The sequence below is a fragment of the Bos javanicus genome, chromosome 23 (assembly GCF_032452875.1).
Source record: "Bos javanicus breed banteng chromosome 23, ARS-OSU_banteng_1.0, whole genome shotgun sequence".
Classification (NCBI taxonomy): domain Eukaryota; kingdom Metazoa; phylum Chordata; class Mammalia; order Artiodactyla; family Bovidae; genus Bos; species Bos javanicus.
Window position 1 is genome coordinate 43,269,729 of NC_083890.1, and position 121,896 is coordinate 43,391,624.

The following is a 121,896-nucleotide window of genomic DNA, read 5'->3' on the forward strand; positions in this document are numbered from 1 at the left end:
TTTTTTTTTTTTTTTTAGGAAGGTAACCATGAATTGCTTATACAATGACATCTGGAGAGTGAGAGGTGAGATTCCTGCTCTTCAAATAGCAAATATATAGAGAGTGGATCATAGAGGCAGGATTGCACTCTCTAGAAAGACTAAGGAGGAGATCACAAGGCGGCCCCTGAGTCACAGAGAATATAAACCAGGAAGGCATTGACTCAGAATCAAAAGGATCAAAGGAGCCAAGATGGAAACCCACAGGGAGCACGACATTGGCTATTCATTGATATGAGCAGCCAATGACCAGAACCAGAAGAGCAACTCTGGGCTGCTGGATGGCAGGCACTATTCTAGTTGCTACGGAAATAGCCATGAACAAAATAGTCCTTGCCCTTATGGAGCTACAAGTATAAAGATGATAGAATGGCATGTAGTTAGAAAAAAGCTGAAACATGGGGCAGGAAAGTCATTTTCCAGATGTCACTGAGCAAACCTAGCCAAGCCTGGCATTGAAGCAAGAGAACAGGCATTCAGGACCAAAAGGCCAGTCCACCCCAGGACCCAAGGGAGATAAAAGACACCTTAGGAGACATATGGAATGGTTTCAACGCTGGGCTGGTGGGCTGTCTTTAAAAATTTAAGGACCAGCATCAAATATATAAACAGGATCTTGGATAGCAGCCTGGGGCATAGGAACAGAAGACACCCTAGAATGGCTGCAGGGCAGATGGGCTGATGGCTTCGGTTTGCACTAAGAAGAGGATGCCCATCCCATGCTTAGAGAATCAGGGCAGTAGAGTACCACCCTGGAAATGAGATCCTCAAAATTAGCCCTCCTCAGGGCCTTTGATGCACTGTAACCTCTGAACGTGGCCCACCTGCCCTTCCCTGAAGCCCTGGGTGACTCTCCATCCTTCGGGTCTCATCTGAAATGTCATGAGGTCAGGAAAGCCTTTTACCTCAGCCAGCCTCCTTCCACCCAAATCCAGTTGTGAGGCCAATGAATTTGAAAGCTACCAATATTTTTTTCTGTGCAATTTAATGAAAATCCAAATTTTAAAGAAGGCAAGCATGTCATTCTAATCAGGTATCATTGAGGGCAGAACCAATGCTTTGTGAGCTGGGCCAATTGTGTAGATGCTGGAGGCCAGTATAAGTTTCTGGGCCCCTCCACATCTCCTGGGATTGAGGTCCGTAACGTTTCTGCCCAAAGCACTCTTCCTGCTTCCCTGGTGGTTCAGACAGTAAAGAATCTGCCTGCAATGCAGGAGACCCAGGTTCCGTCCCTGGGTCGAGAGGATCCCCTGGAGAAGGGAATGGCAACCCACTCTAGTATTCTTACCTGGAGAATTCCATGGACAGAGGAGCCTGGTGGGCTAGAGTCCATGGGGTGTCAGAGAGTCGGATACGACTGAGCTACTAACGCAGCAACAACGGAGCTCTCCTCCTGCAGAGGTCTAGACAGCCTGCCCCTTCTGAGTCTGCTGAGCATCATCAGAGCCAGCATTCCTGAATTCTCTCTCTAAAAATAGCAGATGTACCCAGGCCACCCCATCTCCATCCCTCTAAGCTCCCTTCCTGGTTCTCCACTGCCTCTGCTGGCATTTTCACATGTCTGTTCATTGACCAACTTCCTCCTTCCCATGAGGGCAGGGCATGTATCGTTTGCCGTTGTGTCCCCAGGGCCTGGCGAGGAATAAGAGCTTAATAAATATTTGTTGAATGAATAAGAGGATTAATCAATGTCAGACGACAGGGAGAACAGGCTGCCCGGGCACTGTTCAGCCCATCACACCCCAGGCCCCAGGCCCCAGGCTCCAGGTGAGGAAGCTTCCAGACTTCCCCTCATTTCCTTTTGTTGCTTTTTCTGCAGTAGAAGGTGGTCTGTGGTCTCCTGGATTCTCCTCCGTTTCTTGGTTTGAGTCTCACCTGTCCTGGCCCTGATTTTCTGGCTCCTCTGGGATTAATTGACTTTCCTGGTGGCCCAGACGGTAAAGAAACTGTCTGCAAAAAAAAAAAAAAAGAAACTGTCTGCAAGGCAGGAGATCTAGATTCGATCCCTGAGTCGGGAAGATCCCCTGGAGCAAGAAATGGCAACCCACTCCAGTATTCTTACCTGGAGGATTCCATGGGCAGAGGAGCCTGGTGGGCTACAGTCCATGGGGTCACAAAGAGTTGGACACGACCGAGTGACTAGCACACTGGGGTTAAAGCAAGGCTCTGACATCCTGTTCACGCGCTGTTCTTTCCCTCTGGCTCCAGCTGCCTGTCCGAGGTCAGTCCCACCTGTTCCGTGGGACAAAGCATCTCAGCAGCGCCCTATCCAGTTCCTGAAAAGATGCCCACCTGTCTGCTAGTCATACTGGGGAAAACGTCGCAAGGAAGCTCCTCAGTCTCCTGGCTAGATAGTGATCACCAAAGGCTTTCCTGCAGGTAAACATTCCAAAAATCGCTGAGAGGCACTTTTATCTGTGTTGAGGTCGCCCCTAAAACCTCCCATTGCTTCATGACCACCTTCCTGTGTGGAATTTTGAAGAAACTCTGACCCAAGCACCAGCAGAGAACAAACCTGTGGGAAGAAACTTCACGAGGTCCCATGTCATTTGCTGTTTCAAATATTCAGCTAGAAAGGGGAAGAACGAGAGATGAGGTGAGGGGGTTATCTTCTGAGGCTGCCACTCAGCGGAACTGACTCTCCCTCACCATAATTAGGACAGGACACGGACCGTGAGCCTGTATTAGGATGCCCTGCTCCTGAAACAAAGCCAGGGCACCCAGCTCTCCTAGCCCTGCTGAATTTCTGCCAGGTCTTCCTTCTCCCCCAGAGACAAACATGCCTGAGACCCTTCAGAGCCTAGCAGCCAAGGACTTTCGATGGCTTTGGTTTGCGGTCCTGAGGCTTCTTCCTAAAAGGCCAGGGAGCCACCAACTGCCTTCACCCACTGAGACCACAAGCTGTTGCTTGTTACCACTTTAGGTATCAGGCCTCAGCCACAAAATGCCAGCTGCCACCAAGCCTTTCTTTGTTTACTCCTTGAAAGCAATGTCATCCACAGGTATTAAAACAGGTAAAGAGGGCTTTGCAATCATTGAGGGATTAAGAAGTCCCACTCAGGCTCTGTGGCTGCATCTTTACGTGAGCGGATGTCAGAAGCCTCCTTACCAAAGGCCCCCAGTGCAGTGCCATTTAATAAGCACTGGTCATTTTTCTGCGTGAGCCTAGGAAGAGGACACAAACTCTCTTTATCCGTTGTTGAACATCCAGCACCTAGCAGAGTACCAGGTATACAGAGATCAAATACATATTTGTTTAACGAGCGAGTGAAATTTTCAGAATGGTCTTTGGTGACAAGACTGCAACCTACTACCTGAGTAACCTTAGGAAATTTATGGAACTTCTTTAAGCATCAGTATCCCTATATGTTGGAGAAGGCAATGGCACCCCACTCCAGTACTCTTGCCTGGAAAATCCCATGGACAGAGGAGCCTGGTAAGCTGCAGTCCATGGGGTCGCTGAGGGTCGGACACGACTGAGCGACTTCACTTTCACTTTTCACTTTCACGCATTGGAGAAGGACATGGCAACCCACTCCAGTGTTCTTGCCTGGAGAATCCCAGGGACGGGGGAGCCTGGTGGGCTGCCGTCTATGGGGTCACACAGAGTCGGACACGACTGAAGTGACTTAGCAGCGGCAGCAGCATCCCTAAATGTAAATGAGGAAAGGAAGGTGACCCACTGCAAGGCTGTTTCAGAGACTAATTGTGATTGGACAAGACAGCAGGTGATACATGGGCACAGCAGCTGGCACATGGTAATAGCTCAATACAATATCCTTATTATGTCATTGTTATACTTTCAACCTTGTGGTCCTCCTAAGGCCTAAAATTCCTAGATCACAGATTCAGAAACCAAATAATAGGAACTACTATCTTTTATATGTCAATGGCACTGCAGTTCAGTGTTACATAACTGTGCTTTCACACTCAGTCACTTAGTCGTGTCCGAGTTTGCAACCCCATGTGCTACAGCCTACCAAGCTCCTCTGTCCATGGGGTTTCCCAGGCTAGAATACTGATGTGGGTTGCCATTTCCTCCTCCAGGGGATCTTCCTGACCCAGGAATTGATCCCATGTCTCCTGCGTCTCCTGCATTGGCAGACGGATTCTTTACCACTGAGCCATCAGGGAACTACTCCTTTTCAGTTCCTACTGTTGAATGTTTCTGTAATGTAAAATGAGATTTAGCTAAAATAGTTTTTCAGGAGTAAAGGACTTTCTTGTTGAAGGTGTTCCAATCCCATCCAAAAACACTCTTACAGCCATGCACTTAGAATAATGTTTGACCAAATATCTGGGTCCCTGTGGCCCAGTCAAGCTGACCCACAAAATTAATCATCATAGGCGAACAGACTAATGATGAAGCAAAGAAGCGTGTTTGTGTTGGAGATACTTCCTACTTGAGTTTTCTTAATGAAAAGGAACCTAAGAAAGAAATCCTCCTTTTGGACAAAAGAGTATAAGTGTTCCGCTGAGAGCTTTCACTGGCTGCCCGAGCACTTTTCATCTGAATGTCTGGAAGCCAGGGAGCTACTGCCTGCAGGGAGCAACCAATGATGATTGCAAATGGGTAGAGAAATACCCCAGCTTCCTCACCTCTCATGTCAGGCACATCTAATGTACCTGTGTACCATCTGCAACAGGAGCTTAGTGAAACTGGGTCCCCGTTGTTCAATGGTAACTTCAATCTCATTAATACACCATATCCAATTCCTTTTTTTGTCTAATTCTCCACTGCCCTACTGGGGCTACCCAAGATATCACCTCTAAAATAAACTACTTGCACTCAGATCAGGTCTCAGGGTCTGTTTCCAAGGAAACCAGACCTAAGATAAGAGAATAAATTACAGTCATAAATTCATTTTTACGTGGGTTTAAGATTGAAATTCACATACATGGTTCTCCAAAAAATCCTACGTGGAATTTGTGTTTAATGTAGGCCAGAGCAGTAAATGAGGCCTGGAAAAAGTGAATGCAAAATCTCTGACAAACATGTTTTCAATACAGGCCTCAATGAATTATCAGAGATAGTTTTCCTGAGATAGATAGTTGTGAAAAAAAGTCACAATAAAACTATCTCAGAACACACAAGGATTCCAGTCTTCATGCTCAAGAGACCCCAAGATCAGAATGAAATTTTTTAAATGAAAAAAATATTAATCCATAGATTCACTGAAATCTCTTTCACAATCTCAGCATGTTTTTTGAAAACAGTGACAAACTCATTTTAAAATTTATATGGAATTGCAGAGCCAAAAAATTTTGAAATAGGAGAGCAAAGTTGAAGGAATGACAGTAACTGATTTCAATACTAGCTATAAAGCCACAGTAATTAAGACAGTGTGGTCTTGGTATAAGAACAAGCATACGCATTAATAGAATCTGGTAGAGTCTAGAAACAGATCTTCACATATATAGCCAATTGATTTTTGACAGAAGTACCAATGTAATTCAATGAGTTGAGGATATCTTTTCAACAAAATGTCCTGCAAAAATTGGATAATTGCATGGAAAAAAAAAAATGAGCCTTGGCTTCTATTGATGTCAAACCCCAAGATTAACTTGAAATAACCAAAGACCTAAAAGCTAAAAACGATGATACTTCTAAAAGAAATGATAGGAAAAGGTTTTCATAATCTCGGATTAAGTAAGCACTTGAAAAATGCTCAGCATTTTTATTCATCAGAGAAATGCAAATTAAAATTCACTAGAATGACCAAATTTTTAAAATTGACACCACCACCAAGTAAGTATTGGGAAGGATGTAGAGCTGGTGGAGATGCAAAATGGAACCACCACACCGGGAAACAGCTGGATGGTTTCTTAAAGTTACACTAATCACATGACCCAGCTATTCTACTCCTTTAATTGTACCCAAGAGAAATGAAGAATATGTTCACCCAAAGACTTGCACATGAGTGCTTACAGAAGCTATATTCATAATATCAAAAGCAAAACTGAAATTAACCAAAATGTCTGTCAGCAAGTGAATCAATAAATGTGTTTTGGTATATTCTACCAAATATAATGAAATACTTGTTTCACTAGATTGTTTGACTGCTAAGTCATGTCCAGCTCTTTGTGACCCTATGGACTGTAGCCCTCCAGGCTCCTCTCTCCATGGGATTTTTCCAGCAAGAATACTGGAGTGGGTTGCCATGCCCTCCCCCAGGGGATTTCCTGCACCCAGGAATTGAAACTGCATCTACTGCTTGGCAGGCGGATTCTTTACCGCTGAGCCACCAGGGAAGCCCATAATAGAACACTGCTGCTGCTGCTGCTAAGTCGCTTCAGTTGTGTCCGACTCTGTGCAACCCCATAGATGGCAGCCCACCAGGCTCCCCCGTCCCTGGGATTCTCCAGGCAAGAACACTGGAGTGGGTTGCCATTTCCTTCTCCAATGCATGAAAGTGAAAAATGAAAGGGAAGTCGCTCAGTCGTGTCGGACTCTTAGTGACCCCATGGACTGCAGCCTACCAGGCTCCTCCATCCATGGGATTTTCTAGGCAGGAGTACTGAACACTACTCAGCAATAAAAAAGAGCAAACTGTTGGAATACCCGACATGGGTGAATTTCAAAAACATTACACTGAATGAGAGAAAACAGATACCAAAGTGTATACACTCTAAGATCCCATTTATGAAGTTCTAGAAAAGAAGAAGGGAACCTACAATGACAGAAACATTCTCAAGCTCATGCACAGTTTTTAAAAAGCAAAGTAAAACCACAGTGAGGTATGGTTTTTTCAATCTTCAGGATATCCAAAGTGTGTGTTTGAACAAAGCACAAATCTACATCAGAGGTCAGAGGTGGAATTTGGGAACTGACTGCAAAGGACCTTGAGAGAATATTTTGATTATTGTAGAATACCCAAGAGTATACATTTGTCAAAATCCAACAAAATATACACTTAAAATGAGTTTTATTTTAAGTCACTTATACACCAACCAGGGCAATGGGAAGTTACTGTTTAATGATCATTGAGTTTCAGTTGAGGAAGATGAAAAAGTTCATCTTTTTTCATGGTGGTGACATATGGTCCTTCATGTGAATTTCTAAAACAACAATGTGAATATACTTAATGCCATAGAACTATACACTTAAAAATAGCTAAAATGGTAACTTTTGTATTATATATATTTACTACAATAAAAAAATTTATACCTCAATAATACTATTTTGCAAAAATGAGAAGATGGAGTTCAAGGTAGCAGTTTGAAAATGAATGAAATGCAATGTCTGGAAATGAATATAGGGGTTTCCTTAATGGCTCAGCAGGCAAAGAATCAGCCTGCAATGCAGAAGACAGAGGAGATATGGGTTTGATTCCTGGGTCAGGAAAATCCCCTGGGGGAGAAAAATGGCAACCTACTCCAGTATACTTGCCTGAAAAATTCCATGGACAGAGGAGCCTGTGTGGTCCTGAGGAGCCTTGTGGTCCACAGTCTGTGTGGTCATAAGGAGTCGGACACAACTGAGTGACTGACCCACGCTCATACAGAAATGAATATATAATATTTGGAAATATCTATGGAGGATCTACTATATGTTAGCAAGATGTTAGATGCTGTCGAAGAAGACGAAAATGGCAACCATGGAGTAGAAAAAGAGCTGGACTTAAAAAGCCAGAGTTGTAGCACCTGCCCAGTTCCCTGTGTCAGCAGGTCTCCTTGTCTTTCCTCCTTGAGCTTCAGCAGCCTTGCCAGCAACATGTGGGGGATGGACTGGTTCACACCCAAGGGCTCTTCCGGTGCCAACACCCTCTGCTCTTATGTCCAGTGGGGATTTACTTTCTTACAGAATACGAGATGGGAAAACGAAGATCCAAAGCTTGGGTTAGACCGACATAGGGCATTGTAGGTGGCGCTAGTGGTAAAGAACTTGCCTGCCAATGGAGAGGTAAGAGATTCTTCAGTCCCTGGGTCAGGAAGATCCCCTGGAGGAGGGCATGGCAACCCACTCCAGTATTCTTGCCTGGAGAACTGCATTGACAAAGAAGCCTGGCAGGCGTCGGTCCGTAGGGTAGCAAAGAATCGGACACAACCCAAGCGACTTAGCACACATGCCCAAAGAATGCTTTAACGACGTGAACGATATTTGCATTCATGAAAAAAATAATTTGTCTTAAAGAAGTCATGCTAGTTTTTTTTCAATTAACTTTTATTAAGCACTCATGGTTTATCCCAGGCTTCTCTCTCTTTTCTCTGACCCTCTCTCTCCTGCCCTCCCTCCCTCTCTCTGATTTTCTTTCTTGTGACTCAAGTGTTAGCCGCTCAGTCATGTCCAACTCTTTGAGACCCCATGGACTGTGGCCCACAAGGCTCCTCTGTCCATAGAATTCTCCAGGCAAGAATACTGGAGTGGGTTGCCATTTCCTTCTCCAGGGATCTTCCCGACCCAGGAATCAAACCCGGGTCTCCTGCATTGCAGGCAGATTCTTTAGCATCTGAGCCACCAGGGAAGAATCAAGCCTCCCCCAAACCTGCTCTACCAAAGGTCACAGTGACCTGCTTCCTCATTGCCAATTCCAAAGCACTCTTAAATCTTCATTTTACCTGAGTTCTTGGCCAAACTCAACACTGATAACTCCTCCAATCTAATAAAACTTTCTACTCCTGGCTTCTCAGCTGCTGGTCTGTCTGCATCTCCGCCTATAACCCTGACAGCACTGTCTCAGCCTCCTCTTTTTCTCTTCATCCCAGATTTCAGGAATTGACAGATGTTTTCCATAAAAGGAATGATGGTTCATATTTTAGGTTTCATGGGCCACAGGGTCCTCACTGCACATTCTTTGTTTTTTTTGTTTGCCTGCTGTTGTTTAAAACCCTGTCTAATGATAAAAGCCCTTCTTAACTAAGTGTTTCTGCTCTGTGTGGGGCCCCCCATCACTGAGGGTTCTTCGTGGACCATTCCACCCACTGCCATTGTTCCAACACCTGTAACCCAATGGCCTCAATAGCAATGCCTTTTAAATTCCATCTTTCCATCGAGGGGTATTAAGGATGTCCCATTTTCTGCATTCCAAGAAAAAATTACAGTTGTGCAAAAGAGAAAAGTACACGAACAGATGATTTTAAGCATATGAAGACTTTCAACCTACACGATAGAAGAAAGACAAAGTCAAACCACAATGAGATGTGGTTTTACAATCTTGCAGACTAACAGACATGGAAGAGTGATAAGGAAAGTTGTTGATGGGGTATTGGAGAGACAAGCATCGTCCTTTTCAGTGGGAAGTTTAGCACTATCTCTCAAAATATGAAACACACACCTCTTCAGACCCAGAAGGTGTATAGGTGTATACCATGTATAGGTAGTTATACGAGCATGGCAGAATGGAGAATACCTGGGTGGCAGGTTACTACTTGTATACGGAAGGTATGGGGACAACAAATGCATATACAGCAGATTGTTAAGACTGGTTTGGGTGGGGCAGAAACTGGAGGGGAGGAGTCAAGGGTAGGGAAGAAACTGACTTTTTCACTGCTGTAACTTTCTGTATTGTTAGAATATTTTGGTCTTAGGCATATAGCATTTTTGCCAAAAAATTAACATAAATAAGTGAGAGGATAGATAGAAGAATCTGATAAACAAGAAAAGGAATAGTTGAGTTAGAAGGGGCTTTTGTTGTTGCTGTTGAGTTGCTAAGCCGTGTCTGATTCTTTGTAACTCCATGGACTACAGCATACCAGGTTCCCCTGGCCTTCCGCATCTCCCAGAGTTCACCCAAGTTCATGTCCATTGCGTCGCTGATCCTATCCAACCATCTCATTCTCTGCTGCCATCTTCTCCTTTTGCCTTCAATCTTTCCTAGCTTCAGGGTCTTTTCCAATGAGTCAGCTTTTCATATCAGATGGCCAAGTATTGGAGCTTCAGCTTCAGCATCAGTCCTTCCAATGAGTACCCAGGGTTGATTTCCTTTTAAGATTGACTGGCTTGATCTCCTTGCAGTCCAAGGGATTCTCAAGAGTCTTATCCAACACCAGAGTTCAAAAGACTCAATTCTTCGGCATTCAACCTTCTTTATGGTCCAACTCTCACATCTGTACATGGCTACTGGAAAGACCATAACTTTGACTATGCAGAACTTTGTCAGCAAAGTGTTATCTTTGCTTTTTAATATGTTTTCTAGGTTTGTCATAGAAGGGACCTTCGGTTCAGTTCAGTCACTCAGTTGTGTCCGACTCTTTGTGACCCCATGAATTGCAGCACCCCAGGCCTCCCTGTCCATCACCAACTCCCGGAGTTCACTCAGACTCATGTCCATCAAGTCAGTGATGCCATCCAGCCATCTCATTCTTTGTCGTCCCTTTCTCCTCCTGCCCCCAATCCCTCCCAGCATCAGGGTCTTTTCCAATGAGTCAACTCTTCCCATGAGGTGGCCAAAGTATTGGAGTTCATCAGTCCTTCCAATGAACACCCAGGACTGATCTCCTTTAGAATGGACTGGTTGGATCTCCTTGCAGTCCAAGGGACTCTCAAGAGTCTTCTCCAACACCACAGTTCAAAAGCATCAATTCTTTGGGGCTCAGCCTTCTTCACAGTCCAGCTCTCACATCCATACATGACCACTGGAAAAACCATAGCCTTGACTAGATGGACCTTTGTTGGCAAAGTAATGTCTCTGCTTTTGAATATGCTATTTAGGTTGGTCATAACTTTCCTTCCAAGGAGTAAGCATCTTTTAATTTCATGGCTGCAGTCACTATCTGCAGTGATTTTGGAGCCCCCCAAAATTAAATCTGACACTGTTTCCACTGTTTCCCTATCTATTTCCCATGAAGTGATGGGACCAGATACCATGATCTTAGTTTTCTGAATGCTGAGCTTTAAGCCAACTTTTTCACTCTCCTCTTTCACTTTCATCAAGAGGCTCTTTAGTTCCTCTTCACTTTCTGTCATAAGGATGGTGTCATCTGCATATCTGAGGTTATTGATATTTCTCCCAGCAATCTTGATTCCAGCTTGTGTTTCTTCCAGCCCAGCATTTCTCATGATGTACTCTGCATAAAAGTTAAATAAGCAGGGTGACAATATACAGCCTTGACGTACTCCTTTTCCTGTTTGGAACCAGTCTGTTGTTCTGTGCCCAGTTGTAACTGTTGCTTCCTGACCTGCATATAGGTTTCTCAAGAGGCAGGTCAGGTGGTCTGGTATACCCATCTCTTTCAGAATTTTCCAGTTTATTGTGATCCACACAGTCAAAGGTTTTGGCATAGTCAATAAAGCAGAAGTAGATGTTTTTCTGGAACTCTCTTGCTTTTTTGATGATCCAGCGGATGTTGGCAATTTGATTTCTGGTTCCTCTGCCTTTTCTAAAACCAGCTTGAACATGGTTCACAGTTCATGGTTCACGTATTGCTGAAGCCTGGCTTGGAGAATTTTGAGCATGACTTTGCTAGCATGTGAGATGAGTGCAATTGTGCGGTAGTTTGAGCATTCTTTGACATTGCCTTTCTTTGGGATTGGAATGAAAACTGACCTTTTCCAGTCCTGTGGCCACTGCTGAGTTTTCCAGATTTGCTGGCATATTGAGTGTAGCACTTTCACAGTATCATCTTTTAGGATTTGAAATAGCTCAACTGGAATTCCATCACCTCCACTAGCTTTGTTCGTAGTGATGTTTCCTAAGGCCCACTTGACTTCACATTCCAGGATGTCTGGCTCTAGATGAGTGATCACACCATCGTGGTTATCTGGGACATGAAGATCTTTTTTGTATAGTTCTTCTCTGTATTCTTGCCAACTCTTCTTGATATCTTCTGCTTCTGTTAGGTCCATACCATTTCTATCCTTTATTGAGCCCATTTTGCATGAAATGTTCCCTTCTTATCTCTAATTTTCTTGAAGAGATGTCTGTTCTTTCCCATTCTATTGTTTTCCTCTATTTCTTTTCATTTATTGCTGAGGAAGGCTTTCTTATCTCTCCGTGCTATTCTTTGGAACTCTGCATTCAAATGGGTATATCTTTCCTTTTCTCCTTTGCCTTTTGCTTCTCTTCTTTTCTCAGCTATTTGTAAGGCCTCCTCAGATAATTATTTTGCCTTTTTGCATTTCTTTTTCTTGGGGGTGGTCTTGATCACTGCCTCCTGTATAATGTCATGAACTTCCACCCATAGTTCTTCAGGCACTCTATCAGATCTAATCCCTTGAATCTATTTGTCACTTCCACTGTATAATTGTAAAGGATTCAATTTAGGTCATACCTGAATGGTCTGGTGGTTTTCCCTACTTTCTTCAGTTTAAGTCTGAATTTGGTAATAAAGAGTTCATAATTGGAGCCACAGTCAACTCCTGGTCTTGTTTTTGCTGACTGTATAGAGCTTCTCCATCTTTGGCTGCAAAAAAATAAAATCAATCTGATTTCAGTATTGACCATCTGGTGATGTCCATGTGTAGAGTCTTCTCTTGTGTTGTTGGAAGAGGGTGTTTGCTATGACCAGTGCGTTCTCTTGGTAAAACTCTGTTAACCTTTGCCCTGCTTCATTCCGTTCTCCAAGGCCAAATTTGCCTGTTACTCCAGGTATCTCTTCACTTCCTATTTTTGCATTCCAGTCCCCTATAATGAAAAGGACATCTTTTTTGGGTGTTAGTTCTAGAAAGTCTTGTAGGTCTTCATAGAACTGTTTAACTTCAGCTTCTTCAGCATTACTGGTCAGGGAATAGACTTGGATTACTGTGATATTGAATGGTTTGCCTTGGAAATGAACAGAGATCATTCCGTCATTTTTGAGATTGCATCCAAGTACTGCATTTCAGAATCTTTTGTTGACTGTGATGGCTACTCCATTTCTTCTAAGGGATTCTTGCCCATAGTAGTAGATATAATAGTCATCTGAGTTAAATTCATCCATTCCATTCCTAATCAGTGATTTTAGGAATCACCGATTCCTAAAATGTCGATGTTCACTCTTGCCATCACCTGTTTGACCACTTCCAATTTGCCTTGATTCATGGACCTAACATTCCAGGTTCTTATGCCATATTGCTTTTTATAGCACTGGACTTTACTTCCATCACCAGTCACATTTGCAACTGGGTGTTGTTTTTGCTTTGGCTCCATCTCTTCATTCTTTCTGGAGTTAGTTCTCCACTGATCTCCAGTAGCATACTGGGCACCTACCGACCTGGAGAATTTGTCTTTCATTGTCTTATCTTTTTGCCTTTTCATACTGTTCCTGGGGTTCTCAAGGCAAGAATACTGAAGTGGTTTGCCATTCCCTTCTCCAGTGGACCATGTTTTGTCAGAACTCTCCACCAGGACCCATCCATCTTGGGTGGCCCTAAACGGCATGACTCATAGTTTCATTGAGTTAGACAAGGCTCTGGTCCACGTGATCTGTTTGGTTAGTTTTCTGTGATTGTGGTTTTCATTCTGTCTTCCCTCTGATGGATAAAGATAAGAGGCTTATGGAAGCTTCCTGATGGGAGAGACTGACCAGGTGGAAACTGGAAGTTGTTCTGATGGGTGGGGCCATGCTCAGTAAATCTTTAATCCAATTTTCCATTGATGGATGGAGATGTGTCCCCCCACTGATTGACCTGAGGCCAAACTATGGTGGAGGTAATGAAGATAATTACTTCAAAAGGTTCCATGCAGGCACTGCTGCACTCAGTGCCTCCAACCCACAGCAGGCCACCGCTGACCCAAACCTCTGCCAGAGACTCTTGGACACTCATGGGCAAGTCTTGGTCAGTCTCTAGTGGGGTGGCTCTATGGTGGGGTTAATGGTGACCTCCTCCAGTATGCTTATGCATACCCAGGTCTGCTGCACCCAGAACTTCTGCCCCTGTGGCAGGCTACTGCTGACCCGTACCTCTCCAGGAGACACTCGAGCAGTTCTGGCTCAGTCTCTGTCGGGTCTCCGGGTCCTGGTTCGCACGAGGTTTGTCTGAGCCCACCGAGCGTCCCTGGCAGGTCTGGCAGGTATGCGGTTTGATTCTAAACATGATTCCCCCTCTTACCGTCTCACTGGTGCTTCACCTTTGCTCTTGGACACGGGGTATCTTTTTTTGGTGGGATCCAACATTCTCCTGTCGACAGTTGCTCAGCAGTGAATTGTAATTTTGGAGCTCTTGCAGGAGAAGATGAACACACTTCCTTCTACTCCACCATCTTGTGGTCCCAAGTCACCTAATTTGAGTTAGGTGTTCCATTACTTCTATGCAAAGAAATAGAGGAAAACAATAGAATAGAAATAGGATGGGAAAGATTAGAGATCTCCTCAAGAAAATTAGAGATACCAAGGGAATATTTCATGCAAAGATAGGCTCGATAAAGGACAGAAATGGTATGGACCTAACAGAAGCAGAAGATATTAAGAAGAGGTGACAAGAATACACAGAAGAACTGTACAAAAAAAGGTCTTCATGACCCAGATAATCACAATGGTGTGATCACTGACCTAGAGCCAGACATCCTGGAATGTGAAGTCAAGTGGGCCTTAGAAAGCATCACTACGAACAAAGCTAGTAGAGGTGATGGAATTCCAGTTGAGCTATTTCAAATCCTGAAAGATGATACTGTGAAAGTGCTGCACTCAATATGCCAGCAAATTTGGAAAACTCAGCAGTGGCCACAGGACTGGAAAAGGTCAGTTTTCATTCCAATCCCAAAGAAAGGCAATGCCAAAGAATGCTCAAACTACCGCACAATTGCACTCATCTCACATGCTAGCAAAGTAATGCTCAAAATTCTCCAAGTCAGGCTTCAACAGTTCGTGAACCGTGAACTTCCAGATGTTCAAGCTGGATTTAGAAAAGCAGAGGAACCAGAGATCAAATTGCCAACATCTGCTGGATCATCGAAAAAGCAAGAGAGTTCCAGAAAAATATCTGGTTTATTGACTGCACCAAAGCCTTTTACTGTGTGGACCACAACAGACTGTGGAACATTCTTAAAGAGATGAGAATAGCAGACCACCTGACCTGCCTCCTGAGAAATCTGTATGCAGGTCAGGAAGCAACAGTTAGAACTGGACATGGAACAACAGAGTGCTTCCAAATCGGGAAAGGAGTTCGTCAAGGCTGCATATTGTCACTCTGCTTGTTTAACATATCCAGAGTACATCATGCGAAATACTGGGTTGGATGAAGTGCAAGCTGGAATCAAGATTGCTGGGATAAATATCAAGAACCTCAGATATGCAAATGATACTACATTTGTGGCAGAAAGTGAAGAAGAACTAAAAGAGCCTCTTGATGAAAGTGAAAGAGGAGAGTCAAAAAGATGGCTTAAAACTCAACATTCAAGAAACTAAGGTCATGGCATCTGGTCCCATCACTTCATGGCAAATAGATGGGGAAACAGCGGAAACAGTGTCAGACTTTATTTTGGGGGCTCCAAAATCACTGCAAATGGTGACTGAAAGTAAAAGACGCTTGCTTCTTGGAAGAAAAGCTATGATCAGCCTAGACAGTATACTAAAAAGCAGAGACATTACTTTGCCAACAAAGGTCTATCTAGTCAAAGCTATGGTTTTTTCAGTAGTCACGTATGGATATAAGGGTTGGACTATAAAGAAAGCTGAGCACTGAAGAATTGATGCTTTTGAACTGTAGTGTTGCAGAAGGCTCTTGAGAGTCCCTTGAACTGCAAGGAGATCCAACCAGTCTATCCTAAAGGAAATCAGTCCTGAATATTCATTGGAAGGACTGATGTTGAAGCTGAAGCTCCAATACTCTGGCCACCTGATGCAAAGGACTGACTCATTGGAAAAGACCCTGATGCTGGGAAAGATTGAAGGTGGGAGGAGAAGGAGAAGACGATGAGCTGGCTGGATGGCATCACCCACTCGAAGGACACGAGTCTGGGTGAACTCCAGGAGCTGGTGATGGACAGGGACGCCTGTGTCTTGCAGTCCCTGGGGTCGCAGAGCCGGACAGGACTGAGAGACTGAACTGAGCTGAGAAAGGCTTTGTAGTGCCCACCCTGGGGGTTTGTAACTGTGCCCACAGCTCCCCCTTCTGTGTGCCACAAGACCTCAACGTAGAACATGCCTAGGCCAGGGAGGATGCAGGTCTTCAGCCCTCAGTTAGTTCCATATTTACTGAGCTACTGAGCATGGTATTTAGCTGTGGAATACAGGAATAATACAGGATATGGAAACAATCAAGTTCCTGCCCCAAGGATGCCTGTAGGGCAATGGAGGAAGTGCCCTAATGTTTGATTAACCATCTACCTTCACAAAACATTTAAATATAGATACTGGGGCTTCCCAGGTGGCTCAGCGGTAAAGAGTCCGCCTGCCAATGCAGGAGACCAGGATTCAGTCCCTGGGTCAGGAAGATCCACTGGAGAAGGAAATGGCAGCCTGCTACAGTATGCTTGCCTGGGAAATCCCATGGACCGAGAAGCCTGGCAGGCTATAGTCCATGGGGCTGCAAAAGAGTTGAACATGACTTAGCGACCAAATAACAACAGCAATAACAAATGAGGTTGACTAGATAACTTTAGCATTCCAGAATTCTACCTTTAATTTCTCTTTGTATCTCACGCAGCACAATGTCTAACATGCAATGGTGTTCATGAACAAAGAAATAAATTTTTTTACAAACATTCACTCTTAAAAATGATTACGTATGCTAACAATAAATGTTTCTACTGTAAAACTTCTACTATAGCTTCCCTGGTGGCTCAGACAGTAAAAAGTCTGCCTGCAGTGCGGGAGACCTGGGTTTGATCCCTGGGTCTGATCCCTGGGTCAGGAACATCTCCTGGAGAAGAAAATGACAACCCACTCCAGTATTCCTGCCTGGAAAATCCCATGACGAAGGATCCTGGCAGGCTACAGACCATGGGGTCACAAAGAGTTGGACACGACTTCACTTTCACTTTAAAACTTAGATGTAAGAAATAGCTAAGCTTGAAACAAAGAAAAAGCCTGGACACATTTTTTTACATCTGAGGATGCATATATTATGAGAACCTTATGAGGACAAAATCATTGGCATTTGGTTAATCCTGAGCAGTAGATGCTATTAATAATGGTTGGTAAGAAATGTCACTGAACCTCCATATTTCTTGACCTTTCCTCTCTGTCTTGGTTCAAGGAAGTGAGTCTTATATTGGGTTCAGTTTAAGGGTTTAAAAAAATGTTAGAAGGAACTTTCTGGCCATCCAGTGGTTAGAACTCCAGTGTTTTTAAAACAGTAATCTGATTAATATAGGTAGAATTTAAGTAAATCTCATAACTGGAGAGTAGGATATCTAGCCAAAATCTTGGCTAAACATAAAAACTCACCACAGAACCTCTCTTGAACAAAAGCTTCTCGTTTCTCCTTCAGTTTCCAGCTAGAGAACATTTTCAGCTGCATGTGCATCTGAGGAAGTTTGTGCTGCCTGCTAGGGTCCAGCCTCCTCTTTTCAAGGGGTCTCCTTCCCATCACGAGAGTGTGTTGATTTAAAATGGTAGTTAAACAAACAAAGGACTCAGAGAATCTCAAGAAAATGTTCCTTGGAGAGCTCACCCTCTCCTAAAACTGCAGCCTTTCCCTTGTGCTTCTCAAGGAGCAAGGACACTCAGAGGCCACCACTGTGACCTCTGGCACCCAGAACAGAGTCAAAATGCTGGTTGCATTTCTTCAGACATCCCCTGGCCCAACTACATGGGCAAGTGGGGGTGTGTGTGTGTACATGTGTATTCGATTACTTTATAAAACCAGACTCAAATGTTCTATTTAAAAAAAAAACTACTTTTGAATTTGCTGGGGAAAAAACCTCTAAAAACAGTCATAACTAGCACATCTAAAAATTCTGTTTCTTTCTCCCCCGTGGTGTCTCTTGTGTCTTGTTTTTGCCAAGGAGAAAGGGCTCTGTTTACATTTCGCATCTCCCTCTTCACATGTTCGGGATCCTCTTCGCCAGGCTCACGGGTTCTGGCAGCCCGCAGGCATTCTCTCCTGCTCCCACCCCTTAAAGGAGCCTTGTGCAGCCGTGTGGAGCCGGGGCTGTCACCCCGGCAGGCAGCAGGAGGGTGTGCTCCGTGTCCTGATTGCACGATGCTATTCTTTGGGTCTGTTTTGACTAGCTGAGTGCTAGATTAGGGTGATTAGGGAAGACTTGATAGTATCACTTGACTACCAAGTAAATACAACCCAAAGCCACTGTCTTATTCATGATGAACACCAATAAGGGAAAAAAAAGATGATGATGTCCACAAGGCCTCTTGGAAGGTGTTCCGGTCACAAGGTCAAGATTTTCCAGGTCTGATGCTTTTCAGTGACTTGGGTCAAACCAGTTAACATTTCTGTGGTGGTGACTCATGTTCACCCCTACACAGTTACTAGGGATTTTATTATAAGAAAACCTTCTGGTTTGTTATTATAAGTCTGAAAATCAAGTCATGTGCAGCTCCGAAGTCTCCACAGGAAGCAAGTGCCTTAAACCCCGTGGCTGTGACACGGTCAAGACTGAGGGTGCGCGTCACGCCAGAAAATTGTTCTTACTATTTTTTAATCGCAGTCAAAGCTGCTGCCTTTCTTAACTCAGACTGTGTCGGAAGATGATCTGACTCTTTGATCCCTCTCTTTCAGTGGTTTGCAAATGTAATTGTGCATCCATGTTCAGTGAGACTCTTTAAATTATGGTGCTCACGTTATATATGGGGTCCTGAAATCCAGGGATATAAATAAAACCATCCATCCAGTTTTATACACATGTTACTGACCATAAAGAAGGCTGAGCACCAAAGAACTGATGCTTTTGAGCTGTGGTGCTTGAAGACCCTTGGACTTCAAGGAGATCCAACCAGTACATCCTAAAGGATATCAACCCTGAATATTCATTGGAAGGACTGGTGCTGAAACTGAAGCTCCAATAGTTCAGCCACCCGATGCCAAGAGCTGCCTCATTGGAAAACACCCTGATGCTGGGAAAAATTGAGGGCAGGAGGGGAGGGGGACAATGGAGAATGAGATGCTTGGATGGCGTCACTGACTCAATGGACAGGAGTTTGAGCAAACTTTGGGAAATGGTGAAGGACAGGGAGGCCTTGCGTGCTGCAGTCCGTGGGGTTGCAGGGAGTTGAACAAGATTTAGTGACGAAAGAACAACAACAACACTGACCATTGTCCACCAACCACTGGGGTAGGTGAAATATGATGTACGGCTTCTGGGGTCCACATATTCTGTAGAGATAGTTACTGCATGTACTAAATTCTAATTCAGTCCATATTTATTGAACTTTTTGATGCTGTGCTTGCTTTCAGCCTGGAGACACAACCAAACAAAGGAATAAGAGATGAAAGAGCTAGTGGCCATTCTTCTGAAAAGATTCCCATCTTTCTCACGTCAGCCCAGTAGCGTGTGCCTACCCAGGGCGGCTGGTATCAATCACTCAACAAGCATGTGAAAGACAGAACGAAGTAGATCTTTAAGGAACTTACTACCTAGCTTAGGAGAAAAGATGTGTCTACATAAAAGAGCTAGAGATCAGTGCAAGGTCATACAGAATCAAGCAATGGAGCATGATGACAAGGACAGGAGCATGGATGGAATTTGAAAAGGGGATAAATCCGCTGGGCTCAGGTTAGGGAGCGCTTCCATGGAAGATGGAGCCTTGGGAGCTGGCCCTTGAATGAAGTGAGGAATTGAACTAACACGAAGGACAGCAAAGTGGGCTTCTCTGGCAAGAAGAGAGATGAGCTCAGGGAAAGCCTAGAGCTCAAATCAAAGGGCTGAGCATCCTTGTTTACCTTTGTCCTCTTTCATTTTTTTTTTCTACTGCTTTACACATCAGAGTTCCTCCAACTCCAGCTTATAGGCTGCAGATTTATAGAATAGCCACCTGTATTTTACACCATCTGTTCAGGGAATGTTTTATACCTATTCTCCCACCTTTGGGGGGAAGAAAGGAGCATGACACCTGATGAGGAAATAAAGAATCATTGAAGAGAAGTGGCTCTTTTCCTGTCTGGTCCTTCCCTTCTCTTCCCAAATGATTCGGTCATCCTAAAGTATTAGATGGGGCAGAGAGAGGTGGACATTCACGGTGAGGGAGAGAGTTACCTGCAGCGTGTTGACACCCACTCTAGGTAAAGAGGACCTCTGTGCCAGGGGGAAATCTGATGGGGGGGGTCAGAGCCCGTGAGGGTGGGGGCATCCACAGACAGGGCGGCTCCACGTGTGTGTCAGAGTGTGAACACAATGACCAAGTCATCCTTCTGTGAGCATGTTGGAGCCTGAGCAGAGAGGAAAGCATCCATAAGAGGGAGGGGTGGAGGTGATCCCACGGAACTGATCAGATAAATAAATCTATGAAGGTTTCTCACGCTCGAGAAAGGAGTTACAAATGTGGAAAGGGAGAGAGCCAGAACGGACATGGTGGTGTTGGATCGGAACTGGACATGTGAACACAAACCATGATTTTCCAGATAGAAAGACAGATGATAGTCAGATAGAGAGACTAGACAGAGAGAGATACAGGCATAGATGTACGTATGTAAATATGCACTGTAGCTTCTGGACTCCCCAGTTATGCATTTTAGGAGGCCTGGGCTTCCCCCTTGGCTTTGCCTATTATTAAGGTGATTAAGGTTAAAGATTCCAAGGTGGTCCCTAATAGTCCACCCCTCCTGGAGCTCATGCCCTTGTGTAATTAATTCCCTCCCCTTGAGTGTGGCATGACCAGTGACTTGCTCTCAACCAACAGAATACAAAACGAATAGGATGTCTTTTTTGTAATTATATTGTGTAAGATCATGTCTGTCCTGCTTGGAGACTCTGTCCCTTGCCAGCTTTCATGAAGGACGCTGCTGTGTTTGGTCACTTGTCCTGTGGAGAGGCCCACATGGATAAAAAAAAATTGGAGGCAACTTTATTCTTTGTGTTCTTACCAAGAACTGAGGTCCTTGAGGGTCCTCAGAATAAGAGAGGGTCCTCTTTGACCCTCCCAATCCCATAACAGAAGGCAACCCACTCCAGTATTCTTATCTGGAGAATCCCATGGACAGAGGAGCCTGGCGGGTCACACCCCATGGGGTCGCAAGAGAGTCAGACTTGAGTGAGCAACTAAACGGCAACAACCTCTAGCCAACAGCCTCCAGGAAACTGAGGCTCTTTGTCTAACAAATCCACAAAGAACTGAATTCTGCCATCACATGAGCTTGGAAGTGGATCCTTCCCCAGTTGAGCCTGGAGACAAAAACACAGCCCCAGCTGACAGTTTTTGGGACCGTGATGCAGAGGATCAGCTAAGCCATGGCTGGACTCCTGACCTCAGAAACCAAATGATAATAACTGCGTGTTGTCGTAAGCTGCTAATTTGTGCAGCTATAGAGAACCGATAGAGGAGCCTTGCAGGCTACAGTCCACAGGTTGCAAAGCATCGGACACGACTGGGCAACTACTCCTCAACACTCAGTAGAGAACCGGCACAGCAGTCTATGTACCTGAGCGCTCCCTGAGGATGCCTGAGGGACCAGCGCTCCAGCAGCAGTGAGCACCCCTGGGCCCAGATTTGGACTTTAAGGCCACTTTCAACTGAAAGGAACCATGGCTCCTTGGAGAGATGGCTGATTCCAGGACTGCAGCAGAGAAAGTACAAAATGAAGCTGGAGCATTTTGTTGTGCCAGAAAATAAGCAAATGCTCAAAGAATGACCAGGGCATGTCAAAAGGATATAGAGGTCGACTTGAAAGCGTTCCCACGAGCCAAGTCAGGGATAATTTGAACATCAGGGTGAATAATCATAGGAGCAGATTATGAATCTGTTGAATAAAACGAGAAGCCACGTGTCCATAGAGACACAAGTAAATAATCTAATGAATAAACTGAAAATTTGACAAGAAGTGAGAAATTCAGATCAGCTCAAAATACTTCTTCACATAATAGCTATTAATGACAAAGAGGAGAGAAACGTGGCAGATATCACCTTTATTACACAAAGGAAATTTGCCTCGTCATTAACAGGAGAGACTGAAATCGTGTAGCCTGAGAGGATGCACTGAGAGGAGCACAGAAGCATCCGCTTGGGATTCCTGCTCAAGACACATAACTTGAACCTACTCATGAGGAAATAGCAGATCAATCCAAATCGGGGGTTGCTCCAGGAATAACGAGTCTGTGACCTTCAAAAGTGCCAGGGTCATGAAAGTCGAGGAGAGACTAGGAACTGTTCATGACTATGAGAACGTGACAAGTCACTGAAATGCATGATTCTGAACTGGATCCTTTGGCTGTAAACAATGGTATTCGAGCAGTTTGCAAAATTTGAGTAGTATGGAAAGATTGGGTGGGAGCAATGCATCAGTGTTCCTTTCCTGATCACAATGGTCATACTTTGGTGATGTAGCAGAATATCTTGGTTTGTAGGAATTCCACACTAAAGTTTTAGAAGGTGATAGGTTGTGAGTCAGCAACTTATTTTCAAATAGGTCAGTTTTTTAAAAAGCTTTTTGTCCTTTATTTCCAGCTTCTTTGTTGTTCTTCAGTCACTAAGTTGTGTCCAACTCTTTGTGACCCCATAGACATCCTGGAATGTGAAGTTAAGTGGGCCTTAGAAAGCATCACTATGAACAAAGCTAGCGGAGGTGATAGAATTCCAGTTGAGCTATTCCAAATCCTGAAAGATGATGCTGTGAAACTGCTGCACTCAATATGCCTGCAAATTTGGAAAACTCAGCAGTGGCCACAGGACTGGAAAAGGTCAGTTTTCATTCCAATCCCAAAGAAAGGCAAAGCCAGAGAATGCTCAAACTACTACACAATTGCACTCATCTCACATGCTAGAAAATAATGCTCAAAATTCTCCAAGCCAGGCTTCAGCAATATGCGAACCATGAACTTCCTGATGTTCAAGCTGGTTTTAGAAAAGGCAGAGGAACCAGAGATCAAATTGCCAACATCCGCTGGATCATGGAAAGAGCAAGAGAGTTCCAGAAAAACATCTATTTCTGCTTTATTGACTATGCCAAAGCCTTTGACTGTGTGGATCACAATCAACTGTGGAAAATTCTGAAAGAGATGGGAATACCAGACCACCTGACCTGCCTCTTGAGAAATCTGTATGCAGGTCAGGAAGCAACAGTTAGAACTGGACATGGAACAACAGACTGGTTCCAAATAGGAAAAGGAGTACGTCAAGGCTGTATATTGTCACCCTGCTTATTTAACTTATATGCAGAGTACATCATGAGAAATGCTGGACTGGAAGAAACACAAGCTGGAATCAAGATTGCCGGGAGAAATATCAATAACCTCAGATATGCAGATGACACCACCCTTATGGCAGAAAGTGAAGAGGAACTCAAAAACCTCTTGATGAAAGTGAAAGTGGAGAGTGAAAAAGTTGGCTTAAAGCTCAACATTCAGAAAACGAAGATCATGGCATCCGGTCCCATCCCTTCATGGGAAATAGATGGGGAAACAGTGGAAACAGTGTCAGACTTTATTTTTCTGGGCTCCAAAATCACTGCAGATGGTGACTGCAGCCATGAGATTAAAAGACGCTTACTCCTTCGAAGGAAAGTTATGACCAACCTAAATAGCATATTCAAAAGCAGAGACATTACTTTGCCAACAAAGGTCCATCTAGTCAAGGCTATGGTTTTTCCTGTGGTCATGTATGGCTTTGAGAGTTGGACTGTGAAGAAGGCTGAGTGCCAAAGAATTGATGCTTTTGAACTGTGGTATTGGAGAAGACTCTTGAGAGTCCCTTGGACTGCAAAGAGATCCAACCAGTCCATTCTGAAGGAGATCAGCCCTGGGATTTCTTTGGAAGGAATGATGCTAAAGTTGAAACTCCAGTACTTTGGCCACCTCATGCGAAGAGTTGACTCATTGGAAAAGACTCTGATGCTAGGAGGGATTGGGAGCAAGAGGAGAAGGGGACGACAGAGGATGAGATGGCTGGATGGCATCACTGACCTGATGGACGTGAGTGTGAGTGAACTCCGGGAATTGGTGATGGACAGGGAGGCCTGGCGTGCTGTGATTCATGGGGTCGCAAAGAGTCGGACACGACTGAGCGACTGATCTGATCTAATCTGATCTAGACTGCAGCATGCCAGGCTTCCCTGTCCTCAACATCTCCTGGAGTTTGCTCAAACTCATGTCCATTGACTCAGTGATGCTATCCAACCATCTCATCCTCTGTCATCCCCTTTTCCCCTTGCCTTCAATCTTTCCCAGCATCAAGATCTTTTCTAATGAGTTGGCTCTTTGCATCAGGTGGCCAAAGTATTGGAGTTTCAGATTCAGTCCTTCCAATAAATGTAACTTCTTCGTAACTTTGTGATTGCTTCAAAAATTTTTTTAAATTCTTTTAAAAAAAAAAATTCCAGTCCAGGGATTCCCAGAATGTGTTCCCCAGAACAGAAGCAGCAAGGCTACCTGGGGACTTGTTGGAAATGCAAATTGCTGGGCCCCGCCCTTTAGGTGATTCTGAAGCACTCTTCAAGTTTGAAAACCACTGTACTAAACAGCATTCAAAAAGCCAGTTTTTATCTGATTATAACTCGAACTGTTGACTACAAGTAAGATTGGTCTTTTTGAATTCCTTTTTCTCTTTCTGGGCCTCCCTGTGGCTCAGATGATGAAGAATCTGCCTGCAACGTGGGAGATCCGGGTTCGATCCCTGGGTTGAGAAATCTCCTAGAGAAGGGACTGGCAACCCACTCCAGTATTCCTGCCAGGAGAATTCCATGGACAGCGGAGCCTGGTGGGCTACAGTACAAAGAGTTGGACATGACTGAGCAACTAATACTAACTAACCTCTCTTTCTGTTAATGATCCATTATGAAGCTGACTAACTTGATACTAAGTAAGGAAAGTGGAATACTACGAATAGATTTTAAAGCTGTTTTGGAAAAGGAAGAAAGGAAGTACTATCTACTGAGAGGCTGCCACATGCCAGGTTGCATGCTAGGCTCTTTCCAGTAGGAAAGAAAATCCATATTTTTCAGGATAGCCTCCAGAAATTTTGAAAAGTGATCAGAATCTCCTAACCCAATTCACTGAATATTCTAGGTTTTCAGAAGTCTATTCAAGATTTATTCATTAAGCATCTTTTGATCACCTACCATATACCTCACAGTGAGCAAAGCATTTAAAGTTGTATTATAGTTCATTCCTACGCACGGGATTTGGTGGCTAGGACAAAACCCTCCCTAATACATATAATCTTCTTTTAAATCACAGCTTTATTGAGATATGTTTCACATACCACAGAATTCTTCTATTGAAAGTGTACAATTCAATGGTTTTTAGTATATTCAAAAGTTGTACAACCATCACCACGATCAATTTTAGAACATTTTCATCATCTCAAAAAGAAACCTTATACTATTAGTAGTCACTCCCCAATCTCTCCTTCCCTCAGCTCCTGGTAACCACTCATCTACTTTCTGTCTCTACGGATTGGCCTACTTTGGACATTTTATATAAACAGAATCATAAAATACGTGGTCTTTTGTGACTGGCTTCTTCACTTAGCATATTGTTTTCAAGGTTTATCCATGGTGTGGCTTGTGTTCGAATTTCATTTCTTTTTACTGTTGAATGCTGTTCCATTGTATGGATGGACTTCCACTGTATGGATGTTCCATTGTATGGATGTTCCATTGTATGGATATACTACTTTAGTCCACGGAGTTGCAAAAGTCAGACACGACTTAGTGACTAAACCATACCACCCCCACTACCTTATTCATTCTTCCATTGGTGGACATCGGGACTGTTTCCACCTTTTGACTCTTATAAATAATGCTGCTATGATATCTGTGGACAAATCTTATTGTTGTTTTCGCCACAGTGCTTGGCATACAGGATCACAGTTCCCACAGAAACACAAAGTCCTAAACACTGGACCATCAGGAAATTGTCTGGACACGTCCTTGTCATTAGTCTCATCGTTCATAAAAGTATGGCTTAATCATAAGTTCCGTGGGCTATTGGAAAACCATATATTATGTGTTAATTAAAAGAGCAAACATCAATTCAGATCCTTCTGGGCATAAGTGTATATTTTAAATTTTATAGTAAAACAAACATACTTTTAAGTAAGATTTCCCCATATTTTCAAAAAGATACTGCTGAACAAACCTCATAGTGAATTTCACATTTGACTTTATTTTTCAGTAAATACAGTTGTGAAGATTGAGTCAGACTCTTTCTTTAAAAAATTCTCCCCTTAGTACACACCACTGTGATTGGTCAGGACAAGATGGCACGTAAAGGCGGCAGCATCTGGACATACGCTTTCATTCCTTTTGGGAAAAGGAGTGGGATTTCTGGGTCCTATGATTACTCCATGTTTACCCACTGCACTCTTTTTCAGAGTGACTGCCTCATGTTTCATTTCCACCAGCCGTGCATGAGCGTTCCAACTTTCCACATCCTCCCCAACACGCTACCCGTACATGTAATCTTTGCATCATAATAGACTGAAAACCTTCATGCTTAAAATAAAAGCCACACGGTGGATTAAAGACGTGGAAGCAAGTATTATGAAACTAGCTTGTTCGAGCATCAGGAAGTTTTTAAGGAGGGCCTGCTCGATGTAGGGCACTGTAATAGGAAATGGCTCTTTTGAGGTGTTTCTTGCAGCTTGTTAAGTAAATGGGACACCTATGACTCAGATTTCCCTGGCAAGCCAAGAAGTATCTCAAGATTACCTCTACATCTGGTTTTACAGGCAGAGAAGCGTGACTGAAAACGCTGGTTCTTCCAATCACCCATGGGGCAGTGGGCAGAGGCAAATGTAACAGTTTCCAAAAAAATGTTTAACTTTCATACAATTGTAAAGGTTACTTTCCATTTAGAGTTGTATAAAATACTGACTATATTCAACCTATGGTACAATAATACATCCTTGAGCCTGACTTACAGTGGATAGTTGGTACTGCCCCCTCCCCGGCCCTATATTGCCCCCTCCCCTCTGGTAACCGCTAACTTGTTCTCTATCTGTGAGTCGGCTTCTTTTATGTTATATCCACTAGTTTGTTGTAGTTTTTAGATTCCACACATAAATGATGTCATACAGTAGTTCTCTTTCTCTTTCTGACTTATTTCACTAAGCACAATGCCCTCCAGGTCTGCTCATGTTGCTCCAAATGGCAACATCTTGTTCTTTTTTATAGCTGAATAGTATTCCATCGTATATATGCACATCTTTTTTTTATCATTCAGCTGTTGATGGACGCTCAGGTTGCTTTCGTGTCTCGGCGACTATAAATAAAGCTGCTATGAACACGGGGGTGCGTGTATCTTTTTGAACTAATACTTTTGTTTTTTCTGTTTATATACATAGGAGTGGAATTGCTAGGTCGGATGGTAGTTCTATTTTCACTTTTTAAAAGAAACCTCCACCCTGTTTTCCACCGTGGGGGTGTCAATTTACAGTTCCACCAACCATTCACGTGGGTTCACTTTCCTCCACATCTTTGTCGACGTTTGTCATCTGTGGACTTTTTGATGATAGCCGTTCTGACAGGGGTGGGGTGATATCTCATGCTGGTTTTGAAATAATAATAGTTTTTGACTCTTCAGGGAGCCAGACAAATGTAAGACAGCAGAGCCCATCCAGGACATCTGTAATTGGCCTGATTTTCCAGCTCTGAGCTCCGATCAGCCTGTAGGCCACTAACTGGTGACATTTTAACCAGGTCTGAGCCACAGAAGTGTTTTGTTTGGCCCGTGTCATGTTTCAAGCTTTCTGATTTGAATTCCTTTACAGTCTCTAGTCTGTGACAGCTCCCACTGATCTCTACTGCTCTATGCACCATCAGCTTCACTCTTTTACACTGGCTGTCCGGTTCCTGGAATTGTTTGAGTGTGGGCATCCTGCTTCGGAGGCTGTCTTAGTCACATGGTTAAAACCTGGGCAATTATTAAGTAGAACACTGTTGCCATCATCCCAAAGCAAATAGGGCTTCCTGGGTAGCTCAGTGGGTAAAGAAACTGCCTGCAGTGCAGGAGACCAGGGTTCAATCCCTGGGTCAGGAAGACTCCCTGGAGAAGGAAATGGCAACCCACTCCAGTGTTCTTGCCTGGAGAATCCCAGGGACGGGGGAGCCTGGTGGGCTGCCGTTTATGGGGTCTCACAGAGTCGGACACGACTGAAGCGACTCAGAGAACAATACATACATTGGGACCTGTCCCCACTAGGACTTTATAGACTAAAATAATCTACACTGACACAGACAGACATTCACGTGGCTGACAGACCTGAACATAAACATGATGGAACTCAGCCCTGGCCATAGCAGCACTGCCAAGCTTGTGACTGGGCTCCTGCTTACACGTGCGTTCTAACAACCGACTTCTTTACAAAAGACACTCTTCCCACATTATTCCTATTAAGATTTGAAAGTATTTGCTGATTGTGTCTCCATGACATGATTCGAAAGACTCATGAAATTCCAACAATCTTTCGTAATGCAAGCGTTTTTTTTTTCTTTCAGTGAGTTCTCTGATAGCTGATGCGGCCACTGATATGATTAACCGTGTGATCAGAGACGCAATCTGAAGCTAAGTCCCCGCATCCTTGGACTTCCGAGGTGGTGCTAGTGGTAAAGAACTCATTGCCAATACTGGAGGCTTAAGAGACTCGAGTTCGATCCCTGGGTCAGGAAGATCCCTGGAGGAGGGCATGGTAACCCACTCCAGTATTCTTTTTTTTTTTTTTTAATTTTATTTTATTTTTAAACTTTACAATATTGTATTAGTTTTGCCAAATATCGAAATGAATCCGCCACAGGTATACCCGCGTTCCCCATCCTGAACCCTCCTCCCTCCTCCCTCCCCTACCCTCCCTCTGGGTCGTCCCAGTGCACCAGCCCCAAGCATCCAGTACCGTGCATCGAACCTGGACTGGCGACTCGTTTCATACATGATATTATACATGTTTCAATGCTATTCTCCCAAATCTCCCCACCCTCTCCCTCTCCCACAGAGTCCATAAGACTGATCTATACATCAGTGTCTCTTTTGCTGTCTCGTACACAGGGTTATTGTTACCATCTTTCTAAATTCCATATATATGCATTAGTATACTGTATTGGTGTTTTTCTTTCTGGCTTACTTCACTCTGTATAATAGGTTCCAGTTTCATCCATCTCATTAGAACTGATTCAAATGTATTCTTTTTAATGGCTGAGTAATACTCCATTGTGTATATGTACCACAGCTTTCTTATCCATTCATCTGCTGATGGGCATCTAGGTTGCTTCCATGTCCTGGCTATTATAAACAGTGCTGCGATGAACATTGGGGTACACGTGTCTCTTTCCCTTCTGGTTTCCTCAGTGTGTATGCCCAGCAGTGGGATTGCTGGATCATAAGGCAGTTCTATTTCCAGTTTTTTAAGGAATCGCCACACTGTTCTCCATAGTGGCTGTACTAGTTTGCATTCCCACCAACAGTGTAAGAGGGTTCCCTTTTCTCCACACCCTCTCCAGCATTTATTGCTTGTAGACTTATGGATTGCAGCCATTCTGACTGGCATGAAATGGTACCTCATAGTGGTTTTGATTTGCATTTCTCTGATGAGTGATGTTGAGAATCTTTTCATGTGTTTGTTAGCCATCTGTATGTCCTCTTTGGAGAAATGTCTATTTAGTTCTTTGGCCCATTTTTTGATTGGGTCATTTATTTTTCTGGAGTTGAGCTGTAGGAGTTGCTTGTATATTTTTGAGATTAGTTGTTTGTCCGTTGCTTCATTTGCTATTAGCTTCTCCCATTCTGAAGCCTGCCTTTTCATCTTGCTAATAGTTTCCTTAGTTGTGCAGAAGCTTTTAAGTTTAATTAGGTCCCATTTGTTTATTTTTGCTAAAAATATGGAACGCTTCACGAATTTGCGTGTCATCCTTGCGCAGGGGCCATGCTAATCTTCTCTGTATCGTTCCAATTTTAGTATATGTGCTGCCAAAGCGAGCACCCACTCCAGTATTCTTGCCTGGAGAATCCCATGGACAGAGGAGCCTGGTGAACTACAGTCCATGGGGTTACAAAGAGTTGGACATGACTGAAGCAACTTAACATGTACACACTCTGCATCCTTCGATGCAGCTGATACCCTGATCAGTTTCCCTTTACCTGCTGGTGTGCCCATCTCAGGCTGCCATGAGCACTGGTTACCAATGACTCACACCATGTCCTTCTCCAGAAGGCGCCTCCTTGCTCAGAGATGCTCAAGATGCTATGCTTTCCCCAGGAGGAAGGTAGTCTGCAGCTAATGAGTGATTAATACAGGTTACAAAAGTCCTGGACTCTTGCCGGGGGCGGGACATGGAATTCTGTAGTGCTACACCCACTCCAGCTCATTAGACTGAAGCTAGACTTCCCCGAACTTTCATTTTTGTCTGACTTTTTCCCCTGCGTTCTCCTGCTTCCCTTATTCCCTAACATATTTCACTTGAGAGCATGCTCCTCCCAAAGTCACTTGATTCAGAAACTCCATCTCAGAGTTTGTTGCGGGAAACCTGATACAAGACCCCTGACCTATCCTATAAAGTTATCCTCATAAAGTCAGATGTTTAAATGGTTGTTAAAGGATAACACAGATGATACTTAGGCAGGTAATGGTTAAAAGGTAACAGCCCTGTTTCCCTGGTGGCCCACTGGTTAAGAATCTGCCTTGCAATGCAAGGGACACTGGTTTGATCCCTGGTCCAGGAAGATTCCACATGCCACAGACCAACTGAGCCCATGTGCCCCAGCTACGGAGCCCATGCACCTCATACCTGTGCTCCACGACAAGACAAGCCACCGTGACGAGGAACCTGAGCACTGCAACAAAGAGAGGCCCCTTCTCGCAGCAACTAGAGAAAACCCACGTGCAGCGATGAAGACCCAGCACAGCCAAAAATAAAACAAATAAGTAAATCTAAAAAAAATAAATAAAAAGGAACAGCCCTGAACTTCACAGCCATGGTGACCCACTAGCAGTGTTCCTAAGGTAGCGTTCTGGCATTTATGTTTCTGCTCAGTGGAAGAGTAATTTCAGCTCATATTCTAATCAAAAAATTACTTTTCCATCAAACCAGAGTGCTTATAATCCCCTTTTTACTGAAGAGCGGTCAGAACTCAGAGGGAGAGAAATCGAGAGAGAGAGAGAGTAAACTATAAAATTATGAAGACAAGTAGTGAATCTATATTTGCCTTTATTGACGCATAAAATTTATATAACATATGAGCTCTGCATCTTATAAAAAAGTACATTCCAATAAAAAGCATTGCAGTTCTGATGGGGGAGAGGTGAAGTGCTATATCACTGTAGCTTCCACAATCCACTGGTACCCTTGATCTTTTTAACAACTTTGTACAACTCCTTTTCCCAAGACCCGAAAAATCTGAGCAGTATGTGTGTAATAGTTCCCTACAGCTGCTGTAACAAATGACCACAGTCTTGGTGGCTTAAAACAACAGAAGCTTATTCTCTCAAGTCCTGGAGGCCAGAAGTCCAAAATCAAGATGGACTCCCCCCAGTTCTGTGGGGGAGGATCCAGTCTTTGTCTCTCCCAGCATCTTGTGGCTGTTGGCATTCCTTGGCTTGTGGTTCCATCTCTCTGCTCCATTTTCACATAGCCTCCTCCTCCTCATCTGGCTGTCTCAAATCCCCTTATTCTTCCCTTCATAAGCCCCTGGATTCAGGGCACACTGAGATAATCCATTATATCCACTACTGTGGGCAAGAATCCCTTAGAAGAAATGGAGTAGCCATTACAGTCAACAGAAGAGTCCGAAATGCAGTACTTGGATCCAATCTCAAGAACGACAGAATGATCTCTGTTCGTTTCCAAGGCAAACCATTCAGTATCACAGTAATCCAAGTCTGTGTCCTGACCAGTAATGCGAAATGTTGAATGGTTCTATGAAGACCTACAAGACCTTTTAGAACTAATACCCAAAATAGATGTCCTTTTCATTATATGGACTGGAATGCAAAAGTGGGAAGTCAAGAAACACCTGGAGTAACAGGCAAATTTGGCCTTGGAGTACAGAATGAAGCAGGGCAAAGGCTAATAGAGTTTTACCAAGAGAACGCATTGGTCATAGCAAACACCCTCTTCCAACAACACAAGAGAAGACTCTACACATGGATATCACCAGATGGTCAACACTGAAATCAGACTGATTATATTCTTTGCAGCCAAAGATGGAGAAGCTCTATACAGTCAGCAAAAACAAGACCGGGAGCTGACTGTGGCTCAGATCATGAACTCCTTATTGCCAAATTCAGACTTGAAATGAAGAAAGTAGGGAAAACCACTAGACCATTCAAGTATGACCTAAATCAAATCCCTTGTGATTATACAGTGGAAGTGAAAATAGATTTAAGGGACTAGATTTGATTGATAGAGTGCCTGATGAACTATGGACGGAGGTTCGTGACATTGTACAGAAGACAGGGATCAAGACCATCCCAGTGGAAAAGAAATGCAAAAAAGCAAAATGGCTGTCTGAGGAGGCCTTACAAATAGCTGTGAATAGAAGAGAAGCAAAAGGCAAAGGAGAAAAGAAAAGATACACCCATTTAAATACAGAGATCCAAAGAATAGCAAGGAGAGATAAGAAAGTCTTCCTCAGCAACCAGTGCAAAGAAATAGAGGAAAACAATAGAATGGGAAAGTCTAGAGATCTCTTCAAGAAAATTAGAGATACCAAGGGAACATTTCATGAAAAGATGGGCACAATAAAGGACAGAAATGGTATCGACCTAACAGAAGCAGAAGATATTAAGAAGAGGTGGCAAGAATACACAGAAGAACTATACAAAAAGATCTTCACAACCCAGATAATCACGATGGTGTGATCACTCACCTAGAGCCAGACATCCTAGAATGCAAAGTCAAGTGGGCCTTAGGAAACATCACTACGAACAAAGCTAGTGGAGGTGATAGAATTCCAGCTGAGTTATTTCAAATTCTAAAAGATGATACTGTGAAAGTGCTACACTCAATATGCCAGCAAATTTGGAAAACTCAGCAGTGGCCACAGAACTGGAAAAGGTCAGTTTTCATTCCAATCCCAAAGAAAGGCAATGCCAAAGAATGCTCAAATTATCGCACAATTGCACTCATCTCACACGCTAACAAAGTAATGCTCAAAATTCTCCAAGTCAGGCTTCAACAGTTCATGAACCGTGAATTTGCAGATGTTCAAGCTGATTTTGGAAAAGGCAGAGGAACCAGAGATCAAATTGTCAACATCTGTTGGATCAATGAAAAAGCAAGAGAGTTCCAGAAAAACATCTATTTCTGCTTTATTGACTATGCCAAAGCCATTGACTGTGTGGATCACGATAAACTGTGGAAAATTCTGAAAGAGGTGGGAATAGCAGACCATCTGACCTGCCTCCTGAGAAATCTGTATGCAGGTCAGGAAGCAACAGTTGGAATTGGACATGGAACAACAGACTGGTTCCAAATAGGAAAAGGAGTATGTTAAGGCTGTATATTGTCACCCTGCTTATTTAACTTATACGCAGAGTACATCATGAGAAATGCTGGGATGGATGAAGCATAAGCTGGAATCAAGATTGCCAGGAGAAATACCAATAACCTCAGATATGCAGATGACACCACTCTTATGGCAGAAAGCAAAGAAGAACTAAAGAGCCTCTTGATGAAAGTGAAAGCTGCTGCTACTGCTGCTAAGTCGCTTCAGTCGTGTCCGACTCTGTGCGACCCCATAGACGGAAGCCCACCAGGCTCCCCCATCCCTGGGATTCTCCAGGCAAGAACACTGGAGTGGGTTGCCATTTCCTTCTCCAATGCATGGAAGTGAAAAGTGAAAGTGAAGTGAAAGAGGAGAGTGAAAAAGTTGGCTTAAAGCTCAACATTCAGAAAACTCAGCTCATGGCATCCGGTCCCATTACTTCATGGCAAATAGATGGGGAAACTGTGGAAACAGTGAAAACAGTGGCTGGCTTTATTTTGGGGGGCTCCAAAATCACTACATTTGGTGACTACAGCTATGAAATTAAAAGACACTTACTCCTCGGAAGGAAAGTTATGACCAACCTGGACAGCATACTAAAAAGCAGAGACATTACTTTGCCAACAGATGTCTGTCTAGTCAAGGCTATAGTTTTTCCAGTAGTCACGTATAGATGTGAGAGTTGGACTATAAAGAAAGCTAAGTGCTGAAGAATTGATGCTTTTGAACTGTGGTGTTGGAGAAGACTCTTGAGAGTCCCTTGGACTGCAAGGAGATCCAACCAGTCCATTCTGAAGGAGATCAGTACTGGGTGTTCATTGGAAGGAGTGATGTTGAAGCTGAAACTCCAATACTTTGGCCACCTGATGTGAAGAGCTGACTCATTTGAAAAGACCCTGATGCTGGGAAAGATTGAAGGCAGAAGGAGAAGGGGACAACAGAGGATGAGATGGTTGGATGGCATCACTGACTAAATGGACATGAGTTTGGGTAAACTCCGGGAGTTCGTGAGGGCAGGGAGGCCTGGCGTTCTGCGGTCCATGGGGTTGCAAAGAGTTGGACACGACTAAGCGATTGAACTGAACTGAACTGAACTGAGATAACCCAGGATTATCTCATTTCAAGACCCTTGATCACATTTGCAAAGACCCCCACTCCCAAGAAGTCATGTGCACAGATGCACAGGTGAGTCTCTTGAAGGGGCAAGTTTGGGTCTGTCACAGTGTGTGCGTGTGTGCTGACACAATCATGCCGAGATACAGAGAGACATTGGAAGTATCTCATCAGGGCAGAACTTGCACACTTATATATAAGTGCTTATGTACTATATTGAACACCCACAGTCTTTAGAAGCAGTCCAGAAAGTTCTTGATGTAATCCAGGTTCATAATTGTGCCCAAGCATAAACTGCATCACATGTGTGATGAGGTTAGTGTGTGACTTGGAAATACGCACTTGGTCATTGAGTGATCTAGCCAACACCACTCAGTGGCCACGTGTCACTGTGACTTTGGTGTTCTCTAATCATGTAGATTAGTCTCATTATATTTATTCAGTTTTATGGGGTGGCATAATACACTACAGTAGAATTAGGAGTTTGAGGATTTTGGAAAGGTCTTGGGCCTCTTAAGAACAGCCAAAGATCAATTACCTATGTGCAATTCTCAGGTGGACAGTAGCATAAGGCATATTTGAGGGACTGAGACTGTTGATGACATTAGGAGACAGACAAGTAATTCCACAGCAAACGCAACTCCTCTTTAAACAATTGATATCCGTTTCTAATTTGAATATTCTTAGGATAATTGCAGTCGAAGCAGAGAAAGACTAAAGAAGTCTTTGAAACAGTTTTCAAGATACAGATGTTCTGACATCTTTGAAATAGTAAAATTTTTAAAAGCTTCACATATTGCTGGGCATATTTTTCCTTGCATATCTTTAAAGGCAGTTAAGGAAAAAACTAGCAAAAATGCTTATAAAATTAATTACCAGGCATAAAATGACACAGAATCATGATGAAAGACATAGTGAATTGTGAATTAAATCACTTCACTAAATTACTTTCTTCTTATATTTACTGAGGCTGCAAATTAGGCTTTGTACCTTCTTTGAGGACCATAATGATGAAATATATATATATGTATAATACTTTGGCCACCTCATGCGAATAGTTGACTCATTGGAAAAGACCCTGATGCTGGGAGGGATTGGGGGCAGGAGGAGAAGGGGACGACAGAGGATGAGATGGCTGGAAGGCATCACTGACTCAATGGACATGAGTTTGGGTGAACTCCGGGAGTTCACCTCAGGGAGGCCTATGCTATGCTATGCTAAGTCACTTCAGTTGTGTCCGACTCTTTGTGACCCCATAGATGGCAGCCCACCAGGCTCCCCCATCCCTGGGATTCTCCAGGCAAGAACACTGGAGTGGGTTGCCATTTCCTCCTCCAGTGCGTGAAAGTGAAAAGTGGTGTGCTGCAATTCATGGGGTCGCAAAGAGTCGGACACGACTGAGTGACTGAACTGAACTGAACTTAACTGAATATATATATAATATATATGTATGAAAAATATATATACTGTAAAAAGTAAGTGTTAGTCGCTCAGTCATGTCCAGCTCTTTGTGATTCTATGGACTATAGCCTGCCAGTCCATGGGATTCTCCAGGCAAAAATATTGGCATGGGTTGCCATGCCCTCCTCCAGGGCATCTTCCTGACCCAGGGATCGAACTCAGGTCTCCTGCATGGCAGGTAGATGCTTTACTGCCTTAGCCATCAGGGAAGCCATATATACATATAGTTATCTCCATGCTATAACAGATACAAAGAAACTCACACTGGAAAATTCACTTTAGTGATAACGGGTTCGGCTTGAGAATTACTTTTCCTTCTCCTGGGATGTTAGAAAAATAGCCCTGGTGATCTTTGTCTCTATTGTGGCTCTTTTCATACTCCACCCTGAAAAACTGGTTGTGGAAGTAATGTTTTTTTCCACAAAACTCAAGGAGCTTAAGTTCTTTCTCTCTCTTTCCCTCTTTCTCTCTCTCTTTTTAATTTCCACATGCTGCCTGGCATTGTGTATTGCATAGAGGAGGCACTAAATAAATGATGACTGATGTACAGCCCACATGTCAGGAAATAGGTGGCTAACTCACAGAAGGAAGGCCAGTTATAGCCTCTGTTTCTAAAGAGCTTCCCCTGTTTCTCTAAGTCCTTGTTATTCAAAGGATGGTCCCTGGACCAGCAGCAGTGATATCCCCCGGAAGCCTGTTGGAAATGTAGCATCTCGGCTGCCGCTCAGCAAATGCCCACCTGCAGATTTGAGAAGCCCTGTTGTTAGTCACGGGTACTACTCTTGCCTCTCCAACTAGATTCAGTTCACTGAAGGCGCAGATTCCATATTGCTTTGTTTGTCTTTGTAATCCTTCTTCATTCTTTCCTGACTCTGTGCCCAGAACCTAACACAGGGTTCCAAACGTAATAGGTGCTTAATAAATGCTGACTGAGCATTACTCCAAAGCCCTTCCTACAGCAGCTTCCTAGCATCGTTCTGCCATTTGCCATCCAGTTCAATTTGCCACCCATTTGTGGCAGAAATATCCTGACTCCGTTCATGTATGGCATCAGGTATGTCCAGGACCCGAGGGTGAAGCACAGGTCATTGGTCATAAAGCCAACTTGCTGCCTTTTGGGATTTCATTGCTAGTGGCTTGGTCTTGGCATTTAGTACTGAGGATGGTTTATAAGAGGTGTTTTCTAGAACTGGGATCACAGTCTGTAGACCAAGTTCAGCCTGCTGCCTGTTTTTTGTAAGTGAAGTTTTATTGGAACACGGCCATGCCCATTGGTTTATGTATTGTCTGTGGCTTCTTTTCATCCACAAAGGCAAAGTTGAATAGTTTCAACAGGTGCACGGAATCTAAAATATTTACTACACAACCTGTTACAGAAAAAGTTGGCCAATTCCTGGTCTGAGAAGATATAGTTGATGTGTGTGTGGCAAGTGCAGTCTCCCTGGGTCACTGGAAGCTGTAACAGCCCTGTAAGAGGCAGTTTTCAAAGACACCCTGCAAGGAAATTCCCTGCTGTCTGGTATCCCTGCAGTTGTGTCAAACCCTCCCCTTAAAAGTAGGCTGGACCTAGTGACTTACTCTGAACAAACAGATTGTGGCCAAGGTAATGGATGTCATTTCTGTGATGCAGTTACTAAAGGCTGTGACTTCTGTCCCTCGGCTAGTGCTTCCTTGGCCGGCATATTTCAATGAAGCAAGCTGCCATGCTGGAGAGCCCCATGTGACAAAGAATAGAGGGCCAATATCCAGCAGGTAACCAAGGCCTTAGACCAATGGTCTCTAGAACAGAGTCCTAGAGAACAGAGACAGTCCTAGAACAGAGACAACCGTGTGAGTGAACTTAGATCCTTCCCCGTTGATCCTTCAGTCCTAGCTGGCACCATGAATCCCCATGAGGTTTCTTTCCCACCCTCCCACTGCACCTCTTGGCATGTGGGATTTTAGTTCCCGGATCGGGGATAGAAGGCATGCCTCTGTCATGGAAGCTAGAAGTCTTAACCCCTGAATCTACAGGGAAGCTCCTCCACCTCCCCCACCCCCCGACCCCATGAGCTTTCTGACCCACAGAAACTGTATGATAATATTTTAAGCCACTTAGTTGGGGGATAATTTGTTCAGCAGCAATGGATAACTAATACAGACCCTAACACCACATGACAGATGGCACAGTCTGCCATCCCATTTTCCAGGGCCTAGAAGGATACTCTCATGGACATTTACTGAAACTGACTGGCCAGGGTCTGAACCTCTTTCTTGGTACTGGAAAATCCTTGACTGTGGACATCAGTGGTCCCTGTCCCATTAGGGCAGTGTATTCTAACCTCTCCATGTCATGTCAAGCAAAGAAAATGAATTAGATGTGTCAAGTTCTCTATGAACTCACGTGACTGCTCACTGCCAGAAGGTGCCACAGCCTCTAGCCACTCCAGTCCCACCCTGAGTTGAAGGTCTCAGTAACTTAGCACCTCTATAAGCTGGAACTCTCTACTCATTGGTAGCCCTTGGCAGGAGGTTGCAACTTAGGTTTGGCCAACTTTGAACGTTGAGTGAGTGATGAAAAGATTGGGGGTCAGAAAGGTGGCAGAGGCAGCATCTGATGTGGCTGATGGAACCAGTGGTGGGGCTACTCTGTGTTGCCTGGCCCCTTTCGGTCTTATTTTAGGCCTGGTTGTCTAGCCTTCTGGTTAATCCTGAGACCCACCCAATATTTTTCCAATGAGTTCCTTCCACTTAAGACAGTCAGAATTGGCTCCTAATTGTTTACTACTGAGAACCTCAGCAGATATGTGTGTATCAGTATCATCGCAACACATGGGAAGGACTGAAAATATAGGTGTAAAATGATTGTGGACAGGTTCAAGGCTAATAGGTTTTTACCATCTAGGTCTCTAAATGAAAGTCTCATATTTTTGTAATAAAACTTTACTTTTAATTATGGCTTCCCTGGTGGCTCAGACGGTAAAGCATCTGCCTGCAATGTGGGAGACCTGGGTTCAATCCCTGGGTTGGAGAGATTCCCTGGAGAAGTGGGTGGCAACCTCCCACTGAAGTGGGAAGTGGCAACCCACTCCAGTACTCTTGCCTGGAAAATTCCATGGACTGAGGAGCCTGGTAGGCTGCAGTCCATGGGGTCGCAAAGAGTCGGACACGACTAAGTGACTTCACTTTTACTTTAATTATGTATTATAATTGTGCATGGTAGAAGAATTTTGTGATTTTTTTCCCTCATGTCTTTCTGGTAATAATTTTGGCAAATTATTGTATAGCCTTTTTCCATTTAGAACATCAGAATCACTTTTCTGTGTCTTCATCTTTAATAATGTATATAGCTACTTCAGGCTGTGCTTATGCAAGAGGCCTGGAAGGACTGGGTACGAAACTGTGTCCTGTATCCACTGGCTGATTCAAGAGGAAGGCGTGCCTGTTCTCTCATTAGCTGTCCACCTTCTTTTGGAGATTCCACTGCCCAGGCGGGATGCATTAAAAATTTTTTTTAAAACAAATTTGCTAAATATGCTTCTGATTCCCTTGAGTGGAATCTCTTCAACTGGTCCCTTCATGTTGGCCATTTAGTTTGATTCCATGTTTGATTTATCAGTATTTCCTGTTGAACTTTTTTAGGCCTTAATTTTTTCAACACTTCATGTTTTGCTACTTGGTTCTAATTTTTTGGTGGGAATATGTCAAAAGGCATGAACACCTTTATGTCTCTTTATAAATATGATGATGCTTCCCTGGTGGCTCAGCTGGTAAAGAATCCCCTTGAAATGTGGGAGACCTGGGCTTGATCCCTGGGTTGGGAAGATCCCCTGGAGAAGGAAATGGCTACCCACTCCAGTATTCTTGTCTGGAGAATTCTAAGGACGGAGGAGCCTGGCGGGCTGCAGTTCATGGGGTCACAAAGACTTGGAGACGACTGAAGCAACTAAGGATAGCACATAAACACGACAAATTTGTGGCTTTCTAAAATGATGTTGCTGTTTTCTGAAACTTTCAGGATAAGGAAGGGCCTGCTTTACAGAATCCTGAAATTTACACAACTGAAATCATTAATTTCTTGAGGCTGCCTGTTTGGTAAGTAACTAGTCACCCCTATAAAAAGCTTCCAATAAAATATCAGCTACTTTTCTTCTCTCAGTTGTTCCTAAGCATATGTAAACTTCTACATGGTTTCTCAGTGTGCCGACAGGAGAAAATACACCTTCGTAAATAAAACCTTGCTGACTACTTTAAGCAAGTTGGATGAGACTTGGAGCTCACTTATTCTACCTTGGCTGCTGCTGCTGCTAAGTCACTTCAGTCGTGTCTGACTCTGTGTGACCCCATAGACAGCAGCCCACCAGGCTCCCCCATCCCTGGGATTCTCCAGGCAAGAACACTGGAGTGGGTTGCCATTTCCTTCTCCAATGCATGAAAGTGAAAAGTGAAAGTGAAGTCGCTCAGTTGTGTCCGACCCTCAGCGACCCCATGAACTGCAGCCTTCCAGGCTCCTCCGTTCATGGGATTTTCCAGGCAAGAATACTGGAGTGGGATGCCATTGCCTTCTCTGCTACCTTGGCTAGCCAATATTTAAATAAAGCTTGGCTTACAATTAACTCCTTACTGTAATATAAATGACAATCTTGGAACAATTTAAATACAATGACTTCATGTAATTTAAAGTGCAGTGGCTTGAAAAAAGTCATCAAGTGTTAGGTTAGAATTATTGGATATTTTTATTAAAGAGCAACAGGGCATCTAGTGGCTGGGTAATTCAGGGAGAAATTAGACTGAATGACTATTAGTTCTGGCCAGCCTTTGAGGGCCTTCAATTAAGTCACCATTTACCTACTCTCTTCAAGACAAATAATTCTCTATTCAGCAAGGAATGTTCTTTGCTTATTTGGCCAAACAATTACCATCATATCTTTGGAAGCAAACAAAACACTAGAATTTATATCGTGTAGATTACACACTGTAAAGCTCGATTTTGCCAGCTAAGTAAAGGATAATTTAAGGAGAAGTGCTGAAAACAAAATAGTAAGGTTGGGAGGGGTTGGAGAGCAACGCTTGACCAGTTATGCCAATCAGTCGACCAACCAAAGCACTGTTGGGAATTGCAAAGTAGGAAGTCCTATTTTTGACTCTGCTGACCTCAGTGAATAGTTCCTTGTTTTAAAAATGGTCATAATTCATTGCTACCTAATAAACAGGTTTGTTATGAAAATTAACGAGTCTGCAAAGTGTTTGGACGCCTCTAGAAGCCCTTCCTGGAGAAGGGAATGGCAACCCACTCCAGTATTCTTGCCTGGAGAATCCTGTGGACGGAGGAGCCTGGTGGGCTGCAGTCCATAGGGTCGCAGAGTCGGACACGACTGAAGCGACTTAGCAGCAGCAGCAGCAGTAGCAGCATAAGCCCTTCCTAAATACAACTTGTAATTTCGTGTTCCTGCTCTCCGATGACATGCCACTCTTTATTAGCACTCCTAATAAATTAGTGACACCTTCTGCCACCAGAGGTCCACTTTTAAGGCCTCATAAAATTAATTAATAAGACGCTCCCTGGTTTAAGTGGGAGACTTTCCCTTTAGAAATGGGTATTAACATAACTGTGAAGGATGCGGAACAGTTGGGTCATCAAGAGGGAGGCGGCAAACAGGGCCCTGTCCCGGGGCACGAGCTCGAGCAGAACCCGGGCAAGCCCCGGACGGCTCACTCACGGACCCGATTTGGGCTCCGGGAGCCGGGACGGTCCCGCTGGTCTCGGGGGTCCCCCGACTGGGCTCGCGGCTTTCCCAGCGGGGCTCGATTGCTTTCGCCTGGATGGGAAGCTGCCGGGCCGCGCCAGAGGCTACCCTACGGTGCCGGGGGCGGGGCGACGGCAACAAAAAGAAGTCAGGTAGGAGGAGAGTCTGCCGGGCGGGCGGGGGGGCGGGGCTCCCGGCAGAGGCAGGGACGCCAGCGGCCGGCCCGCCGGCAGCCCGGTGATCCTCCACCTACCGCGCGCGTACCCCTAGCAGCCTGAACCCGGCGCCTGGACCCGCACGGGCCCGCCTTCCGCCGCCCGCGCGGCCCCGCCCCCCGCGGCCCCGCCCCTCGCCCGGCCCCGCCCCCTCGAGCTCCGGTCCCGCCCCTTCGCTGCACCGCCCGCGCGCTTCTACTCGCGCTCCGGCCCTGCCCCCTCGCCCGGTCCCGCCCCTTCGTCTGGCCCCGCCCTCCGCGCCGCGCTCGCGCTCCGGCCCCGCCCCCTCGCAGCACCGCCCGCGCGCAGCGTCTCGCGCCGGCCCGGCCCGCCCGCAGGGAAACAGCCGCGAGAGCAGCGGCCGCGGCGGCCGGCACCGCGCTCTCATCCCCCGCCCCGCCTCGCTGCGGCCTCGGCGCCTTGTTCCGGGCCCGCGCTCCGGCTAACGTTCTCTCGGGGGCCCGGGGCCCGCCGCCCACCCACTGCCCCGGCTGCGAGCTCCCCAACCGTCGCGCTCCCTCCGTCTGGGCGCGCGGCCGGCCGCCTGCTTCCGGGGCGGGCGGACTGGGCGCCTGGTGCCGGCGGCCGCCGCCACAGCGCCCCCGGGAAGCGGAGGAGGAAGGAGAGAGGAGGCGAAGGCGGCCGCTGGCTGAGTCGCGGCCGGGATGTCCGGGCAGCCGCCGCCGCCGCCGCCGCCGCAGCCACAACAACAGCAGCAGCAGCAGCTCCCGCCGCCCCCGCCGGCGGCTGCGGCCCCCGTGCCCGGAGTCCTGCCGGCGCCCCCGGCCGTCAGCGCCGGCTCGTCTCCGGCCGGCTCGCCCGGCGGCGGCGGCGGCGGCGGCTTGGGGGCCGCGGCGGCCGCCCTGCTCCTGCACCCGCCGCCACCGCCGCCGCCGCCGCCGCCCCCGGCCACCGCGGCCCCGCCGCCGCCGCCGCCCCCGCCCCCGCCGCCACCCGCTTCGGCGGCCGCCCCCGCCGGCGCGCCCCCCGCTCCCCCGGGCCTCTCCGCGGGCCCCGGCCCGGCCGGAGGCGCCCCGGCCCCGGCCCCGGCGGCGGGCGGCAGCGCCGCGGCGCCCTTCCCGCACGGGGACTCGGCCCTGAACGAGCAGGAAAAGGAGCTGCAGCGGCGGCTGAAGCGCCTTTACCCGGCTGTGGACGAGCAGGAGACGCCGCTGCCGCGGTCCTGGAGCCCGAAGGACAAGTTCAGCTACATCGGCCTGTCTCAGAACAACCTGCGGGTGCACTACAAAGGTGCGGGGCGTGCGGCGTGCGCAGGGAGCCGGGGCCCGCGGCCCGCCCGCCGCTCCGGGGCCGGGCTCGGGGTCCGCGGGGGGCGATCGCGGGAAGGGGGTGCTGAGGGTTAAGGCTCCCTGCGTGTAGAGTGGGAGCTGGTAATCCCAGGCCGGGAGCAGGACACCTCGGGGGAATCCAGGATGACAGGACATAACTCGCTTTCTGATTGCCTTTTGAGATAAATCGTCGGGCCGGGATGGAGGAAATCTGTGGGTTCTCAGTTGGGTTTACATTGTTCTCCAGGTGGTGGTGGGTCAGGCGCTGTCCTCTTACGTGGGGGGCGGTGGGAGGGGTGAAGAGAGGCACGATTCTGGGGTATTAATTTCTAATCAAGGGAGAGCAGGGATGTATGGGGGGGAGGAGTGATCCGTGGGGGGTTTTGCCCCAAATTAGGCCAGAGATTGTCTAGGGGAGACGACAAAAGGACCGGCGACCGAAGTTTGTGTCCGTGTTATCTCCATAAAAGCAACTGGAGGGTGAGAGAGGTTGAAACCTCAGGAAGACGTGTTGTCTTGGGGGAGCAGAAACGTACCACTACCGATTGGAAATGCCCTATATTTGTATGTTGGCGTTATATAAAGTCTCGTGGAAAACAGGAATTTTTTTTTTTAAACACGTTTTTTAGTGTTTTAAAGAAAATTGGCTTGTTTTCCACCTGCAGTTAAAAAAAAAAAAAAAGGCCTTAGGCTAAGTGCTCTTGTGTCCCTCCTCCCCTCACCTATCTCTCCTATGTAAAACAAAGCTCTAAGCAGATTAGTTGTATATAAAATTATTAATTGCCATGGGAATTTTTGAAATGTAGCCCAAATTAATAGCATGCATCAAGTTTACGTGTCTGGGGCGGGGGGGCAGAAATCAATCCATTATATCAGTCAGTCTGAAAACAAATCCAGTTTTTTAGGCCCCAAACCTACTGCTTTTACATTCAAAGCAGCCTCATTTTTGATTGGCTTCAAAGGGAGGGTCTTACTCAGATCCTAGTGACATTGATATAGAGGGTATAAACAATCATTGTGGTGAAATTCTTAAAGTTTACCGGACTGAAATTTGAGAAGAACCTTGATAAATAAGTTACTATTTAATCAGAAAGGAGAAATAACTACAGAAATCTTCCAAATGATTTGGCAGCAAAGAATATGCACAAAAATAGGCCTTGTTGAATATTTCTTCCTTTTATCCATAGATCCAGAGAAGAACTTTCAATTTTAAATGCTGTCTATGGCTCTTAGTCTAAGTGACTGAAAATTTCAAAATATCAGACCTTTGTTTTTTTATGTTAGGATATTTTATTAATACCCTTCTCTGAAGGCTATTATTTTTGTGTTTTGTGTGAACATTGCTGTAACGAAGCGTTCACTTCTGATCAGACTACCAGAATGCTTTTTGTTAGACTCGACAGAACTTGAAATTTTATGGTTGATGGTTGATAGTTAGCTTATAAAATCAGAGACAGAAGATACAGGGTATTATTGAACAAAGAATTCTAGCTTTCTGAATCCTGGCATGGTTTGTGATTTTAGGCATACTACCAGACAGGGCCTCAGTTTCTTCCTCTGAGTGGTGAGAGAGTTGAACTAGGGTTGGTAAGGAAATTTCCAGCTCTGAATTTCCATGGTATCTGAGATTTGTGATTATAGTTTATTTAGCTCTGTAACATGCCTTGACTAGTTTTACTAACTCCTTTGACATAAAATTGTTGATTCAGGTCAGGGAAAAGTACAGCTTATGTGAAATTGGTTGGAGTTTGGAATATTTATGACACTGCTGTCTCAATTATTTTTCCTGTTGGCCTCTTTATTACTTTCTGTTGTGTAATACTAAGATTCACTTTCTGGAAACTTCACTGTTTTGTAAACATAAACCATTATTTTTGGAAAAAAAAGATCTTGCTGTTGGGCATCCTTTGCGCTCCCTTTCTCTCTCTCTCCTTTGTCTCTCCCTCCTCCTTGTCACAAACACAGTCCCTTTCCCCACTCTGCCTCTCCCTTGGTATTTTAACGTGTGCATGTGTGTTTTCCCTGTTGTTTTCGTGTGTGCCTTCTGGGTGGACCACGCGAGAAGTTACTGGGCATCTTAGCAAAGGAGAGGTGTCATAGGCAGTGGTAATCAAACTTCAAGGCACAAAATAACATTGAAAACTACTGTTCATAAAGTATTTTTTGCATGCTGTAAAATTTCAAAAGATTGAAGGCAGTTATTTTCCAGAATGGTGAGGATTTTCCCTACCTTTGAAAAAAGAGATTTCTTTTGCTCTGAACGTATTCTGGTTTGAAGATGTAGTTCTTCTCAATAGGAATTAACTCTTTGGAAGCTGTGGGGTTCCTTAAGTGATTTGAGGGAATTGATGTTAAACAATGCCAGCCATGCAGACAAAGTTGATTAGATTGCAGGGGAATTGGGTGTGTTTACTCTTAAAATTTTTAAAAAGACTTCTTGTTTAGCAGTCATACCCCAACTGTTGAAATCCTTAAACATGACCCCTTTTATTTTTAAAATTCTTGTTAGCTTTGAATAAATAAAATATGACAAGTTTAGACCTAGTTATAATGCTACGTTTATTCCAGCTAAAGCATTTTAACAAATACGACAGTAGTTCTGACTGTTCTGGATGTTTCGGTTGCAGGTTGGATTTTTGTATTTGTGACGTTACCACAGTCTGGATACTTTGTGAAGCTTTCTGATACATACACCAAGAGCATCTTACTGGATTTGGGTAGAGTGGTAGAGCTCTCGTTTAATAAGATGCGAGGAAGTGGGAGCACCTGGAGGTGCCGCTGCCCACCACAGGCAGGCCAGGAGTGGAAACTCGTGTTCAGACTCTGAACTCACTGTTCTTCAGTGTGTACGAGACGTAACTGTCTCAACTAGAAAAAATCTGGTGATCACATTTAGAGCTTTCTGGAGAACAGTTGACTTTGAAGAGTAGTTGATGCTGAAAGTACTTCCTGTGGGGAAAGTGCTGCCGGGAGCACACTAATGCCATGGAAAAGTCCAGACATCTAGATTATACTGATTTAGGGCAGCTTAGAAGAAATGTGAAAGTTGGGAAGAATAGGAAGAAGTGAATAGTGAGTGTCACCTTCTAATTGAAGCGTTATTAACAGTAAGCAAATTGAACTTTTGGTTGCCCGGCTCCCCTCCCCCTCGGTATCCCCGGTCAGCAGACCTCTAACACTCCCTAAATGTAATCGCCTATCTAATTTCTTGCACTTTAGGTAGAACAAATATCTCAACACATATTTGCTTGCTTCTCAGTACAAATGTCTTTTGAGATTTATGGGAGGTGATACAGAAAATGTTCTTTAAAAATCAAGGAATTTAAAAACTGAGTTTTTCTCTCCAAAAAAAAAAAACTTTCTTTACCAAAATTTTGCTTTAAGAATGCTAGTTGAGGGGACTTCCCTTTCCATTGCAGAGTTGGATCCCTAATCTGGGAGTTAAGATCCCAGATGCCTCAGGGCCAAAAAGCCAAAACATAAAGAGAAGCAACATTGTAACAAATTCAATGAAGACTTTAAAAATAGGTCCACATCAAAGAAAATCTGTGTTTTTTTAAGGAGTACTTGTTGATAACTGCAAGAATTAAGCAATTCTGATAATCATATATATATTTTTTGTAGTGATGATTTATTAAGCAATTGATGTATATAGTGCTTGTTGAGAAGAAAATGGCACCCCACTCCAGTACTCTTGCCTGGAAAATCCCACGGACGGAGGAGCCTGGTGGGCTGCAGTCCATGGGGTTGCGAAAAGTCGGACACGACTGAAGTGACTTAGTAGCAGCAGCAGCAGCAGTGCTTGTCGTGTTTAGTCACTAAGTCATGTCTGACTCTTTTGCGACCCCGTGGACTGTATAACCCACCAGGCTCCTCTGTCCACAAGATTTCCAAGGCAAGAATACTGGAGTGGATTGTCATTTCTTTCTCCAGAACTACCCAACCCAGGGATTGAACCCACATCTCCTGTACTGCAGGCAGATTCTTTACCGCCGACCCACCTGGGAAGCCCAACTGTCTATTTATTTAGCAGGCTTTTAGTGAGTATTTACTTTGTGCCAGGTTCTGAGCACTCGAAGGTGAGTAAGACACCGTCTTTGAATTCAAAGCGCTCAGAGGGCTTTGCACGGTGTGTATTGGGGACGTGTGTTACCCAGTGCTGTGGAAGATGCGAGGGGGTCCACTGCAGGCTGCATGGGCAGGGGTGAAGCTGGTGGCTGAGGGACAGCCTCTTGAAGGGGATGAGGCCAGTGGTCAGTCTTAAAAGATGGATATGATACAAGGGAGGAGGAGGGGCTGGACATTACAAGGGAAAAGGCGTAAACGACAGTGTAGAGGCGAGAATGATTCTAAATGTTTGGATCTGCAAGCAATATGGGGTTGTTGGAATGTAAGTGTGTGACAAGGAACAGCTGGGAAAAGATCCAGCAGGGCCTTACAGAATATTTCATTGAGCTTGGATCTTATTTTGTAGGAGATGAAGAATCATCAGAGGATTTTAAATAGGAAGTGACTGGCTCGTTTTCATCTTTGTCAGATTACACAACTGATTGGAAGATGGATTCAGGGGCCATAAGACTGGAAGTAGCAGACTCATTCAGAAGGCTGTTGCAGACCATAGAAGAAATAAGGACCTGAATTGGTTGGTCAGTGTTGGGTGTAGAGAAAAAAAGACAACATACCTGTGATCTGTATTGAAGTCATCCTGACAGGATATAATGGAGTGATTAAAAAAAAAAATCAAGGCCAATGCTGGGTATATGGCCCTATTAGTTTTTTGCAGTGAATCGTGAAGTAAATGATGATGGCAAGGAAATATTACAGTATATTTAGAGATAAGTAAAAATGTGAACCTCAGCCATGTGATCTGACTTCTGCTTAAAGCAGCAGAAGCCAAAGAAATAGCATTAAAGAAAGAACAGCTAGTGGTCTTCTGGAGTCAGTGAGGTGCAGTGTAAGCGCACAGCTGGAGCTCATGATTTTTCCCTTGATTGTAATGTTAAGGTGACTCAGCGACAGTGCTAGTTTCTGGTTGTTTTCTTCTTTTCCCTACTAGTTGGTTTATCCTTTTTCCTATTTTAAACTCCCAAGAGCCTTTTCAGGTTGGCCTAGCTAATGGCCATCATTCCCAGTTGGACAGATCTTTTCATTATATGCTGTGGTGCGAATTGGTGGCCTTCTCGTGGGTGCTTGTCTGTGTTGAGTCACCTTTAGGGGTGTGATGGTTGTTACGAAATGTCCTCCTGGCACAAGGGGAGTGTGGGCCCCCCTTGTTTCAGTAGGGACAGCGTGTGGGGCAGTTTCTCCTCGGAAGGGCTGGCATTACCGCCATGGACGGGATCCTGGGGGAGAGGTCGGGGTCATGACCGACTGGGGAGCCACCGCTGGCTGGTGGTTGGAACTCAAGTGTCTGAGAGAGAAAGTAAAGTGAGAGGAGCAGTGGGCCGAGCGTGGAATCCTGAGCCAACAGCAACATTGAAAACTGGAGGGAGCCCAAGGAGGAGCAGTTAAGAGGCACCTGCACAGAGGGGAGGGTTGTGTCACAGAAGCTGAGCAGAGGAGTGGAGTGTCAGAAATGAGGAAGTGAACTTTAGCGTCAAAGGCAACAGACGGGTTTAGTGAAATAGGCACAGGAGAGTTTCCACTGGATTTGGAAGTTAGATCACTGTGACCTTAGGCAGAGCAGTGTGAAGTGGGTGACGGGGGCAGGAATCAGGGTGAATAGAAGGGACCAAGCAGAAAGTATGGTGAATACAAATTATTCTTGAGGAATGTAGACGAGGAAAGAGATTAGGCAGTACCTGGAGGGGAATGGAGGATAGGGCCGATTTTTTGTTTTTTCTTTGTTGTGGCTGATACTGTGGCTCACTGATATTTGAAAATTAGCTTCTAACATCAGCATATACGATGAAAATCCACATAATTAAAATTATCCCTAAGAATCCTTTGGACAGTACTGTGTTAGAGACTACTGTGTCATTTCTAAGTAGGTCTCATTTTAATCTGGTTGTGGGTATAAAACTGAAGTGACAAGTTAGGTGACAGTAGTAAATGTCTACAGGATTTAATGTGTTTTAACAAATAAGATAAATAGTAACAATACCTGGTTTTATTACCTTAAAGTTAGGGGAGAAAGTTCATTATACTGGCCACCAACCCCAGTGCATCACTGACAATGGTTTATAACACAGAGGCATATGGTTTTATGAAACATGTATGCATTTGGGGGTCACTGTGCCCTTATAGCTTGAAGGGAAGGAGAAAGATGAAAATACGAGCTTGGGAGGCTGGCAGAGTGAGGACGTGCAGGGAGGAAAGTGGTTCAGAAGCTGAAGATGCTTGGCCTTGAAGAAGGGAGAAATACGTAGTGGCCCTTCAATAACAGTGAAAGAGGCCACCAGTTAGCAGTAAGGCAGCGGAGAGTAGAACGTAACCACGTATAACGGTGGAGCCCCACTTAAGTCCCGTTTTGTGAGACAGGAGGCGAGGCAGTTTGCTCACTGAATTCACATAGAGGACTTAAAGCCTAAAGTGAACGGTGAGGGTGTGAGCCATGTCCCTCATTCTGAAGATGTCTGTGTGCTGTGGATATCGGTGGGGGTCCCTGCTGACATCATTTGTTCATAGAGGTGACTATTTGCAAGATGTTTGGACGTGTATTCGGCAAAGGCCAGCCGCCTGGTGCATGAGTGGGGAAGATGGCTTGTAACATTGACTTAGGCTGTGGTTTTGCTGCCTGTGATGGAAGGGTAGGCATGTGAGGGAAATCAAGACATTTGAGCGCTTTAAAATAATTGCCCTGTATATCGTCCTGAAAGAGGAAAAACAAACAAGAAAGAGTTCAGTGAGCCGAAGTTCCCTGGATTTTGAGTGCAGAAGTGAGTTCTTTAGGAAGGGGAGAGGATAGGAGGCTGTGTCCCGGGGAAGACGTCGACCTTGCCGCTGTAATGCCAGAATTCAGTTGCTGGGAAAACCTCACGTTTTCCACAGAATTGCACACTAAAAGTAACAGGGCTTTTGGGGAACATAGGGCTGGGGCAGACCATTTAAAACCTGTGGAACTTTGTAACCAGAGCACTACAAAAATAACAGTTGTAATAAAATACAAGCCTGGTTAAATTCCCACTCCCATGTGTGCCTGATGTCACAGGCTGCTGATCCCTCCTGGCGTTCAACCCGTAGGCTTGGTCTTCCCTGTTAGCGATGTAAGTTCTTGTTTAATCAAAAGTAAGCAACTGGGGTTTCCCTGGTGGCTCAGTGTTGAGGAATCTGCCTGCCAATGCAGGAGACACGGGTTTGATCCCTGATCCAGGAAGACCCCACATGCCTTGAAGTAACTAAGCCTGTGCACCACAACTCCCGAGCCTGTGCTCTGGAGCCCGGGAGCTGCAACTACTGGAGCCCGAATGCTCTGGCACCTGAGCTCAGCAGCAGGAGAAGCCACTGCGGTCAGAGGCCCTCTCTCTGCCGTGAAGAGTGGCCCCCGCTCTCCGCAGCTAGGGAAAGCCTGCGCAGCAGTGCGGACCCGGCACAGCCAAAAATAAATAAATAAATAAAATTATCATTTTTTAAGGTGAACCTTAATACATGCATTCCCCCCAAATCTCCAGTGTTTTATTTTGTACTGGGGTGTAGCCAGTTGACAGCGTTGTGATCGTTTCAGGTGACTGGCAAAGGGACTTGGCTGTCCATATACACGTGTCCATTCTCTCCCACCCCCTCCCATCCAGGCCTGCACGTCACGTTGAGCAGAGTTCCACGTGCTGCACAGGAGGTTCTTACTGGTTATCCGTTTTAAGTATCACAGTGTGTACATGAGTGTCCCGAAGTCCCTAACTATCCCACCCCTCATGCTGCAACCAGCAGTTTGTTTTCTGTCTTTCTGTTTTGTACGTAAGTTCGTTTGTATCATTTCTTTTTAGATTCCACATATAAGGGATGTCATTCAGTATTTCTCCTCCTCTGTTTGACTTACTTCACTTGGTATGACGCTCTTTGGGTCCTTCCATGTTGCTGCAGATGGCATTATTTCATTCTTTTTAATGGCAGAGTAATAGTCCATTGTATATATGTTCCACATCTTCTTTATCCTTTCCTCTGTCGATGGGCATTGAGGTTGCTTCCATGTCTTGGCTGTTGTAAACAGTGCTACAGTGAATACTGGGGTGCATGTTTTTCTTTTGGATCACGTTTTTCTCTAGATCCATGCCCCTGAGTAGGATTGCAGGTCTTGTGATAGCTCTATTGAAGGAACTTCCATATTATTCTCCACAGTGGTGATACCAATTTACATTCCCACACAGTAGCAGGAAGGTTCCCTTCTCTCCACACCCTGTCCAGCATTTGTTATTTGTGGATTTTTTGATGTTAGCCATTCTGAGCAGTGTGATGTGATGTCTCATTGTAGTTTTGGTTTAGTACATATTTTTAAAAAATTGCTTGAGAGGAAGGTTGGGGGGATCACAGGATAGAATGTGAAATGTGACTTTAAAGCAGTCTAACTCTACTGCAAATATATGAAGCAGTCTCAGGAAAGGAGGGAAAAGGTGCTGACAAGTTCCTGGAAATCAGTGGAGTCTATAAAACTAAAAAAGGTAAATGAAAGTAGATACGCGCCAAATTCTTGTTGATAAGCTGTACCTCGGGGATATGGGTCAACAGTTCTGATACTATTATCCACGTAAACTGGAATTTAACGAGTAAATCAATGGATGGTGGACAGTAGGAGCTAGGTTTCTCAGCATTGAAGTGGTTAGAATGATCCATGTGGTAATGGATTAGAGTTGGTTGTTTAATATTTACACAGATAATTACATAAATTATATAGATGTGTATAGTGTGTATAGTGAAGTGAAAGTGTTAGTGTCCGACTCTGCGACTCTGTGGACTGTAGCCCGCCAGGCTCCTCGGTTCATGGCATTCTCCAGGCAAGAATACCGGAGTGGGTTGCCATTTGCTTCTCCCGGCGTCTTCCCAACCCAGAGATTGAACCCATGTCTCGCGTCTCCTGCGTTGGCAGGCGGATTCTTTACAATGTGCCTGGGAAGCCCAGTGAGCGTACCTAGTATCTAGACCTCGGGTTCGAATGCCATTTGTCCATAAAAGGAGCCAGGGCTCCTTAGAGAAATGACTGACTGTGGGACTGGGGCAGGAAGTCAGCCAGATGAGCTTCCAGCATCTGCAGAGCCAGAAAATAACAAACAAAAAATAAAAACACACAAATGGAGGTGTATCAGAGTGCCAGAGCAGCCAACTGAAAAAGCGCCCAGTGGCTGAACGGGGCATAGCTGAGTAGCAGAAGACATGAGCTGGCCCTGAACTGTCACCCGAAGTGTAAAATCAGTAGGCATGAGATGCGTGAGTCCATACGGATGTAAACAGGGAAGTATTGTAGCACTTTTGGTCTGTGCTGCTGTTGGATTTTTCCCAGATGGCTTAGTATGGTGGTTAGTATAGCAGTTTCTGAAGCCACCAAACACCAGGGACAATAGGAATACACTTCTGTAGGAGTCCCAGCTCTTTTGATTTAGGCCTTTTGTATATTGCTGAAATTTTCCCTTTAATTCATTAATGTACTGGGGAAAAGCTGTTATGAACCGAATGACTTCTTTATTATGCTGAGATCATTCCCATATTTATCAAGTGTATGTGAGCTAATTTGTATTCAAGAAATGTGTTCAGTAGCAAGACAGACTTTATTAGAATTGGATGTTTCTGCCGTGGAGTAGTTTCAGGTGATGTGTGAATCCAGAGCATGGCTCCAGGAAGAATGGTCAAAATTAGGGTGGAAGTCCATGGGGAAAAAAGAGGTCCAGGAATTGAAATGCAGAAACAGTAAAATAATCACATGTGAGTGTTATGTGTGTGGATGTTGTATGGAGGTCCTGTAAACAAGGTTAGACTGAGTCAGAGAGATTAGAGAAAGAACAGTTGAGGAAGTAAAGCTTGAGCTGAGATAGAAAAGCTGAGAAGGAAGGGCACCACTCTCCAGTTTGAGGGAGTTGCGTGGGCACTGCCTGGCCTGGCCAGGGTGGCTGGAGCCAAAAGGAAGAGGTGGGAAACGCAGAGGGAGGGAGAGGTCAGACGGGGTTTTCAGGAAGTTTATCTTTTTCTCGGCTGAAAGGGAGGACGTTAGTTGTACTGGAGGCTAGTGGTTCAAGGAAGACTGAGGTATGTTTTCAGAACGGCACTTGGCTGCTCATTGGAGAGCCGCGGGTTCTAGGGATGGGGGCTTTATTCAGAACCGTCCAGTTAAATGCAGTCAGCAGATGGTGTGCAAGGGAGCCTTAGAATCCTGAAGCAACACATGTGTTTTCTTCTTGAACCCTCTAGAAAACACTTAACCTTGAAGACTGTGGTTTTTAAAATGTGCACTTCGGTAGTGTGAGGTTGTATTTTGGTCACCACAAAATTTAAGGTAATATACTTCCGGCCAACAAATGTTATTAGAAACAGGCCCTTTGCTATGGTATTACTAGTCTCACCTAAAAATAGTATGCATCCTTTTAATCTTACATCTCGCCTTTCTCCTGGGTCTTTACCTTTTAAAGTTAATTTTAAAATGAAGCAAATCCTTTTAACCTTTACAGAATTTTTCTATAGTGTCTTGGTAAAACATAATGTACTAGTCTTGGAGACCTAAGATTGTGTAATTCTTTACAGTTATTTTTGCACGGTAGTAAAATGTAGGGGATTTAATTCAGACATGGATTTAATGCATGATTCTACCAATTTGGGGCAAGTTATATTACCTCTGTAAGAATTTCTTCATTTTTAAAAAATGAGGTTGTTGCTGCTGCTGCTGCTGTTGCTTCAGTCGTGTCTGACTCTGTGTGACCCCATAGACGGCAGCCCACCAGGCTCCCCCGTCCCTGGGATTCTCCAGGCAAGAACGCTGGAGTGGGTTGCCATTTCGGTCTCCAATGCATGAAAGTGGAAAGTGAAAGGGAAGTCGCTCAGTCGTCTCCGACTCTTAGCGACCCCATGGACTGCAGCCCACCAGGCTCCTCGGTCCATGGAATTTTCCAGGCAAGGGTATTGGAGTGGGGTGCCATTGCCTTCTCCAAAAATGAGGTTAAATTATACCTATTTCACAGATGTTGACCGAGAAAAAATCTATACAAAAGCACCTGATGCTTTGAGAGATTGTTTACGCTCAAATATTAGTTTTCTTTTTCTTTTCTCATAGAAGTAGCTTAAATAGGAGGTGAGAGTACTTGTGAAGTGATCCCAGAATGCCATGGTAACTAAATCCTTCCTGTGGGTTCAGGGCTCGCTCTGGATCAGGCTTCTTGAATTTAAATCCCAGCACAGATCCTGGTTTGGGACTCTCACTCAGCAGTGAGACCTGAGTTTCTTCCTTTGGCTTCCTCAAGTGTGAAATGGTAATAAATAGTACCTACTTCATGGGTTGTTTTGAATATTAAATGAGCTGATAAACACAGTGCTTTTATTTGCTTATTTACCATTTTCGGAATCGAAGTACAGTTAGTTTACATGGTGTGTGTGTCAGATGCAGCGTGGTAATTCAGTTACACACGCATATGGATTTTCTAGATTCTTTTCCATTGTAAGTTATTACAAGATACTGAGTATAGTTCTCTGTGCTGTGCAGTGGGTCCTTGTTTGTCTGTTTTATGTGCAGTAGTGTGTGTATGTTAATGTCAAACTCCTGACACACCTGCCCCAGCCCCATCCCTTTTGGTAACTGTAAGTTGTTTTCTGTGTCAGTACAGCGCTTTTAGAATGGTGCCTTTACGTAGTATTAAATATACGTCATCTATTATCACATACTGTCATTAAGTATAGTTTCAGCTCCCTTATCCCTAAAAGTTTTGAGCACGTCTCTTCAGAAAAGCCAAAACCAAAATAAAGGCTGGTCGATTTAGGACTCCTGGGTTAATTGGGGTTTTCTTTAGATTTATTTTTAGCTGCCTCAATTCTAAAAATGCTTTTCCTTTACATGACCTTTTCCCAGGCAGCTCAATTATTTAAACATAATTTTACTGTAGAAGATGTTTTGCTGAAACCATAATTTATAAAATTTCAGTTTTTAAAAAGGGATTAGCATATCATTCTTCAGATTTGTGCTGTTATATTTTTCTTCCACTTGAGTTCAGTTCAGTCGCTCAGTCGTGTCCGACTCTTCGCGACCCCATGAATCGCAGCACACCAGGCCTCCCTGTCCATCACCACCTCCTGGAGTTCGCTCAGACTCACGTCCATCGAGTCAGTGATGCCATCCAGCCATCTCATCCTCTGTCGTCCCCTTCTCCTCCTGCCCCCAATCCCTCCCAGCATCAGGGTCTTTTCCAGTGAGTCAGCTCTTTGCATGAGGTGGCCAAAGTACTGGAGTTTCAGCTTTAACATCATTCCTTCCAAAGAAATCCCAGGGCTAATCTCCTTCAGAATGAACTGGTTGTGCTGTTACATTTTTCTTGCACTTAGCTCAGTGTAAATATTACCTACTTATGTTAAAGCAGTTTTATCAGCATCTGTACATTGCCACTTCCATTGTTATCTTCCTAGCTAAGTTTATCACCTCTCAGTTGTCCCCTGGGCTGAAAACTTGTGTCCATAATATGTATACTTAAGACCCCTATGAATGGTAGTAGACGAGAGTGGCTGAGTTCATTCAGCTTCTTTTAGGCCATGTGACCAAGTGCTAATTTGCACTGCAAGTGTACACTCAACTGTTTAATGATAGGACATGCATTGATAATTTGACAGAGCATATGGTAAGAAAAGATGTGATCTCATTGATGTGTGATGGTTATTGTATAGCCAATATAGTTTTTGACTTAAAAGAAGGGTTTAATTTTAAAACAATCATGTTAAATTTAAGAAGGGGAATTCTGCTACCCGTGAAGGTAGTGGTACAGTGTGACTGAAAGATTAATGACTGTACTGGGTGAGGCATATCTAACTGGAACACCTGAGTAATGACTTAGAGCTTTATTTCTCATCAGCTCTTTTGGGGATTGTGGGGCTTGTCTCATTCACTCTGAGTACTTTCTGACATGCTGCTTCAGCTTCTGTCTGTACTCTTCTGGTGGTTTTATGGGCATATTTGGGCATATTTTGTCTTGCTCACATGGTTTTGTTCACAGGCTAGCTTTCAAGATAATTTGTGTCTTGGGTGATAGACATAGTGGGGGATGTGATATTAGTGAATAAAATTCTCTGCGATTAGATTGAGGAATAGCTAATATGTAAAAGTTTAAAAGCCATTGTCTGGTTTTGTCAGCAATAGTATGGTATATTCATTTCCTTTCTTAAAAAAGAAAAGACAACTGGAGGGCAGATATGCTTCTCGGTAGGCCGTGATTGACCACAGAGCTTTTATGGATCAGCCTCTGTATACAATTAATGATCAAAGTATGTCAAAGAACAGCTTTGTAAATTCTTAAAGTAAGAAAGCTGTTTCACCAATTCAGTCTAATTGTATATGTCAATGATATAGATGCTTCTGGTTTAAAAAGGTCATTTGGCAAAAATGTGTTGTTTAGGAATTTTACAAATGATATGCAAATTTAGATATAATAAAATGAATCTCATTCTCATCATGTTCTTAAAGTGTATCCTTTTGTCTCTTAAAAGTATTGTTTACCTTAAAATATTTTTTTTAATTTGCAAAAAGGATTACTAGGTTCAACGTGCTTATTAGATTCTGAAATTTCACCAAAACTAGTAACTGTGAAGAGTTCCATGTTTAACTTGTGCTGTTTTGCATATTGGATTAATTGTGATTAGTGTGGTACTGAATCTTTGATTATTTGTACTGATGAGAGTAGAAATGCATATATCATTCAAAAGCTGTGTTCGTTCCTGAGTTAAGATTTTCGTTTGAATATCTGTCTTGATTGTCTTTCTTCCTGTTCCTGATTCAGGTCATGGCAAAACCCCAAAAGATGCAGCGTCAGTTCGTGCCACGCATCCAATACCAGCAGCCTGTGGGATTTATTACTTTGAAGTAAAAATTGTCAGTAAGGGAAGAGATGGGTAAGTGTAAATTTTGGTGGGAAAAATCTGTTTACGGGTAATTATTTTTGTTTTCATTCATAACCGTTTATGATGTAATTGAGAAATTTGAATTTTTTGGAAAATTTTGGTAATTGAAAGAGTGGAATCTGAATATTCTAGTATAGCAGGTTTTATCTGGTTCTGCTTTAATACTCATTGAAGTTAACACTTGAGTTGATAAAATTACCAGATTTTTCTGGTAGGTTTCTTGTTAAAACGGAGAATTGGAATAAAACAATAGAAAGTTAATGACTCATTTTCCATGCCTTTCTTACACTGCCATTTTCTGAATTCCACTGAGAAATTAAATCCTCTCAAAGATAGTTAACCAAAACCAAAAGGTGATTCACAGATATTTAATAGGGGTAGAGACTCAGAATTTTAGGTTGAGGTCAGGGAAATGTATGTTAGTACACTCTCAGCTAGTTGCAAGGATTAAGATATAGTGTAGAAGGTTCCAGTTGACAACTTCATGTAGCTGCTGGAACTAACTTTTAAAGCCATTGTCTGGTTTTGCTTTTCAACTTGGGCTCAGTGGTGTGTGGTGTACACACAGCAGAGTACACACCTGTGATGTGTACACGCAGTATACACACCACTCTGTGTGTGTATACACAGCAGAGTCACTTAAGGGACTAATAAAAATACAGTAGTTTGGGTCTTACCCCCAAAATTCCTTAATCAGTATTTTCAGGTGTAGACCTTGGACATGATGGACATTTTGAGGACACTTCACAGGGAATTTCGGTGCTTACCTCTCTCTGAATGAGAGCTGATTATATAGACTCATTGGATCGGTCCTGTGGTATTTCCTGATAAATTCATTGTGGTATCAGAGATCCTTTAAAACATCTCTAGAGTTGTTTGTCCAGCTCTCAAGGTGAAGTTACTAGAATGTGTAACTTTACCTGTATTTGGAGTGAATCATTTCACCCCTTTTAGTGCTTCTTAGGGAGAAGGCAGTGGCACCCCACTCCAGTACTCTTGCCTGGAAAATCCCATGGACCGAGGAGCCTGGTAGGCTGCAGTCCATGGGGTCGCTAAGAGTCGGAGACGACTGAGCGACTTCCCTTTCACTTTCCACTTTCATGCATTGGAGAAGGAAATGGCAACCCACTGCAGTGTTCTTGCCTGGAGAATCCCAGGGACGGGGGAGCCTGGTGGGCTGCCGTCTATGGGGTCGCACAGAGTTGGACACGACTAAAGCGACTTAGCAGCAGCAGCAGCAGTGCTTCTTAGGGTTTAATTGACTAAATAAGTGTGTTCAGTAGATTATTTTTCTTCATTTGCTGAACATTATCAACGTCAGCAATATGGAAAGTACAAAGTGAAGCCTTGGATTCAACAGTAACTTTTTAACTACTTCAGTTTTCCCAGGGTGATCAAGCCAAAGATAAAATCAGAGAAGCTAAGTGTAAAGTGGTTGAGAGACCCCAGATTGAAATGGCATGTAATGGTAACCATTGCTAGTTCTACTGCTGCATACTCACCCAGTTCTTTTATACTTCAAATTATATCATTAGCTCCATAACACTGGTATTGCTCAGGATAATTCCCAGAATTCTCTTTACCTTTAATTCTACATACTCTGCATAAGCTTGACCTTATATTTTCATGGCTGCCAGTACCCTGACGAGTCTCAAATCTGAAACTGCATCTCAGGATATTCCCTTGAGCTCTGGACCAGATGTTTGTATTTGAATGTCCCATAGGCATTTAAATTTAGCTTATTTAAAATCTTTTTCTCAACCGTGGCCTGGCTCATGGTTTCACTGTTGCTAGAAACTTGCGCATTTCCTGCCTTTAACTTTCTCTGTCCACGTCGACAGTCTCTGCCCGTCAGGTGTCGGTCCTTTGTGCCCTGAGGGACTGAGACGCCCCGGGCGCTCCCTGTTTCGCTCTCACTCCAGTCTATAACTCGTCCACCTTCCTCCTGATATAGAACTGAAGTGTCTGTCCCTCCCTTAAGATTGTTTAATACACTGGTTACTTTGAGAGTAAAATCTAAAACTTCTTAGGATCCTGCATGATGTATGACTAATGCCTTGCTGATTTTTTAGTCTCATCTTTCTGTGGCCAGAATTTCTTTCATTTTTAAAACTAGGTATATTTTACATGTAATAAATCTTAAACTGTTTTAGCGTGCAGGTCTATGAGTTTTGACAGATCTGTACAGTCTTGTAACCATCACCACAATCAGTATATAAAACATTTCCATCACCCACCAATACCCAGATTCCTCCATATCCCTTTTCAGGCAACCTTTGCCCATTTCCAGCCCCTGGCAACCACTGATTTGTTTTCTTCCTTTATAGTTTGCTGTTTCTAGGATGGTATATACATGGAGTCATGTAGTGTAAAGAGTATAGTATCCTTTAAAGCCCGACATCTTTCACTTAGTGTACTGCATATGAAATTCATCCCTATTGTTGTATGTCTTGGTAGATCGGTTCTTGTTATCGCTGGTTGTATGGAGGAACCAACCACAGTGTCCTTACTCACTCTTCAGTTGAAGGACATCAGATTATTTCCAGTTTTTTTGACAACTAGGAATATAGCCGCTAGAAACATTTATGTATCGGTTTTTGCATAACCGTGAGTTTTCACTTAACTTGGGTAAATACACAGGAATGGGATGGCTGGGTCGTTCGTTAAGTGTCTTTTTAACTTTGTAAGAAACTGCCAGGCTGTTTTGCAGTGTGGCTGTGCTGGCTGCCATGCCCACCAGCAGGGTGTGGAGTCCCGGGGGTGTGCCTCCTCAGAAGCCCTTGGTATTGTCAGGGTCATTTGTTTGTTTGTCTTGAATTTGCTGCCGTTCTAATAGGTACCTAGTGGTTTCTTGTGATTTTAACTGACCTTTCCCTGAGGACCAATGATGTTGAAGAATCACTAATTCTCATCTGCCCTGTTTTTTTTTTTAAACAAACTTAATAATTCTTTTAATTTTAAATTAATTTCTTGTCAACAACTATGGACATGGTTAAGCAAGGACGTAACGTATACTTAAGAATACTGAACTGACGAGCACAATTGAATGCAGTGCTTCTTAGGGCAAGTCTCATTTTAGCCTTCACCCGGATTAAATTTAAGGTCCTTATTTCTCCTCTCTTTCCTGAGCTACGGTGGGGGGGGCTCAAAGTGGGGCACCCAGTTTCTCTCCATTCCCACTTTCCTGCCAGCTTGGGCTTCGAGAGGCAAGCCCCAGAAGACAGAAAGTAGGGTGTTAAACAGAGCCGAATCAATATAAAGTGACCTGACAGGAGAGGGATGGGATACACTTTAGGTTAGAAAATGTTACCTAACCAAACTGGGGTTCACTTGCCCAGCACCCAGCAATGCCAGACTGCCAACACCGGGTTGTGGTGAAGACCAGTGATGAGTGCGAGCACCAAGCCAGGAGGATGGGCGGCTTATGCCCCAAGACCAAACTCCGCATTGGCTTCCGGGGAGGTTTTCTAAAGGCAGCATTAGAGGTGAGGGCTCAGGGTGTATGCTCAGCCTGCGGGCTTTCTTCAGCTGTGCTGAGATAACGGGTGATGCTTTGGGAATCTTAATCATCAGCCTTCTGGTTCCAGCCTGTCCAGGGTCAGCACATAGTCCCCATCCACCTCCTGGGAGGGCTGGGGGAGGTCTTAGTTTCCGCAGAACAACTCAGAGATACTCGTCAGATTGTTGTGTGTATCCCTTGAGGGAGACTGCGGCTCTGTTTTGTCACTGAACGAGCAAGCTGTCATTACTTTTTTTGAATGACCACTTTTTGTTTGTTTCTGCATTCCCTCACTTCCCTAATTAGTAACTGCTTGAATCTGCTCTTCGGAATTCAGGACACATGGAAGGGCTTTCGTGCCCGGGAAGACCTCACAAGGACCTCCTGGGTTTCAGTCTCCCTTTTTCTGATACGTCTCATTCTGGAGGGGAAGTGGGGAGAGAGGAGAAAGGGAATCAAGTTTTGGATAGAGCGGTTAACCATCAACCTGGCGAGAAAGTAAAAAAATGAATTTCTCTTGTCCCTTTCCCCATTTGCCAAGCTTATTAGCTAATTTAGTACTCTTCTGTTCCTAGTTTACAGGTACGTTATTTTGGTGGCACTTTCTCTTTCCCAAAATAAGATCGTGCCTTTATCTTGCTTCCTTTCCTTTGAGGGCAGGCAAGTTATAGGACCTGTACTGCTGTAATTGTCGCTTATTGATCCAAGGATAAGGGACTGTCTTATATTTCTGTATTCCAGGGCTTTATTTTTAGTGGGCCCTCATATGAATGAACAAATGGATAGATGAGAAACAGCACCGACCGCCTGTATCAGATCAGATCAGTCGCTCAGTCGTGTCCGACTCTTCGCGACCCCATGAATCGCAGCACACCAGGCCTCCCTGTCCATCACCAACTCCCGGAGTTCACTCAGACTCATGTCCATCAAGTCAGTGATGCCATCCAGCCATCTCATCCTCTGTCATCCCCTTCTCCTCTTGCCCCCAATCCCTCCCAGGATCAGAATCTTTTCCAATGAGTCAACTCTTTGCATGAGGTGGCCAAAGCACTGGAGTTTCAGCTTTAGCATCATTCCTTCCAAAGAAATCCCAGGACTGATCTCCTTCAGAAAGGACTGGTTGGATCTCCTTGTAGTCCAAGGGAGGACTCTCAAGAGTCTTCTCCAACACCACAGTTCAAAAGCATCAATTCTTCGGCACTCAGCCTTCTTCACAGTCCAACTCTCACAGCCATACATGACCACTGGAAAAACCATAGCCTTGACTAGATGGACCTTTCTTGGCAAAGTAATGTCTCTGCTTTTGAATATGCTGTCTAGGTTGGTCATAACTTTCCTTCCAAGGGGTAAGCGTCTTTTTAATTTCATGGCTGCAGTCACCATCTGCAGTGATTTTGGAGCCCAGAAAAATAAAGTCTGACACTGTTTCCACTGTTTCCCCATCTATTTCCCATGAAGTGATGAGACCGGATGCCATGATCTTTGTTTTCTGAATGTTGAGCTTTAAGCCAACTTTTTCACTCTCCACTTTCACTTTCATCAAGAGGCTTTTGAGTTCCTCTTCACTTTCTGCCATAAGGGTGGTGTCATCTGCATATCTGAGGTTATTGATATTTCTCCCGGCAATCTTGATTCCAGCTTGTGTTTCTTCCAGTCTGGCGTTTCTCATGATGTACTCTGCATAGAAGTTAAATAAGCAGGGTGACAATATACAGCCTTGACGAACTCCTTTTCCTATTTGGAACCAGTCTGTTGTTCCATGTCCAGTTCTAACTGTTGCTTCCTGACTTGCATACAGATTTCTCAAGAGGCAGGTCAGGTGGTCTGGTATTCCCATCTCTTTCAGAATTTTCCACAGTTGATTGTGATCCACACAGTCAAAGGCTTTGGCATAGTCAATAAGGCAGAAATAGATGTTTTTCTGGAACTCTCTTGCTTTTTCCATGATCCAGCGGATGTTGGCAATTTGATCTCTGGTTCCTCTGCCTTTTCTAAAACCGGCTTGAACATCAAGAAGTTCACGGTTCACATATTGCTGAAGCCTGGCTTGGAGAATTTTGAGCATTACTTTGCTAGCGTGTGAGATGAGTGCAATGGTGCGGTAGTTTGAGCATTCTTTGGCATTGCCCTTCTTTGGGATTGGAATGAAAACTGACCTTTTCCAGTCCTGTGGCCACTGCTGAGTTTTCCAAATTTGCTGGCATATTGAGTGCGGCACTTTCACAGCATCGTCTTTCAGGATTTGGAATAGCTCCACTGGAATTCCATCACCTCCACTAGCTTTGTTCATAGTGATGCTTTCCAAGGCCCACTTGACTTCACATTCCAGGATGTCTGGCTCTAGGTCAATGATCACACCATCGTGATTATCTGGGTCGTGAAGATCTTTGTTGTACAGTTCTTCTGTGTATTCTTGCCGTCTCTTCTTAATATCTTCTGCTTCTGTTAGGTCCATACCATTTCTGTTCTTTATCGAGCCCATCTTTGCATGAAATGTTACTTTGGTATATCTGATTTTCTTGAAGAGATCTCTAGTCTTTCCTATTCTGTTGTTTTCCTCTATTTCTTTGCATTGATCGCTGAAGAAGGCTTTCTTATCTCTTCTTGGCGAAAACCATTGGTTTTTTGGTCTGATTTTGTTTATTTCTGGTAATTTTTCTGACTGCAGTTTTAGGTCCAACCCAGTGCTTTTGGAAGCGAAGAACAAACAGTTCATTTATGGAACAAAAGCAAGTCATGTAGCTTATTTTGGCCAAGTAAGGTCTTTCTGGAGATACATTGAGCTGTTATCAAGAGATACAAGAATTCCTTCCTAAAATCCTGACATTGTTGTGAAGATTTAACCAGAAAGAGCAGCTGTCAGTTTTCTTTCATTTGCAGTGATTTATGTTCATCTGAGAGTTTATTATATTTAATTTAAAATTGACTTTTTTTAAACAGTGTGTTTATCCAAGATAAATAAGTATTTGGATCCAAGATGGCAGTTTTCTTAAGAGAAATTGTCATTGTAGCAGGTTTTTTCATAAAGTGGCAGGAGTTGGGTATGAATTGCTCTTCGGTTTATTTGTAAAATGCGTGATTTCTAGGTTGCCTTGGAAAGTTAGGACTATGACTGTGATGATTATGACTTGTATTTCTTCATTGCCTAAGAAGTGAGGCTTGAAGGAAGCTCCTCTTATTGAATAAAACAATATGTTTTGCTTTCTGCCTTGGATTTTCATTTATTTTCAATTTCATTTAAATGTTTATTTTCATTTAAACGTAATTTTTTTGGTATGTTCAGCAAAATAAGCTTACTTTATTACGACAAAATCACCAGTCTAGATTGTTTAATTTAAAAATGAATTTCTAACACATTTTGCAACCAGAAAATTAAGTCACATTATCTGCATAAAATCATGTTTTAGGAGACATATTTAAAGGGTATATATTTACTTTATGTTCTTGTTAATTCTTATTGACAGTCAAGATGAATTTTAATAGACTTTGTCTCATGAATGTACTTTCAGTTCAGGAATTTCATTCAGGTTTTAAATTATGCATACTAATAGAGGCAGTGGAGATAAAGTTAATTATAAATGTGAGAGATAATAAAATTTTTATTTGGAAATTTTTAGAATAATTTATTATGAGTGTGATATTTTTAGCTCTTCAAACAAAATATTGATGCCATTCTGCCAGTGTGATTCAGGAGAAATCAGCAAGTAATCCAGTCTCTGTTCTGTTCCTAAATTCTGCTGATAATAAAATGTAGTCTTCAGAACATTCCTTCTGTGCTTCCTGACTTTTCTGGATTATTTCCTGGGGGAGTAGAAAAGAAATCAAAGGTCTTTTTTCCCCACCTAGCTTTAAAAGGTCTTTTCTTCTAGTTTCTGTTGGTGATAGCAGTAAAGGGAAACGCAGACGGAAACTGTGAAAAAGACATCAAATGAGCGATATATTTATTAACATAGTGAATTTAATGAATTGAACAAGAGTGATATATGGTGTATCAGGCACTCTCAGCACCTGAGTGAGTTTAAATAAGAACTTATTTGTCTCTGCCTTCTCCCTGGATTCTAGTAGAGAGCCTGGCAGCAGAAGCCCAGTGAATGCCTTAAGTGAACCGAATGTGGGTTCCTGTCCTCAAGGAATACAGAGTTCAGTATATGGAGGGGACAGTGGTGCAGGGCAGGGAGCAGGTATGTGCGAATAACTCTAGATGAAGACATAATATATTAAGTACTTAAGGAATGAGCGACAATATGGGAAAACTGAGGAGATGATGATTCTAGCTCCAGGAAACAGATTTATAAAGGAAATAGTATTTGATAGGCCTTAGAAAATGAGTTAGAATTTGAGACATTTTGTTGGGGAAGAATATTCCAGACTGTGCCAAGTGGGAGGAATGGAACCATTTGGTGTCTTTGGCTGAGGTACCTGACCCAGTGTTGGTGGCGACTTGAGGGCTTATAGTGAAGAGTTTACAGAAGTGTGAGCGGAGTTGAAATCGGGTGTTGGAGAGCCTTGATGATAGCTCTGTGGGCGAATACTCTGTAGATAGAAGGGGGCCTTCAGCCTTCTTGAATCAGGCAGTGATATTTTATCTGTTTAGAAAAACAGTACTGGGTGGGGAGGGGATACAATGTGGAAAAGAGCCAGAGATGGGAGTGAGGCTCTGAGGGTGTTGCCTAGGATTGAATTGTGATAGAGGTTTAAAAAAATAGAGGAAGAAGAGGTAGTTCCCCTTGTTGGGCACCTCTTATGTACCAGCTACTGTGCTAGGAACCTAGGGTTTTCAAGGATGTGTTGGCCGAGACTGGGTCCCTGCCTTCCAGACATGTGTCGGTAAGATGAGAAATGAGCATGGCAACACATTATAACATTATAATAATAGCTGTATGAACAAAGTAGAGAAGTGTGGTGGAGAAAGTGACCAGCTCTGTTGGAAGATGGGGTGGCAATCAAGGAAGCCTCTAGAAAGTGTGCATGTAGTTACGGAAGAGGAAGAAAGCCGAACACAAGTCTCTCTCACTTCCCTGTCCTTCAGCCACCTGCTCACCCTCCTTAGACCGGTTTCCTAGGAATCCCTCCAGAGTTCGTCCCTGAGCAGAGTTTTCAAAGACAAATAGCTGCTTTAGAAGCTGATTTAGTTACTTTTGCTAAAATACAGTGAAGTACTTTGGGACTAGAAAGATGGAGATTTGGATATTGGCTCTGCCACTAACCAGGGCTTCCCTGGTGGCTCAGACAGTAAAGAATGCCTGCAACGTGAGAGGCCTGGGTTCGATCCCTGGGTAGGAAAGATCCCCTGGAGGAGGGCATGGCAACCCACTCTGGCCTGGAGAATCCCATGGACAGAGGAGCCAGCTGGCCTACAGTTAATGGGGTACAGAGGGTTGGATTCGCCTGAGCGACTACATCACTTTCGCTTTTCTGCCACTTACTAGCTCTGTGTCCTTGTACTTTTTGACAAACTTTTTTCCCCTTTTCTGTAAAATGGAAACAGTGCCAACCTCATAGGATTGTAAATAGTTCAGGTAAAGCAGCTATTGCAGTGCCTGCTGCAAATGCTTGATGCTGCTGTTGCCAATGGAGAAAGAGAAACACGAAGGTTTGTGGCAGTTTTAATGGGGAATGATAACGATTGGATTTGCATGTTGGGACAATTCCTCTGATACAGAAAAGAGAGGTCTGAGAGACACAGGATCAGTTGGGCCATTATGATTTTGAATTGGCTTAATCTGTGTGGTGGCGTTAGTGACAAAAATAAATGGATTTGTTAGCTCTTTAGGACTTTAAAGAAAACGAAAAGGCTTGATTAGGAAGTGGGAATAGTAAGGGTAGCTGTTAAAAAGCAAAGACTGAAGGGTGGTGACTGGGACAGTCAATTAGATAGATGGTGCTGTGACTGAATATAATAAAGAATACTGGAGGGAAATGGAGCTTTGAAATTGCAGATAATGGGAACAGTGTGAGACATCCAGATGATGAATTAATAGTAGGGCTTTGACTAAAAACAAATGGGATTTAGGAGAGAGAAAAGCTGTCAGTGGATTTTGGAGTTATCAGAATGTAGGTTGTTGAAGCCATGAGGATTGATATGATCATCCAAGTATGTGGCGTAAAAAAGAGGAGGTTGGAGGATGGACATCTGAATCACCACATTTATAGGAAATGTAGAAGGGTGTTAATAGCTAAGAATTCTGAATAGGGATGGTCAGAGTCAGAACGAAGGTCGTGGAGAGTCCTGGGTGTTAGAAGCCAAGGAGGTCAGTTAAAAGGAGAACTGAAGTGTCTGCTGGTCGGTCACTGCGGAGGTGCTTAATCCTTGTTCTAGCAAATTCCTTAAAGTTGGGGTGGGAGTGAGTGCAGTGTGTTAGAAAGTTAGAGTACGGGACGGAGTTAATGGAGCCAGAGGGCTGCCTAGCTGTGTGGCTATTATGGGAAATAGTCATTTTCTGTCCCTTCAGAAAAATAGGAAGAAAATTACATCTTGTATAAATTCTATTAATGATTCAACTTGTTTCCTTCCAGTGTTTATATATACACTTTTATTACACAGCTCTAGTCTTCCTTAAACAGTTTTATAGCCTATTTTTATTATTGACTTACTTACTATGTATTTTTTAACCTACTTACAGGTGTAAGCCTTTTGCTATAAGATTAAAAGCTCTGGTCATCTTTCTTCTTTTTGCTTTATTTTTTTCCTGAAGTATCATCTATTTTGAAGTAGAATTAATGTGTCAAAAGAAGGAGTATGTACACTTTTAGATACATGATGCAATGGCCAAATTACTCTCTAGAAAAATGAGTTCAACTTCTGCTTGGGCAGGAGAAGCTTGGTCATATGTGTAAATTAAGGAGAGGGAATCACCGGGGAATCCAAGGCAAGTTGAGGAAACAAGCTCCTTTGCTGATGGAGTGGGGTTGAGGGGTTAAATATAAGTTAGGAATGTGGGCTGGAATATGCAGTTGATTAGAACAGAAATATCTCTGCTTTGGGGAGCCTGTCTTGACAGCCTTTGCACCTCCAAACTAGGTTAGACTCCTCTTTTATCTGATTACATAGCACTTCTACCCCCCGTCATAGCATTTCATCATATTCATAATTATTTATGTAAGATCTGTCTTCCTTGTCAGAGTGTGGGCTCCACTAGAGCACAGACTTTTGTCTTTTTCACAACTTAATCTCTGTTGTCCCACACATAGTTACTTAGTAAATATACATTGATCAGAGAAGTAAAAATGTTGAACTGTGAGATCTAAAACCATGAATTTGTTGTGACAGCAATTTACATATGTAACATTATTTTTCACTCTGTACTCAGCTGGCCGGGGAGGAAAGTTGAATTGCATGATTGATGCAGAATGGAAAATTACAGTTTAGGAAGTTAGAAGAACAGTTGTAGTAGTTGAGGTTTACTGGTGAAGGAACTTTCAAACGGACAGTTTTAGTTCAGGCTGGGTGAAGGAGAAATGAAATCAGTAAAGAGCCAGCAGAAAAGTAGGCAGGATGGAGACATTTGAGGATTGCTGCTTCTCGTGAAGTTTGAGAAGAGGCGTGGTGGGATTTCTGCAGTGGCATTCCTGGAGCTGCCAGGCAGGGTGTGCCAGTGACAAAGGGCCTGCATGAGGAGGGGGAGGAGGGCTTTGGGGATGGTTTTTTCACTCGTGCGTCCTCAGTGCTCAGAACAGTGTCGGGCACAGAACAGGGGCCTGGGTGCAGGCGGCGGGAAGAACAGCTTTTCCTCTGCACATCCCAGCCCTGTGGCACGTGCAGAGTATAGCTGTTGGTGTTTATAAAATGTGACAAGGGGAAGCTTGGGTTTTGGATACTTCTTTCCCTACATTTTGAAACCACCAAAGATGCTTGGGAGCTGCATTTTTGATGGTGAGGAAGAAAGTGTTATTTAACAAGTGCCTAGTGAATGTGGGAAAAGTGCCCGAGAGATATATAACCACCACGTTTCTTAAATTATTCTTGAGTTGGTTATCTGTCTTCAGTGTTGTTGAAATCCCAAGTCAACTCTATGCCTGCTCCATCTCTTATTTTATGTCCAGCAAATGCATGTGGATTTTTTTAAAGAACATTTTCTCCAGTTGTAAGGTGATGTATTCTTCCAAGGAATATATATGTGTGTGTGTGTGTGTGTGTGTGTGTCATTGCATGCAGCATGTGGGATCTTAATTCCCTGATCAGGAATCAGACCTCCTCCCCTTGCGTTGGAAGCCTATTGGAGTCTTAACCAGCGGACCACCAAGGAGGTCCCCCGCTAGTGTCTTCTTATGCAAAAGAGAAAATCAGACAAATCCTGTGAAGGAGAAAAAAGCAGAACTACTTTAAAGAGCATTTTCAGTCCTACCACTCATACTAAACTACAGTTGATATTTGGGGATATATTCGGATATATTCTGCCTTTTTTCCTTCTATTTAAACAAATTTTAACATTAGTCTAAGAATGAAAATTTGGTTTAAGATATATGCGAATCATGTATACCACTACCTATACTTAATATGAGTTTAATTAAAAATTGAGAGAAAATCCCCTTTTGATAGTGTCTTGAAGACACCCACAGTCTTTCAGTATAGCATTAAGGTTGTGTTTGTTGTTCGTGTTTGGTCCCTGAATCGTGTCCGACTCTTTGTGGCTCCATGACTGTAGCTCTCCAGGCAAGAACACTGGAGTGGGTTGCCATTTCCTTCTGCAGGGGATCTTCCCTACCCAGGGATCAAACCCAAGTCGCCTGCATTAACAGGCGGATTCTTGAGCACAGAGCCACCAGGGAAGCCTGTTAAGGTAGTATAGCTTTGTCGTAATGAATATGTTATTATTTAGTCATATTTCAGTTATACAGAATCAGAAAACAGTTTGTAACCAGTCCATTTATGTTTATTTCAGATATATTGCATGCTTGCTGTTTGCCTACTGCTGAAATCACTTACATAAAAGTAAATGTTCCAGAATAGAGAGACGTGGTGTGTTAGTCCTGGACCTTCTGATTTTCTGTGGGTGATTTGGCACTTGGATAGGTTTTTCAGGAGGGCCAGTTGAGATGTTTAAAGTGATGACAGAGTAGTAACTGTTTGGGATAGAAGCAGAGGCTGGCAAGGAGTTGTCCCTCATCCTAGGGCTGCCCTCTCTGTGATTTAGATGGTGCGGAATCTCAGCAGCTTTCCTTGTGTCAAGAAAAGTTAATACAGTGAACACCCCCATGCCACCTTAATTTTAGAGTTAGGATTTTGCTCTATTTGTTTTATCCCAGATCTGTCCATCCAGGAATACTTTTTTTTTTTTTTTTTCCTAAATGCACTTCAAGGTCAGAGTTTCCAAACCAGTTTTAATTCTCCAATTTTACACTTGAATCTCTCTTTTCTTACTCTGAAAATCTTGTTTCTAATCCTATTGACATGATTTGCTTTGTCCTAGAACATAACTATACATTTCTGAATGAACATACCAATACTGTTACTAAAAGAATGTTGAATACCACGTGGTTTTTTTACAGTTTCACACCAACTGACATTTATTAGTTTCACTTGTTTACATTTATCTTCATTTATAGGGATTGCTTTTTCTTTTTGATTTTGGTTTAAATAACACATCTGAACATTTACATTGTTTGTTCACAAACTAAAACTGTACAAGAAGGCCCTTCACAGAAGGCCCCTTTACCCTGGTCTTCCCCCATAGGTAACCATTTTCACTGATTCTTGTTTTTTTTCTATTATTTCCTTTTGAACTTACAAGCAAATATGCCAGAGAAGACTATGAACGGATCTCACAAGTCACTGGTGACACTAATTGCCTGTAGATATGGGGAAGTGGTTAGGTGGAAATAGGAGTGAAAGGAAACTGTAAACATTTTCGTCACATTTGAATTTTGGTTTTTTTATTATGATGTGGTCTGTTTGCCTTTTTTTTTTTTTCTTTTAAAGGTGGGGCATTAGTATATTTTTACGTTTAGAAAATTACTTTATAGTAATAGCTGTAGTCTCCTCTTTAAAGATATTCTCTGTTGTGAGCAGTGGTGAGCAGTAATGGAACTAATTACTAGCCTCTTTTGGATCTTCCCTTCCCGCTTTCCTAGAATCTTTTTGTTGAGTTTTTCGGATAACCAGGCTTGAGGTTTCTTTGCTGAGGGGCAGGGTGGGAATCTTTCCAGTCCTCCTCTTTATTGATTGAAGTATAGTTGCTTTACAGTATTGTATTAGTTTCAGATGTACAACGTAGTGATTGAGTATTTTTTATTGGTTATACTCCATTTAAATTACTATGAAATATTGGCTATACTTCCTCTGCTATACAGTATGTCCATGTGGCTTATTTAGTGTATACATAGTAGTTTATACCTCTTAATCCTCTACCTTTATCTTGTTTTCTGTATCTGAGTCTGTTTATGTTTTGTTATATTTATTCCAATAATATTTATGCCAAAGAATGCTCAAACTACCACACAATTGCACTCATCTCACACGCTAGTAAAGTAATGCTCAAAATTCTCCAAGCCAGGCTTCAGCAATATGTAAACCGTGAACTTCCTGATGTTCAAGCTGGTTTTAGAAAAGGCAGAGGAACCAGAGATCAAATTGCCAACATCCGCTGGATCATGGAAAGAGCAAGAGAGTTCCAGAAAAACATCTATTTCTGCCTTATTGACTATGCCAAAGCCTTTGACTGTGTGGATCACAATAAACTGTGGGAAATTCTGAAAGAGATGGAAATACCAGACCACCTGACCTGCTTCTTGAGAAATCTGTATGCAGGTCAGGAAGCAACAGTTAGAACTGGACATGGAACAACAGACTGGTTCCAAATAGGAAAAGGAGTACGTCAAGGTTGTATATTGTCACCCTGTTTATTTAACTTCTATGCAGAGTACGTCATGAGAAATGCTGGACTGGAAGAAACACAAGCTGGAATCAAGATTGCTGGGAGAAATATCAATAACCTCAGATATGCAGATGACACCACCCTTATGGCAGAAAGTGAAGAGGAACTCAAAAGCCTCTTGATGAAAGTGAAAGTGGAGAGTGAAAAAGTTGGCTTAAAGCTCAACATTCAGAAAACGAAGATCATGGCATCCGGTCTCATCACTTCATGGGAAATAGATGGGGAAACAGTGGAAACAGTGTCAGACTTTATTTTTCTGGGCTCCAAAATCACTGCAGATGGTGACTGCAGCCATGAAATTAAAAGACGCTTACTCCTTGGAAGGAAAGTTATGACCAACCTAGACAGCATATTCAAAAGCAGAGACATTACTTTGCCAACAAAGGTTCGTCTAGTCAAGGCTATGGTTTTTCTGTGGTCATGTATGGCTTTGAGAGTTGGACTGTGAAGAAGGCTGAGCGCCGAAGAATTGATGCTTTTGAACTGTCGTGTTGGAGAAGACTCTTGAGAGTCCCTTGGAGTGCAAGGAGATCCAACCAGTCCTTTCTGAAGGAGATCAGTCCTGGGATTTCTTTGGAAGGAATGGTGCTAAAGCTGAAACTCCAGTACTTTGGCCACCTCATGCAAAGAGTTGACTCATTGGAAAAGACTCAGATGCTGGGAGGGATTGGGGGCAAGAGGAGAAGGGGACGACGGAGGATGAGATGGCTGGATGGCATCACTGACTTGATGGACATGAGTCTGAGTGAACTCCGGGAGTTGGTGATGGACAGGGAGGCCTGGTGTGCTTGCGATTCATGGGGTCGCAAAAAGTCAGACACAACTGAGCGACTGGTCTGATATTTATTCCTTTTATATTTTAGATTCCATATATAAGTGTAACATATAGTATTTGTTTTTCTTTGTCTGACTTATTTCGCTGAGCCTACTACTCCGCAAGTCCTCCATGTTGTTTCAAGGGGCAGAATTCTTGGCTGCATAGCGCTGTGTGTGTGTGTGTGAGATCACATCTTCATCTGTTTGTGTGACACTTAAGTTGCTTCCATACCTTGGCTGTTGGAAATAATGCTGCCGTGAACACTAGGGTGCATGTATCTTTTAAAATCAGTGTTTTCATTGTCTTCAGGAGTGGAATTGCTGGATCACATGGTAGTCTGTTTTTAGAACTATTTTGAATTGACTACACCAATTTACATTCCCATGAACAGTGTACAAAGGTTCCCTTTGCTCCACGTCTTTGCTAGTATTTGTTATTTGGGGTCTTTGATGAGGGCTGTTCTGACAGGTGTGATGTGATAGCTCACTCTGGTTTTGACTGCTTTTCCCTGATGACTAACAGTGTGAAGAACCAGCTTTTGGGTTTTTTTTTTCCTCAGGTTTCCTGTTTTCAATTTCATTGATTTCTGCTCTGATTTTTATTATTTCTTCTCTTCCTAGGCTTTTATTTTTCTTAATTACTGATTTCCTAAGATAGAAGGATAAATTATTGATTTTAGATTATTATAATGTTCAGTACTATAGATTTTCCTGTAAGTACCTTTTTTAAGCTGCATCCCACAAATGTTGATAAGTTATGTTTTCATTTTTATTTAGTCTAAGATATTTTAAAATTTCTTTTGAGAAATCTTCTTTGTGACTTTAGCAGTGTGATGCTTCATCACTAAATAATTGGAGATTTTTCAGCTTTTGATATCTTGTTCAACTTCACTATTGGTTTCAGAGTATCCCTTGTATTATTTCAGTTTTTAAAATGTGAATCTGATCTTTCCTGGTCAATGTTTTTTGTGAACTTGAAAAGAATGTGTATTCTGATGTTTCTAGATGTGGATGTCAATGAAATCCAGTTGACTGATGGTGTTCTCTATATCCTTACTGGTTTTCCTCCTGCTGTCTGCCAATTACAGATGTCTCCAGTTATAATAGTGGATTTGACTGTTTTTCTGGGTAATTCTATCAGTTTTTGCCTCACATCTTTTGACATTTTGTTACTAGATGCATCAACATTAAGAATTGTTGTGCCTTCTTCAAGAATTGACACCCCATATAATGCTTCTCTTTATGCCTGATAATTTTCCTGGTTCTGAAATCCGCTTTGTTTGAAACTAGTATAACTAGTCCAGCTGTCCTTTGGTTAGTATTAGCACAGTGTACCTCTCTGCATCCCTTCATGTTAATCTATCTGTGTCTTTATTATAAAATAGGTTTCTTGTAGACAGCACTGGTGGGTCTTACTCTCTTACTCAGTCCGTCAGTTTCTTTTGGTTGTTGTATTTAGGCCTCTCACGTTGAAAATGTTGTTATAGTTGGGGTGGTATCAGCCTTTACAGGTGACGCAGATGCTTTCTGACAGATTGTAACCAATCGCTCCTTCTCAGCAGTACCAGCTACGTCACCGCTGCTTTTCTGCTTGCTTCTGAGCACCCTTGACATAACGATACTGTACCCAGAAGCACGACCGTGTTCGCCAGACACATGAACTAACTTACGTGCCTGGACATGTGAACGCACGTTTGCATCTCAAAGTTCGCAGTTTGAAGATTCGTATGTAGGGGGCTTACTGCACATACTACCACTGTAAGCTTCTTGTCCATCGAGTCTTCTCACTCTGTCACTGCTGTTGAGTTTGAGCTTGTTTTTGTATGTCATGCAACACCTCAGACAGCTGCCAGCTGTCCTGGTTCACTCCTGGTTGTGAGCCACAGCTCTGCACATCTGGTGTTGCAAATCTCCCCTGTCCAATAACTCCTTCCACCACTTCGCAACTCACAAGCTTCAGTTCTATTTCACCAACTTCCCTAAGTAACCTTTAGGTCTTTCTCAGTGTAAGGTGCCGTATTTATTATAGTATTTATGTATTTATTGACAATTCAGCATGTGTAAAACCATTGTTATTGAATTTTGGTAGTTTTTAATTGGATTTTTACCTTTTTAAAAAAAGATAGGATGAAGTTTTTGAATGTTGTGCTCTTAAACCCATTTGCTCCTTAAGCACTGTGGTTTTTATTGCATGATGTTGTATACTGCAATGATTTTAAGGAACTCAGATGTCATGATAATAGCAGAACTGACTGTAATTGCTGTATCCCATATCTGCCCATTCCTCTGTCCACCCAGCCATCCATCTTATTTTTTAATGCATTTCGAAGTAAGCAGACTTACGTCCTAATGATTATGGCATGCGTAGCGTTAACTAGAGTTTGATACTTGCTTACTGCTCTTTTAAAAATTATCATAAAAGTTACGTACTGTGAAGTCTGCAGTGTACCATTTGATGAGTAGAAGTGTTTCCTCCTCCTCTTTCCCAGTTAGGCCGTGTCCTCACTGTCTCAGAAGTGCCATTGCTTTCCTTTTGCCAGTTCCAGAGCTTCATATACAGGCAGACTTTGGAGAAATGGCAGGTTCAGTTTCAGACCACCACAGTGAAGCAAATATCACAGTAAAGCAAGTCCCATGAATTTTTTGGTTTCCCAGTACAAATGAGTTATGTTAACATTAAACTATCATCTGTTCATTGTGCAATACATAATGTCAAAAAAAAAAGTATATCCCTTAATTTAAAAGTACTTAATTGCTAAAAATGCTAATAATAATGGAAATGGTTGAAATATTACAAGAATTCCCAAAACGTGATAGAGACGCAAAGTGAGCGGATGCTGCTCCAAAGTCGGTGCTGACGGACCTTGTGGACGCAGGGTTGCCACAGACCTTCATTTGGTTGTTTTACAGCTGTATCTGTGAAGCTGAATAAAATGAGGTGTGTCTGCAAAAGGCGTCACAGAGCGTAGACCCTTTTGTTGATTTCTTTGATTCAGGATTGCATTTTTTAGGTCATCCGTGTTGTGTGTATCAGTACTTCATTTTCCATTTTATTTCTGAGTAGAACATGCCAGTTTGTGAATCCGTTCACTTGTTGATAGATACGTGGGCTGTTTGAGTTTTTCCTCTTTTGTGAAAAAAGTTCTCAGGAGCATGGTTAGACAAGTGTCTAGGTGCACGTGTTGCCTTCGTTTCTCTTCTGAGCGGAGCTGCAGGGTCTGGGGGTGAGCATCCACTCAGACGTACGAGAAACTGCCAGCCGTGTTCCCAAGGAGTTGCCCCATTGTACGTTCCCACCAGCAGTGTGTGAAAGTTATCCTTGTGCCAAGTTCTTGGCAGTGCTGGTGTGGCCGGTCTGAAACTGTCACCACCCTGCTGGCTGTGTGCTGGTGCCCCGTGGGGTTTAATTTCCCTTCTGTGGTGACCAGTAGTCACTGCAGTGCAGCGCTTCCACGTGCTTCGTGTTTATTTGCAGTTTTCTGTGATATTTTGTGAAGTGTCTATTGAAATCTTTTGTTCGTTTATAAAAATTAGATTGTCTTATGTCTTTGGGGCGAGTTTAATTTTGCTGATGTCTGACTTACAAGTTTGTTATTTTGTGCTTCTTGCTTTCTGTGTCCTAATAGGTATTTGCTTTATCCCTGTGTAAGTAAGATACTTTTACACATTTTCTTTTAGAAGCTTTATACATTTAATCTTTGTGTTTAGGACTGTGATTCATTTTCAGTTGAGTTTTATGTATCGTGTGAGGTAGAGATCAATGTTGACTTTTCCAAATGGATACCAGTTCTGTCACTGTTGATAGAAAGACCTTCCTCACTCTTTGGGACTGTTTGGCACTCCTGTAAAAATGTTAAGTGATTGTCTAAGTGTGGGACTCTTTTGGGTCTCTTTCTGAATCCATTGCGTTGGTTTGTTTGTTGATTCTTAATGCCAGTAGCACACTGTCCTGATTACTCAGGTTTATGCTAGGTGAATCTTGAGGTCAAATGATGTAAGTCCTCCGTCTGAATTCTCTTTCGTACTTTCTTTTGCATATTTTAGATCCTGTTTATTTCAAACGTTAGAATAAGCCTGTCGGTTTTATAGAAACCTCCTAGCATGAGTATAATTGGATTGCATTGACTCTAGAGATCAATTTGGAGAGAATTGTAGCCTTAATAATATTGAGTCTTCTAGTCCATAAATGTGATGTATCTCTCCATTTATTTACATCTTCTTTAATTTCCCCATCATTGTTTGGTAATTTTCAGCTGAGAAATTCTACATGTCTTTTGTTCAGTTCTTAAATGTTTTATGCTTTCTGGTCCTTTTGTAGATGTAATTGTTTTAAAATTTTATCTTTTTAGTGTTTGCTGCCAGTATATACAAATAGAGTAGATATTTTTATATAGTAATTCTGTATCGTGCACCTGTATTTAAATTCACTTATTAACTTTACTGATTATTTTGTGTTTATCTTTTGTTAAAGTAGTGTTATTTACAGATAAAGTCAGATTTATTTCTTCCCCTTTTTCTTCAATAGGATGTTTTTATTAGATGAATATATTTATGTCTATATTTAGCTTTTAGCAATAAGCTATGCTGAACTCTAAAAATGTCATACCATTAGTGTATGCAATATTTTTTAGTCAAATTAACCATTCATTTATTCATTCATTCGAAAATGTGTGTTGAGCACCTCCTCTGTGCCAGTCCTCCACTCTGCACGGAGAATAAAATGCTAATAGTCACAGTAACACAGTCCTTGTTATAAATTTGGCACACCTCTGAGTTGTTCCTTGCGTGTGAAAGCCAATGAGGTAGGTTTCATTATTATCAACAGAATGTTAAAATGAGTAACTTGGCCAGTAAGTTCTCTTTACTCTTGACTAGGGGTCATGTTTTACTGTGTCTTTATATGTCAGGTAATTTTGAATTGCATGTTGTAACTGGATTATAATTTTTAAAATTAACAATATTTTTTCAGTAAGTTTAATGACATTTCATAATTTTCTTTGCTAATTGTCATTTCTTTGTCGCACACATTTCCTTCTGGTTTCACTGGACTTCCTACTGAAGTCTGTTCTCAAATAGTTCTTTCGTGAGCATTTGTGGATAGTAGAATTTTAACTTTTTATGCCATAGAATGCCTTGTTTTGCCGTCATTCTTGGATGAGGCTTTACCTGGGATTAGGTGCTGGGTTGATAGTTCTTTACTCTAGGTGCTTTGTGCCGTTGTTTACTGTCACCAGCCGCTGCTGGAGAGCAGTCAGCTTTCGTTTTCATTGTCATTCCTTCTGACATGATCTGCCTCTCTCTTGGAAGCTTTTAGGATTTTGTTTGTATCGATAGTCTATAGTGTGTGTGTGTGGATCTATTTTTACCTTTCTCAGTGTGTGATGTGCACTTTCAACTTAACCAAAATATTTTTTAGTTGTGGGAAATCACTAGCTAAACTATCTCAGTAAATACTGGTGTTCCACTGTACTTTTTAATAATGGTGATTCCATTTTTTTTTCTTTAACATAATCCTAAATGTATGTATTTTTTAAATGCTTTTTTTTTTTAATCGTACTCTCCATTGATGTCTTCTAGAATGAATTCACATTCCAGTTGTGTATTTCGTTGGTCTTATGTACCTTTTTGGGGGGCTTCCTGTGTAGCTCAGCGGGTTAAGAACCTGCTGGTAGTGCAGGGGACTCTGTTCGATTCCTGGGTTGGAAAGTTCCCCTGGAGAAGGGATAGGCTACCCACTCCAGTGTTCTTGGGCTTCCCAGGTGGCTCAGACAGTAAAGAATCTGCCTGCACAAGAATATACAATGGAGAAAAGACAGTCTCTTTAACAAGTGGTGCTGGGAAAACTGGTCAACCACTTGTAAAAGAATGAATCTAGAACACTTTCTAACACCATACACAAAAATAAACTCAAAATGGATTAAAGATCTAAATGTAAGACCAGAAACTATGAAACTCCTAGAGGAAAACATAGGCAGAACACTCTCTGACATACATCACAGCAGGACCCTCCTCCTAAAGTAATAGAAATGAAAGCAAAAATAAACAAAAGCTTTTGCACAATGAAGGAAACTATCAGCAAGGTGGAAAGACAGCCTTCAGAATGGGAGAAGATAATAGCAAACGAAGCAACTGACAAAGAATTAATCTCAAAAATATACAGGCAGCTCATGCTGCTCAATTCCAGAAAAATAAATGACCCAATCAAAAAATGGGCCAAAGAACTAAACAGACATTTCTCCAAAGAAGACATACAGATGGCTAACAAACACATGAAAAGATGCTCAACATCACTCATTATCAGAGAAATGCAAATCAAAACCACAATGAGGTACCATCTCATGCCAGTCAGAATGGTTACTATCAAAAAGTCTACAAACAGTAAATGCTGGAGAAGGTGCGGGAGAAAAGGGAACCCTCTTACACTGTTGCTGGGAATGAAAACTAGTACAGCCACTATGGAGAACAGTGTGGAGACACCTTAAAAAACTGGAAATAGAACTGCCATACGACCCAGCAATCCCACTGCTGGGCATATACACCGAGGAAACCAGAATTGAAAGAGACACGTGTACCCCAGTGTTCATCACAGCACTGTTTATAATAGCCAGGACACGGAAGCAACCAGCCTAGATGTCCATCGGCAGACGAATGGATAAGAAAGCAGTGGTACATATACACAATGGAGTATTACTCAGCCATTAAAAAGAATACATTTGAATCAGTTCTAATGAGGTGGATGAAACCGGAGCCTATTATACAGAGTGAAGTAAGCCAGAAAGAGAAACACCAATACAGTATATTAACACATATATTAGAAAGATGGTAATGATGACCCTATATGCAGGACAGCAAAAGAGACACAGATGTAAAGAACAGACTTTTGGACTCTGTGGGAGAAGGAGAGGGTGGGATGATTTGCGAGAATAGCATTGAAACATGTATATTAGCATATATGAAACAGATCGCCAGTCCAGGTTTGATGCATGGAACAGGGTATTCAGGGCCGGTGCACTGGGATGACTCTGAGGGATGAGATGGGGAGGGAGGTGGGAGGGGGGTTCAGGATGGGGAACCCATGGCTGATTGATGTGAATGTATGGCAAAAATCACTACAGTATTGTAAAGTAATTAGCCTCCAATTAAATAAATTTTCTAAAAAAAGAATCTGCCTGCTTTGTGGGAGACCGGGGTTCAATTCCTGGGTTGGAAAGATACCCTGGAGGAGGGCATGGCAACCCACTCCAGTATGCTTGCCTGGAGAATTCCCATGGACAGAGGAGCCTGGCGGGCTACAGATCATGGGGTCTCAAAGATTCGGACACAGTCAAACATGGTACATTTTTGGTGTATTTTAGAATTTTGTTTTTGTGGCATTATTTTAATTAGGAAGGTAAACATTTTTCTTCACTTTGTTTATCTAGTTCTATACTTTTCTCTTTATTACAGTTTATAGTTGCTTTCTAACTCCTGGGCCCTCAGTCGAAAGCCTGGTCTGCATTAGGGTTTCCAGGTTCTTTATTCAGGGTGAGTGTTGCAGGGTGAGTCACAGATGGAGTCAGTAACTTTGTCCAGCTCTTAGCTGCTCCTTCTCCCTCCCCCTTAACTAGGCCACAGTGTCAGATGAGCTTTAGCCAAGGCCGCGGGTGGTATCTGTGTTTTCTTCCCTTCAGGAGGGGAGCCTCTTCCCTGTGGGCTCTAAGCAGTGAGCAGGGCTGATGATCCACTGTGGAGCCCTGTTAGCCTCGGTGCCTCAGGAGGAACTCCTCCCCGTTCATGGGTGTCCGCAGGCCCAGAGCTGCCCCTGCTTACTTTGTGCTGCTTCTTGGAGGCTCTCTTGTAACTCACTACTTTCTTTAAACATAAATAATTACATTATATGCTGTATTTTCAACAGAGGGGCTGAATCAGAACACCAACTTATCGAGTCTCGACTAGACATCCAACACGTTTCTTCTTGTTTTGTCATTGTTGTGTCCCTGGACACACAACTCTTGTTGGTCATACTGCACTTGTGAATTCCATTATCTGTGAATGGTAATATCTAGTAGGACAGACACTAAGTTATCTTTTATTTAACTTTGTCTTGATCACAATTTTCTATTTTTACATAAGAACTTTAAAATCACCTTGTCTAGTTTTAAAAAGATAGACTCATTTGGAGTCTTATCTTGAACCTCAGTACACATATATATTGATTTTAGAAAGATTGCTATTCTTACGCTGTTACGTTATCCAGATACTCAAATACTCGTTTATTATCACTTTTAAGATAGCACTTTTGAGCTTTACTTGAGCTCTTTATTCATACGTGCATGCTAAGTCCCTTCAGTTGTGTCCGACTCTTTGCAACCTTATGGATGTAGCCCGCCAGGCTCCTTTGTCCATTGGATTCTCCAGGCAAGAATTCTAGAGTGGGTTGCCATTTCCTTCTCCAGGGAATATTCCCGACCCAGGGATCGAGCCCGTGTCACTTAAGTCTCCTGCTTTGGCAGGCAGGTTCTTTACCACCAGCATCACCTGGGAAGCCTCCATCCTTAATGATACCCCTGTTTTATAGTGTCTGTGGTTATTATGATTGGTATCTATAGATTCTCCTTCCTTTCTCTAGCTGATTATTACTAGGAAAGAAATTAAAATATTTCTCTTACATTCAGTCATTTTCCAAAAGTGTATTAGATGCTCAGTTGTGTCTAGCTCTTTGCGACCTCATGGACTGTAGCCTGTCAAGCTCCTCTATCCATGAAATTCTCCAGGCAAGAATACTGGAGTGGGTGTCTATTACCTTCTCCAGGGGGATCTTAAATTTTCCCAAAATACCTAGTTAATTCTAAAAACTTATATTCCATAGTTTCCGAGGTATATAATCAGAGCAACTACAATTAATATAATTTTATATCTTGTAATATTTATACTTATCTAGTTCTCTTATTAAACTAAAACCTCTAAGACAATGTTTAAAAGTTGTAGGCATCTCTATGCCTGATTTTATTGGAAATGACTTAAGTGTTTCACTGTTGAATACCTTGCTTGTTGCGTTCAGTTCAGTTCAGTTCAATCGCTCAGTCGTGTCTGACTCTTTGTGACCCCATGAATCGCAGCACGCCAGGCCTCCCTTAGATTTGGCAAAAAGTGTGTCTTATTTAGGTACTTCCCTTTTATTTTTATTTGAATTTTTATTAGGAGTGGTAGCTGAATTCATCAAATACCATTTTAAATCTTGCACAATTAGCAATTTAACTAATTGTTAACTAATGGACTCAGTTTGCTTTTTAAAGTTTTTTAAATGAATTGCATACCTTAATGATTACCTTTTGCTCTAGTATTTCTTTTGTAGAGATAATTTTGTTCTCGTGTTTTATACATTAATAATTAAGGCTTTCATGTTTAAGTCCATATGGTCAGTTTGCCTGAATACTTTCGGAAAACCAATACATAGTTACCCTGTAGCACATACTTTTTAGGATATTTAGGTATTGCAGATGCTCTTATCTGAATTGGATACTTTTTCAAATTTGTCTCCATGTCTTTGTTGAGGGAGGGGAGGAACTAGATTTTTACTGTGTCCTTTTAAAAGCCACATGCCCCGCTGTACTTTTTGTTAGAATTCTTAATTCCAAATATGTATGTGTAGATAAGTTGGAAAGATTTTTGTAATTGTAAGAATACATAAGTAATTCTTTGGGTATGTTTATGAATGATGCTATAGGAATGTACTGTCAGTCTGGGTTTTGTTGTTGCTTAATATTGCCCTTTTTGCTTTTTCATGAATTCTAAGAATTTTTTTGTAGCTACCCTGTGCAGTTCATCTTGGGCTTAATTCTGATAATGTTTGGGAGTGTTTGGTAATTTATACATATATATAACTATAATCAGCTTTTCTTTCTATCTTTTTTTTAAACAGTTACATGGGAATCGGTCTTTCTGCTCAAGGCGTGAACATGAACAGACTACCAGGTACACTTGTAATTGAATTAGAGTGCGGTCTTATGGCTAACTCTGGCTAAAATGGCAAGTAATAACTCGAGATATTAAGTACATCAATCTTCTATATTTTTAATCGCTGTATGAGTTCAGAGTTGAAGCTAAATGGTTTTAATAAATTTTATGCTATTTTGCAAAATATGCCATGCCTCGTTTTGTTTTGCTTGTTTTTGTTTTGTGTGTTGGTATTTTGAACTTCTAGTACATAATGATACCAGCTACTTTAGATGTTTTAATTGGTTGGTTCTGTCTCCTACCCAACACATTCCTGACTTCTAGGAATTCCCCATTTTCAGTTGTTTAATACTCTGGGTATCTAGGCTGATGTTAAAAGTAAACGAAGGAGAAAAAAAGCAAAGGAAGGAAGGTGTGAAACACAGTGGTAGACTGTTTTCCTAAAACCATTAATTGTACCAAAGTGATTCTTCGATTATATTTTCTGATGTTCTGCTTACTAATGTTAAAAATTAACTTTAGAGGAAACTGCTTGAAAATTGAGAGAAAAATCTTGTGTGTTATTATAAACTCTGTGTGTGTTTAAACCAAATCAAAGCAAAATTCCTTTGGTCTGTTAGCAAAGGAAATATGCATGAGACTGCGTCTTGCTGTTTGTTTGCTTTTTCTGTTAAGAGTCCTCTCTGAGACATAGTTTAGCGTTCTGTGTGGCAGATTTACTTTTGTTAATGTTGTAAGCAGTGTTTTAATACAGAATTTATGTACTGTGATTGTTGAGAATTTAAATGTACTGTTGGAAATTTTACCTTTGGAAAGGGGAAATTTACAGAGATTGTACTGTTCTTGCTTGTCTTGTTATAAATTTGCTGAATAGTTCTAGTATGGGGCAACCTTACTTTTCACTGTAAATATACTGAAACTTTCTCTTTTAGGCTGGGATAAACATTCGTATGGTTACCATGGTGATGATGGACATTCATTTTGTTCTTCTGGAACGGGACAACCTTATGGACCAACTTTTACAACTGGTGATGTCATTGGCTGTTGTGTCAACCTTATCAACAACACCTGCTTCTACACCAAGAATGGACACAGTTTAGGTACTAAAGTAACCAGATGGGGTGCTTATGTACTTACAGCATGGTAGTAATGGTTATTATGTAATTCTCCTTTATGAGTAGATGCCTCTGGAGATTATTTCTTTGTTCTTTCTAGGTAGAAGCTGAGAAAATGGTGAAAATTTAAATCTGAAGTATTATGTAATGGGCACATATTCAATTAAAAATCTTAATTTTTTACGTTAAAGGCCACATGATATCACACCTGTGGGACTAACTAGAAATAACTGCATGCTCAGATATTTATTCTAATAGTGGAAATGCTGCATGCTTTCTGCTCTGCTTTGAATAAAGCCCTTCACAGTATGATCCAGTTTTCTAGATACCGGGTGCCGAGAAAAAAGCCGTCAGTTTTTAGTATAATATGAGGGTAATGACAGAGCATGGAAAAGCTTATGCTCCCAGCGAAATGAAGGGCATTGACATACTGAAAAATCAGGCCTGCTAACAAAAAATTAACAAAGATTGTAACTACAAGCTAGTTCTGCAAAAGGGAGCAGAACTAAAATGAGCAAATGATAACAAAACTTCTAAAAGACAGCTGGCAAATAGATAGATTAGTGAAAACATGAGAAAATCACTCCGCTGTAAGACTAACAGGAAAGTAGGGGTTTTGGTTGAATATCTGTACTACTTCAGATTTAATACTTTTATGCTCCCTTTTCTTAGATTTTTTTTGTCTTTGTTTTGTATTAAAGTAAGTATAAAGGATAGCAAGGTTGATGCTTTAAAAAAAGTTTCATATTTTTAACTGTTTAGAACATTCTTGATTTATAGCAGGTTATTTCTGATGAGATAAAGTGAAAGAAGGCATCAACTAATCCCCAAAGGCAGAAGATTCAGTTTGCTTATAAACAGTATTTAAAAATTAAACTGCAGATAGTATGCTTAGACATATAATAAATATTCTTTAATATAGTACAAAAACTATTCTGTAATTTAATAGTAGAGAATTCTAAATTTTGGGCTATGTTGGTAATAGTTATTTGGGTTTTTTAGTGTCTCGACATACTCCTTATATAATGTTACTGTCTTAGTCATAGTTAGTTACATTTGGCTTAAAACTTTTCCTTCTGATTATTACTGTTGATTCTGAAGTTCTGTGCTGGCTAACTTAAAAGCTCTCACAAGTCCACAGAGACTCTTAACATTCTTTTCAGTACAAGACTGTTGATAAAGGATGCCATGTATGGTGTGTGTATTTGTGATCTGATTGTTATTGGCAGACTGGTTTCCAGAAGGACACAGCCCTTCTAGTTTGTTGTTGCTCTTCAGGCTCTGTCTGACTTGTCAAAGCAGTTAACTGGGATAGTCTTCATTGGCTTGGCTGCTTAAGGTATTTAAGATCTTAAACCAGAAGTCTGCCTTCAGGTAGGACCTTTGGTTCAGTAATGCAAAGATGACATTTTTAAAACCAAAATGAATTTTTTTATAGTTTGCAAAAACTTTATTTCAGAGAAGAAATTTTATTTTGGGACTTGAGAAGATCATAGGTGATGTGATATTATTTTTTTTCCTATTAGATTTTCACAAGCATTTACATTGAGATTTTTCTCTTGCGTAAGGAAGTTGTTTTTAAAATATGTTGTTGTTGTTCAGTCCCTAAGTTGTGTCCGACTCTTTGTGACCCCATGAACTGCAGCACATGGGATGCTGTTTAAGAACAAGGGTACTTGATGGAAGCATGTTCTAAAATTGTCAGTTTGAAACAGTTGGCATTATTCATTCATAAACCTAATATGTATTTGTCAAGCACATGGAGGGTCAGGATAGCAGTGGTCAGTATGGGAGTTCAGTTGTCTGGGTTTTTCTCCTGGCTTGGGCTTGTGACCTTAGGCGAGCTACTTACACATCTGTGTGCCTCAGATCATAAAACCAGATCGCTGTAACATGTGCCTGTTGAGGTTGCTGGGGCGGACTGAAGTGATGCACGTGAAGCTAAGTGATTGCCATACACTTAGTGAGTGCTCAGTAAGTGGTGTTCATTGTCGTTTGCCAGACTCTGGCCCAGGTGCTGGGGATGCAGTGAGCAAGAATTATTCCTCTGGAGCAGAGGTCAGCAAGCTATGATGGCCCACGGGCCAGATCAGTCTCGTGTCTGCTTTCTAAGTAAAGTGTCACTGAAACCCAGTCACCACCACCCCTACCCCTGGTTCATTTGCTTTCTGTATGTGGCTGCTGTCCTGCTACTGTAGCAGAATTAAGTAGTTGAAACAAGCCCAGAGAGCTGACCCCTTACAGAGTAATGTGTTTCTCTCTGGACCAGATTCTAGCATCTAGAAGATAAAATATTACTCAGCTACTTTTCCCTTGTATTTCGCAAAATGGATAATTTGTGCCCCAAAGCTTGGTACATCCTTAGTTTCTGTCTCATGGAGGTTTTCAAAATGTATATTTACTTACTGTATAAAGAGAAATGAAGGGGGTTTTGAGGAAATAATTAAAGGAGAAACATTTCAGTATGCAAGTTAATTCATTTGAATTTTTACATTTTGTTATAATTCTTCAGTAGACAGTTACTTTTCTAAAAGTCTCTTGATAATCAGATTAGGAAATTGGGAAAAAATTGTTTTCTGTGTAAAACTTAAATAATTGTTCAGCTTGTTAAAGTGCCATTTTTGTGGTCTGAATATGTATAGGTTGTGTTTAATATATTTGACAGTGTTCAAAAGTGTTATTCTATAGAATTAAGTTGGATACTTCATTAGAGATTTTGGTAAAGTGAGGAAGGATCTCAGTAATTACTGACAAAAGTAAATTTTTGCTTAAATGATATAAATTTAGACAGTCTTTATCGATAGACATTTTTGAAGGAAAGTGATTAGGCTGCTGTTTTATGAAAGGTGGTAAAATTATATATGGTCATGTTTTATTTATTCTTGCTGTTTTCTTTGTTCTTTTTAGTTTTCTGAAATTTTTAGGATAAATTCTCACATTTGTTTGGCCCACAATCACTTTACTTTCTGTTTATTAATGAAACTAAAGGTAATCTGAACGTTTTCACTTTTGACAAGTTAACATATGAGTTTACTGGTTTTTAAAAGTCATAAAAACAGTATTTTAATTACAAAGCACTATTTTTACATTTATTTCAAGGCATATATAGTAGAGATTTATAGTCAGTTTGCCTTTTAACTTTATTACTTTAATGAATAGAGTCAGATGTATTTTCTGAAGGCACAGCACAACGGTAGAGCTACAGACTCTCAACTGGGAAGAGACCTTAAAGATGATGTTTCAACAGGAGGGCCCTCATTATTTTAGGTGGTGATCATCACCATAGAGGGCGGGATGCTGGCATGGTTTGACTTTGTCTTAATGTGTGTTTAAACTGAAGAACTGCGATTAGCCAAGTCAGCAGTACCACCCCCTCCCGTTATTATAGAGCTCAGTCTTTTTAAACATATGACTGAGGTCCTATAGAAATATCTGGTTTGTTTATTATCTTATTTTCAGCTAAGTAATTTATTTGAATATTTAAAGGGTGATTACATCATCACTTTGGGATGTCAGTAGATTTATTCCAGTGATGTTGCCATTGTTCAAATGTATTTGGTACATAACTGTTGAAATTACTGTCAGAGGGCATTTAAGAGAAATTTTCAACTGTATGTATCTTTGTCCTTTGAAAGAGGAATTAATTTTGTTTTCTAGAGTGATCAAAACTTTGTATTTTTATGAGAATTTTTTAAAGTAAACAAAGCTACTATATTTTCTATTCACCCCTTTTTGTAACAGAAAATCTTTCCTTTTCCCTTAAAATTATTTAAAAGCTAAATCTAGGTAAGGAAGATTTAAATAACAAGGCCAGATAAAGCAGCTTAGGTGTCAGTCAGAAATTAAATGTAATTATTTTGCAACCAGTTTTCTTTTTACTCACATAGCTTTGAATATTTATCTGAAACCATTTCAGAAATCCTGGAGGCAACTACCGTACCCCAGAAATAAAATTGGCGTGTCCCTAACAAGGGTCACGAGCTTGACACAGGATGGCATTCACTCAGACCTGCATAAGTGTTATTGAGAGAAAAATTAGTCTTGTTATTTTATATTTAGCTTTTTAATTTTTTCCTTCCTTTGCTGTATTTTCCCTTCTTTTTGGTGAGAAATTCAGCTTGTCACCATACTCTGCCTGAAAAACGACTTCTAACGCCATTTTCCTTTCCTTTTAGGTATCGCTTTCACCGACTTACCGGTAAGACAGACTTTCTTGTAAAAGTAGTTTTGTATTTTTAATTAAAAGAAGTATATGGAAACTAGTACTACTCACGTTTAAAACGCAGTCTTACTGATAATAAGTTTATAAGCCGTGCCGCACGCGCACCAGAGCGCCTTTCATGAGCTGCCATCGGTGCGGACCGGCAGAAAGTGAGCCGAGTTGCACTGGGCCCCGCTGCCCTGGGGAACTTAGCTGTGGCTGAGAACCAAATCGGACATGTTTGTTTAGAAGACACTTTTTAGTATCACTGTGGATTCGTTTGAAATATGTTTCTCTTTTATTGTTGGGCTTTTTAGTAAGTGGCTGTGTGACAGTCATTTACTAATTCAGCGTCTGTTGATGCCACTGTGTGGCGAGTTCTCTGCTTGCTTTTATTCAACAAAACAGATGGAGGTCTCTGTCCTTTCGGAGTATTCAAGTTGAGGACCTTAATAAATAATGCATTAAAAATATTTTTAAAAATTTAAATACTTTTTAAAGGAAGAAAACAGTAGTGCCTGAGAGGACCAAAGACAGAACCCAGGTGGCACAGTTTGCTCACCGTTGTTCAAGGTAATTGCTGAGCAGAATCTTTGGAGGAAGCGAGGATATGGAGAACAAGAACGTTCCAGGCAGAGGGAGTAGTTAGGGGGCGGGCACTCAGGCAGGAGCGCATGGGGCGTGTTTGAAGAGCGTGCAGGGAGGTAGAGAGACTGAGGCGGGCGGAGTCAGACCCCAGGGTGGGGCGGAGTCAGACCCGAGGGCGGGGGCCGTTGTGAGCACCTGGGCATTGACTCTGAATGAAGGACACTGACAGTGCAGAGGTTAGCTGTTGTGATACACCGGATGACAGAGAGACGGCAGCTGGGGGAGTAAAGACAGAAACAAGCCAACTGTGAGGGGCTGCTGCAGAAACTCCCGCAGGAGATGCTGGTGACTCAGCCTCTGGAGACATAAGGAGTGGTTCCATTCCGGACGCCTTACATCCCAAATCTAAGCCTCTGTCAGTTGTAACATGCATCATATATAGCCCTAAAGGGAGTGGGGACTAATAAACTGATACAGCGCTTTCTTATCATTTAGGACTGATAGTTTATATTCACTGATCTCTTCAGATATTTAAATCTATTAATAAACTTTTGATCAGTATCACTTATTGTATGCCTGAAACAGAACTTTAAGAAGCAGTGACCAGTGAGTGGGGCAGGAGGAGGACTAAGAATTGGGTGTCCTCCTTCAGAGCCAACTGAAGAAGATCTGTCCGCAAGGAAGGAGAAGCCAGCGTGTCAGATGCCGCTGTGATGTATTGCGTCACACGGGCTGAGGATTGACCAGTGGGCTTATTGTCAGGGTTAGCAGGGTGTCTGCTAGCTGTTGAGAATGATACAGTAGCAAGAAAAACAGGGGATGTTGTATATCCAGAGGGAAAGTAGCCGTGATCCTGCCCTTGAATGGACAGGGGGTGATCCCGTGGGTGAGTGGAAAGGAGAGGCTTTCGAGAAGAGTGTCTGGTGGGGGCGGCTGGGGGTTGGTCCAGGTGCAGATACGAGGGCCCAGGTAGCTCAGTCTTGTTGCAGATGTTTTGCTCAGACTCTCCGAGTCACATGGATTTGGTGAAAGGGCGTATATAGCTGGTTTGATTTTTTTTTTTCTTTCTTTCTTCCCCCAGTTTTTGTGGCTCTAAGCAAGTAAAATCAACTTGTCAGTAGATTTTGTTCCTTACTGACAGATAGTGGTGATCATTTTAAAAAGGCGTAGCTAGTTTTAGATATGTTGACTGTTTGGGGTTGCCTTCTGATCATTTTTTGTCCCATTTTAGAATCACCAGTTATATTTTTTGCCTTGTCTGTAATTAGCCAAGGGTGATGTTCATTTCTACCTCAGTGGGTAAAGTGGTGGTTAGGGTGGTGGTTGTAAGTTTTCTGTTAATAACACAGTGGTTCTGAGAGCTCTTTATTTTTGTGACTGTGAGATCTTCTGGGACTTCCACACACAACATATCATTCTTCTACTTAAAAAGGAAAGAAAGTTAGTCTTTCTCTTAGATTCCCCACCACCTGTGATCCTTCACTAGACAGTCACAGCAGTCAGCCTCCGTGGAGGGGATGTTTACAGAAAAAAAGCTTACCTATTATGGAACCAGAGGGTGCTTTACATCTCTGAAAACTGGAGATGTTTTTCAAAATGATCATTCTTCCCCAGCTCACCTCACCATCTTTAGATATGATGATGGTGTTGAGTGTATGGCCTTCTAGATCTGTTTTAAACTTACGTTGGCCAGTGTGTCCGTGACTGTCGGCTGGAGGAAGGTGGGTCGTAGCTGAGGCACTGTTCCGGTAGCTTGCTTTTTTCACTTAGTGATGTGTGTTGTGCCTCTTTCTGCATCAGTGTACACGTTTTTAACGCTTTCTTTTTGCTTGTTTTTATAATATCTTATTGTAAGATGCACTGCAACGATTTAAAGATGTATGTTTTTGCGTATTTGACATTTATGAAAGGGGGTGTATCCTAGAAATCCATGGCCTGTCACAGTTTAATGGACAGTGTTTCTTAGACATGAAATGATGGTAGATCTTATAGTCAGTGCGGGCTGAGCTTCCCTGATTGTGGTATATAATACCACCTGTGAATGGACATTCTTTTTAATTTTTTATTTGCTATTAAAAATAATGCTGCAGGACATATATCTTTGCACATGTTTGTTTTTCTGTAGGATTAATTTCTTACAAGAAAAGGACTAATTATCAGCAAGGAAATTGAATCGGTAATTTCAAAATCAGACAAGAAAAAGAAATAAAAGCAATTCAAATTGGAAAGAAAGAAGTAAAGTAAAATTGTCTTGTCAGTCTTAATAGATTTTGCCAAATATCTTTCTTACAAGGTTATATTGGTTCATATTTCTATGTACAGTGAATGAGAGGGCTTATTTTCTCAGCCTTCATCAACACTGGGTGTTCTCAGCTTTTAAAATCTTAATCTGTTGTGCAAAATAATCTGCTTATTTTAATTTGCATTTAAGAAATTCAATTCATATCTCTTTATATTTTTAATCATCATCTTATGTTTCTTCAAATTGCCTGTGTATCTATTGCCAATTAAATTGTTTTTAACTAGTAATTTTGTTTGTCAGTTTTTTGTTTTGTATCGGGGTATAGCCAATTAGCAATGTTATGATAGTGTCAGGTACACAGCAGAAGGGGCTCAGCCGTACATATCCGTGTATCCTCTCTCCCCGCAAGCTCCCCTCAAATCCAGGCTGCCGCGTAACATTGAGCAGACGAACTAGTAGTCTTTGTTTTCCTATATTCTGAGATTATTTTTTCATATTTAGAATATTGGTCCTTATAATGTGTGGCAAATTTTTTTTTTATATAAATTTCATTTTTCTTGACATAAGAGTTTTTGGCTTAAAATACTTTTGTTTTAAACTATGTCGCAATTTTGTAATGGGCTTTAATGAAAAGAATACTGTGCTCGGAGTAGAGCCATGAGTTTCCCTTTCTGCGTGTCATTAACAAACTGGTGCTTTTGGAGACACTGTGCAAGCTCTTTAAATCTCCGTTTCTCATTGGTGAAATGAGAAGGTTATAATGAGTATCTCACTTGTCTTCACCGTAAAAGTCTATTAACTTGTGAGTTTTGTTGATTATTAAGACTCAGTACACGTGTGGGTGTTGTGTTACCACTTGTTCCCCTAAGCCAACGTGACTGTCTTTCCCAGTATATTACCACAGTACTCCTTCTGTTTCTGATTTGGGTTGCTTGATTGGTCACCTGAGTTTAAAAATACCTTCTTAGCTTTTTGCAGTGAAATCTATCTAAGCATCTTGTATTTACACACATTATATTCTCTTAATCTTTACCTGATTTTGTACTGAAAATACCTGTGATAATCATTAAAGCAAAGCAATAGGCATAAACACAGAGACTGAGGATGAAGTAGGCTTTGGAGTTACAGAAAGGTCCACTGAGCTTAGATTTTGGTGTTAATAAGCCTGTGTCCAGTCCCAGCTCTGCCGTGGTGTAGGACAACTGTGAGCACGTTAATTTACCCCGTCCTCAGTTCCTCTATCTTCATAATGCAGATAATCATAATGATGATGACTTAACAGGGTAATGACAGTGATTAAACCTGGACCTTTAGAGGACGCTCAGTAACTTACTCTCCCTTCAGATGTGACAACAGTGATTGAGCTGACAGAAGGACTCCTGTATTTTTTGTACAGATTTTTGAAGCTGTTGAACTTGTTTCACCCTCAAGTCTTAGAGTATATCTTAGAGGAAATGCATTTCTTAATGAATTTGAATGTTTAAATCCTTTCTGGAGATGTGTGCATTTTATTTTTATGTAAAGAATCTCTATTCTTAAAGGCACTGTTTTGCTTATAATTAAGTTCTTATACCATTCCTTAATAAAGGCATCCCAGATGTAGAGAGAATAGAAATTAGTAAACTTAACATAGTGTATGCCCAGTTAGGATGTTCTTCTATGGTAATCAGCTTCCACGTGTACTTTCTAGAAGCGCATCGCAGTATCATACTTCAGAGGATAAATATGAGTTATGCTTGGATCTCTCTATTGTATGATATAATCTTTTTTTTTTCAATTTTTTAATTGAAGGATAATTGCTTTACAGAATTGTGTGGTTTTCTGTCATACATCAACAAGAGTCAGCCATAGGTACACCCATGTCCCCTCCCTCCCAGACCTTCGCCCATCTCCCTCTAGCCCACACTTCAGCCTGTCGAAGAGCCCCTGTTTCAGTTCCCTGCGTCTGTATGACATATTCCTAAGAGCAAGAATTTATTTATTAGAAGTACCTTCATTTATTAGATGTATAATGCCCTATGGTCTGAATAAATAAGTAGCTTAGGTTGCTGTGTATTTTTCTTGATCATTTGCTTTATTTCTTCCTCTATTAGTTTCTGATTGAGATCTTAAAATATTTGTGGAGCAAATTTGCAATTCTGTTATTTTAAAGGTAGCATTTGCAAGAATGAATTTTCTTTTTTAACATAAAAGGGATGGATATTTAGTGAACTGTGTTGTCTTACAGCCAAATTTATATCCTACCGTGGGGCTCCAGACACCAGGAGAAGTCGTTGATGCTAATTTTGGGCAGCACCCTTTCGTGTTCGATATAGAAGATTACATGCGGGAGTGGAGAACGAAGACACAGGCACAGATAGACCGCTTTCCTGTCGGAGACCGAGAGGGAGAGTGGCAGACCATGATCCAGAAGTGAGTGGGGAGACGCGCAGGGACGTCTTCCAGAGTGCGCTTTTTATAAAACATTTCAGCCTTTCGGTGTGAAAAGACTGTTTATCTATTCATATGTGTCCTAATGATCTTAATGTATTAATAATGCTTGATTTGGTGACACACGTCCCGAATTGTGTTGTAGTCTGATTTATTAATTTGCTGGAGGAAATAAAGTGACACTAGATCGCGTAGGTTAATTCATTTGCCAGCCTTAGTAATGGGACTTAAGGTTTCCATGAGTTACTTGATTCAGCTGTTAATAGCGCCAGTGCAGAAGATAAATTGAGAAAGAATTTAGATTGTAGAATTCACGTTGTGGTTTTGGCACATGAACTTCACTGTGTTGTTCAGCAGTGGTATAAACACTTAGGAGAAAAAATAATTACTGTTCAGTAAGAATGAACATCAGAATAACAGTGTATTTTACATCCCGGAATACAGACATGATGTGCTCATGGCACCTTTCAGGATTTAGCTAAATTTTTCCGGTGAATGGGTAACTATGTAAGAATAATATCAGCTATTTTTGTTTACTTGGATCCCTTTTTTTGTCTGACAAAAAATCTCCAGCCTAAAGAATTTTCAGAACTCCATTTACTTATTGTATATTCTGTTAGACATTTAAGAGGAAGTAAAGGGAATACAAATCACAGACAGTGAGTGTGGAGCTTAGATTCCGCAGTGCAGTTTAAATGCTTACGAGTCAGTGTAACAGGTGGACAGGCAGCAGCAGAGCAGATAGCGGGCGTTAGTGAAAGCACTGTACGTGGATGACCTTTGTCTCAGCTCACTCTTTACCCCCAGTTTACAATTTGTTTTATTAGGCAGCTTTTTATGAAAAAGTAGAATTTCAACATGGGAGTCAGCAGGAAAATACAAGCCCTGTGATAGTCACCTATTTTAGACTACGCCTTTGTTTGAAAGGCTCGAGATGACATGTGAATGTCAGTTGTACTGAATAACAGTAGCTCTTAAAACTCCAAATAATGCAGACTTCAAACTAAATACTGTTAAGTTTAAGTAGTCATTTTCACTATCATAATCTAACCCAAGAAAATTCAAGATACCCTCAGTCTGACACAGTTCATCTTAAATGTCTGTATAATTGAACAATCTTAAATTTGCAAATCTCGTAAAACTTGTCATGTTTTTTGGAGGAGATAATTTGGGGCAGGATGATGATTCGAGAACAAGCGTCCTCCCCGGAGCTGTTATCAGTCTCCACACCAGTGTTTCTGTCCTGCACAGTTGGAAGAGTGGTGGCTCTGACTCAGAATCCCCGGGTCACCATGAGTTAGCAGTGCGCGCTGGGCTGGACTGCTCTCTGGGGTCCCGTCCCTTAATGCTCTCCAGTGGTTCCCGCTGAGCATCCTGGCGGGTGGTTCCCGCTGAGCATCCTGGCGGGTGGCTGTAGAGGAAGCATCACCTGTCTTAGTCCTGCGTCAGGGTTCAGGGAGAGCACCTCCCCTGCCCCATTCCTCACAAAATAGATCCTCACTGGGGGAAGTTCATGTTAAAACGTTCTCCCCTACCCTCTTAATCTAACATTTAGATGAAATAAAATGAAAAAAATCCGTTTGTTAGAAATTTCCCCGTGCCAGCTCGGTCCCCTTCCTGAACCACTGCTTCATACCATTTTCTGTTGGGCCCTTAGTAGCGCCAGATGGAGGCAGGTTCAAGAGTTGAATATTTATAGATATATTGGGTATTTCAGTTAATAGTGTTTAGTCAACGGTTTTTCTAACATTTTGTCATTAGATCCAAATACCATACTTGTAAATACCACTTGGTTTTTAAACAATCAGTTTGCTCTTTGGAAGTGTCACTTACTCAGTCATATTTGAGGAATTCCTCTCCTGTGCTCGAACATACTACCTGATTTAGATTAGAAGGCTGACTCCTCACTGATTAATATTATCACCCTCATAGACTTTGTTCCGGAAGATTCTGTCTGTGGGGTCACCTTCGTGTTTTTTGGGTTCACACCTTGTGACCCGTTTTATGTAATTGGTGGACAGAACTGCAAAGAGTTAAACTACAGAGCAGGAAGAGTTAATCTATTTTTAAATTTTTTATTTTACAAAATGCCAGCACTTTACTAGGGTAAGTCATATGATACTGGTAAAATAGAAATTACGGTTAGTACAGTGGAGTAAGGGTGGGAAGCAATAGGGAAGGACCTGGGGATGATGGAGTGCTAAGAATCAAAGTTACTTCGTGTCCTGATTGTCTGGTAATACTTCCTTTTAGGCAGAGTAGACTCACTATAGCATTTGAAGTTATCTTTTTGGAAATAACTCTGTGAATAAGACAAAATGATGTTTTGAACTGATTTTGAACCTGAGGTAATTAAAGCCTTCATTGTTCCCAGGGCATAGATTGGTTTTGTAACATCAGGGTAGACCTTGTGTATGTAAATTGTAGTATGAAGCATGTATTCTCTTGACTAAAAGCTGTGTGTTTCTTCTTTTTAAGAATGGTTTCATCTTATCTAGTCCACCATGGGTACTGTGCCACAGCAGAGGCCTTTGCCAGATCTACAGACCAGACCGTTCTAGAAGAATTAGCTTCCATTAAAAATAGACAAAGTAAGGACCCGTGGTGCATGGCTAAACACGTGTTTTCAGATTATAGGCTTGGTTACATTGACTTTTAGAAACCTGATTTTTTCATGAAAGTTTTTTTTTCAAATTTATTAATTTGAAATTATGCCTCTGAAATTGCCTTTTACTGACATTTTTGAAGGTTACCTTAAAAAATTCATGGGACTGTAGTAGTAGTCTGGATGTAGAAAGAATTGTGGTGAAATTTTTGTTAAAATGTTTGCCACTTTTTCTTTAAAAATGTTTTCTTGAGCTTTCAGAAAGTAAACATTTAATAAGAAGTGTGTGTGTGTGTATGTGTTTTTCAACAGGTAAAGTAGTCCCATGATTATTAGATGTTAGTGGAGATGCTGTGTGAGATGTTTGCACTTAAATTGCTATCTAAATTTAAGATAGTATTGGTCTTAAGTATTTATTGCTTAGGTCCCAATGCTAGTGACCAGTGCTGTGGGGCCTGTTCCAACTGGGGCAAATCCACAGTTAGCCGTCCTCAAATCGGTGCTGTTAGTCCATCAGGGAGAGCGTGGCTTGATGAGGGTGTCAAGACAAAAACAAGACAAGAGGGATGCAAACAGAACTTTCATAGGTCAGATTGTTAGAAAACACTGATGACATTACATTGTAGCTGATGATATGCTCGTCTTTTCTCACCACGTTGTATAGACTGTAGCAAACAGGAGATGTCTGCTCAATCTTTCCCTGTCCTCATCATCTAACCTTCGGGGCATGCTCATTCAGTGGCTGTTGAATTCAGATCTTACTCAAAGGCTAATTTTCATTTAGTACTGGGTTCAAAAGGCTATATAGTGTTTGATAAGACATTTTGAATATTACTTCTTTCATACCTCCTATGGTCTTTTCTTTAAAAACCACTTTATTGAGGTATGGTTGACATATGAAAAACTATGCCTATTTAGGATATATAGCCTGATGAGTTTGTATATATCCATGAGACCATCACCACAGTGTATATGGCATAATATACCCATCTTTTTCATCTTAGTGTTTAATACATCAGTATTGCTTAACAGCTGTTTTTCCTATATTACTTATATGTTTGAATTTTTTTAGTAGTTATTAAAGTATTTGTTTTTCTAATAGATTATTTTGTCTGAAAATACTCCTTAAAATAGAAACTGAGTTAGAAAAATAAGTGCAGACTCATCACAATTTAAAGACTTTTTTTTACTAATTTTTGAGGGTCTACTAAGTTTCCTTTTCTATTCTTAGAAAATTTATCTTTTGCTTTCTTTTTCTAAATAGGAATTCAGAAATTGGTATTAGCAGGAAGAATGGGAGAAGCCATTGAAACAACACAACAGTTATATCCAAGTTTACTTGAAAGAAATCCCAATCTCCTTTTCACATTAAAGTGAGTTTAATAAATGTTATATTAATTATATATGTCGTTACCTAACCAAAATTATTTTCTTGCTTTAATAGTTTTAATTTTTGTTTTACCTCGTTTCAGGTATTTAGATATAATTTTGTAATGAAGCATATTTAAGCAGCAGGTTGAGGAATAAACTTTTGTGTTGAGGACTCTTAAGAAGAAGGCATTTTTCTACTTCTGTTTGCTCTTCTATCATTCTATCCCTGTATTTAAAAAATGTGAAACTCTTACTTAGAAGATGGGTATCTATTTTTTCTCTTGTAAAATACCTTATAGTAAGTTTGCAGCATTTTTTAAAATTGCGGTAAAAATATATGTGAAAGTCGCTCAGTTGTGTCTGACTCTTTGTGACCCCATGGACTGTATAGTCCTGATCCTCCAGGCCAGAATACCGGAGTGGGTAGCCTTTCCCTTCTCCAGGGGATCTTCCCAACCCAGGGATCGAAACGGGGTCTCCCACATTGCAGGTGGATTCTTTACCAACTGAGCTAACAGGGAAGCCGGGTAAAAATACACATATCATAAAGTCTGCCATTTTCACCTGTACAGTTTTCTGATACTCGCTTTGTTTCTGGTACACTCACATTGTTCTTCAGCCACCGCCAGCCATCTGTTTCTACAGCCTTTTTCATGATCTCAGTCTGAAACTTGGTACCTGTTAAACAGTGACTCTGCATTTCTCTCTCTTCCTCAGCTCCTGGCAACCACCATTCCACTGTCTGTCTCTGTACACTTGAATTGGAGTACTCTGAGTACTTCATGTAATGGAATCATAAAATGTTTGTCCTTGGTCACCGCCTTACTTCCCTTAGCATCATGGGTGTTCACATCTGTGTCGGAGTTCCTGCTTTCATTCTTTTGCATATATGCTCAGAAGGGGATTGTTGAATATAGGATAATTCTGTGCTTAATTTTTTGAAAATTAGTCCTCACAGTTCCATAGCCCTGTACAGTTTTCCATTCCTGCCAACAGTGGCAAGATTCTAGTGTTTCATCCTCACTTACACTTATTGTTTTCTGTTTCTTTCATTTTTTAAAAAATAAATAATAGCTATTTGGCTTTTTCTGTTGGTTGTATGAATCTTTGTTATCTTAAAATTCAGCTGTTATTAAGTTTACGATTTAAACTTTTTAAGCATCAGAAATGCTAAAAAAATGATCAGAAATTGATCAGAAATGATCATAAAAATTGATCAGAAATGCTAAACCTGATGACAGACCTACTTTGCTTTAGAATAAAAGTTTGAATGTGGCCTGTTTGATTAAGAGGTTGCAGATGGGACTGGGGGTGAGGAAGTGTGGGGAGTAGGCCCTTATTTTGTGTGAAGGTAGGTGTGTACATAAAACTGCATCAGGTACTTCTTAGGTACTATTTGATTTGCGTCCAAGTGCAAATATAATTTTGATTATTTTAGGTTAAAAAAAAATGAGGTCCATTTTGGTTTACTATAGCTACAGACAGATTTTCAGTTTCTTAGTAAATCTTGATTAAAGGTGATACAATGTCTTTGCATTATACTCTCATTTTTCAGGAAATTTTTAAATAATATTCTAAGCAGTACAGTATATGGAGCCACATTTAGCATTTTTAGTGTACTATCTAAAGGCGAGACTTACTGATAAATGCAAATTACTAACGTATTTCCTGGTAGAAGTCTGTTGCTATTAGGTAACTAAACAGTGATCTGGAGATGATGTAAATACATTTCTGTTTTCTCTTTTTAGAGTGCGTCAGTTTATAGAAATGGTGAATGGTACCGATAGTGAAGTACGGTGTTTGGGAGGCCGAAGTCCGAAGTCTCAAGACAGTTACCCTGTTAGTCCTCGACCTTTCAGTAGTCCAAGTATGAGCCCCAGCCACGGGGTGAATATCCACAGTTTAGCATCGGGCAAAGGAAGTACTGCACATTTTTCTGGTGAGATTCAGTCTTACATTATCTTACAGTTTTTACCCTTCTTCATGGTTTTGAACAGAAATAAATTTTAGAAAAAATGTAGACATTTCTACCAGCCATTTTGCACATTTGTGATTTGATCTCAAGAGATTCTGAAAGAAAAATTGTGGGCGAGTCAGATTCATGTGTTTTTGGTACCAGAAAGTAACTTCAAGATGAGCTGTTTCTAAGAGTGGCTTACTAACAGATCTCCCTAAATGAAGGGCAACGTTCGAGTTTTGTCTCTAGAAGTCAGATCAGAGGTATCTGGTAATGAGAAGGCAATGGTGTGTTTTAGTCAAGTATACATGTAAAGGCAGTGACGTGGCCATGGTGTCTGAAGCCCCCGACCCCACGCGCGGCTCCCAGCCGGGCTGCCTCTCCCTCCTCCCTTCCCAGCCCGGCTGCTGGCAAGAGTCAGGTCTGCCTGTCTGCTTCCTCCTGGACTCACTGAGGCTTTTGGTGAGGCTTAATTAAAGTTCTCTCCCTTCTTGGCTTTTATGACATCTTCTGCAGATTTATTTCTGGTCCTTCTCAGTCTTTTTGCTCTGCTTGTCTCTTTCTGTTTTTCCCGAGGTCTTACCTTTCCTCTGTACGTTTAACTTTGTAAAACTCAACTCAAATACTGTTTCCTGTGCTTTCACAGAGTAGAGCAACACCTTTGCTGTTTCTTCCTCAACACAGCACCTTTCTGCGTTGCTGCCTCTCAGCTCGTTCACATCACCATCCTGCACAGCGTGTGGGGGTCTCACGTTTGTGTCCTCAGTCAGCACCCCTCGGACACCGTGTGTCCTGTCAGGCTGGGACAGATCCTTGGTCTTGCTGTGTACTTACGTAAAACAGGGTTATGGTAACACTGGGCCTCATGGCAGGGATTAAATGAGATGCATAATTAAGCCTTCAATAAATACAGGAGAGGATTACAGCTCACAATTAAGTATCCTGATGTTCTTTCGAAGAAGTTTTCCACTTGTTTTCTATTTAAGTAGTCCACTGACTTTCCTACATTATAAAAGGTTTAAGTACATCATCAGAACATGGTAGATCTGTTGCAGCCTGATTTGTTTCTTTTTTTATAAAGCGTCTTTTCTTCTTTTTTCCCCCAGGTTTTGACAACTGTAGTAACGGTGTGATATCTAACAAAGCACATCAGGCGTACTGCCACAGTAAGCACCAGCCGTGTGGTCTGAATGTACCAGAGCTGAACAGCTTAAACACGTCCAGGTCGCAGCAGGTCAGCAGCTTCACCAGGTAATGATTCCCCTGGCATTGGCATCACTGTGAGCAACCTTGGTTACGGGTGGCATCGTCTGAAATAATTTGGAAAAATGGAGTTAGATGGCCACAGTGGGGGTCTGCGGGAATGAAGGGGTGAGGAGTCAGTTCCCTGGTGCTGTCCCTTCCTCTGCGCCCCTCTCCCTCTGGAGGGGTGACGAGGGCAGAGCCAGGCTCTCTACTGCCTTCCTGCCAGCGCAGACCCCCACGGTGGCCACAGAAACGTCATTTGTTAATGTTTCCAAGTTAAGTCACTGTAGTGTATTTAAGCTCTGGAGTTGACATATGATACATATACAACTGTTTTTTCTCAACTATTTTTTTCTCTTTGTGTGGGTTTTTCAGTGTGAGGAGTGTTTGCTGAGTTGCAAATAACTAACTTTACAAAAAATATTTGTTGATGAGAACCTACCTTTAATTTGAATAGCTTGCATATAGCAGATAGTTAAGTCGTTTAGTAAACATACAGCACAAGGAGAGGATTGAAAACTTGCTGGGTGTCAAGCACTCTGCTGCTAGTGTGGTCTCCACTCGAAGAGCTTTGGGAGGAGAGATGTTCCCGTCTTGGTACTCTGACATACTCAAGTTTCTATTCATGAAACCTAAAGGTTCATGAAATATAACCATTTGAATTAAATGCTAGTGTGTGAGGGCAAGTTCTTATGGATTTTTATCAATTTGATTGATGTTGCTTTGGTCTTAGAGCATGAATTGATGGGTCACACTGCGTTTTGGGGGAATATGCATCAGTGCAAAATTCTCCCATGGAAGGAGACAGCTCCTAATGTTTACAGTCTCAGTGTAAATATGATTCTGGAGAAGTGCATGTAAAAAATCTGTATTTACAAATTTGGAGATTAATCAGAATTTCCAGGTTATCTATTACAAATGACAAATATGTACTGAAATAATGGTATTATGTGGTACAGTTGTGAAATCCACAAAAATGATCCAAGAACAGCAGTAGGAAAAGGGATTGTCTTGCTGAGGAGGTTAGGGTAGGCAGTGGAGACGCCACACTAAAATATGAAATGAGAATATCATAGTAAAAATTTTGTATGGAGATGTAAACAATTAAGCCTTTAGTTCATCATATACTTTATAGTATTTATTAACAGTATTTTATGATTATTAGACGGTTCTACCATAGTTTGAAGGTAGGATTGCAGTTACTTTGTTGAGTTTTTCACTTAAATATTATGCTCATGGCAGGAAGTTGCTAAAGAGACCTGTAATTACCTGAGTTGAGGGAAGCAAGCTGAACGGAAGGGGTTGATGACATAGCATCCTCTTTTGGGTGCAGCTTAGAAGAAAGTAAGCTCTCAAACTGCCTTAAACTGTTAAGCAGTACCAGTTATTTTCTAGTTGGTAATGGCTTTCCTTGTGACAGTGTTGTGAAGTAGGCAAAGATGGTATTAACCGACTATGAAAACCATTTTACAGATGTAGAGCTGAGTGCCAGAGAAGTAAATGGCTTTTTTTAAAGGTGAATAATTAGTAACTAGTAAGTTGCAGAATGATGACTACTTCCCAGGATGTCTGACCTCTAGACTCGCGCTTTCTTCATTAGACTCCCCGTGAGAAATGCTCTTCTTCCCACCTCCTTCTCCTCCATCCCAGATTCTACTCAAGCTGTAAAATTCTACTTCAGTTGTTAACCTCTTCCAGGATGATTTCTTATCAATTCTCAAATTTCATGAAGATAACTACACAAGCTTTTCTAACTGACGGAGATGTGCTGGGGCCACGCCCTGTTCTTCTAGATCTCTGAGTGTCCTGTACCTTGATGGTCTTACAGACAGAAGTGTGTATGCACCCACTCACCCAGGCTGGAAACCAGTGGTTGCCTTTGCTGGCATTATGCATAAAGTGCAATTTTTGCTTCTCTGCATTCAATTTTGTTGTTGTTGTTGTTTTCCTACAAATGAATATACATTGCTTTTTTAATGAGAAATAATCATTTTTATTTATTTAAATATTTTCTAAAGTTTCATCAAGTGTTTCCTTCTGGACTGTATAATCATTACCTAGATCTTCATAGGAGAAATCTGGAAGGTTAGATATTGTTGCTCGGGGTGTGGATGGAATGAAGGGCAAACGTTGGCAACCTCAGCGTGGCCACTCAGAGCTGTTGGCACGTGTTATTCATCCAGTCAGTGTGAAATGGCCTTAGGTATCTCCAAAACAGCATTTCAAAAATTCAGATTCTGCAGTATATTTAGAATCTTCAGCCAATAAGAAAGTCTGTCAGAGAAAAGTAGTGTTGGGTTCTGAAAAGGGCTGAGGGGATGAGACTGAGTAGTCGTTTCTCGTGTTATCACTTAACCTTCGAGAAGGAGTATAATTTTGAGTAGTAAGGACAAATGCCCAAACGCCATTTGGGCAACGCCAATGCCCAAACAAGCAGTCTTTCTCTAAAAGACTGTTAGAGAAAAAGTAGTCTAGAAGCAAGCTGAGTATGAGGGCAGGGAAGGAGGCGAAATGGGGTGGGTCCCAGGAGCAGGTTGTTTGGTCAGGGAGGTTTTTGCCTTACATGCTTGGGGCAGGGAGGGTGGTATTTTAGGGCAGGAGTTGATTAAATGAAGTGCAGGTCTAATTCTGAAAGATAATGGGAAATATGTGCTGGAAAATGATTTCTCCATAGTGATAGGAAGTCTTAAAGCCACTGCATTTTAGTACATGTATCTTTTTCCTTCCTTATCTCCAGGACTACAAATTCGTTAAAAGTTAGCTGCATCTTTGGCTTTGAATACATTCAAGATTTAACTAAATACCTTTTTTCCAGATTGCTGTTGCCTTATGAAGTCAGTTTTATAAGTAGGCTCTGTAGTTGAGTACTAATTGATATTAAACTAAGCTGCAAGTGTGCTATTTCTAAAATTAGGTTTGTTTTTTCATTTTCAGTAATGATGTAGACATGGAAACAGATCACTACTCCAATGGAGTTGGAGAAACTTCATCCAATGGTTTCCTAAATGGTAGCTCTAAACATGACCACGAAATGGAAGATTGTGACACCGAAATGGGTCTGCAGTGATATTTCTTACATTTTTAATAAAAAATGATGACTACAAGGTTATGTTTTTACTTGTACTGATTCACAGCTGATGAACATAAATCAGATTTAAAGATGTGTGTGCCATTGGATTTGATAGTAACATATTCTCTTAGAAGTCTCTGAGAGTGGATTGCTAGAGAGAGTAGAGTCTAATTTTTTAGTATCTGGCGTTTTCTTTGCTGAACTGTTTCTGCACAACTGCAGTGCTCTCAGTAGCGCAGCAGTGCGAACTTACTAGTGCTTACTGTCCTTTGAAAGGATTGGTAAGGCTGGAGATACAAAAAGTTTGTGTACCTATTTCAATATAGCCAATATAGACAGGCCACATGGGTAGAGATGATTTAATAAATTCTAATCAAATTTTCTTTAATTCATTTAACCTGAATATATGCGACTATTCATAGTTCAGTGCCTGGCAGGTAGTAGGTGCCTGTTTTGACACCCTCCCTTGGTTCCTTCCCCCTCAAAATTATGTGGCTGAGAAACATAATAGCATGCATAATTTTACTTTGTGGACAACTTGTGTAGTAAATTGTACCGTAAAGTTAAACAAGCAGCAAACTTCCCCATCAATTGGAGAGTGAAAATTACTGAAGCTTATAAATTTTTATTTGATTTTATAATATTTTGATATTAAAGGGAGTTTATTAAAATTGCTAGAAACTATTTTATAAATGCAAACTTAATATTACTTACACGACCACCTTGTTTAGGATCATGTGTTCCAATGTGTAATTCACTCTTTCAAGCAAGGAGTAGGACTGAAAGGCAGCCTCATTTTACCCTATCAGATATTAGCAAGCAGCCTCAACATTCCAAGAATAGTTTGTGTCTAGGGATAAAGAGCAGGAGTTCTAGAGCCGGATCACCTGGATTTGAATTCTGCAACTGCCACTTACTAGCTGTGTAACCTTGGGTGAATTACTCAGGAGCTCTTTGCCTCAGTTTCTTCATCTGTAAAATGGGTGTAATGATAACTGCCTGTAAGTGCTTCATAAACATTAACTGTTACCGTCATGATTAGTGATTTATATATTGTTAACTAGTGATGTATACTTTTTGCATTGTTGATCAGTGATTATTGTCAGTCAAGATATATAAACTGAAAAATTTTTTCCTAAAAGTAGTGTAATTAACCCTTTTGATTAGGTACAGTATCGTCTGTGTTTTTATTGGAGTCATTTAGATTATCTTACCTTCAAACTGTTCTATGTCAGTTAAAGTAGCCTGGGAAGTAGCTACTTTTTCCTTTTCTTTTTTTGCAGTGTTGCTATATTTTTAGAAAATTGTGCTTAATTTTTCATAACATTTTCTTTGAGACATGTACATCATAACACTGAAAGCTTGTCACCTGACTTTCAACTCCAAGCTAGATAGATATTGGATCCTAGACTCTTGAGCCCTAGAGAAAGTATTCCTTGTAGCTACAAGGTTCCGTATTATAATAAATTAAAAAGAAACCGCATATTTAGGTAAAATATTAGAAAGTAGTTACTATATGAAATGTTCAAAATGTTGTAAGCAATTTATGTTTGTTTCTCCATTGTATCCCAACTGTAAGGTAGTGAAATACCTGTTTGTTTTGCTTACAGAAGTTGATTCAAGCCAGTTAAGACGCCAGTTGTGTGGAGGAAGTCAAGCTGCCATAGAAAGAATGATTCACTTTGGAAGAGAGCTGCAAGCGATGAGTGAACAGCTGAGGAGAGAATGTGGCAAGAACACAGCAAATAAAAAAATGTTGAAGGTAAATTTGTTTTCCCTTGAAAAGCTGTAAATGTGTGGATGAAACTAGAATGTCACTTTGTGAAACGCTGAGCAGGGCTGCGGTTGCTGTTGGGAGGCTTGGACACGAGCTCCTCCCTGGCTTCCTGCCCATTCGCGGGTGAAAAGGTGCGACGGGGTGAGGCGGCCAGGCTCTGCTGGAGAAAGCGCTGGACTTCAGGAAAACACGTAGGTTAGACCCCGGTTCTGCACTTCCCAGTGTCATGCGCCTCTTATCAACTTGCTTTCTTAGTTTTATTTTCTCAGCTGTAAAATTGGCAGAGTTATTAGGAGAAATGTGAGAATGCTGATCAAACTATAAATGTGAGATATTTTGATTTTAGGAAACACTGCTTAGGGTTGCAGCCAACTGAAGGTACGATATGTGGCCTTTGTTTTGATGGTGGTTGACGAAGGCTTGGCTCGTCTTCCGCGAAGAGTGAAGACACATTCTCAGGTCTCCTCTGGTTTGATGCTGTGCCGGGTGGTGATAACGGGCAAAATGGAAACACTTCAGTTAGCCACAGCTCTGTGTAGCAGCTGAAGATGGAGTTTCGCCTCCCTTAAGCCAGCACTGCAGTCAGCCAGGGATGAGTTTTCCCATAGTCACAGCAGTGCCCCCAGCCCTGTCGGCTGTGAGCAGGAACCTAGCCGTTGTGGCCGTGTGTTTTGTTTTGTTTGCCCTGCATCAGGTTGGGCTCGGTGTCAGTTTGTTAAAACACTTTCTTCTCAGTGATTTGAAATAAGTCCAGAAACTCAAGGAGAAATGGCACGTGGTGGCCTTGACACCGAGACTTTGGGAACTGAAGGAGAGGGCGAGCCTCGGGGCTCCCGCCATCCCTCCCCGAGCTGAACCGAGAGGGCCGGTGAGCAACCAGCTAGCACTAAGTGTGTGTAAAATCAGGGGGAAATAACCGTCCTGGCTTCCTGCACCAAGAGCTTTAGTACAGCACCTGTGTAGGCAGAGTGTACCTGTCTAGGAAGGTTCAAGAAGCCGCTTTTACACTTCCAGTAAAAAGGCACGCATAACTGGATTTATCCAGATTGCAAATTTTCATCAGTCTGTTAGGTTGGTGCAAAAGTAATTGTGGTTTTTCATTGTTGAACTTTGCCATGTAATACTGGAATACATTCTTAAATAAATGTGATTGTTATACATCATTTTAATGCGCATTTCTCACTTTGGTTTTTTTGCTAATTAATGATGTTAGACAAAAAGAAAATTCGAGCGATTTTTTTCTTTGAGTTCAAAATGGGTCATAAAGCAGTGGAAACAACTTGCAACACCAACAACCGCATTTGGCTCAGGAACTGCTCACGAACATACAGTGCAGTGGTGGTTCAAGAAGCCTTGCAAAGAAGACAAGAGCCTTGAAGATGAGGAGTGCAGTGAGCGGCCATTGGAAGTTGACAACGACCAGTTGAGAGCCATCATTGAAGCTGTTCCTCTTAAACTACATGAGAAGTTGCCAAAGAACTCAGCGTCGATCATTCTATGTTCATGTGGCATATGAAGCAGACTGGAAAGGTGAAAAAGCTTGAAAAGCAGGTGCCTCTTGAGCTGACCGATAATCATAAAAATTTTCATTTTGAACTGTTGTCTTCTCTTATTGTATTAAACAACAACGAACCATCTCTCGATCGAATTGTGATGCGACAAAAAGTGGATTTTATATAGGCAGCTGGAGACAACCAGTTCAGCGCTTGGACCGAGAAGAAGCTCCAAAGTGCTTCCGAAAGACAAACTTGCCCCAAATAAAGGTCCCGGTCACTCTTTGGTGGTCTGCTGCCCATCTGATCCACTGCAGCTTTCTGAGTCCTGGTGAAACTTACATCTGAGAAGTATGCTCAGTCAGTCGATGAGGTGCCCCAAAACTGCCACACCTGCAGCTGACATTGGTCAGCAGAATGGGCCCGTTCTTCTCTGTGACGACGCCCGACCGCATGTTGCACAACTTAACACTTCAAAAGTTGAACAAGTTTGGCTACAAAGTTTTGCCTCATCTGCCGTCTTCACCTGACCTCTTGCCAGCCAACTACCGCAGCAAGCACCGCAGAAGCTTGCTGCGGGAAAATGCTTCCACAGCCAGCAGGAGGCAGAAGATGCTGTCCAAGAGTTTGTTGAATCCCAAAGCATGGATTTTTATGCTACAGGAATAAATGGGCTTAATTCTCGTTGGCAAAAATGTGTTGATTGTAGTGGTTCCTACTTTGATTAATAAAGATGTGTTTGAGCCTCGTTACAATGATTTAAAATTCACCATCCGAACCAGCAGTTACTTTTGTATCAACCTAATACAACTTTGTAGAATCTTTTCAGCTATCAACAGTGCTAAGAAACTTACTTCTTAGGCTTTATTATTGCTTCCTATATCCAAAGCTATCCATCTGGGAAACCTGTTTTAGGGCAGTGGTTCTCATCCTTTTTGGTATCTAAACCCTTTAAAACCGATTAAAGATTCCCAAAGGGCTTTTGTTTGTATGAGTTATATTTATTGATTTTTCTGTACTAGAAATTATTACTAAAATTATTAATTCACTTTAAAATAACAAATCATTACATGGGTATTTTTCATACAAGTGTTACTTAATCTTTCTAAAATAAAACAATGAGAAGAGAGTAGCATTGCTTTACATTTTTGTAAATCTCTTTAATGCCAGGTTTAATAAAAGGTAAGCTGGATTCTCGTCCCTACTTCTGCATTCAGTCTTTTATGAACTCACACATCATGTCACCTCTGGAAAGCCCCACTGGGAGAGTTGTGAGGAAATAGGAGTGAGAAAAGAGCCAGTACTATCTTAGTTTAATATCATGAAAATAGTTTGGACCTCACAAGAGCCCATGAAAGGGTCTTGGACTCTGGTTGTCCCTGGAGAGAACTGATGTTTTAGGAGATATTTTGGAGATAGGAAATGTTTTTTTAAAAAGAACTCGTAGACATTTTTACACTAGGTCATCTGTTTTCTTGTTAAAACTTTATGCTAATTGAGTATCATTTTATGTAGTCCCTTTGAAAATTTAACATTTCACTCCATGGCTTATTCTTGATTGTAATTTGTGTGAAGCACAGAAAAGGGCATTACATGGCCTTTTCTCAGAGATACTCTTTGATTATATGTTGAATGAAGTAAAGAGGTAATTTATCATCTAAGGAACGCGGATGGCTTTGATTTTGCACCTCTGACTTCCGTGCAGATGCTGACTGCTGTCTCAGCGTTCTGAGCTGCTTCTCACCTTCCCCAGGCTTAATCTCCTCCCAGGTAGACGTCGACCCGAGTGACTGACCCAGTGGTGTCTCAGCACCTAGGGGACAGTGCTGGGGGATTAGTGTTGGAGGCGGACACAGAGAGGACTTTTGTTTGCCTTGGTTAAGAAGGATTAGAAAATAGTGCTTTTTTCTTTTATTTTTCACTTCAGGTCATGGGTAGCTGAAGTGGGTTTTTTTATCTTTAATTTTTTTTTTTTAATTTGCACAGACTTCTGAAGCATATATACGTATGTAGAGAGAGAGACAGTAAAAGCTGAGGTGAGGTTTACCTAAGTGGCATAGGGCCCCTGGTGTTCTGCTTCTCCTCAGTCGTGGAGTAGCAGGCACGTGGCAGACCCTTGGAGCAGCCCACCCCCGGGGCTCGGGCTGGGGGTTCCTGCTGGACCGGGGCTCGCTTGACCTTTTCCTCACTTTCTCAGTCTTCCTTTCCTGTTTTCCTGTTGTCTTTGTTTTTCTTGCTTACCTGCCTGAGTCTGCCAGTGGCTCCCAAGAGAGTGGCCTAAATTGTTCAACAGCTGTGTATTGAACCTTGCAGAGCGGAGGGTCAAGCGGGAGGGCTGGGTGGGTCAGGTTAGAATACTCAGCCCCAGTCTGCAAGTAGCTCTTAAATCTAGTAACTGAAGCAGAAATTGAATCATTTAGGCACATCCTACTGAGAAACTGCTACTGATTTTAAGCCAAATATAAGTACAGTTTGAGAATCCTACCTAAATGTCGTATTTCCCTCAGAAATTATTTCCACTGAGGTAATTTTTTTTTCTAAAATAAAAAGTAACCCATAATACCATGATATTTTACAGGTATTTTCAGTTTCCTGCCTTAAATGCATGGGCATATATTAATATTTTATCTGGTTGGTAATTGTGGTTATCCTATTTCGTGTTGCCCTTACTGTCATAACATGTGTTTCCAGCTCCCAGGTGGTCCTAGTGGTAAAGAACCAGCCTGCCAGTGCAGGAGTCACGGGTTCAGTCCTTGGGTCAGGAAGAGGCCCTGGAGGAGGGCATGGCAAGCCACTCCAGTGTTCTTTCCTGGAGAATCCCAGGGACAGAGGAGCCTGGCAGGCTACAGCCCCAGGGGCCCCAAAGAGTTGGGACACGACTGAGTGACTAACCAACTCCTGTTGCTATACTGGAAAGAATTGAAGTTTTCTAGGGTGTTTTAGGGTCTAAGCTCATACCCACGGCTCCCACCATCCAGGGCTTTTCTTTCCTCTCAGCCTGTGTCTGTGGCTGCTGCCTGTGACACAGCACACTCTGTTAGTAAGCAGTACCCCGCGCGTCACTGCTCACACAAGCTGCCTTCCTCCCAGGACTTCGAGTCCTTGGAACAGTGACGAGGCCCTGGTGATCCCTTTGTCCAGTAAATACTCATTCACCTGTACTGAAAATACGGGGCCAAAATCTTAGACTTTTTTGCTTGTAATATTTAGATTGGTAATTGAAAGAAACTGTTTTTACTAAAAGAAGTACAGGAAGTACTAGCTGTGTTGGTAACCTCTCATGGCCTTAGTTTGCTTCTAAGTGAAGTGAAGTGAAAGTCGTTCAGTCCGACTCTTTGCAACCGCATGGACTGACTGTACAGCTCGTGGAATTCTCCAGGCCAGAATACCGGAGTGGGGAGCCTTGCCCTTCTCCAGGGCATCTTCCCAACCCAGGGATCGAACCCAGGTTTCCCACGTTGCAGATGGATTGTTTACCAGCTGAGCCACAAGGGAAGCTTCTGAGCCACAGTTTGCTTCTAAGATGGGCATAAACATCTGGCTCCTAAGGTTACTGTGAGGATTAAATGAGATGGTACACACTAGCCCTTGAAACACTGCCTTGCACAGTGTTAGCGCACAGTAAGTTACTACCATCATGATCTTTTTCTGTTAATGTTTTAAATACCAGGAGGTGTAGACAGAATGGTCTTGATGGGAGATTTGGGACTGTAGCATCCCACCTTTCGGGGAGCAAGTCAGGATGTAGATTCAGGAGCATAGTCTTGTGCTTAAAGTTTTATGTAGTGATTATTCCTTGGACAGACTCTTTAGTCTTTTAAAATTTATCTGCGCTATAGGGATCACAAAGATTTAGACACAACTGAGCAACTGAACTGAGCTGAATTGCACTATAGGGGTGGCACTTCATGAGATGGATGTGGGTGGGGTGAATTAAGTCTTGAGCAAAGCTCGGTCTTCAGAAATAGTGATTGACCAGTTAGCTTCACAGGATAATCAGATATTAGTACTTTCTCCATGAATAAATTTGGATTGGGAGGGAACCAAAAACAATAGTAGCTTTGTGGGATGCAAAAGATACCTTAAGTACTGTGAAGCAGGCCTTGCAATCAACAGGTATGTGAAGCCTTTTTTCCCCCCTTTGTATCTAGCACCTTGAGTACTGCAGGGGATCAGAATAGAATAAGTTCTTCAAAAGAACTTTCATTAATAGCTGGGGCAAGAGGTCTAATGTGAGTGAAATGCTCAGCCGTATAGAACAGTGGATGGGGGAGCCTATGTATCCCTGTTGTCAACCCCAGACCGCACAGCTCTGCTCAACGGGCAGTTCTCTAGTCGCCACAACACAGAGGCCAACTCGGATGAGAAAGGACAAGGACACACTTGACCAGGAAGCCTTCTCCCACTAGCAAGATGACTCAAGGGGTGCTGGAGCGGTGTCCCTGGAAAGATAGTATTCTTCAGGAATTTGTCTTCCACGTTTCAGTGACCGGCGTTTTGAGTGTTGTTACCTAATTCACTGATTGAGTTTCCTCAGCACTTGTCCACGTACCCCATGTGAGCCGGGAAGGTGTCCTATGTCTAACTGTCTATATCTGTATCATAATATTATTCTGCATTGGGGTATTGATTTCTGGCAAAACAGTAATTTATCATTCATTGAAAGATTAGCATGAACTGACATGACTAATTTCTTTAGCTCAGTGAGTCCTCATAAACTGAAATAGGACCTCTTATAATCCCTGTGATGTGGGGGGGTGCGCTCAGCTGTGTCCGACTCTTTGTGACCCCGTGGACTATAGCCCTCCAGGCTCCTCTGTCCTTGCAATTATCCCAGCAAGTATACAGGTTGCCATTTCCTCCAGGGGATCTTCCTGACCCAGGGATTGAACTTGCAGCTTCTGTGGCTCCTGTGCCGGCAAGCGGATTCTTTACCACTGAGCCACCTGGGAAGCCCAATCCCCATTATACAGATAATGAAACCGATACTTAGGAAGGTGGTTCTTGCCAAAGGCTACACTGGTGATGCAGCTCCACTCGAGGCCAGCGTCTGACACTGTTGTAGTTATATCCTCCCACAGAAGGACAAGGGCCATCAGCTGAAAAGATGCTGTATGTCAGTTACTTCAGGAGGGGCAGTCTGAAGATGGTTCTGAAGGGGAGCTGGTTGTTTTTTTGATCACTGAGTTTGAGAAGACGTCCAGTAAGATGTGTCCAGTTTCCCCCATCTATTTTTTTAAAAATATATGGCAGGTCATATCCTTTTGATGTCACATTCGTATCAGTGGTCATTAATTGTAAAGCATCTGAATGTTTTGTCTTTACCTTAAACAGTAGTAGCCCATTCCACAAGAATGAGTTTTTTCCGTTTTATTTCTGTCCTATATGTTGTGTAGGTATAAGTGGTGGATGGTGAAAATGGGTGTTTGTAAAAAATAGGAAAACAGATTAGACTTTGCTGCATAATCTAGTTGTTAAAAAAGTCTCATATCACAGGGTAGATGAGCTTAAGGGTTAATCCAGTGCCTTAAGGTGTACTCGTAGTCTCTCAAGTTGAAGCCATAGTGAGCACAGACACTGAACTATCTGACTTAATCAAATTGCTGTTTTCAACAGGATGCATTCAGTTTACTAGCCTATTCAGATCCTTGGAACAGCCCAGTTGGAAATCAGCTTGACCCAATTCAGAGAGAACCTGTGTGCTCAGCTCTTAACAGTGCAATATTAGGTAAGTGAAGCCAGAAAGCACAGCTTTAACTAGTCTCTTGAGTATTTGAGACGGTATTTGTGCTGGTATTTATCCTGTGGTAAAATCTTAAGGGAAATGTTTTCTACATTAAAAAAAAAAATTACCTCACAGTATAGAAAAATTCCTGTTATCTCAGTCCCAGATTAAATGGATTCAAATGGAATAAAAACAGTACATTGGGGTGTATCTTGTGATGTCTAGAAAACAAGTGTCTGTGAGTGTGGACACAGCATTCCTGGCCTGAATTGCCCGTGCCCAAGCTCCCACCACGGTGAAGACACTGGCTCAGGGCCTCCCGGGGGCTCTTCAGTGCCATCAGCCCCAGCTCTTGGAGACGCAGGCTATGTGCAGTAAAGTTCAGATTTAACTACATGCCCTTACCAAGTGAAAAGGGGAGGGGAGGGGAGAGCAGCAATACGTAGGCTTAGCCAGGGGGAGCCCAAAGTGGGAGACGGGGACTTGCTGTCCCCTGACTGGTGGCCGTTCCTGTGAGCAGAGTGTGGTGCTTATAAACTGAACAGATGCTCTTTAAGTGAATTCAGTGACTGCACATTTTATGCATTTATATATAAACTACATAGGGTTGATTATTTACATAAAAGGACATTTTAATATCTGGGCAATTTTTTCCAAAGGGAATTTGGATGAGGGTGACTTTTCACTTTCCATTTTAGAATGTAAGTCCTCAAAAAAATGGGAGCTACCAGTTTAGTCTGTTGTGTGCTGTGTGGCCGTTCGGCTTGGGAGCTTTGAGGAACATGTGAGACACTCAGATGAGGGCAGTGCACACACAGTCAGTGTAGGCCGGAGACTGGAGCGGAGGCAGGGCTTAGATGGCTGGAATGTAAAGGGAGCGATTTAGAGTTCTGACATGGGGGCCTTAATCTGCTTCTTTGCCCTTATAAAGTTCATTATTAATTAATTGTGTTGTGGCTTAATACTGAAGTTTTGGCATAGGAATTGGTATTGCGTTATAATTTTCTCAGATTTAGAATTTGTATATAATACTGTGAATTTTCTTTGGTTAATATGTTGTCTTTGGTTATACAAAATTAATTTAGTTCTACCGGTAAAAAATAAGTATACTCAGTAGCACTGCTAGGATTGTAGGGCAAATTATAGTTTGCTGTAACTGTCTTTTTGAAATGACTATATTATAGGTAATCATGAAGCCCTAATTGCTTTGTATCTGGGTAACACTCAGACTCGGAAAGAATTTTTGAGGAAAAGTGACCAGTTTTCATACGATAGTTAAGAATCTTGCATTCTCCAGGGGAATTAAAATTTCAAGTAGTCAATTGCTTAGGACCATTATCCAGGATATATATATATATAGTGCCCTAAATTATGTGGCTCAACTATAAATAGTGCTTTAATTTATTAAATCTATACAATTCCTGCAAAAGAAAGGACAGGACTTGAACTGCTGTGGGTGTGTGTGTGCATGTTTATAAACACTGTGCTGTATTACAGAGCCTCACGTCTCAGCAGTGCTTCAAGTTAGAGTACTGGCATGTGATGCCTGCAAGTTCTGTATTCCAAAAAAATGTAAAGGACAGTTATAACCGCTGTGCCTTCCGGGGCCAAAATAAAACTGTGACAATGTGCTTACCAACCCAAAGAGCATTCACCACTGTGCCCTGAAGAGGGAGGAGTAGGCGGCCTCTGTTGGGCCGTATCCCCAGAAGAACCCATCAGTGAAATTTCACTGAAAGCCTGGTGCCCTTTTCTCTGACCTTGATCAAACCTTGATCAAACTTCTCTGACCTCTGGGGCCCTTTTGTTTGACCTTGATCAAACAGGAGAGAGACACTAAATGTGCCTTACTCCCCAGTGCAAACATTAGGTAAGCAATTACATCATTCCCATCATAGTAAATATGAAAGTAAAGGTTTTTGAATATCTAACAAAGTCTTAATTCCGCAAGAACTTATTACTACTTGAAAACCCAGTGAGCACAGTACCTTGTCACAGTAATGTCCAAGGCACTGTTTGCTTAAAAACCACCTTTGCTGCTTAGCTTGTTAAGTACAGTGCAGGCATTGGTAATTTTGTAAGCAATGCAATACTTTCCTGATTGAGAGATGCTGTTTAAAATGTCTTGCTAATTGCCATTTCCACTTTCAATCATTTTTCCTCAGAAACCCACAATCTGCCAAAGCAACCTCCACTCGCCCTAGCCATGGGACAGGCCACCCAGTGTCTGGGACTGATGGCTCGATCAGGAATCGGATCCTGTGCTTTTGCCACGGTGGACGACTACCTACATTAGCTATGCATTTTCGGAGCTCACACTTGCATTGTGGCGCATAGACGACATGGAAGTAGACCAGCTCTGCTGATTTGAAACTTAGATTTTTAATTATGTACTGGGGACAGGTTTTTGTCGCTTTACATTGCTTCCTAGTTTACAGCATGATGCAAATGATTTTCTAACTTAGTGTTAGGAGCAATTATTTTCCATCTTTAGCCTCTTAGTTGTCTAAGAGTTAAATATTACTGAATTCCAGACATTCAAATTGATCATCACAAATCCTCTAAAACAATTACCTAAAAGAAACCAAAAAGTCCTGCCTTCTTTGTTGGGGGGAGAGAGGGGGGAAGGAAACGGAACAAGTTGTGTTTGTGTTAGCATGTGGGTGATGTAAACTTCAAATTGGGAGGTATTCTGACCCCCGCTCCCATATAAGCATTCAATCAGTGTAACTTGCAAAATGCATAAACATCTGACAGTTTGAATTTATAGTGTTGATGGAAGAAATCATTTTTAATGTGTACTGTAAAACTTGAAATACTCAGGAGCTGAGTGGATATGTTTGTTGCTACTTACAATCCCGACCTGTTAGTCCCAGTAGTTTTGTTTTAACATGGTCTTTCTCAACTTTGTTTCTGTTTAACTACAGATGACTTCTGTTGTAGACTCACAAGTTGAACTGTTGTATTATAACAGTATTACATGTCAACAGTGTGGTTATGACCTTTATTTATATAAAAACCAAATATTTAGTCAATTTACTGTGTCTTAATTTAATCTTTGTACACCTTCCATTTTTAAGTGCTTAAAATGAGTACTATATTGCAATAAAAATGTAGTGATATAATTAACCAGCCATTAAAAATTTACTTCTACAGATACCAGAGTGTCAATTGAATTTATACATTAGGAACTTGCATACTTATGATTAATGTAAAGTTAGAACAAGTAAAATGAATGGTTGCTACTATAAATCTGAGCTCTGCAACCTAAGACTGCCTGGCATTTACAGGCCTCCCTGGATTAGGGCCAAACCTGATACGATAGGCGATATAGACAGCAGGCAATTAATCTTATTTTCATAATCGTCATGTGGCATGTGACTTGGCCACTTTTAAAGCAAACCCCCAAACTGGTTAAAAGTAAAATAGGAACAAGCTCTTCAATAGAATGACCATATCCTTTGGTTTGGCAAAGGTGTCTGCTGGCTGTACACCAAGTCTTAAGCCTTCTTTTAAAAGAACAGATTATCCACACTTGGACACTGTGCTCTTCCACATATTCTGTGAAATCTCGTCAGTGGCACCAAAACACCAGAGACAAACACATCCAAGAGCTTCAGTGAAGCTTTTACTGCCACACTGCGGGGTTGGGGGGGTGCGGAGGTGCCCTCCTGGTGTGGGTACTGCTTGTGGTCAATAAAATGGAAAAACAGAAAAATAAAGGAAAACAAGTCCTTTTAAACTGCTGCTTCCAGGATGCTCAAAGCCTAGGAGGCTTATACGCCAGGTGGATGAAGTGTGACTAGGTGCTGCCCCTAAGAGACTTGAGATTCTTATAATGACTCTTCAGAAGGATTTATAAGTGATTTATTTTTTTTCCATAAAAATTACATTCTTTAAATAACTAAGTTCTATACATACAAAGTACTTGTTCTTCATCTAGCTTTGATTTACGTCTTAGGAGTTTTCATCTTTCTGACCATCCAGCGTTTTGTAAACCTCTTGGCATTTTGTTTTCTCTGAGATCCTAGAATAAAAGGTTTTGGGCAGTTAAGAATAAAGAAATAAAATTCCCAAGAAACAATTCACAGATTTTCTACATCGTTAAAAATTGGTACATGTACACATATACTGGGCTTCCCTGGTGGCTCAATGGTAGAAGAATCTGACTGCAATGCCAGAGACACGAGTTCAATCCCTGGGTCAGGAAGATCCCCTAGAGGAGGGCATAGCAACCCACTCCAGTGTTCTTGCCTGGAGAGTCCCATGGAGAGAGGAGCCTGCTGGGCTACAGGCCCTGGGGTCACAGGAGGTGGACACAGCACATGTGCACATACGTACTACACTGGCCTGCTCTCTGAGCAACTTTCAAACAGTAACAGAGCCACTGAAGAAAAAAAGATACACTATCTCCTTAACAAGAAACATTATTCAATAAGATAAAACTCAGATTCAAGAGAATAAAGCCAAATCTTACCCCAAGTATTATTCAAAAACTGGGCTGCAGCCTTTTTCATCGGTAACCTCTTATTTTCAAGAGACAGGAACTTGTTTACTAGGAAAGAGGATTATTTGTCATTTTTTTTGTTTAATTCACAGAAAAGAAAGAAAAACAGTCTAAGGAAATTACCAGTAGTTCTGTTGGTTCCAGGACCATATAAACAATTTTGTATGAAGGCTTTGGCAGCTTCTTGCCTTGAATCCCTCAAATCTTGATCTTTTAGCCTTACAGCCATGTAGCTTTTATTCTGGCTGGCGATCAATACAAAAAGAGAAAATGAGGCCACACTTATTTTCAAAATAAAGTATTTCTGTTCGTTGATTCAAACAGTGGAGAAAAATCCCCAAATCCTAATTTTGTATAAGCACAGGTTAGATGATAAAATTATAGGGCTATTTTACAACTAATGTTTACGTTTTAGTAGAGCAAATACTTTTTAATATAAATACCCAAAATGTTCCACAGAGGATCCAATCTGAAACTGCTACTAATTGAGGTAATACCCCCCAAAAAGGTCACCTTTACATCCTACACACAAAGACGACTTCTTACCCAACAGTCTGTACTTTCTGCACTTTAGCTTTCTTAGAGTCACTTCCTTTCTCTCGTTCTTCATTTTTCTTTTGCAAATTAACTAAAAAATTGAGTTAATGTTTCTCATTAGCATTTGTGCACAAATAAATCAAGAATATATACTGGAGTTTACTTTAAATATCCACTACACATCAATTTGTATGTGATCGTACAGAATAAGCTAAAATTTAAGACTGTGCTCCCAGCGCAGGGGGCTCAGGTTCAATCCCTACCGGGAGAACCAGATCCCACATGCCAGAACTAAAGGATGTGCATGCCACAACTAAGACCCGGCGAGCCAGATAAACTATTTTTTTGAAAAAAAGAAAACAAGCTAAAGCCCACCAGGCCTGTTTCCATGCTCCTTCTCAAGGGTAACAACATTTGCAAGTATCAGCAAATGCCCTTGACACTTAATGAGAGGTTACGTAAATAGTTCATACCTTCTTTCAACTTTCCCGGTGATTTCTTCACACTAAGGGAAGAAGAAGCAAAACACTGATTGGGATGGCCGAGAGCAACAAAGACTCAGGTTATCACAAAATTTCAGCTGGTTTCACAAATAAGATAACCCCCTTTTACTACCACCATTCTCAATTTTTATTGAGCACCCTTAAAGTCACTCCCCAATGTGCTGTCAACAACTGCCAATCAACAGACTATACTAGGCTAGGAGGATCAGAATTTAAAATCTGAAAGTATGTTAGTAGGCTTCCAAAGACGCAGATTGTTGTGGTTGATGGAGTTAAAAGTATTTAAGAATTATGTAATACAGTATTTGAAATACGAAATGAAAGGTGGTAGGCCTGCCTGCCTCACTTTATGTGGAGAGAGCTGAAAGGATTAATTGAACACTTCAGACACAACAATGGAGACAGACAATGGTAGTCTCAAAAAGTGTGGTCTAATGGAGAGAGAGTCAAAGGCCAGAACACAATGAGATGTCTATACAGAAGTGGAAAAGCTAAACCGCCGGGGCAGTGATGGGATAGAGGGAATAAGAAGGGACAGGTGACGACTTGGTTTTCAAAGATGAAAGGGACTTTGCCACCATGATGTATTCAGAAACTCAGAGTATTGAGTAACTCTTTGCAAAAGTTCTTCTACGGAAAAAGAACAACTGTTCTAGCAGGGCTAAGCTAAATTTAAAGCAATAAGAGAAGACAAAGGGGAACAGGAAAAAAATAGCAAATATTTAATCTAAATTTAGTACAGTATAGAATCCTGATGCCATAGCACAGAGGAGAAAGAGGAGCTTTAAACATACAGTGGATGGCAAAGCTACTAAATGAAAAGAGGAACAAGGAGGGAAAAATTACGTGGCTCAGATGGTAAAGCGTCTGGCTACAATGCGGGAGTCCAGGGTTCAATCCCTGGGTCAGGAAGATACCCTGGACAAGGAAATGGCAACCCACTCCGGTACTCTTGCCTGGAAAACCCCATGGAAAACAGTCCACAGGGTCGCAAAGAGTCAGACAGGACTGAGTGACTTCACTTTAACAAGAAGGGAGAACAAGGTAAGGCAAGCAAGGGACAAGCTGAGTTTTAGGAGCCTATGGATAATAGACCAGTACTCCACACCCCACTAAAGGATGAACTTCAAAACACTTTTATTCACACCCTCTATCCTGCCCCTAGTACACTGACAGTGGCCACAGTTTACTGTAGGAACTCACTGAGATCAGCAACTCAGAAGCTAGAGCTACCCATGGGAACGACAAAAGTAAGAAACAGCCACAGACGGAAAATAAGTGGAACATTTCCCTCCACCTGTCCCACCAAATTCAAATATCTCCTAGTAGCTTTTTAATTTAGACTTTAAAACTTGAGTTCAGACAAATGTACCAAGACAGCAGTAAAACACTGTATGTAAACAAGTAATAAAAGGAGACCCATCACTTACCTAGTTTGTGAAGCTGTAGTTAACTTCTCTAGAATAGTATCTGGAAGGAGTTTTCTTTTCTTTAAAGACGTTAAAAAAAAAATCAATAAAAAGTAAGCAACAGGACAACACGCCCTGAAGTGCTTTTGAAGTTACCATTTTAAGGACAGCCCTACCTCTAGGCAAATAAATGATCCGAACACTGCCCTCCACTACCTGTGAGCTGTGGGAAGACTGGGGCCCAAGCAACTCAGAGCCTACTCCTACTTCACTTGGAAGACGTGAAGGCTGGAAAGGGTGCCCGCTTTATTCCAACCCTCGGGTCACGTTATACACCGAGGGCAGTTCACAGGCACGTCCACCTGCGGCCAATCTCCGGAACAGCAGAGCGCGAACCAAGCATCCTGTGCGCGGCCCTCCGTTTACCCAGCGCTGCCTCCTCACAGAGACCCAGGTTCACATAAACCACCTCCGCCGCGCGTCAGAGGAGGGTCTGGCTCTACTTTACCTCTTTCCAACCCTATTCTAAACTGGTGGACAGCGAGGAGCACTAGCACGCCGATGTCAGTGCTGTCGGAAGAGACCACCAGCGGGGCTCTCCTCCACCCCGGACCCCTGCAGCATTGAACTCTTCCCCGAGCCGGCCCGTGAAACGGCCCCCTCTTTGCAAACCTCTAACCTTCTGTTCGATGAACAGTTCCTCGCGCCGCTTCCTCTTCTCCTTCAGAAGCGCTTTGTCCCTGGAAGAGACCGCGACGAGTCAGGGCGGGCGGAAAAGAGAAGGGGGACGGTTAGGCGGCGCTTCTCCCCACCAGCTTGTCCCCCGGGGCTCCGAACCTGCGCACCGTCTCCCGAACTCGCCGCTCCTCCTCCTTCGCTTCGGCCTGGGCGCTGGCGAAAGTCAGCTCCTCCGGGGCCTCGTCGTCGAGCTCGTCGTCCCCCTCCTCGTCTTCCTCCAGCGGCTCGGCGGCCGCGCCGCTGCTGGGCTGCCCGAGCAGGAGCCCGTGCCCCGCCTCCTCTTCGGAAGCGGGCTGGCCCTCGTCCACCATCGCCGAGGCCGACGCCGGGGCGCGGGACGCGCGCGGCCTGAGCTGCACCATGACCCAAGCTGCGGGGACCCGGCGGCCGTCTTGACCTCTGACCCGGAAGCCCCACGCAAGCGGTCAGTGACGCAAAGGGCAGGCGCGGCCCGGGTCTGCCGCCCTCTGCAGGTTCGGAGGCCCCACCGCGCGGTACGAAGGCGCACGCGCAGAGCCGGGAAGTGGGGCGTGGCCTAAGGAAAGCGCCGGGCGTTCCCTTCCACCCGGCCCGGAGCCTGCGAGCCGCGGGCCAGGATGCCCGGTACCCGCCCACGGTTACGAGAGCCGGTGGACTTGGGGGCTTGTTTCCAGGCAGGGCCGATCCGTGCTGCTGCTGCCTTAGCGGGGATGCCGAGAGCGTTGTTGCTTGGATCCCCGCGCTCCTCGGGGCGGGCTGGTGCGGGTCACGCCTCCCGGTGCCCAAGAACCCGAGGACCTCGAGCCCCTATCGCCCTGTCGCCGCCTCTTTCCGCTCAGAGAGCCGCTCAGTCGTATCCGACTCTGCGACCCCATGGACCGCAGCATGCCAAGCCTCCCTGTCCATCACCAGCTCCCAGAGTTTACTCAAATTCATGTCCATCGAGTCGGTGATGCCATCTAACCATCTCATCCTCTGTCGTCCCCTTCTCCTCCCGCCTTCAATCTTTCTCAACATCAGGGTCTTTTCCAAGGAGTCAGTTCTTCGGATCGGGTGGCCAAGGGTAGCCAAAGTATTTAAGTTTCAGCTTCAGGATCAGTCCTTCCAATGAACACTCAGGACTGATTTCCTTTAGGATAGACTGGCTGGATCTCCTTGCAATCCAAGGGACTCTCAAGAGTCTTCTCCAGCACCACAGTTCAAAAGCATCAATTCTTCAGCGCTCAGCTTTCTTTGTGGTTCAACTCTCTCATCCATACACGACTCAGAGAGCCGCTGGGTCGAGCTAATAAATTCGGCTTCCTCCACTCCGCACTCCCTGTAAAAGTACCGTTTCTAAAGGAGGACGTGCGGCATAGCAGCGGGACCCCATGCCTTGCAGTCCTGTTGTCACTGAGGAGAAACAAGGTGGACAGACCCACACGTACATCGATCTTGGCACCAAGCGTGCGGTGTGACAACCTCGGCCGCCCTCTCGCAGGCATCCCTGCCCAGCCCTCGGCCGCTGCCTGTTCTTTGTCCGCACAGACTCTCTCCCTCCAGACTGCCCCTCCCCGCCCCCCCGCCCCGCCCCCCTTTAGAACGTGAGCTCAGTGAGAGCAGGGACCCCCGCTTCCCGCTGTGACCCCAGGATCTTGCCCAGTGACTGCCCGTTGCACCTCCACTAAGTGACCAAAACCCGGGCACCGTGTATTTTTATGCCCCGCTCCGCCCCACTACACCTATTTCATTTCTTAGCCTATGTGGCCATTCAGTAATCTTTGTGTTTATTTTCTCCCACCTGCTCAGCCAGTAAAGAAAACGCCTGCAATGCAGGAGACCCTGGTTTGATCCCTGGATTGGGAGGATCCCCTGGAGGAGGGCTTGGCAACCGACTCCAGTGTTCTTGCCTGGAGAATCCCATGGACAGAGAAGCCTGGTGGGCTACAGTCCATGGGGTCACAGAGTGGAACAGGACTGAGCAACTAAGCACACACCCATTACACAACAGCAAATGATTCATCATTCTCTGAACTGCCGCTGCTGCTGCTAAGTCACTTCAGT

At 42.5% G+C, this 121,896-nt stretch overlaps 2 protein-coding genes and 1 non-coding gene across 4 annotated transcripts; 1 reads left to right on the forward strand and 2 right to left on the reverse strand.

The window, feature by feature from the left end:
• Positions 1-29,812: 29,812 nt before the first annotated feature.
• Positions 29,813-29,919, reverse strand: LOC133237093 (U6 spliceosomal RNA). The gene has a single exon (XR_009733124.1). It is a non-coding gene; the product is annotated as a U6 spliceosomal RNA (small nuclear RNA).
• A 12,594-nt stretch (positions 29,920-42,513) lies between these two features.
• Positions 42,514-115,339, forward strand: RANBP9 (RAN binding protein 9). The gene is made up of 14 exons (XM_061398827.1): positions 42,514-43,188; positions 57,116-57,227; positions 82,327-82,379; positions 83,294-83,461; positions 87,652-87,674; positions 92,735-92,919; positions 95,416-95,528; positions 96,807-96,915; positions 98,662-98,852; positions 99,977-100,121; positions 103,050-103,171; positions 104,796-104,947; positions 112,072-112,183; positions 114,346-115,339. The coding sequence occupies exons 1-14, from the start codon at positions 42,603-42,605 to the stop codon at positions 114,474-114,476; spliced, it is 2,202 nt and encodes a 733-aa protein (XP_061254811.1). The 5' UTR covers positions 42,514-42,602; the 3' UTR covers positions 114,477-115,339.
• A 691-nt stretch (positions 115,340-116,030) lies between these two features.
• NOL7 (nucleolar protein 7) lies at positions 116,031-120,285 on the reverse strand. 2 transcript variants are annotated; one of them, XM_061398834.1, is made up of 8 exons: positions 119,974-120,284; positions 119,816-119,876; positions 119,158-119,216; positions 117,698-117,729; positions 117,234-117,315; positions 116,811-116,932; positions 116,658-116,735; positions 116,031-116,207 (listed from the first exon to the last, which is right to left on the reverse strand). In XM_061398834.1, exons 1-8 carry the CDS (start codon positions 120,234-120,236, stop codon positions 116,131-116,133), a joined length of 774 nt encoding a protein of 257 aa, XP_061254818.1. In that variant the 5' UTR covers positions 120,237-120,284; the 3' UTR covers positions 116,031-116,130. The 2 variants fall into 2 exon arrangements, with proteins under 2 accessions (XP_061254818.1, XP_061254819.1); XM_061398835.1 differs by lacking the exon at positions 116,658-116,735 and having other exon boundaries at positions 119,974-120,285.
• Between the last annotated feature and the right edge of the window lie 1,611 nt (positions 120,286-121,896).

Coding starts and splice junctions, on each gene's coding strand:
- RANBP9 (XM_061398827.1), top strand. CDS start 42,603: ATGTCCGGGCAGCCGCCGCCGCCGCCGCCGCCGCAGCCACAACAACAG. Junction 87,675..92,734: donor TCGCTTTCACCGACTTACCG/GTAAGACAGACT, acceptor GTTGTCTTACAG/CCAAATTTATATCCTACCGT. Junction 112,184..114,345: donor TCTTAACAGTGCAATATTAG/GTAAGTGAAGCC, acceptor ATTTTTCCTCAG/AAACCCACAATCTGCCAAAG.
- NOL7 (XM_061398834.1), bottom strand. CDS start 120,236: ATGGTGCAGCTCAGGCCGCGCGCGTCCCGCGCCCCGGCGTCGGCCTCG. Junction 117,730..119,157: donor ACTACAGCTTCACAAACTAG/GTAAGTGATGGG, acceptor TTCTTCCCTTAG/TGTGAAGAAATCACCGGGAA. Junction 116,208..116,657: donor GTTTTTGAATAATACTTGGG/GTAAGATTTGGC, acceptor CTTTTATTCTAG/GATCTCAGAGAAAACAAAAT.